Below are 144,179 nucleotides of genomic sequence, written 5' to 3'. Positions count from 1 at the left end.
AGGGGGATCGGCGCAAGACCCGTTCTGCAGTTGCTGGTCGTCCAGGTAATCCAGATACTTGCCCCGCAGGGCCGGGGGGTGGCGGCACTGCACAAAGACGGTGAGAAGCCGGCCTTGCGAGTGCCAGTTGCCCATCCAGCGCTTCAGGCCCCGCAGCCGGCAGTCGCAGGTCCAGCCGTTGCCGTCTAGGTCCAGCCGGTAGAGGGCTGGGCTGGCGGCGAAGATGTCCCCCGAGAGGGCGCTGAGCGCGTTGTCGCGTAGGCTGAGTTCGCGCAGCCGGCCCAGATGGGCAAAGGTAGTGGGGTGCAGGGCGGACAGCTCGTTGCCGCTCAGGTCCAGCGCCTCCAGGCTGTGCAGAGGTTCCAGCAGCGCCGCGGGCAGCTGGCTCAACCGATTGCTCTCCAGGCGCAGCTCCCGCAGGGCCCCCAGCCCCCAAAAGGCCTCTGGTGCGAGGTTCGAGAGCTGGTTGCCCCTGAGGGAGAGCAGGCCGAGGCGGGGCAGGTGCTGGAAGACGCGGGGCCCCAGGTGCTGCAGGCCGTTGGCCGAGAGGATGAGGGTGGAGAGGGAGCGCAGCGGGGCGAAGGTGGCCGCATGGCGCAGCGAGGGCTGCAGCTCGTTGGCTGAGAGGTTGAGAAAGCGCAGCTTGCCCAGCTGGGCGAAGGCGTTCTTGCCCAGAAAGCGGATCCGGTTGGACTCCAGATGTAGGTAGAGCAAGTTGCCCAAAGGGGCGAAGACCGCGTCCGGCAGCGCCCCCAGGGCGTTCCCGTCCAGCCGCAGCTTGACCAGACTCTCCAGGCCCTCGAAGGAGCCTCGACTCAGGCGGCTGATCTCGTTCCCGTTGGCGTAGAGGATGCGCAGTTTGCGCAGCGGGGCCAGTGTGCCCGGGGCGAGCGCCTGCAGGAGGTTGTTCCCCAGGTAGAGCTCCTCCAGTCGCGAGAGCTTTTCGAACGTCTTGGGGTGTAGAGAGCGGATCTGGTTGTACTGCAGGTCCAGCCGTCTGAGCTGCCCCAGGCGGTGGAAGTCGAAGGCCGTGATGTTGGTTATGAAGTTGCCGCCTAGGCTGTAGGTGAGCACGTCCTGCGGGCTCGGCAGTGAGCTGGTCTTGGGCACGGCGCGGAGCCCCCTGTTGGTGCACAGGAGGTGCTGGGGGTGCTGGCAGTCGCAGCGCTCCGGGCACACGGGCTGGGCCCAGGGCGGCAGCGCGAGGCAGCCGCACACCACGAGCAGGAAGCGCACGGCGCGGGCAGCCTCCATTGCCGCCCGCCCTGCGTGCAGCTGCCGGATCGTCCTCTTGGCCCGCCGGCTCTGTGTCTCTGCATTCCCCTTGGCCTGGCCAGAGTCACTAAATGGCCTCGTTAGGGACTCCGCTGCGCGGTCCAACCCCTCCTCCGCCCTTTGTCCGGTGTCTGGCCGGGTCTCTGCAGGCTTGCTTCGTCCAGCGCAGTCAGGGCGCTCTGCGAGCGGCGGGTGCTACTTGTTGCATCTCTGCAGAAAACTCTCCGGGTGCGCGTAGTGGGACGGAGGGGGGAACAAGAACCGAGCTTTTTGTTTGCAGCCCGAGTCCGGAGAGCTGGATTCCCTGGCACGGATTCTCCCCGCCGAGTGGATTCCCCAGCTGCAGGCAGGCGGGAGTCCTTCCAAGAGCTGCTGGGGCGCGGCTTGGCTGCTGCGCCCCGGCGGGCGGCTCGGCCCCCGCAGCCCGCGCCTCCTCTCTCTGGGTCCCGGACCCGGAGCGCGGCCTCCGTGGAACAGCCGGGGGAGGAGCCGGGGTGCGCAGGCTGCGTCCGGAAGGGACCCAAGTCGGCGAGTGGCGAACAAACCGGGCGGAAATTCGTTCTTCCCACACTCTGCCCCCGGGGATGCAGGCGGGGAAAGAGGAGACGGCGGAGGAAGGACAGACCCCGGCAGGGGGAGGGGGAGACGCTCAGTGGCTCCGCGTCTGGTCAGCCCGAGCCCGGGACGCCAAGTGAGAAAAGTAGGGATTAAAAACAGCTGTACCGGGCGGACACGCCGGGCTGGGGGCGGGGGGTGGATTACCGGTCGAGCAAACGGGATTTGCAGACAGAGACCTTTTTATTTTAGACGACACCAGTCGCTTCTGAGCAGTGGGAGCGCGGCTTGTTTTACTTGTTTTTAAATCACTTGCTCTTCCAGGTGTCGCCCTGCGGCAGGCAGCCCGCCAGCATTCTGCAGGAGTTTTGGGGAGCAGGAGGTTGTCTGCAAAGAGCTGTCCGCAGGCCACTGTCAGAAGAGGCTAGGTGCACCCACTCTGACCTGCAGCGTGTTTGGGTTTGGGGCATCGCGCTCCTGGAAGCCGGGGAGAGGCACCGCCCCCGTTAGGGATCTGAACTAGAGGTCCTGCTGTGGGCAAGAGCATGGAGACATCTCAGAGCTGGTTCTACCACCTTGAAAGGGTCTCTGTCAGATTTTGGCGATTTAGTCCCATTAAGTTCCTTCCCTAGGGGAGGCTTTGCACGTGTGCATCTATACTACTATTATAACCTTCCCAGGCAGGAATAACCATATTTATACCTTCCCAGGCCCTTGGGTAACTAACTAGCAGCTACCTTGGGGGAGGGGGGGTGCCCCCTCTGCTGATGCCTGGGCTTGCAGTGATCACGTCCTAGCTCTCAGGCCTGGCTCAGTTGGGGAAGCCTCATCATTTATTATCAGTAGAGAAGGGAGGTTTATCAAAGGCTCCTTTGAGGCAGCCCCTGCTGAGAATAAGAATGGGCAAGGAAGAGCTGTTAATTACTATTTGTTCATGCAAATTATCCGGCTAAAAATAAAGGCCCCGCCTCCCCTCCACCCCAAAGTGTTCAGAGAATGTGATTTTAAGGACATGCTCTGTACAGTTAAAGGAAGAGACAGATCTCCCGCTCAAGTGGCTGACAATCTAGTGGGAAGGGCAAGGCACGGAAAGGCTCGATGATAATACAAAGCAATCTATGAGAAAGCTGCTGGGATGCAGATAAGTTTTAATAATCCCAGTGTTTGACAATTATTAATTACCTCATTTACCAATTCATAGGTAAGTGAGAGCGACAAGTTCAGAATTTAAGCAAAGATGACATAGATCACTGGCAGCGTGGTCAGGGACCTGGGCTCCAGGGTGCTGGGTGTTGCAGAACTGAAGGTAGGCAGTGAAATGCCCCTTCAAGGCACAACGAATGAGCACACCAAGTTTGCTTGGAATTTGCTTTGAGTTCAGCTAGAGGATGAACTTGGAGGACCAAATATCTGTCATTAAGATGAAAGATGGCCCTGACTGGCTTGGTTCAGTGGATGGAGCCAGGTTCGATACCAGTCAAGGGCATGTACCTTGGTTGCGGGCAAATCCCCAGTGGGAGGTGTGCAGGAAGCAGCTAATTGATGTTTCTCTCTCATCGATGTTTCTAACTCTCTATCCCTCTCCCTTCCTCTCTGTAAAAAATCAATAAACAAAAAAGATGAAAGATGAAGTTTCCCAGGTAGTTTGGTTTTTCAGTTCTCATTGTGAGAATCTTCTGAAACCCATGTAGTTTTTTACTCCCATCCTCTTTATGAAGGTACTAGAGGCCTGGTGCATGAAATTTGTGCACTGGAGGGGGGGTCCCCCAGCCTGGCTTGTGCCCTCTCACAGTGTGGGAACCCTGTGATCGATGGCCCCAAAGAGGTAGGCCCTATCCACCCATCCGGGGCTCCTCGATGGATTGCCCTGAAGAGGTAGACCGGAGCAGCGGGACTCGCCTCCACGCCCTGCACACAGCATCAAGCCCCCGCCAACCCATGCACACAGCCTCCTGGTGATCACTCATTAAGGCCTGAGGGCATCGTGCCCACATAGGCTTTTATTAACAGGATGGCTGCCGCAGAGGGTGAGACCCAAGCTCACACAGTGTGACCCACGCTGCCGTGACCTGGGCCTCGGAAGCTGGTGGGAGGACCTTCTTGCTCGCAACAGAGGTTACCCCAGTGTTTCAGAGGAAAGATATGAAGAAGCTGCTGGCTTTCAAAGTGAATCCTGGGAACTTCCTGGGATGGAACTGTGGCAGCATCTGCTTTGAGGCCACGGCCTCAGGGCACACAAAGAGCATTCTGAGCAGGAAAGAGGTTGGAAGCTGAGAGAGGTGTAACGTGGAAGAGGGAGAAGCAGAAATGAGACCCTACCTACCCCTTTGCATAAGCCTCTTCTCCTGACTCTTCACAGTAAACTTGTGGAGAGAGTGAGGGCAGCAGGCAGCGTTCCCTCTGAGGGCCACCATCACTCACCCCCTCCCCCCGGGGGGGTGTCTTTTCTTTCTAGATGCTTCTAAGTAAGATTTAAGAAGTATCAGACCCCTGCAGACATTGAGTATCTTTTAATGTTGTGGCTGTCTTTGCTAATATTCTACCAGCAGTCCTCGGTTGCAGGTAGAAATGACCTACAGATTCATGTCAAGACAATTACTTTTCCATAACATTCCATTTCCTTGAAGTAATCCATCTGCTGCATAGATACAGTGTGCCGCCTTTCCAATAAGTACAGACAGTTTCTGATAGATGTTCCTAGCACCCTCAACCCAATTTCAGTAAGAGTAAGATTTTGAGATCTATAGGTAAAATGATAACGTGTGTGTGCATATGAAGTTTTTCTGAAAAAGTGTGACTGCTGTCTTTTTAACAAACGCTTCCCTTCGACAGGCACAGAACCTGAGGTCACCTTTACAAATGAATGACATTTAAACACCTCAGAGTACATGCATATGATATTCACATGTGCCCCCAATGGCCTCCACGTCTGTCACGCTACACAGTCAGGTGTTTGATTTATTTTCATCTCCCTCTTCCAGGAGTTAAAGTGGTATTTTGCTTAAACCTGGAAGTAGTTAGAATCCCTGGTAGTGAAGAGCAGCAACTCCAAACTGCATTGGCTTGGAATCCTTATTGCTGCTGGTGAGCAGGCAAGAGGCCTGTGGTGGGGATTCAGCCTGTGCCAAGTCCTGGGATGAGCCGTGGGAAGCCTGTGGTTGATAGACACAGTGCCAGACCTCAGGGCGCACCCGCTCAGTGGGGAGGCTAATGCCCACGAAGCAGTCGCAGGTGGTCAGGCTGTGGGTGGAGCTGTGGGAGCCTTGGGGACATGAACTTGGCCTGAACGCTGGAGGAAGGCTTCGGGGACAGGAAGTACAGAGTGTTACCAGGTGCAGGTGAGCCGGGCTCTCAGGAGGGAGAGCCGGGACATATGCAAGAGAGTGATTTAGGAACCGCCAAACTTCTGTCTGAATCTTTGTTGGTGAGATTTGTTTTTGACATCTGTGCTTTTTGACAGCATCACACAACCTTTGCTCATACAAAGACTTCCAAATAAATATTCCCTGGTCCTCTTTGAAGATTTCAGCAAGCAGTTGGCATACTAGTACTTGTACCATAACCTCAAGCGGCATCTCTGCCTACATAAACTAGGTGCTAGACAAAGAAAATGTTCTCTATCTAGTTCTTGTCGTCCAGAACCTTGAAACCTGTGACAGTGGTTTGGCGGGACATGTATTCACTCTGTAAAATGTGCTATATATATTTTGTAGAGATACTGTATATATACTAGTATACAGCACCACTCTTAGAATAGGGCAGCCTGCATCCCTGTCCTGAACCCTGTGCTGTCCAGGCCGTGTTACGGTGCTCCCTGGTTGTGCTCCTCCCCAAAACACCGGGATTTGGGGCTTCCAAAGGGATGTGCTCACCCAAAGCCCACACCCCACTCTTGCTCAGGGTTCCTGGTGAAACCAAAATGTGGGGACCCTGGAATTCCCGACTCAACTGCCTAAGTCTGCACAGGCCTTTTTCCCATCTGTTCTCCTGGGGACCAGTCATGTCATGGGTGGATTTACCCCTGGGGCCAAGAGAAGGCCAAAGGGCAGCTGTGCAAAAAGGATCTGAAGGCGTGAGCTGGGATTTCCACTGGTAACGCTGGAGTCAGGGCTGAGAGGGGGCGTCTCAGGCCAGGGGTCTTCTTTCACCCCGGGCTGCTCGAGTATTGGAGACAGCCCTGCCCATACGTAGCATTTTAGGAGGAGAAAGTTAATGGACTTGTATTTAGAAAGAACAGGGGAAAATTACAGGAGTCCAAAGGAAAACATTGTTGAAAATGTTTAATTCCACTTTATTATAACATAGCCTATACCTAATTTTCTATAAAAAGCAACACTTTTTAGTAAAAGCAAGGACTCAGTTGTCTCCATTTAAATGCCTCTTAACTACGTAATGTGTTTATGGATGGATCCAGGTTGGGTCAGGTTCCAGGAGTTAAGGATTAATTACCTTTAAATGTATAATTTGCATAATCACAAGTAGACATCGAGGAAAGAATGCTGTTCGTCAGAGAATCAAGAGCCTTGTCATCTCACTTTTGGAAGGCTCGCCCTTTCAATCTCAAGTTCCAGAGGTCAGAACGTGAGCAAGTTGGGGCTGGTTCCGTGGCACACAGATGTGGTGTCAGGGTTCTCGGCGTTCTTGCCTGGGCATGGAAGCTTCGTGGGCTTGCCAGGGATGTGCACTGCCTTCTTCCCAGGCAATCTGGGGTTTCGTTGAACTGCAGCTGGAGAGGCGGGAAGGATTCCAGGCCAGGTCTTCCGCGGCCCCTGGAGCTGGCCTTAGTTGGCCCAGGCTGTCCTGGTGCAGGGCAGGTTAGAGGGAAGAGAGCTGGCCAAGCCCCCACTGTGGGAGAGGCGGGCCTGCCAAGCCCGCGAGCAGCTTCCTGGAGCTCGCTCAGGGCAGCCTGCAGACAGCATCTGTTTCCTCACCCCATGAGCCAACCCCAGACAGGCAGTGTGGACCCTGCCACAGATGAAGTGGGAACTGAGAGTCCACCGTGGTCCTTTCGCTGTTATCAAACAGCTCCCACAACTCTCTCTATCTGAACGGGCTTCATCTTTGCCCTGGTCTGAGAGGCAAGTTTCTTTGCCTTGGGGATTAGGACTGGGAAAAGGAAAAGCCCTGCTTTACAGTCTTTCTGTGGCTGCTCCATTTCCCCCCTTAAGGAAACAGGCATGCAGATTCCCAGCTACGTACCCATCTTATTCAATCGGCATCTCAGGGGACGAAGCTCCAGCACCTGCATCTAGAAACCCCCAGGTGATTTTTATGCACACTTAATTTTAATACCCATAAACAGCATTTCCAAAATGCCTGCTCACCATCATGTTAGAATAACAACAATAATAATGATGGGCACTCATGCAGAGCTGAGTGCCCAGCCGAGGTCCAAGCGCTCTACATAAACTAACTCATTCACTTCCACAGCTACCTGGTGAGGTAGGAACTGTTGTTACCCCCACTTTACAGAGGAGGAAACTGAAGAGCTTATTAGAAATACAGGACCCTAGCCGCCCTCCGCCCCCCGCCCCCTCTCTGGAGAGCCTGATACGGAACCTCCAGAATAGGGTCTAGAAATCTTTCTTTAACACCTTCCCAGGTCCTGTTGTCTCAGGTACTGTCACTGAAGGAGAATTCTTAAGGGTTTATTCAGACAGGCAATGTCTCCTTTGCTAGGAGCCCAGGGATAGGAAGAGGAGTGAGGCAGGCTGATCCTGGCCGAGAGTTGAATGTTCCTAAGATGGTAATTTGGGAGGATGGTGCCATCCTGGAGAGATGCGATGAGTACCATTTGCTGAAATAGCAATTATCTTCTGAGAAGAAACTAATACAGAAATAAAAACTTTGTGGGAGAATCAGCCCACATCTATGTGCTTAAATCCATTGGCAAGGTGACTGCTTCTAGCACCTTGGATTTTATGTCCAAGGAAAATCCTTATCCATGAGTGCGAAGATGCCTGGTTATTTGAAACCAATATGTATAAACAGATGGTGTATCTGCAAGAACTATAGTGAATTACAGGCACGTCTGGCAAGCTAAAACAGGAAATGCAGTTGTTGATGGAGCATAATGGCTTAGGAAATAAGGCAAATCTGGTCACAGGATCCAGTTTGTCTTTGTGTAACTGACATTTTATAGCAGTTATACAATGACATCTTCCCTTAGAATAGAATTGAGTCAGTAGCCTAAGGAAATCCTTTGGGTATCAAAGTGTCTCTATTTTTCTAAATAAATATTTAAATTATTTGTCATCTTTAGGAGCCAGACCTGTAATTGTATTTTATGGTACAACTTCCCACTATTCTTTTATATGGGTTTCTTCATGCTACAGTAATAACATTTATTTATCTGTTTACATCCCCACCCAGCCGGAAGGACAGCAGCGTGGCTTACCCCGTTTCTGTTGTACTCAGCAGCTGTTGTTGAATTGTCTGAGTTTTTATAGGAAGCTGGAAGAAATTGTTAAAAAATGTTAACAGTTGTCTTTACGTAGTGAGAACATGAATAATTATTTACACTCTTTTTGGCATTTCCTAAATGATATACAATTATTATGTATTTCTTTGAAATTAATGAAAAACTTTATTAAAAAAAATGCTTTCCTATCTACTATCTGGTTTGAACCTCAACATAAGTCTCATGAGGCAGTGAGGTGAGGGTTAATCACATTTCCAATTTGGAGGAGAAGATGCTAAGAACTAGAGAAGTTAGCTGCCTTCTAGAATGATCTGCCGCTGTAATGATAGAGTGTAGACCAGAATCTAAACAGTTGGCTCCTGACCCCAGGTGTTTATAGTTGGGCTTTGCTCGACTCCCTGTTGATACTCATCTATATGCACAACTAATGAGGCCAGTTCAGGGTGATGTGCACAATATTCAACAACGGGTACAGTAAGAACAAGGGCCAATCAGGTTTGGCACTGCCCGGTCAGGATGGAGGAGGCCGTGAACAACTAGCCCAGGTGTGCCAGTGCCCACCAGCTGAAAGTGGACTCGCCTGTACTGGATTAAACTTTTTGAATGATCCTTCAGATGTCTCTCTCCTTTTTCCTAATAACCACATTATTAAAGGCAATTTGCTCAAGGCGTGGGTCCCATTATCAGGCACCATAAGATACAGTAAGATACAACACACAAAGCCTTCCTGGGACCAAGTTTTCCCAAGTTGCAAACTTGCCCGGGACCTGTTTTTCTGGACGGAGGTGCACTGTAGTCCCTCCAGTTTACCAACAGAGCCTTGGTAAGAGGACAAAGATGACCAATCCGGACAAAATATGAGTTTCACTTTTAATTGCTAGTTCGGAAATTGTCTCCCACTCTCTTCAGTGGGCTGACAGATACATTTGAAAGGAATTTAATTCTTAAAAAATTACTATTTTTCTCACAACTTGATCTGAGTTTATGATTATAATTAATAGTTTGAAAATATTTGTAGGGGGCACCTCTTTTAATGAGTATCGACTTTAAGAACCTGGATGTACATGTATCAGCCAGCCACCCCCACCTTGTCACCTTTCCCCCTGAGCTGAAGATGTCTCCTTAGTCTAATGTCACTGTATACACTGTATAGGGAGGCAATTCCATACCCATGTCGTTGGAAACTATGGCTCTGCCCTGGCAAGAAACAGTCTGTCAATCACAGTAATGGAAATAATCTCGGACAGTCCAATAATTGACTATATACAGTGTAAATGCCCTCAAAGTGCTTGCAGATTTCATCAAAAGTCCAAATGTTTTTCACTTAAGACCAGGAACCTGGCAGGAAAGGAAATTAGAGGAAGGAAGCCTCCATCCCCTTTTCAGAGTCTCTGTAATTTTCTATAAAGATTTGCACTTTGATTATGCTTAGCAGCGCCATATGCTGGAGTGGGATTCAAGATCAAAGGTCCTGGCCACAGCACTGGCTCTGGCTGTGGGCAGCAGGAGCAGATATGTCTGTTGGAGGAGCGCTAATGGATGTGTAAGGACACTCCTCCAGCCCCTGTGTGTTCCCATTTAATTTCCAAAATACAATTGATATGTCTCACGTGTGAATGCTTTTAGTTTTGTTTTTTTGTTGGTGGCTATTGTATGTTGTAGGTTGGAAAAAAGTGGTAATTACCTCTTAAAGATAGTTGGAACTAAAGAATGAACCTCAGGCAGATCTAAAGTCTAAGCCTTCTGAAGGATATCCATGAAATTGCCTTTCATTCTCCCGGTCTCCTCATTGACACCCCAAAGCACACTGTGTTGTTTTGTACCCTCCCAGGGTAATGGGCACATTAGTAGAGTCTCTGGAACAATGTGCTGTGAGGGAAAGCCAGGAGGGTACGAGAGCCCATGAGTGAGCTTCTAGGCCAGGTCAGAACCCTCATTGCTCAGGATAATACCTTCCATAGCTGCCTGTCCCTGGGGTCCTTTGGGAACCTGGGAAGCTGGGGCTGTGTCTGGGAGCACCTTGTTTCATCTCCTGCCTTTGTAAGCGGACAAACAATGGGTCCGTGCTGCCTGTCACTATTTGAGCCAATTAAGCAGAGACAGGGTTGAATCATATATGAGCGTTTATTCCAATATTGCCTGCAGTATGGGAGAGGAGCAGGTTAGCCACAAAAATCTTCTCTGTAGCCCCCCCATAAGCCAGCTGCTTATATAGCAAAGGGGCAGTTTACAGATATGCAAAAGGACTAGGGGTCTTCAAGGGCTTAATGCAAGGACTGGGTTACTTGGGGGAAATTGCCAAAGGGAGTGCCAAAATTAACCCATAAGGGGGCTGGATATTTGAAAAGGCCTGCAGGTATGCAAAAAGGGCTGGGGATCTTCAAAGGGCTGGGATTCTGGTTTCTCTAACAAATCTCTGTTAATCTTTCCATGATAATAGGCAACTCCAAATGGGGAGGAAGGGCTGCATCCCCAGGACAGCTCCAGCCAGGGTAGAAGTGCCTTCTTTAATCAGAATGAAACAATCTCGGTTAAGAGAACATGATTAATATTTCTTACAATACTAGCTGGCTCCCCAACATTCTACTTCTGCCCCCTTTCACCTTCTCTATGGAGATGTGACCATCTCTGTTTCTACATCATTTGCATGTACATTGAACATGCAGGTTTTAGAATTCAATGACAAAGCCACCTGCTTTGTATTTCCCAGTATTTTTTAGAATCCACTCCATGGGAAATTCCTTCACCATCTCCTGGACGGGAACTCAGGCAGGCACCTGAGTTCTCTGGTCACTCTTAACTATTACAGAGGGACCTCCAGTAACTATTACAGATGGACCTCTGATCACAAAACACACTCTGATTTTAGTAATTAAAATGCATGTAATAACCAAAGCATCACTTTGCAGAAAAGCTTCCTTCTAGTCTCCTAAGTAGGTGAGAAGCCTGCTGTAAGGGTGAGGTTGTGATCAGCTTCTTCTCTCTTTGCCCACTCAGTCTACTCGTCTTACCCTGTCATGTTACCCACAATTTCTGTCCCTCCAGGATGGGGATTTGGGGAGACAGAGTAGTAAGAAACATGGGAAGGTCTTTCCTGATTGATATTGTTGTGGTCAGCCTCCTGCAGACCTGGCAGATGTTTCAAGCTAAGTCTCTTTTCGAGAGTTCTTAAGGGACCCACTGATGAAAGAAAAGACACCTTCATTAAAAGAGACTTCTTGATTCCAGCAGATGACAGGCTCCTGGAGGGGCAGAGCCAAGTGGCAGCCCTTCACAGCCAGAAGCACGGTGGATGCAGTGACTGTGATGGGCAGAGTGCCTGGAGCAGCAAGCGGAATATTTTAGCACAATATCTTTGATGTTGGCCAATGGCTCATGGTGGCCCTAGCACCAAAATAGATGGACAGTCTACTAAGAATTACTTGCTTTATGTAATTGAAAATCCCTAGGTCTAGTGAACAGAAACCTTTGTTCGATGGCTGGTGATAGCTAGCCTGTCACCCAAGCCTCAGATCTGAATCAGTTCAAAGACATGGAAATCCTCAGATCAGATTCTCAAACTGTGTCCAGGGAGTAGTAGCAGCAGCATCACCTGAGAATTTATTAGAAATGCAAATTTTCAGGCCCTCCCCCAGCCCTATGGGGCATAGACACTCTTAGTTTAAGCAAGCACTTCCGCTGAATCAATGTATGCTAAGGTTTGAGACCACCAACCTTAGATGAAAGAACCCTACAACATTGCTGTACGTGTCTGCCATAAATCTTCCTTTAAGTCTTCCCCGAAAGATCTGCAGCCATTCACCAGGGTAACTGTGCACAGAGGAAAGGGGACCTGGATCTTTTGGAGATCTATGGACATTGATTTTGAGTCCTTGCTAATCTCGCAAGCCCCAAATTCTCCCTGGACCACCTGAGTGGGGGAGGGGTGTCATTTGTGGAAATCAGATGATAAATGAAATTTGGCTCCTGGCCGTCTCATGGAGTCTAATAATACCGTGTTATTTTCCCATTCTTGAACAGAGTTGTCATAGGTCATCCTCAACAACTGAAAGAACCTCTCTATTGATTCCCTATCCCATGTAGTGAGCTGTATTATGGTAGACAGGGCCACACAGTAACTCCCTGGAATCTCCTCTTCCTGTGGGAGAACAAACTGAAAGTAATACCATAGCCCTGGGGGAATTGCAGAGATTCTCATTTCCATCTAACGCTTGCAGAATTCAGGGGTTACTCTACCATGTCTGCATTTGATTCATCTGTTTGGCATGTGCAGAAGGAAGACAGTTATTGGAGAATGACTGCAGAGTCTTGTAAAATTATTCAGGTATTGGACCAGATGTAGTCTCTTTAGTGGATGACACAACAGAGCTCCAGGCACTTTGTATGCAGCTATTGATCTGGCAGATGCTTTTTTCCCCCCTCAATACCAAATTAGGAGAGATCACCAGATGGACTTTGCTTTCAACTAGAAGGATCGCAAAACACAGTCACTGTCTTCACCTCAGGCCTATGTTGACTCTTCTGCTCTCTGACAAGGGCTCGATCATCTTGATATTCCTCAGAACATCATGCTGATATGTTATGTTATTGACGTGGTGCGTAGGAAATGGCCTAGATGCCGAATAAGACGTATGTGTGCCGGAGGGTGGGAGAGAAACCCCAAGAAAAATCAAAAGCCAACTACCTCAGTGAAGATTCTGGGGGTCCAGTAGCCTAGAAAAATACTGGCATTTCCTCTTGAAGGTGAAAGGAAATTGGCTGTACTTGGTCCCACCTCCCACTAAGAATGAGCTACAATGTTTTTGACCATCTCTTCATTTGGGGGGTAACATAGACTCTTCTGAGTGTATTCTTCCTGGCACTGTTTTGAGTAATCCACAAGGCTATCAGTTTTGTGTGAGGACCAGAACAAAAGAAGGTTCACTAGCAGGATTTCTCAGCCTTGGCACTGTTTTCATTCTGGGGACAAATAATTATTCGATGTGGGAGGCTATCCCAAGAATTGTAGGATGTTTAGCAGCATCCCTGGCTTTTACCCGCTAGATTCCAGCAGCAGCACTACTCCCCAGGTGTGACAGCTAACATCTCTACAGACATTGCCAAATATCCTCAGGGGAGAAAACTGTGCCCATTTGAGGACCACTGGTCTGCAGCATGTCTACTTAAGCCTCGAGGTGAGTAATGCACTGGCTGACAGCTTGATTGCAACCTTGTGAGAGACCCTGAGCCAGATCCTTCCATCTAAGCTGTTCCCAGATTCCTGATTCTCAGAAACCACATGAGATGATAAATGCTGGTTGCTAAGTTTGGGGATAATTTGTTAAGCAGCCATAGATGACTAATACTGCCAGGGCTGACCAGTAGCCCCTGAATGACAGATGAACAGATTACTCCAACACAGTTTCACTGTGAAAGAGAGGGCTAAGGGACGGCCTGACCAAAGGGACCAGGCAGCCTCTGTTGCCTGCCTCCTTAGTCTTTTATTGTAACAGCAGTTTAAGATAAAATTTATCTTTAGATACAATCAGCAGGGTGAGTAATCTTGGGAGGACATATGTGTTCACATTGTCCTCTAGGCAAGGGCATCCAGGGATTAAGCATAGGGATTCCAGTAAACACCCAGGGGTCTGCACATGCACAGGCTTGTTTGGAAAGGTCAAGGAATAATTAGGGGCGCCGCCTTCAACACTCCCCTAAGTCTCCCCTAAGTTGGAATTCCAATAAACAGGGCAGGTAGCCTTCCACACACTTCCCTTTTCTCAGAATGTCCTCCTTACAAACTTTCCAACCAAGTCTCATGTACTGTACTCCCCAACATAATACAGGTTGGGCTTACATAGCAACAATCCATCATTCAGAGTAAACAGTGTATGCAAGAGTAGGATTGAGTAGGTCCTGAATACACAAGTAAGTTTCATGAGCAGGTGGCTTCGACTCCCATAGCACCTCCACTGGCTGCATTTTAATTCTACCTCAACCCACACCTATGGTCTTTGGGGATTGACAGTTGACCAGAGGAAAACATCATTTGGGCCAAGTTCACAGATGGTCCTTTATCACTGGAAGATACCAGGTTGATATGGATTGCTGAAACATTGCAGCCCAAATCAGGAATGTCGTAAGGGAAGTTCTCTCAAGGCTGACCAATGAGTAGTTGTCCACTTTGTCTAGATGGAGAGATGGCCAGAGGTAGAGGGATTTATATCAATTCATGGGTAGCTAGTGGTTTGACTGGCATACTAGTGACAAGGGAGTTTGAAGAATAGGTTTGCAGATGGACCACTTTGTATGGGCATTGTCCTATGTGATTGCATCCCATAGGGCACCCACTGATGCAGGTCTCAATAATTGATTGGAAAGGAAGGGACATTCTGTGAATATCAGTCAACCCTCTTCCCAGCCGCCCACCGGCTTTCTCAGTAGGCACACGTAGAGTGAGTCCATTATGGCAAGGATAGAAGCTATGCATAGGACTTAGCAATAGGGATTTCCCCTCACCAGAGCTAATCTGGCAACTGTCATTGCTGAATGCCTAATCTGCTGACAGCAGAGACCAGCCAGCTGCCACTCCCTGATGTGGCATCATGCCCAGGGGCATCAGCCAACCACCTGATAGCAAGTTTATACATTGAACTGGCTCCATTATGGAAAAAAGTCATGAAATAGTCAGAAACAAAGGTTTAAGACTTCCTCCCAGGAAAGAACCCCAAACCACCGAGATTTTGGTTAAAGGCAAATGGAACATAGAATGGACATGGGAAGAAACTCATTTTCAATTATTGTTCAACTGTTATCATTATCAGTCTACTGGGTTTTGGTACCAGTTATGAAAACAAGAACTTTAGTAGCTGTGCATATTTGCTTCTTTGCTTGTTATGTATAATACTGAGTGTGGTTGGTGGTAAACTTTACAATTTAGCCTTCAGATTCCAGAATATCCAAGGTTCAATGGCAACTAAACGAGAAGAGGAATTATAGTAAATAATATTGTAATAATTATGTATGGTGTCAGGTGAGTACTGGAAATAAAAGGGGGGGACACTTTGTAAAAGTATATGATTATCTAACCACTATGCTGTACACCTGAAACTAATACATAATAATATTGAATGCCCACTGCAATTGAAAATAGAATTAAAAGATAAAAAGAGAGAAGAGGAATTGACATCACCCAGAGGTGAACACAATGGCTGAGACAGCTTCCTCATAGTGGTCCCACTGTGTTCTCCACTTTTGGGGAGAGAGTGGGCCTGCATTCCTCTGTGGGAGGAATATAGTTGCACTCTGTTAGTGGGAGGAGGATGCTGATGGATGGGTACAATGGAATGTATCATTGGATCTGAATGGTGAAAGGGTGGATGTACCCGACTGTTTCTCTTGGCTGTTAGATCCAAATTCATCTTTCTAGATTTCCTCCATCCCCCTTCCTAAACTCAATCATACAGCCGATTTCATGGTAGATTCTTCCAATGGGAGGCACAGGTGGTAGGCTCCAATGTGGGAGGAGGAGACGAACCATTTCCTGGCTACAGGCACCAGCAGGGATCGGGCAGCTTCCCAACCTTTAGGTAAGACCCCCTACCCCCGACCCCCTTTGTGTTCCTCAGCGACTGCCAGCAGTTTTTAACTAGCTCCCTACATTGCATTATTCTCTGCTTGAAGTATATAGAGTGTTTTTTTATTTTCCTGCTTGGACACTGTGTGATACAGAGATCTCTCCATATTCGTGCCAAGTGAGCTTCCTCATTCTCTAATTTTAAAAAAAGGAATGCATCATGTTTATATGCTAGTAAAACCCGGATAATGGATATCTACGTTGCTCTCAATCGTCTCTTTTTAGTAAGAGCAATAAGGACACTTCCATTTTAGGAAAGTATTGTCAACACATACATTTGGCAATGCTTGTGTCTTCCCTAGTTTGGAATTACACCTACCAAAACTCTTGTGCAAGGATCTAAATGCCGAAATGGGATTAAACTAGACTCTGGAATCCAGAGCGCGTCTGTCTGCAGCTAGTTATTTCTTGCTTACTAGGTTTTCTAAAATATTGCCTTCCCATGTGCTGGTCTTATCTCTTGCAAATGAATGGCAAGCTCCTTAAGGCTTGATATGAGGTCACCTTTTGAATGTGTAAGCGTGGTGTGTGGGGGGTGGTCAGTGGGACTGCTCCCTCCATGCTTACTATCGTCTGAATCCATCACCTGCCTGGCGGTCTGGGAAGAGCCTATGTCCCTTCATGTGCACGGGGCTCGGGCTTTCTCTTGAAGGAGCCGATGACACAGCTCACACTGCCACGTAGGGTAGTGGAGGTCCAGTTATTTTTATTATTGGTCTTTTTCCAAGTCCCTTTCATGGAGGCAGTGCTTGTTCAAAATCATTTTTCCTTAATTATAAAATATTTTATTGTTATACATTATTTTATTACTATTGTAATTTTTTTTCAATTATAGTTTACATTCAATATTATTTTGTATTATTTCAGATGCACAGCATAGTGGTTAAACAACCCAATGGTTGCCAGAAGGGAGAGGGGTTGGCAGATTGGGTGAAAAAGGATTGAGAAGTATAGATTGGCAGTTACAAAACAGTCATGGGGATGGAAATTAATGTTGTAATAATAATGATGTATGGTGTCTAACTGCTATGCTGTCCACTTGAAACTAACGCAAAATAATATTGCATGTAAACTGTCATTGAAAATAAATTTTAAAATGAAACAAAATTTGAGCTACTTTAAATGACTTGTGGACAGTGCTCTTGTTCAGCCTGTGCGGTTAGTCACCTTGGTCCACCTTGGGGCTGGCGAGCTGCCCGGACCAGCACAATGGCCTTGGCCGCGCGAGGCTGCCTCCGTCCCCATCTCAGCCATCTGATATTCTTCTTCCGCTGGACTAAAGAATGAAGGCCTGGCCCGCTCTTTCCTACCACCACCCTACAATTGTTTTCTGATTTTATCTTCTTTAATTAATTAAACAGCACTTTTGCTATCTTCTCATCTTTTAGGCATTCAGACCATTCCGGCATTCTGCTTCCAGCCCCTAGACTTGTTTGAACTTTCTAAAATGGGAAAGGTAGGGTCTTGTTTACAGTTGCCATGCCAACCCCCGGCCAGCCTTTTCCTTAAGAGAATTTTTCTGTGGTGCTCTACACTTTCACGGCAACGTAGGCTGTGACAGGAATCCGCAAGCATTCCCCAGCGTCTCAGCCAGCGGGCAACAGGGCTGCATCCCTGAAGCAACTATCCATCCGTGTGCCATGAGGGTTCCACTTCTATAATCTTCAACATACTCCCTTTAAGGCACGAAACCCCCCCTCCGATCCAAGCTGCGAGGTTATGACAATTCTAAATAAGAGCAAAAAACAAAGCTGCTTTTGGTAGTCATGCTGTTATACTGCCAACCTCATTGTCAGCCAAATTAACAAAATCCATTTCTAATAACCCAGCGAATGTTGGTAAGACATCAACAGCCAAATTCAGTTAACCCTCAGAAGCATCAATACTAGCCAATCACATTTCCTGTTTGTGGAGCTGAATCCTAGAAGCTATGCATGGGTTATACTTCTAAATACTCAAAAAAAAAAAAAATTAAAAAAAAAAAGAGAAAGCATGAAAAGGAATTTTTTTTGCTTCTCCTATTTCAGAAATAATCACACTTAACATTTATGATCACTTTTACTCCAATTAACACACCAGTTTACACTGAACATTTAATACATTAAGCAGCAGCGACCTAAGACAAGTGATGCATTGATTTGCTCATTTTCTAGATAGCCACAGGCTAGGTTCAGCCCACAACTGGATCATACACATGCTTTACGATAATTGCTTTATTTTATTTTATTTTTTAAAATATATTTTTGATTTCAGAGAGGAAGGGAGAGGGAGAGAGAGGAGATAGAAACATCAATGAAGACAGAGAATCATTGATCGGCTGCCTCCTGCACGCCTCCACTGGTAATGGGACCCGCAACCCGGGCATGTGCTCTGATGGGGAATCAAACCATGACGTTCTGGGCCATAGGTCAGCACTCAACCACTGAGCCACACCGGCCAGGCTGTTCATTGCTTTTAAAAGGATGGAAACAGGATGAACATGGAAAGCCCACATCCTCAATGGTGCCTTGGAGGTTAGTGCTTATGTTCTTCCGTCCCTGGAATTCCACTCATCAGTTGTGAAGCAGACGCAGGGCTTAGGAGAAGCTCCAGGTCTGACATCGTCACCAAATAGTTTTCCCTCTTGCTGGTGCATATTCCCTGTGCTCCGGTTCAAAGAAAACCCAGACCTCTTAGGTCTCTATTGGACTTGCAGTTAAGGACTCTGTCTTCCTCTTTCATCCCGGCCCGGTTAGAGGGGGGGGGGAAATCACAGGCTGTCTCGTTAGCTGTCAGCACTTTCGGAAACAGACTTGCCTCTCTGGGAAAAGCCAGTACAGCAGTCTGGATTTTAATTTATAATTTCATTATGACTAAGAGAGACTTAAAAAAAAGTCACTCAAGAATCACTGCACGCTTCCTCTGGGATTTGGCCAACAGCTGCTGGAGTTCTATGAACTCAGCTTTTTCTAACTATGAAAAACAGAGGTTGAAATTTTATATTTTCTCAAATCCTCAGCCACTGGATCAAGTAGCTAAAAATGATGAAAAATAAAACAATATGGAGTATGTTTTAGAATTATACATGCACTTCAGCTTTGCTTGCCCCAGATGAAGAGAAGGGAGAACATTTCTTCGTAGCCTCTCTAATTAGAAGTACATCCCTTTCGTTGGGGTCTGGAATCCTCTCCTCAGCATAACGTAGGGGAGCAATCTGTTTGTAGTTGCTGGCAGGCTCAGCCACGACCTGAAATGAAATGCAGTTTGTGTCTGGAATGGAAGAAAGGGTTGCCTTTCGAAATCTCTAGTGGTAGTTTGCACATTTAAAGCCAGCTAGATAAAAATCTATTTTAAGAGTCTCACTGCTCCTGAGTGAAACTAGGTCAAATTTTTCCTCTTAACTCTGAGATAGACAACTCTGTTTCGCATCAGTCACCACAAAAGATGGCCAGACTCTCGGTTGCCATTAGGAAATATCCCACTCCATTCAACAATAAGTATTAATGTACACTTCGGAAGCGCCGGGTACTCAGGGAGGAGCTGTGGATACGGGGCTGAACACAACAGACCAAGGACCCTGTCTTCATGCAGCTCCGGTAGCTTCTCTAAGGGCTCAGGAATGAATGGAAACGTTAACAAAGTGTGCATCTGATGAACAAGGTGCTGTCCTTCACCAGCCGGGCGAAGTCACAAATGTGATAACAGCGTAAGGAAAAAAAGACTCCACAAAGAACTCCTGCCATTGCCTTTCTTTTCGCAGCACCAAGACCCTGAATCCTTCGCTGTGGTGCTGGGGGTGATGGACAGAACTCTCCCTCATATTTGCCCCGCGGAGAGGGTTGTTTTCTGGAAACCATCTTACCGAGGAGGGGCGGGGGGTATCTTTCTGGGGCGGTTCAGACCTAGCGCTGTGAATGACTCTGGCAGGATGAGTGCTAAAGGGAGAGGATATTAGCAATTAGAAACTGGCTTTGCTGCCAGAGGCTGCATCTGTCTGCATTAGCAGCCACGGAGGGAATTGGACGAGGACATGCGCAGGTCTGGTTAAGCTCAAAGCCTCCATAGGCCGCCGGGAAATGACTGTGGGACCGCCAGCCAGGCAGCCAGTGCACCTTTTACTGTCTCCTGAATGGAGCCCTATTATGAAATGCAGAGTCTGGGGAGAGGGATGAGAAATCGTGCCAACCCAGCTGCAGTCTTGGTCCCCAGCCCCATCACACCAGGCTTCTCATCTGGAAAAGTTCCAACTAGAAAGTTCCCAGCGCTGCAGGGAAAGGGGGGGAAAGAAGAGAAGCGGCAGGAGGGGAAAGAGGAAGAAAGGAGCAATTCCTCTGCTTGGCCAGTGATTGGAGGTTTGGACTGTGCTGGCCAAGGGGCACTGCTTCTGTCCGCAGACACGTCCCACCCACCTGGGTACCTGGGCTCCCTGTCCATCTGGCCCTAATTATCTCAGTCAAACTGAGGCTTGTTTGTTGGTGGGAGTGGATTCCCCGCCCTTCAATTTCCCATTCTTTTTTTTTTCTGCCTTAGGTTTGTTTTCCTTTCAATAACACAAATCTTGAATAAATTTGTGGGCAAAAGCAGCTTCAACAACCAGCCGCAAACATCATCAGGTGATAACAAGGTTAGTTCACTTAGAAAATCTGCATTTACCCCAAAAACACTTAAGGAGGGGCCTTCCCTTTTGGCCATGAATATGCCCTTCTACTTCTTAGGGGGCTAAGCAGACACCTCAGCACAGAATCTTCCAGAAAGAGCCGTCCACCGTCCCCGAAGCAGATGGAAGGGCAGAGGCTGCCTGGTCTGATTCTATGAAGTCATTTCTGATTTCTTTAAAAACCCAGGTCCGTATTTATTTTCATAGTTGAAGAGGTTATAAACCTGGACATTGAAAATAAATGTGCTTTCTATTTTCTAACTTGAAGTTGTGCGCTTAGCTGTTTCATTGTTAAAAAATGGCCTGGCTCCTTGAAGAAGCCACACGTTGCAGACATTGAATCAAACTGAGTCATCCACCCAGAGAGAGAATGAGGAGGAGCTAGAGCAGCTCCGAGAGCTGAAAGCACGGGCCCGAGAGGAACACAGTGCCTCTCTAGGGAGTGTCCCCGCACCTCATGCCCGCGCAGAGAGGGGAGAGTGTCAGAGGCACCATTTGTTACTGAGGACAAACGCCTGGGCACCATGGAACAAGGGCATCTCCCTGTGTTAGAGGATGGACGTTGGCCTCCTGGAGCCAGGGGCCAGCAGGGGCGGCTGGGTCAGCATGCTGTTACTTTGTCTCCTTCGACAGGGTTTGGTGTCCCGTGAAGCCCTTCTTCATAAAATTCAGGGGCTGCTGGGCACCTCCTGTGGTCCTTGAAGGCGTTGACTGCCTTGTGACCACTTTGCTGATGATGCGGAAACCAGTTAGAGATACAGAGCATCTCAGGGAGTCAAGGATGATGTTAAAGATCGCAGTGCGGTTAAGTGCACAAAATAGGACACGGTATTGTCTCAAATGTGGAAAAACGGAGAATCTGCCAATCATAAAGGGCTAGACACATTTGTACCAAAAGTTTAGAATTGGTTGTATCTGTGGGCCACCTTGGCTTCCGGGTCACCTTGTGTTTGAAATATTCATGTTTGTACATGTTAACGCTTATGTCTCAGTGTAGCATAACTATCCAAGTTCGGCCCCTCCTTTATTCCAGAAATACTTTCTGAGCACATATTGTGTGTGTGTTGCCGTATGAGGAAGCAAAGCTGAGCTGGTCCCCAGGCTGTACCTTGAGATTCTGCCTCCCTTGGCTGGGCCATCACCAGCCTCTCCTCCCCGGTCAGATCATGAGCTGGGTCAGGGCCCTTGCTGGGCCTGTGGGCCCTGTACTCTCTCAAGCACAGGCGAGTTTTTCCGCAGACCCGGCTCAGAGGTCAGCCCTCTGGAAGGCCGTCCCTGACCACCTTCCATTAAGCCCTCACCTCCCATCATGCTTGATTCTCCTCACGGCTGTGATTTTCTTTAGGACACTTGTCCACATGTATTATAACTATGTTTTGTTCGTTTTGTGGGCAGCAGCAAAGATTATACTCAGAGACTGATTCTGTCTTTGCCAGCAATTTACTTAGCATAGGTTCACTGTGGGGATGATCATTTCACAAGTCAATAGCATACAGGATAATGTCTCTTAAACCAAATAAAGAAATACTCCAAATAAATGACAGGCTAATCACATTATTGTTCCCATGCAAGGCAAGATGAAGGGATAAAGTCCAAATTTAATACCAGGTGTACCTCTTTATACCAGGAGGCACTCGGAAGAGTCAGCATCCAACCAGAGCTGATTTCCAGCTGCCAGTGCAAAGGTAAAAGTCCCCTGTTGCTACAGCATGTTGCTAGGGAACGAAGCGCCAGTGTTAGTGGGAGGACTGAGCTGCTCCTGAGACCACATCACAGTTTAACAGCACTACTGACCAAAGAAACACCTTGGCCACAGTAGGAGCCAATGTCTCAAGATTCTTCAGAGGGTTTTTAAGTTAGTGAAGAGTCACCTCACTCAAAACAAAACTTTCCAATAGTCCTCCCAAACTGCCAGTATTTATAGTCTAAATGTCCCCTTATCAGAGTTGCTCTTATCCATAAGCCCCCATCCCTGCCAGGGGAGTCCCTCAGCAGCTGTGGAATGATGACATCTAGACACAAACTTACTTCATACCCATATCAAAACCATCTTTTTTGTCCTTGTGATAGACAAGTGGATTAAAACAACTTCACTTAAGTCATAACCAAGTGGATTTGCAGTCCCAGTAAACCAATACACAAAAGGCACATATGTAGTTGAACACCAACTTTCCATTGGAATGCGGCGTCTTGGAGGCGGGGTCTTCAGTCTTGCTCATTGCTGTGTCTCTACGATCTAGAACAATGCCTGGCATGTAGTAGGCACTCAATGAATACTGTTGACTTGAAGTCAGGTTTTCTTCCTCCAGGGAAAAGCAATCTGTCTATTTAAATATTTCAAGAATGAATATCAACCCACAAATTCAGCTGATAAGAAATATAGTGTCTATTTTCTACACTTGTTTTATTTTTCACTCCACCCTACTGGGCCAGTGAGAGATTTCATCTCAGTTACGCTCTGTGCTCCATCCCCCCCACCCCAGCCTGGCCAGAGGGTTGTGTCAAGGTTCCAAGTCTTATGCAGTGACAGGGGCTTTGAAGAAGGACCTCTGCTGATCAGCCAGCCCATCACATTGTGACTGTCCCCCTGTCCCTTCACTCCTGGTGGCCATCTGTTGCTTTGGGGCAAGGCTGGGATGTCGGTGCCTATGGCCTCAGCTCCCCAGATGCTCCACACCAGAGGTCTTCCTCTCTGGGGTTTTACCCCCACATGGCCCCTGTCAGGAAGTGGAACCTGAAGAACTTGCTTCTTCCTCCAAACTGGTGTTTCTCCCCTGTTTTCCCAAGCTACTAAGTAAGCTCTCCTCCAACCCTATTCTTCCCTTGGGCTCTGGCTTTCAGAAAAGCAAAGCCAGACTCCTTCTGCTTCTTATCCTCTCACGTACCTCCCTGTCGCAAGTGATGTGGAGTCAGCTACCTGCTCAGATAGGGAACAAACAAGGAGAACTTCAAATAACTCTGATACGAGGCAGAAATGTGTGCTTTTTTTCTTTTCTGAAAGCCAGAGCCCAAGGGAAGAACAGGTTTGGAGGAGAGCAGAAGTGAGACAGAACATGCAGATAAGTCAGGGATTCTATTGAGGCAGGGTGAGAGAGAGAAACCATGGCAGAGGAAGGTTTACGGCATCTTGAATTTTGAATGAGCCTGGAAGGTTAGGCCGTCTTTCATTTCATCATGTGAGATGGATGGAAAGAGAGGCAGGAGCAAAGAGAAAATGGAGATGGCATATGACTAAAGGCAAATCATCTTCTCTGACTGGATATATTTGAGCAGTGGGAAAAGAAGTCCCCCCAAAGTAGGTTGGAGTCAGTTTGTGACAAGCCTTCGAAGCCAGCGTGTTTAGATGTTAACTTGGCAGCCAGTGCTTCACAGAGTGAGTAGATTTGAGTTGTGTATTAGAAAATGAAACAGCAACATGGTCTAGCGTGGATTAATGGTTTGGGATTGGTGATGGGAAGGCTAGAAGCGGGGAGAAGTTTCCGCAGGCCCCGCATTGTCTGGAAATAGGAAGGGACAGAAGAGAGATGCGGAAGATATTGCGGAAGCAGAACAAACAGGATTTGACCCCTGGTTGATCATGAGAAGGGCAAGAGAAAGATGAGGGTGGTGAGAATGGGGTGTTCTCAGAAGGCAAGGGAAAACCAAGAGAAGCGGCTGGTTTGGGGGAAAGGTGACCAGTCTAGCCACGATGGATTTGAATTTCCATCAGCAAGGTTGGAGCTGTGGGCAGGAGGCTCAGAAGAGAGGTCATAACCTTCCCGTGATAGGAAGAAATATGGGTAATGATGCCGCCTCAGTATATTGCTGTGCAGGAGGAAAACCAAGGAATCTCGTGTCAGATTGCTTTGTCTCAGTAAGTAGGAAACAAGGCCACTTGCTGAGATTAAGGGGCGCAGTCAGTGTGTCCTATTGGAGCTTGAGAGTGGACACAATTTGAAACAGCTGGACTGGGGAACATGAAAAGACTCAATTCCTGGGGAACATGAAAAGAATCAGTTCCCGAGGAACAAAATAGCAGACCCATGCAACCTCAAGTTTTCTCTCCAATAAATACAGAATCCTTTGATGGTGGTTTTCTGAAATCTGTCCAGACAGATGTAAGAAGAAATAGCCTTTACATTATATATCTAGTTTGAGGCATATCTGATTTTATCATTCTCTCTGGTTTCTGCTAGTAAATTCTCTCTTCCTTACCTATTGTTAGGCCATTCATTTGGGATTTTGCTTTTTTAGGAATTTAGTAAGAGGCCAGAATCAATTCAACATAGTAAACGTAGGAAAGCAGCAACTTTTCATTGACAACGTTCCCGACTCCCAAGCTGTCTTCCTGATGTTGAACTTCCGTTCCCAGAGAAAGAAGCTCATTACCTGCTCTCTACTCCCAATGTCAAGTGGTTTTTTACTCAGTGGCTTCGGGCACAGGGGGAGAAACAGCTCATCAAACATCTCATCGCAAAGACCTATGGCACCTAGGACTTCAAGGCTGTTGTTGCATCTGCGGCTGGAGCTGGAGAGATGGATGGACACCTGAAACCCACACACTCTCTGGGGTGGGCACATGACATCCACACACTGTCTGGGATGGGCACCTGAAGTCCACCACACTGTCTGGGGGGTGCACCATGCGCTGCCCTCTGGTGATTCAGGAACCCGTCTCTATTTTCTGCCTTTGGGTCTTTTCCAAGTTTCCCCACTCCTCTCCTGTCTCTGGATCTGATCTCTTTATTTGAAAGTACCTCTGTTGGGCACTTAGGGGTTTGTGTGGAGTGAGAAGCAGAGAACACAAACCTCTGCATCCTTAGCCTTCTCTAAAAGACCATTCTGTGGGAATTGTTGGTGCGGGTACTTTTATACCACCTGACATCCGTTTTCATAACTGGCTGTATCCTACTAACACTGGATTCTTAAATTCTTTTTCTTGTCCTTGTAATGTTTCCATATTGAATATGTGACTATCAACTCTTTTTGCTTCACTCCAGTCCAAGGAGAGAAAAGATGTTTTCCACCCAAGAGTTGGAAATCACAGAACATTTGGAATTGGACTTCAGAATCTCATGCTTCCTGGGGTAGTATGTCTTTCTCTTCTCTCTGACCAGCCAGCAAGGGAAGAATATGTTCTAGAAGCAAAGCTACGTGGAACTTGGTTACCTTTGAGGCCAAAAGAGAAGTCCATTTCTCATTGGTAAGAAACTAGAGTTCTTTAAGGCCTGTTCTTAGGCTTTAGACTAATATGTATGAAGGCCTTTTGGGGCCATATGGGGCTCAGTTGCGGGAGCTGTGTCTTGCTAGAGATCCCTTGTCCTCCGTCCCTCACACCTCTACCAAGGAAAATACATTCAGGTGGAATTTCACCTGAATAAACTACCTCATTTGACTAAACAAAATCCCTCCCCGCTATTCCCTCCATCCTGTCCAAGATCAGCCTCCATTTCCAGTGTACTCACTCTAAGTCTTTTAAAAAAAAAATAAAACCAACATATTTTTTCACTTTTGTTTGTTTTTGCCCAGAAGCCTTTGACATTTCCCTCCAGTGAGTCACACTATGGAAGCATTTCGAAGTGACCTCCTTAATGAATGTTTCTTTTCCTGGGGCAGATGGGCCATTGGTAAATGACAGCTGTCCCAATATGTCGCTGCATAGGATGTGGGGAATTTCATAAAGGAACGCCATGGCACGTGCCACCAAAGCCACGTGGCGGGTGAACGTGCAGAAACACAGCCTTCTGCATCCTTCCCTGGCTCCTAGGACAAGATGGGAAAACTAAGCATGGTCCTTAGGGGTTTATTCAAATCAGATGGATGTGGGAGTGTCAGTCCTCACTACAGAAGTTTCTGGTAATCATTTGAGAATTCAGGTTTTGCAACAAAATAATTGAACAGTCAGTGGTAAGCGGAGAGGAGGCAGACGCAGGAGTGCCCAGAGCCTTGCTGTGCCCCCAGCACACTGCCGCTCACGATCCAGGCCTTGGTCGTGCTAGTCTCTGCCTCTGCAAAGTCTCCAGCCTTCTTCTTCCCTCCTTCCCCTGGGAGTAACATTCTCAGCTCTCAAATTGCTTTGTCCCTTCCTTCCTGCAAGCAGGTGGCACTCTGGGATTACAGTTATCACTGTGGCCACCCACCTTCCCGTCACACAGCCCCCTCCTCCCACTAGACTCCCGCTAGAGAGTCTTGGGAGCAGGGAGTGGGCTAAATTTGTCTCTGTGTCTTTAGCACCAAAAACAGATCCAGTCACACAGGAGGGTTAATGTAGCCCATCCTCATGGAAGATGGTGACCAGGATGGGGCCAGGGACCCAGGGGACTTTCTGTTCATCTGATTTTCCTATTCTCTTTACACAACACCCTCCACCCACTCCTCAATTCTCTCAGGTGCTTACTTCCTTTATCCCCTTTTATTCATGTAAGAAAACTTGAAGGAGCAGTGAAAATTACTAGGTGTACAGATGAGTTTTGGTTATAAATATTCGTTGGGGAATGAGGGAAGTTACCAACGTGGATTCCTGCTGCACGTCATCTAAATCTGGAGGCTGCTTTGGTCTTTACTGAGCCTAGACTTCCTCCCATGGTGAATGTGTGTTGGCTCCTGACTGCCCAGTGGCATCCAGGCCCCCTTTCCTCTAGTCACACACCCTGGGGCACTTACCGGGAGGGTAATTGTCTCTCTCCATTGAGTGCAGTCTTGGTGGTGCTGAGTTCAAGGTCACCCACCCTCCCTTAGCCTGGCATGAGTTATCAGTGGTCACCACTGGGTACGGTATGGGGTTGGTGGGGCCGGGGGGAAGATTCTCTTAATTTTTGCCATGTACAATTTGAAAATTAAAGATTTAACAAAAAGATTGAGATTTGCCCAAAAGATCTGGCTGGATACAATGAATTTTCCTGTGAAATCCATTTGAACAGCAGCCAGAGGCCGGGCCTCTCCAGTGCACAAGCCCGGGGGAATGCAGAAGGCCCCACGTCACACTCCTGAACTTGCCAAAAATCCCTTTAAAATGATTGAACAGATGTCTTTCCTTGGGATCAAGCGGATATAAACCATCACGGCCTGCTTTCAAGTCCTAGGTTTTGGTGTCTTCGGGGCAACAAAATCCATCACTTTCAGGTTGGCTTTCTGAATGTTTTTTAAATCTTCACAATGATTACAGCAATGGCCGCTACAGTGTGCAGGAAAACGTAAGCACATCTGTGCTGGGAGCGGCATTTCATCCCAGGGCACTAACTTCCCGTGAGGCTGGAGTGGAACCAGCCTCCAGTCATCTTTGCAGCCAGCCTGGCCAGCCTGCAGTCAGCCCCCAGAGGCTCCTCATGGAACATGAACTAGTTTCTGCGCTTAGAACCAGAGGCTTACCTGGCATAAAGACCGACACCGCCATGGCCCACGTGTCAGCAGCAGTACTGGTAGGTGGGGGTCCTGTCATTCCCACGAAGCAAGAGAATGCCGATTTTCCAAAGTAAATTGTGGGCACGTCAAGCCGTTGGTCACCGGACCTCAGGTCTTGGTTTCTGGCCTTGTGGATCAGGTTTTGGATGGCATGAGAAAAGACAACTTTGGAGCTTCACATCAATCAGTAATTAAATGAAAGCTCTCCGTATTTTCCAGAGAGTCACACTTCCAATTTAAATGAGCTCCTCTGGGGCGGGGCAGATACTGCATCTAGAAGTTTCTAAGAATTTGCTTTACACAACTTTCAAAATGAAGCACATTTTTCATGATGGTGCACACCCAAGCCCCAGGTGGGGGTCACCAATACTGACCCCCGGATGTCATCAGGTGAGAGAGCTTTAGGGTGGGGAGGCAGTGTCCTCCTCCGTGGGAAGAGGATGGGTTTGAGGAGAGACACCTGCTTTTGCATGGGAACTGGCTCCGCCATTGGCTGTAGAAACCCAGGCAAGTGTCCTTGTATCTGTGAAGTTCCAGGACCGCATCTGTGAAATGGGGAAACCATCTACCTGGTAATGTCTGGTGGACATGTGGCACGTTTTAGGGACTTTGAAAGGAGAGCTGATATTATTACCTCTAATTTCACAGAATCAGGTGTTTACACCTGAAACAAACCCTGAGGGAAGGCTGGTTTCACCCTGTGGGAGCAGCCTCCCAGGTCAAGGCTGAGCCTTCTAGACCTTCCCCAGGGGCCTCCCAGCAGACAGCCCATTGCAGTAGAAGCACTTTTCTGCCCCTTTGCCATTGCAACCCCAAGGTCAAATCAGGTCCCTGGGCCTGGCCTCCGCACAATGCAGACAGCATTCAGCCCTAACCGGTTTGGCTCAGTGGATAGAGGGTCGGCCTGCGGACTGAAAGGTCCCAGGTTCGATTCCGGTCAAGGGCATGTACCTTGGTTGCAGGCACATCCCCAGTAGGTGGTGTGCAGGAGGCAGCTGATCGATGTTTCTAACTCTCTATCCTTCTCCCTTCCTCTCTGTAAAAAATCAATAAAATATATTAAAAAAAAGACACTCTATTCTTTGCAAACCTTTTGTGCCTCCCTCCCTCCCTTCTTCACCCCTACTTTTCTCCCTTCCTTCTAAATGAAAGCATACTATATTGTTAGCACAAATTTTAAGGCCACTTAAATTCAGTGCTATGCTTAGGAGCCTTTCAAACAGCAAAATCACCAACAAAAAGCAAAAACGTGAACAATGTGGCACTAAGTGTACCAAAGAAAGGCTATGCTCCCAGTAGGAGAGCTGCCATGAGAAGGCAGAGTGTGATCTCACTTGACCTCAGCTGACAACATGCATATGGATGACTCAAAGTTTTTGTCATTCTACACATGTGTCTGGATGACACCAAGTATTGATTTGGGTATTGCAAGTACATTTTCAGCGAATAGGTGAATACACATATGGAATCCATGAATAATGAAGATTGACTAGATCATGTCGTGGCATCCTTTTAAAATAGGTCCTATTACAATGGCACGCGAACCCCAGCAATCTCCTCTCCTGGCTACCTTCTCGGAGACTCTGGGAGGCTAGTACCGCAAAGGCCTTATCCAAAAACATCAGCGCATGTGTGACATCAGAGCTAAATCCCAGGTCTCCCAGGCACAGCTGGTACCCTTTCTACCACATATTTGTGGGACTAAATACAACTGTTTCAACCTGCTGATGGGGCTCTATGTAAACGTTTTTGCACACTCCTCCATCCCACTCGTGTTTTTTGCCCCCTGCAATAATTAAAGCTGCTTTTGATCACAATGTTTGACTTGATGATTTGTCGTAGATGGGACCAATGAAATATGTGTATAAAGAAAAAAAACCAAAGGAAGATCAAAACCTGAATGAAATAAGGCACAAAATGAAATATTAAAAGAACTCAATAAAGTATCTGCAGCAAGAACAAGCTTTGACTTTTTAAATTTAGTTCTCCAGAGAGCCAAATCGTAGATGGGTAATATGAGAAGGTAACGATGTGGAAAAAGCTAAACACGCTGTAGAATTTCAAAGATATGAGCACATGCTGCGTAAATAGGAAAGATGGGCCCAGATGTGATATTTTAGTTGGAAAATTACTAGTGTATGCTATTTATAAATATATTGTGATGCCAGATTATCTCAATTTTTTTTTTGGTATTTCAACAATTCAAAATTAGGTCATTGTTTGTTTGCCTAACAGACATACAGACTTTACCAACCAAATTAGAAATGGCTCATAACTAATGTGGCTGGCCTGCTGGTAAACGTGTACACTTCAAACAAATCAACAAATTAAAGAGAAGAAAAGGAAAGGCAAAGATTCAGTATGACCTCTAAGATCCTGTGCTTATCAGTTGGTACATCATTACTTTGATATCTGAGATTTCCGTTTCAAGGAATTCCAAGCTACCTTTCATGCTAAGACTTTCTACATTCCAGAATCTCTTCCCCACCACTGTTTTAATTTCACCTGTTCCTTTAGGGTAATAATTCAGCTACTCTTATCCAATAATATTCACCAAACCCCTGCATATGTGTGATCTGAGGAAACACTATTATTTATAGAACAAGATGTTGTTACAGCTCTATTCATTTATTGTACTTTTAACATACTCTTAGGAGAAATTAAAAAATCCTTTTCAAGGTCCCAACATCCCATTTATCCATATGTATCTGAATCAGTGCCTCAGAATCCATTCTTTCCACCTTTTAAGTTAAAAGATGTAATTCGCACTCATCCACGGCATTTCCTGAAAGTTAATTTTGTAATGAAACATAACAGAACCTCACTTATCATTTCAAGGGTAATTTTTATTGATGAAAAACATTTTACAGGTAGAAAAAGATAGTTTTCTTATTTGTATGACATTTTCCATTTTGAAAATTTTCTTATTAAAGATTCCAACCCTTGACATACTCTTTGAGAAAAGCAGCTTATCCATCAATAAGGATCCCACCCTTTATCAAAAATGAATCGATTGATCATGTCGAAAGATCTCAGAGGCTGGTCATAGGGTAAAATGTGTCCTCCGCCTCGAACAATGACCTGAAAGGAGAAAAAGAAAGAAAAATTGAAATATTGAGAAATGCATATTCTAAATAAATGAAAAGTTTGATTCAGACTGAAGTATTCTGAAAGCCTACATGAACATAGAACATATTCTAGAAATCCATGTCTTGGGCTATGCCAATGTCTTGCTTTTGACAGCTTCAATAATAGGTACTTTAAGGTGGGAAAGTTTTGAAGTTGTATAGTTATTTAACTTTACACAAAGTTGGGTTCATCACTACCTTGCATAAAACTGGAAAATTTCTCCTTGTCTTTCTCCACTTGGGAGGGAGCTAAGAGCTGTCTGCTCTCCCCCACCCTCCGCTGTACTATCATTCTTACCTGGTTAGGCCCTGTTGTGGGGAGACACACCGAGGTCAGCTCTGTCTGCAACTGGGGAGAAATGTACCCAATTCCACCCTTCAATGATCTGGTCTGCTTGACCCACACACTGAGCTGCACCTTCCCATTAGCCTTTACCATTAATAAAGGGGACGTTGTCATTATCCAAAAAAAGTAAAGAAAAAAGCCTTGCCGTCTGAAATTTTAAAAGGCCGTTTTTTTGAGCAGCATAGAGTTAGAACATTCTTCTCCCCCTTGATTATGAACATTTTTTTAAACATACAGCAAATTTGAAAGATTTCCACAGGCACCATTTAGATTCTCTCATTAACACCCACGTTACTCATTTTCTCGCATAAGGATCCCACTATTTGTGTATGAATCCACCTTACTTGTTTAAAATATATTTCTTTATTGATTTCAGAGAGGAAGGGAGAAGGAGAGAGAGATAGAAACATCAATGATGAGAGAGAATTATTGATTGGCTGCTTCCTGCACACCCCTACTGGGGATAGAGCCCGCAACCCAGGTATATGCCCTTGGCCGGAATCGAACCTGGGACCCCTCAGTCCACAGGCTGACACTCTATCCACTGAGCCAAGCCGGCTAGGGCTCCACCTTATTTTTTGACACATTTCAAAGTCAAGTGGAGGTATCAGTACACTTTCTCCCAAATTGTGTGCAATATAAACACACAATAGCATGCACTAGTCTTAAGTGTAGACTCACCACGTTTGGATAACAATGGACACCTGTAAGCCCTCTCAGGGTGTAAAAAACATTCTTAAAACATCTAGTTGAGGTGAACTCAGACCCACACATGGACCCACAAAGGATCCACCCTTGTGCTAGGCTCCCCACTGACAAAAGGGGGACCAGTTTCTGCACTCAGAAAGCCTTGAGGTTCAGCAAATGTCCCAAATAGAGGACAGGGAGGCCTTCATGATTCAAGTCCCAACAGGAAAGGGCTGACACTGAGTGTCACGAGGCCACATGTAGGAGAGACCGACCTGGCCTGTGCTGTCCTATGGCACATGGAGAACACAGGGTTAGCAGTGGATGGATGGAGTGAACACACGCAGCACAAGCATCACATTAGTAACTTCTAGCTGCTGAATCACACCAAGAAATTAAAACTCACTTTGACAAGGCCCTTCCGAAGAGGCTGGGCCCATTTTACCTGCTCCAGCCTGGAGGGAACTGAGGCAGAAAAAGTACACATATATTACACAGTGCATTTATGATATGAACCCCCAACCCACCACCTACACGCACCCTTGCTGTGAGGCAAGAGGGATCAATGTGGCTGGATGAATTATACTTTGCAGCTCTGCAAGCTGTGCACCCACAAATGATGAGAGAGCATTCACACCAGCATTCACACCGGCTCAGTCAAGGTGGCTGAGCTACTTGGAGCTATTAGGTGGCTTGTCCAATCCACACAATTGCAAGTGAGAGAATTAGCTAGAACCCTGGCTTCTGATGCAAACACCAGTGTTCTAAATCAAATCATTGTACTGGTACCATAATTCCTTACTCTTGGGCCAAACTTTACAGCTTAGTCACAGAACATTTCACCCACTTCTCAACAGCCCGCTGAGGCAGGTGAGGGAAGGAGACCACCACTCCAGACAGGAGATTGCACCTGCTCCTCCTATGCAATTGGAAACACCTGCTTTGTGTTACACTCCATCGGGGGCCCGCTGTGCCCTGCTGCAGCGACAGCGAGCGGGGCTCACCTATCATGTGTGTTCAGGCTTGCATCTGGAAACCCACCATGCCCCACTCTGTCACAGACGGAACGTAAACAGATGTGTGACAAGGGCCCCTGCAGATGAGTCTAAAGGAAAACTCTCTGTCCCCACACTCTCAGGGTACAATTCTCTTCTTGTACATTCCCCTCCAAATCTCCGGCCTTGGCAGGAATCCGATGAGGGATTTTTATGCAACTTCAGCTCAGCAGAGGACACTTAATGAAGTCATGTTTGTGACAAAACCCAGCTGCTTCAACTGGAAATGAGTTTGGCAGCCGTGGTCCAGAACAGCAATAAACCGACTACCCCAGAGCTAAGGTCATCCTCTGTCCAGGGCCAGCCTGCAGCCAATGGGGACAGCAGTGTGGTAAGGCCAGGGCTGGGGGGAGTGAGGGCATAGGAACGTGACTCCAGGCACGACAAGCTGTGACTTTGGCCAAATAACTGAACCCCTCTAAGCCTCAGTTTCTTTGTACGACAGGGAAAGAAGTATCACCACTGGGGACAGCTGTGAACTGTGTGAGAAATTAATGGAATCATGCCCAGGGGACACTGAGCACGCTGTGTGGCCTGGGGAGATACTCAGGAAATATTAGTCACTGTCGTTATTCTCCTAACAACTATCCTTATTCAAAATGCAGCATCCAAATGCTTGTATCAGCTACCCTCAAATATTGTCTTCCCATGTTAGCATCAACAATCTTGGAAGAAGGAAGTTGTTTAAAACTTGAACGTGCATAAAAACACCTGAGTTGGTTGAGTGGACTCCTGGGCCCTGCCCATCGAGGGTCCAGTTCTGTAGGGCAGGGGCAAGGCCTAAGTATGTGCATCTCCAACAATTCCAAGGGAATGCTGATGCTGTTGGTCCAGAGACTCCTCTGTGAGAACTACTGAAGAACCGTGTCTATCCTGTGACAGATCAGGCAATTCTCTATGTACTTCGTGGGAGACTACAAACAGAAATTTGTTTAACACCTATGCATGACCTCACCTTATTTCTTCCTGATGGTGTGCTCTCCTGGTACTAACACACACACACACACACACACACACACACACACACACACACAGTCACACACACCATGTTCATGATAATCATGTGGTCAGGAAGGGACGACACAGCTGGGTATTATAATTCTTATTCTCAGAGACCTGCCTGACCCCAGTCCAATGCTGAGCTGCCATGTGGAATGACCAAACACCATAAAAAAGGGTGTCGTTAAGATGGGAAGGGAAAGCTCTTGCAGGAACAAAGGCTTTTTCACTCGCCACAGGTCCTCAAAGGATGCTCTCCAGCAGACTCACAGCCAGCATGCTGCCGATGTCAGCCTCAGGAACAAATGTATGCGTGCTGACGAATAGCCCCTCTGTTGTTTTCCGCCACGCTGTTCCCACTCACAGATCGAGGGCACATGCCGGAGTCCAACCCCAGCAGGTCCGGGGTCCCCAAAGGTGTGGATGGAGTCGGCGAAGAAGGAATCACATGGAGACAGTGTTCAGTTGATCAGCAGCCTAGCCAGGATCTCCAGCCAGGATCTCCAGCCAAGTTCTGGTCTGGATCTCCAGAGAGGTTCTGCTTTGGATCTCCTGCCAGGTTCGGTAGCCAGTTGTCTTGCTAGGTTCTCCAGGTTCTCCAGCAAGGTTCAGTCACCAGGTTCTAGTCAGGTTCTCTTGCCAATTTCTGTAGTCAGGTTCAGTCCAGGATCTTTTGCCATGTTCTCCCCAGCGAAGTTCTTCTGTCTCTAGAGAATGTTCTGTGTAGGTTCTGTGCCTCTTAGTTCTGTGTTCTAAGCTCTGTATTCTAAGTTCCCTCGCTAGGTTCTGTGTTCTAAGTTCTGTATTCTAAGTTCTGAGTCTTGCTGTCTTGTTGCATCTGTATTTATACCAGTTGATTCAATCCTATCAATCTCTATTACAAAGGTTAGGGTGTTTCTTATCTCCATTCCAGGGAGTAAAGATTATGTAGCTTAAGCATGATTGTTCATAGTTAAAGTGATTAATTACCCGCCTGGCACTTAGTTAAGAGGTTTTATTCCCTCCCTAACTTCAGGGGAAAATCCCTACCTGGGGAAACAACCTTTCTCAGAGAGGAGACCTTGGTTAAAACACATAGTGCCAAGAAGGTGAGCAAACAAATTAAGAACAATATGCCATATATGCCAGGTCCCTTGAAACAGCAAGCATGGACCGGCTCCCGGCAGGCACAGGCCACGCCACAGTCTTTAAGGTGTGCAACCAGATGTGACCGGGCTGCGATCACCTGTTTAAATGTGACAAGATTAATCTCAAGGCTCCCTGGATGGAAATGGCCTCATCACCAGCAACTGTATGTCTGGGCTGTTTCCACCCTGGAGCCAAAACCGCCGGACTCATGTGTTCCAGATGTTCCAGGGGTCACAAACATGTCATGGATTTTAAAAGGGTTCTATAAAACACGTTAAAACCTCAATTCACGTTGTGTTTTAGAAAACTGTACAATTCTGCCTGGAACTAGAAACATGGACTCGGCAGTAAAGGATTTCCCAGTCATGCCTTTTTAGGGGACAAAATATAGAGGGGAATTCCCAGTGGGCGTGTGGATGTGGATGGCCGGGGCGTGCATGGGAGTCTTGGAGGAAACAGATCACTGGACAGATTGTGGAGAGCGGGTGAGGGGTGGGTAGCATCGCAGACAGAGGAAACTGTGTGTGTGTGAGCATTGGGGCATGGAACTCATGGCACGTGCCCATGCCTTAACCTGCCAATTGAAGCTCGGGAAAACAGAGGGAGGGTGAACAGGTAACCCTGAGAGACATGCTGCTGAGATGCATCGACCTTATCTGATAGGATGTGTGTGTGTTAAAATAAAATGTGTGACATAAAAGGAAATGACCCTTCTAAGCATTTCACAGTGAACAAGTTAGTAGCATTTAGTGCATTCACAATGCTGTTCAGCCGTCACCACTATCTAGCTGCAGAATGTTTTCATCACAAAGGAGGCCCCATTACCATTAGCCATCGCTCCCTCTCCCCTCTCCCTGCCAGGACCTGGCAGTCACTGCTCAGCTTTCTGCCTCTATGGGTTTACTCTCCCAGAGGGTGATATAGGGTCCAGGTAGGGACATGCTCAGATTTGCATTATAGAAAGATGACTGAGCAGGGGCTGAGGAATGAAATGATACTGGGGCAAGTGAGGCGACTAGCTGTTCAGGTGAGCAGTGATGTAGGTTCATAGCACAGGCGATGAGAAGGGGAAGGAAAAGAGGGATGTTGGGGTGGAAGCAGGGAAATTAGTGATTAATTATATATAAAGCTGAAGTGAAAGCAGCCCCCCCCCCAAGCCACACACACACATGCTCCCCACTGCAGGCTTTTTCACAAGAAATGTTGACATGGACCAAGACAGAAGAAAAGAAGCCCCTGGGAGATGCAGGCTGGGGATGCAGCCGACAGGATAGATTTATAGTTCTTATGTGTAACGATGGAATGATGGCGACACAAGAGAACCTTGTTTGTTATGGCTTCTGACTTACACTAAATTCTTTTGCTATTTTTTATTCCATTGCATATTTATGAAATCTTACTTGTTAGCTTTCAGAAACTACCCATATGTAGAAATAAAATAAATATGCACTCAAATAACAAATATACTAAAATGTAAAGGTACTTGGGAAGGAGAATTAAAAACAAGCCAAAGCTTGTTAGCAGCCACCTGTCAACAAAAAATGAGGCAAGTCACTTAAAAAAAAAATACACAAAAAACAAAGCAGAAATCAAGGCTCACAGTTACTCCCATGACACCCAGGGATAACTCCTGAGATTTACAACTCTACACCTCTAACGTAGCAAGTGATCATTAAATAGGAGGGTGAGGCTGCTTTCGCTCACTTACATGTGGCCCTTGCAGCGGCAGTCATTCTTAGAGTAGTCAATAGTTAAGTTTGGTATTGCTTTAAAGTTCCCAAAGGCCTCCCAGAGGCACCGTCTTGCTTAATCAGTTGCAACAATATTGTAATTTAGGATTTCCACTTCTGCCTATGTCACGATAGCGTGTGTCACACCAACCCACCCCAGAAGAGCATGCCTGCTGGTGAAGACCATAAGCTCAGGGCCCAGCAGTCTGGGTTTAAGCCCAGCTCTATGACTTTGGCCAGGGACTTAACTGCCTCTACTTTCTCATCTGTAAAATGAAGTTAAAATATGGGTGACCAGTTGTCCCAGTTTGGCTAGGGTTGAGGGGCTTCTGGAAACACAGATGTCTCAGTGCTAAAAACTGAAAAGTGCCAGGCAAGCCAGGATGGCTGGTCATTCTAAGGATATTTAACCTGTTGTGGGGATTCAAAGAGAGAATGCATATAGAATACCACATGGCATTCAGCCCACAGATATGGATTAAGCTTGAATCACGTGCCATATAGACAAATAATAAGCACTCAAGCAGTGGTCATCATACTACTATTGACTGACTTTTTACGGTCAAAGGAATAGTTTTCTTTTAAGAGTGGAGGAAGAGCATATGTTACAACTAGAGGCCTGGTACACGAAATCTGTGCATGGGTAGGGTCCCTAGGCCTGGTTGGTGATCAGGCCCAATCGGGTTCCCCACCTCTTTGCCTTCCTGCCTCCTCCTTCCCTCACTCCCTCAGCACCCTGCTGCTGCTGGTTGCCTGCCATGTTCCACGCTGCCCCTGGTGGTCAGCGCATGTCATAGTGAGCGATTGAACTCCCGTTCTCCCGGTCGAACTTCCAAGGGAACATTTTGCGTATTAGCCTTTTATATAGAGAGATAGTAATAACTACAAAATGCATTACTATACTTTTCAGAAAGAAAGGATTATAAGAAATTTTTCAGGAGGGGCATATTTCTCTTCCAGGCTTCTTTCATTTCCATGCAATGAATCCCTCCTTCCCGTGGGCAAGGTCCCAGTGACAGTAAGAAAGCAGCTTGAACACGAGCTCCAGCTTCTGTCAATAGACTTGACTTAACTACTGAGAGTGAGTTTTAGCCCTAAGGCTGCCAACACCAGGATCTGCCCCATTCTTTCCCTCCACCCCCTTCCGCCACATTCAATGCCAAACACCCTCTTCTCTCCACACAGAAATGTCAAGCGAGCAAGACCTTACTTGTCTTAGCAGAATGAGAGAAAGCTGTTCTGTCTTTTTTCCCTTTTAAGAACCCACTTAACAACAAAAGGATTTGATGCAATTAAAAAGTAATAGAAACTCCACTTCCTCCATGTCCAGTTTTATATTTGACAGCCACGAGAGGATAAAAAGCACAATCCAGGTCATTAATGACCCTTCCTCAGTATCTGGCTTTACGATCTGCATTTGTAGATTTTCTTTGAGGACAGACTGAGTGGGAGGAGAGGGCAGAGGGGTGGCAGGGAATGCTCTAACCGGCAGTGTCCTGAGGACCGAGAGCCTGACTCACTCGCCACTTCTGGGGAACATGGAAGCCAGAGCGAGCCAGCCTGCTAATACTGTGTCTCCCACAAACATTGCAGACTGGTTTTACAGTGGAGGGCTGGGCTCTTGCCCCAGTGCACATCGCTGCCCCGCTCCACATCCAGGACGTCACTTTGGTAGCTTGAGCCCGGCCGTGGTGGGAGTATTCCCACCAAGGAAATTGACAACCACTACAGATCGGCATCTCTCCTCCCTCCCCACCCCGTTCACCCTCAGGCCACTGGTTCTCTGACGTTTTGGCTCTACTGGGGAAAGATGAAATATTTGGGCATTCTTCCTCTTTCTGAAAATCAATCAAAGAAACATCCACCCAAATGGGTAAATTAATGACCCTTCCTCAGTATCTAGCTTTACAATCTGCATTCATAGGCCGAAGTGTCTCTCACACCTTGGCTCAGGAAATCAGACGGGCCGGGTTGCAAATACCCGCAGGAAGGTGAGAAGGCCCTGTCGCCTGTGTCCAACCCTGCGCCCCCCCCTTAGTTCCAATGAAATTGGCAAGAGTCATATTAAAGCCACACCACCTGGTTCACGGAACCTCCGCTGGTGTCAGAGCCCTTGAGACCCTCCAGAGCGGGTCTGTTTGGGACAACTGACCAGACAGGGCTTCTAGGTTTAACTGTGTTCCTGACCCCCCAGCCTAAGGGGACCCCAGACCTGAAAATGTCCCCAGGTTCCAGGAATTTCAGATACAGAATATGCCAAAGGGCACAGCATTTTCTTGATGCCATTACTGGTACTTGAAAGAAAACAAGGTACACCATTTTTACTACCAAAGCAAGTCCAGGGGACAATGGGACAGTCTTAACATAACTTTATTTTGTTTCGTTCCCCTGTCCATTTCCCTACCTGACTCCACCCTCCACTTTGTTAACTCTCTGGCTCTGTTTAACATCCCCACAAGCGATTTCGTGACTCTGGCTACACTTCCTTAAATTAAACAACAGAAAAAGGTCACTGTTTAAAAAGCAAATCCAATTCCTTCTTTGTTCCTCAAATAGTATTAATTTTTAAAACCCATCCTCCATGTGTGGATAATACTTCAGATGTGAAATTTCTTCGTATTTATTCACTTCCCATAATGAAATGGTTCTCTGTGAAATTTCAATAGAGTATTAAAAACCACTCAACAGTTAAGAGAAGATTATGCATCATTGCCTAGCAGCTATACCTCAGTAAATAGATCTGCTATCCAATTTATGTTTTAAATAATACAATAAATTAGCTCCCTGAGAATTAGCTAAGTGCATATTTGGGTAGCTTAATTTAGAAGCATTCTTTTTATGCTAATAAGTCCTCTCTATTGAAAAAGAATCACATAAACCAAGAGGACTCTTGGCAAATAATCAGAGTAAAATTGGGAGTTGCTATTGTTTATTATTTCCTTTGTTTTCAGGAAGCAAGCTGTGTCCTTTTTTAAGGAAAGGAAAATAAATCAAATAGCAAGGATTCAATATTTTAAAAGGAGACGACACTGCAGTCAGCCCCTGAGATAATGAAGCTTTTACACCACCTTCCATAAATTGGTTTCCCAGGATGTTCCCCCCTCTCCCCCTATGTCACACAGAAAGGAAATAGTCTTCAGCTGACATCAGCAGTGCATCCTTTGGCTCAGAGCGGATTGTTTTGAACTATTCATTATCTCCTCATGTCTAGTCTGTTTCCTAGAAGACATTGTGGTGTGTACAATTGGGGAGTGACAATAGCATTCCTTGAGAATTGTAGTACACACACACACACACACACACACACACACACACACACACACAGGGAACCATGCCAGGTCCCCGGAGAGTCAAGGCCAGTGGGAGCACAGAGGCCTTGTTATCAGTACACCAGAATGGCCAAAGGCCACTCTGGGCATGTGCCTAAGGGGGATGTTCAAGGACTCTGAGCCTGGGATTCCTAATCAGGCCAAGATACCATGAGTGGGTGCAAAGATGCACGGTACACTGTGCCCTTCAGTAGCCAATATGATTGATATAACTATTGGCACCAAGCCTTCTTTGTCTAAATAAGTGTAAAAGTAGGTAACTGGCCGGCTAGTTAGCTGGAGCAGGCTGGAGTCAGCTGAGGATGGAGTGAGAAGAAGTCTGCTAGAGAGAGCAGCTGGGCAGGAGAGACAGGGGAAGCTGCTGAGCCAGAGAGCTCAGGTACCGCTATGATGTGAGGCAGTGAGTCTAGGAGGCAGCGTGCGGCTGCTCAGATAATAGCTATGGGTACAGAGACTGATGCTGCTTTCTGGGAATGTTCACCAGCCGGTGTCCAGCTGCCTGCCCCTATGGACTTTGCTGTGAGGACTGTTCTTGTCTGATGGCTATATGGCCACTGGCTTCAGCAATAAAGACTCATTCTTATACACCCACAACCTCTCATGGCTTCTCCGTCTAAGACCCAGGGTCCTAGGAGGGCCAGGCCCAGGCAGAGGGGCTGGGACCCAACACCTGCTGTCCAGTGAGCAGAAGATAAAGGAGGAACTTGGACTAAGTTCCCAAGAGTTAGTACAGTGGGCAAGGTTCAAGCGGGAACCAGCCCTGGCGTAGTCGGATGGGAGAACTGAGAAGAATATGTGGGCTCAGAGATACTCACAGCCACTCAGAGCGCGTGCAGGGCTCTTGCTACTGGCTCTGACACACACACACACACACACACACACACACACACACACACACACACGAGAAGGGTGTAGGCATGCGGCAAGGGCCAGTTTGATTTTAATTCTAACTCACTGAACATTTACTGAGTGCCAGGATCTGTGCTAAGGGCTTGCTACCAACAGAAAGCGTACATCATTCCTGTCCTCAAGGAGCTCAGTGTGGAACAGGGGAGGAAGGTGACTACAGAGTTAAAAGGAACCCCAGTGCGGTCCTGCAATGGGAAAGTGACCCAGAGAGGACAGGGAGGCATTCTGGGAGGGGGGCTTCCCACAGGTGATGCTGCAGCTTAGCTTTGAACGGCACATGGAGGCTTCCAGGCAGTCGGTTGGACGAGGAGAAAGGGCCTTATGAGGAAGAGGGAGGGCATCCCATGGGAACTGCTGGCTGATGAAACAGCAGGGGGAGTTTGGAAAATTATAAGGTGTTTTGTTTTCTTTCTCAAAATTCTAATTGGGAAAAAGGGAGAGTGAGTGGTCAGGTTGGGGAAGGAAGCTGAGGCCAGACCAACCATCATCACCATTCCAGTAAAGAGCTTGGACTCAATTCTGCAGGTAGCAGAGTCAGTGAGAGGTTTGAAACAAGGGAAAACACAACCAGACTTGCCTTTCGGAAAAAGCACAGAGAGGAGGGGAGATTGGAGAGGAGGGAGACTAGTTAAGAACAGCTATGGAGGCCCTTGTAAAAGGCAAAACATTCAAACAACAACATAAAACACATATTTAGAGAGTTGTTCAATAGCAACTCTTAAAACTTCTGCCTTTTCTTAAAACACCACAGGGAGAAACTATTTTATTTTAGAATTTATAATGTGGGGTAGCCATCATTTTTTTCTAGTGTCTCCAAAATGCTGTATAAAATCAGTGTTTTTCTTGTTAAGTAATTCTGTGTGGTTTCTGTGTTGAGCACTGGGAAATGAATCAAGCCATGGCAATGAGAAGGCTATTGGAAGGCAGATGTGAGAAATGCTAGCTAAGGGACTGGGTGAGTAATATTTGCCAATTACAATTTTTCTTAATTTTCTGGTAAGACTCATAGCAAAGCAATTTTTAAATAACTTCCCTTCCTTGTTGTTTTAATGGAAAAATAATGGAAGTGAGGGGCCTCGTGCTGTGTCGGAAAAATATTCAGGTCCTCCCAGACAGTCTGGGGCTTGCCTGCAAATCCACGATGTGAGTTGAAATCTATTTTATCTAGTTGCTTCTTATACTGAGCCACTGTGGGCGAGTGGATGTAAAACGATGCCAAACGAATACATTTCTGATTTTTTTTTTTTGAGCTGGATATTTTGGTAGCCAACCTCAGCTCAGGACATCCTCAATGAAAAATGCTTCTGCAAAACCAAAGCAGCACCAACACTTAGACATGCCATGTTCCTTGCACCCTGTCACTGTGCTTGGATGCTGGTCTCAGTCTGATGGTAGCCAGAGAAGAAGATGGGAAAGACAGCAAGAGAAGAAGAAGGCAAACCATGAGTGTTAGACATGGGAAGAACATCAATCCCCTCTTCAACTGAAGCCCCTAGGGAAAGATGACTAGAGACAAGTCCAAGATTTGATGATAACAGTGGAATAACCAAAATTTTTACACATTACTGGCAAGAATACATCAATTTAGAAAACAAGTTGGCATTATCTTATGCAGTTGAAGATGCTTGAATCCTGTAAACTCATCAATTTCACCTCTAGGCAATATTCTTACAGAAACTCTTACACGCAGGGCACAAGGAGACATGTGCAAGAATGTTCACAGCAGCAAAATTTGTAATTGCAGAAAACTGGAAACAACCCAAATGTCCAGTAGCAATGGAATGGACAGAGAATATAAGCATGCAATAGAATGTTATGCAGCGATGAAAAAGGATGAGGCACAACTGCACATATCAACATGGGTGAATCTCACAAAGCATTGCATAGCAAAAGTATGTTATTGCAAAATACGTACAGAGCAATTGCTTCCTCTAAAATTAAACATGAAAAGTAAAATATTGTTTATGGAGATATGTCTATTTATGGAGATGCATATCTATAGTAAAACTATTAATTTTTAAAAAGGGGAAAAGGATGGTGAAAACAAAATCTAGGACAGTGAGGACAGGGGATGGGATTGGGGAGGGCAAACTCATGGTATTGTTGCATTTCTTAAACCAGCTGGCTAAGTCTAAGGGTGTTCATTTACCACTGTCTGTTTACTTTTACACAAATATTATACATATTCTTTGGCTATTATTCAATTTTTAATTTAAGAAAAGAAAAGCCACCTACTGATGCTGCCAACTCACAAAAAATAAATCTTTAAGAAATTTAACATGTTCTCTGCTCTGCTATTTTCTTCTGCCCAACCCAGAGATGAGGAGATGGGCCGTCAGTCTAAAAACTAAGCGGGAGGAGATAGAGAAGCAACTGAATAGAAACAAAGGCAACCATGGGAAGTCCCCTTCTGGAAAGCAGCTCTAAGGAGACAGAGCTGCTGCCAGAACCTAAACCTTGGGACTCCGGTTGCTGCATAAAAAAATAAATGTTAGGAACAAAAACAAACACCCACATCTCCATGCTGGACAGCAGAAGAGCAAGTTGCCAAATATTTTACTGTATTTTTTTCTGGATTGTTTTTTACTCTCTAATCTAAACTCCATATTCCTCCTCTTCTCTGTTTCCATATGTTAGAAGCTAAGTCCAGGTGGAAAAACAAAAACAAAAAGGCTGGGTGCTCCATTTATTGTCAACAGGGATGGTTCAGATTATTGTTCAACTAGAAGGAACTCAGTGCCTTAGAAACATCTCATTACGTGATGCAGCCACTTCTACGTACTATCATTAGACTGCCCTGGAGCAAAATGCAGAATCCCTCACAGCCCTCTCTCTTTCTTCCATTTCTCAGCAAGCGTTTCCTTATTACAGTGAATCTGAAACTGGATACAATTACAGTAGGGCCAGACCTTTCTGATAAATAATATTTAGCCCATTTCATCATCTGAGCCTTTAAAACCCAGTATCTACTAAGGACCCTCTTAGGGGAAGAGCTGCTTGCTCTGTGAAAACAGATTAATGCTGAACATCAATAAAGGCTGTAGGAATAAATATTACATGCTTACTAGCTGCCAGGTAGAGTGTCAAGTAATATATAAGCATTCTTTCAGTTAATCCTAATAATCCTTCTGTGAGAGAGGTAGGTGTTAATATTATCCCAACCTCACAGATGAGGAATCTCTTGGAGAGCTTAAGTAATTTTCCCAAGGTCACACAACCAGTAAGTGGTATAACAAGGAGGGAAACCAGGTCTAACATAGTATCTAGCCCTAATCCCTATACTACAAGGTCACTGAAGTATGGTGATAGTAGAAGTAGAGTTGCCATTGAAATACATTAGAAATAAAATTCAAGTCTACTTGATAGCTAAGCTCATAACTTCTCTTTCTGAAGTCACCAAAGGTGGTTTGGGGTTTGGTTTGGTGAGGGTCTATAAATTATTTTTAACAATTCAAATAGTCTAATTAAAATTATATATATATATATATATATATATATATATATATACACATATATATATACATACATATATATATAGTGTAATATGTATAATATATAAATATCTATCTATATAAAAGCCTAAGTGACCATTTAACCATTTGACCAGTAGCTATGATGCGCACTGACCACCAGGGGGGAGACACTCAACGAACAGGCAAGGAAACATGGGACAGATGAATCTCAGATGGAAGAGGGGAGGGGGGGAAGAGATTAACCAAAGATCTTATATGCATACTAGAGGCCCAGAGTATGAATTTGTGCACTGGTGGGGGGGTCCCTCGGCCTGGCCTGTGGGGATCAGGCCAAAACTGGCAGTCTGACATCCCCCGAGGGTCCAAGATTGCGAGAGGGTGCAGGCCAGGCCGAGGGACCCCACCAGTGCACGAATTCGTGCACTGGGCCACTAGTATATAATAAAATAGATCATACATGAAGCCATTTCATTGAAATTATCAATCTAATAAGAAACAAATTTGTGATATATTAATATACATATTTCTATATGAACACATTCAATAAGAACTACCAATGGGTCTGATAACTACTATAATTTTAAAGTAGCGATGGCCATAAACATTGTTTCAAGGTATTTGCAACAGCATATGTATTTGATATGGAAATACTTCTGCTTTCTATTGGTGACAAAGTCAAAGGCACTGCCAATGCCGCTGTGGTTTGTTGCCTACACTCATAATGGCAGGAAATGCTAAATTTTAAAACTCATAATGGAAGGAAATGCTGTTTTGGTTAGAGGTTAGTACAAATAAAGCTGCAATTTTTTTCCCCCATCTGAGTTCACTGAACCCTTGAATCCTAAGCACAGGCCTGAACCCAGGTTAAGAACCCTTCTTCAATAACCTGACAATCACCTCCTGGAAGTGCTAGGCTTATTCCTGATAAGGCTGCCGTCTAATCGATGCATTTGAATTCTTGCTTTGACATAGAATTAGTTGTATCCGTCCATTATAGCATGTGACCAATAATTAACATCCAGGAACAAAGAATAAGGATGTAATATCCAGGAACACGTTCACTGTGACTGGTGGACCACATGTTGCTGAGAACCCCTGCGGATGGTGTTTACAGTAGACCATGCTTGATCGAATAGTGTCTGTGTTGGAAAGGAACACACATACATTGCTACCTAAAGACACTGCATGCGAGGACCACGTTATTTCAGTATAGGGCAAAAACTCGGCTGGGAAAAGGAAGCTAATGTTTTGAATGAATGAAATAGTTTTTCTACAAGTCTGAATTACCTACGGTCTGTCAGTGTTTTGAGAGAACAAAGGCCACTTGTAAACCTACAATGCATGGTGGAGACTGTGGTCTGAAATTTGACTTCAGGTCTTGGTTGAAGATTTCAGAGAAACAGCGCCACACCAGTAGACACTGTGGACGAAGGGGCACTTTGCTAAATGTGATGCTTCTGCTCAATGGCTGGTTTGTTAAGAGTAAAACTATGTTCTCAGGTTTCTGGTAGGCCTGGAAGTAAATATCATAGGTCAGGGTTTAGAAAACACGTTAGGCATCAGAGTGGAAGTTTATCCAAACATAAGCCACACAGGGTTCCTGCAAGATGAAGGCCATTTTAGTACCAATAAAGGGACAAAGCACATACAAAGGACAAAGCTATGTATTAGAATTCCCTAAGACAAATACTGAGGCTCAGGTCCCACCTCAGACCAATAAAGTCAGAATAACTGGAGATAGGGCTTGGGGATCTGTATTTGTAAGGGTTGAGACACACTGATTTAGTTCAACATTCCTTTGCTATTCGTCCCATCAAGATGAATCTGGCCTTGCTCTGTGATTTGCTTTGACCCAGAGAATGCCATGGACTTTGGAACCCTGGGTTTACAAGGACTGGCATCTTTTGCTTCTCAATTTGGGGGACCAGCCCTCATGCTGTGAAGGCCAGGCCAGGACACTGCATGGTTAGAGGCCATCTGGAGGAGAGGAGACCATCTTGGATAGCCTAGCTTTCACCAAACTCTCAGCTGAATGCATTTGCATATGCGACCTCAGTCTGAATCATCTGAATCAGAAGAACCACCTGGCTGAGCCCATCCCCTCAATATCATTGTGAGGAATAATACATTACAGTGTTTAAGTCACTACATTTTGGTGTGACTTCTTATTCCATAATAAACTAAAAAAAAATGTTTACTGACAATGCTCTATTCTTTTCTTGAAATATCTGTTGTTCCTATCTTGGAATCTTGACATGAACTGAAAGGCAAGGCTGGATACATCTTTCTAAAGCAGATAGAAGTCATGATTACACTGAGAGCTTAGGTGAAAGCTTACCTAATACAAAGGAAGACCAATATCCCCTGTGGTCTTAGGTAAACGCCCTGCTCCTGAGAGTTGGGTGGCCATTGTGATAGACATACAGACCCACCATCAGATCCCCCTACAAAGGTGCACTTGCTGCCCTGCTGCAGGGAGTCCAGTCAACAGAAAGCCTCCAGCTTCCAGCCCCTTCAGGGTCTGCCTCGGCTGCACAGAGCAGTCTTTCCTATGATGAGGCCCACCTTTGGTGACTGAGTGAGGTGGAGATAGAAAGGCCTGGTCATTTGGGCCTGATGTGGAATACTGATAGAAAAGACTCTCTCTGGAGTTCCCTGCAGGTTGGCCAAGGTTTAGATGGCCTGTGCCACAGCTGGGTTTCCCACCCCTTCCTTTCACATGTGTCACTTCCTAATAAACATCTTGTATCCCAAAAGTGGCCTCAATGTTTACTTCTGGAGAACTCAACCTGTGACTGCCATAGATCTAGGAGGTTTTACTTCTGAGGATGTGGGATGTGGGTTGATTGCTATGTTCTGGTTGTTCTGGCCACAGACTGATTCCTATAAAAGGACAGAAGAACTTTCCTAGGTCTAAAAGATGGAGACAAAGAACCCATGAATCTGGACTTCCCTCTTTGTGGAAGGGAACAGGGCTGGGAGAGAGATGAAGATCCTGTTGAACAGTTTCTGTAACAATGCCAAAACATTTTCCCGGGAAATTAGCTGCATTTGGTAATCATTGTCTCAAATCTGTCCAGCAGTTACTTTCCTCCATTACATAGCGTCTTAAATGCTCACTCCCTCTCAACCAGTCACATTTATTGCTCGTTGCTTACTCTGAGTTTGTCAATGCAATCAAGAACGTGGTGAAGACCTGCCTGGAACTGTTAATTTCCTTCAGAAATAGTTCATAATGCTCCCAAAGCTGTTTAAAATAATTTAAAAAATGAACTGTCAGCAGGAAATTCAAGAAAGGCAGGTGGCCAGCTCTCTGTGGATTATCCGAGGAAACCCTCAAATCCTTCCACTCAAAGCACCATGGTTATTCTTTTAATTGTGTGTAGTCAAAGAAGCACAATAAAGATCATGTTCGTTTTAGGAAAGCACAGCTGAGAAGCTGGAGTTATGCTTTCTGTCTGCACAACATGCTTTCCCCATCCTCCTCCTCCCTGGAGGCACCCTCTTGCCTGTAGGGGACAAGTGATTCCATGTGGACTGGATGCGCTGCCAAAGACTGTCCATTGCCAACACTCCACCCAACTTTGTGACCACCACCACCTCCTACACACCCAAGGGCACACATGTGGGCTACATCTGGCCAACCCGAGTGTTCCACCCCTTCCCACTCCACTGCCCTCTCGGCCTCAAAGGCACAGTGGTGCAAGGGAAAGATCGGTTTGGGTTGTCAAATCTCAGATACGACTACTATTTAAAGCCTTAAGCGAGTTTCTCGGGTGAAACTTCTGGTTCCTCATTTATAAAGTAGTACATTCAATCACATAAAATATAGGGGAGCTACCAGAATGTCACAAAAAGGGGTGTGGCAGACCACAGGCCCAAGGGCTTGCATATGCTCCCGTGGCCCTCCTGATACCCTGTGAAGTAACTGATCTCCCTCTGAGTTTACAGAACAAGAAACCAGCCCAAAGCTAGTAAGTGACAAAGCTAACATATAAACCAGGCTTGTCTAATTCCACAGTCTACCTTCCTCTCCTGATACCAGACAACCCGCCATTGATCATGACTCTCAGAATGACCAAGCTTTGAGGGTGACGGTTCCTTCGCTCTGGGCTCAACCTCTAGCTGAAGGCCTCAGGAAGTACGGGAGCACTTTCTTCCCATAAAGCTCCTAATATTTCCTGTTTCCCAGGGATTCCCCTACCCTGACCTCTCTCCACCCTGAATCCATCCTTTTGCTGACATTTTAAACTTCCCAAAGAACACGTGCTTACACACCTTCCATGGTGACAGGTGGTGTCTGCTGCCACTTTGAGAGCCTTAGAGGAGTCAGATACATGGAGACAGAAAGTAGAATGGTGGTTCCAGAGCTAGGGAGAGGGTTGGGGTGGGGAATATACTATTTAGTGGGCCAGGGTTTCAGTGTTCCAAGATGGAAAGTGCTACGGAAATGAATTGTGGTGACGGTTGCCCACAAACATATGTAATACCACTGAACTGTACACTTAAAAATGGTTGAGGTGGTAAATTTTATGTTTTGTGTTTTGCCACAATAAAAAAAAATTGGGGAAAACCCCAACAACCTTCAATGGCTGCCCAGTGCCTATATAATAAACACTCACCCCTTTGCCTACCACAGAGGCCCCACAATCCCCTTCCACTTTCTCTCCCAGCTTTTATTATCCAGGCTCCAGACTAGAAACTGGGTTGAGCACTCTGCCTGTGCCCTGCCCCAAATACTCTTCCATACTCAAGGTTCTGCCCACCCACCGTGTTTTCTCTGCTCATCTTAGCCAATTTTAGCATCTGTGCTTTTAGCACAAGTTCCCAGATAAAGTCATAACTTTTCCTACCAGTGCATGAACCTGGTCTCACCATCTACTAAGCTCTAGTACTTTCTAAAAATCCAGATACTCTGTCTATGGGAGGTGAGCTATGTGACCTCACAGCTAATCCTAGATGGGAAACACATTATTTCTCAGGCCTGCTGTAATTATAACTAACATATGCAGGTTCCTATTTTAAATATATTAGCATATTGCTGCCAATCTGTCATTCCAGAGGTGGGTCCCCTTGAGAAGCTGAAAACCACTGGACTGGAAACCAGAAGGCCTGGGGTCTCAGCTCCGACATGAAATGGGTAGGAGACTTTGGGGCAGTCCCTTAACCTCTGGGCTTTGTTTCTCCATCTGGAACATTAGATCTGAAAGTCGTTTCAGCTGTAAAATGTTACCTCTCTGAGATGTTCCATCCTGAAATCACTGAATAACCTGAACTGATAATGAAAAAAAAACAAACAAAAAACAATGACTTAAACTACAATCAGGGAAAACAGACTTGTTGGATATTATGCTAAAGGCATAATATCAGAAGCTATGCCCAGTGAGGTTAGATAAGAATGAAAACTGACCAGTGCCTTTTCTTTCAATGTTCATATGGAAACTAATTTCAATGAAAATAGTTTCATTAAAATAAAGATAGAAAAACCTGTAATGGTTTCAATGCTTTTGCCAGAAAATATTAGCTTAATAAAATTTGTTCTAGGAAAATGTTCTTAAAGAAAGTCATCAGTGTTGCTATTATTCTGATTACAAATTTATATTTCTAAATGTGGCATCAAAACTTCCTTGGGGTTCAGATGACGATTCAGTGATGTAAGAACAAAATGTCCTGAATTTCAAAGACCATGACAACATCAAAAGAGACCATGGATGCCCTGACCAGTTTGGCTCAGTGGATTGAGCATTGGCCTGCGGACTGAAGGGTCCCAGGTTCAATTCCCGTCAAGGGCATGTACATTGGTTGGGAGCATATCCCCAGTAGGGGGTGTGCAGGAGGCAGCTGATCGATGTTTCTAACTCTCTATCTCTCTCCCTTCCTCTCTGTAAAAAATCAATAAAATATATTTTTTTAAAAAGAGACCATGGCAGCAACTCTGAAATTCGGAGGACAGAGAAAGACCCCAAAGGAAGCAGCAAAGTGGCCTTGACAGTGATGGCTGTGGGTTGTCACCAGCCAAGGAGAAAGAGGATTAGCCCTCTGATCTACCTGTAACACTATTAAGTCAATATATATTGACTACACACACACACACACATACACATATATACACACAGACAAATATACTTATATACACACATATATACATATACACACATGCACATATACATTTATACACACACACACACACACATACACATATATACACACAGACAAATATACTTATATACACACATATATACATATACACACATGCACATATACATTTATACACACACACACACACACACACACATAACACATACCTGAGTCAATACTAGTAGAGGGTGTGTGTGTGTATATCTATACCTATAAATATATACATTGAAGGCCACTATGCTATTTTATATTTCTTGCTAACTGTGCCCCTCTGGGCATTACTAAAAAGTAGATATTTCAGTTAATTCTTAGAAGCTATCTTCGCAATAACTCAGTCCAAACCTGGCATTTTACAGATGAACAAACTGAGGCTCAGAAAAGGCCACTGCCCCAGACGACCAGGCCAAGTCCAATTGTTAGAATGGTACAGATGCCAAAGGCTTGCTCCCTCTCGGCCAGGTTGAGCGTCCACCTTCACCCTTCACCTGGCCTCTGAGGCTGGCCGCAGCTGCCTGGTTTCCCTGGGCATCGCTTGCCGGGAATACATGGGGACGCCCGCTCCCTCTCCCAGCACCCTGTTGCTCCCTGCAGGGAGCTGTCACTCCTTTAAGTGGGCATTTTAAGGAACCATCCAAAAATAAGTCTACTTTGGTTTCGATTTTTAAGTTAAGAGCTGTGGAGTTTGGCAGGGAGGGCGGTTTCTATTTTGGCAGACACATATGCATGCTTCTGTGCTGTGTGTCTCATGCTGGAAAGCAAGTCCATGGCTAAGGTCCGCTGTTTACATTATCAGCCGCTTGACATTTGGACTGTGTGCTCAGTCCAGCCTGACAGAGGATGCCTTTCTTAACATGGGACCTCTTCCCTCCTCCATTCTGCCCTCATCTCTACCCACCACCCCACCCTCCACCCAGCACTTTGGGCAGGAGCTCTGCCAACATTTGTAAATCACCTACATGACATGCTGCGTGGTGAAACCCTCCCTATCACAAACATATGTGGGCCTTGTTCCTTTGTTGCCTGTTTTTGGCAGCCAGGGGAGTGCCATGGCAGCTCTCAATGTGTTTTGCATTCACGAGAAGGTCAGCGGGCGCCGTGTGATATTTGCCACAAGTTTCTGAGTGGCAGGCAATCCCTTTGTCCACCTCTGTGGCACATGCAGCCACAATCCGGTCTCCCAAGCGGCTGCTCTATGCACAGAGCTGCACAGGACACGTGTGCAATGCCAAGCACGGCAGCGCTCACAGGCTGGGCTGGGGACACGAAATAACAGGTGGCAGAGGCAGCCATGAAAGGAACTGGAGGACATGCCGAGTGTGCCCGCTGCCACCCTCCTCAAGCAGTGAGCATATGGGGGACACCTGACGTGTCCATTGCTCCCTGGCCGTTCAACATTCAAGTCTGCCCTTAATGGCCTAACTATTAATATGACAACTTTCCCCAAAGAGTTGATTTTCATTCATTTGCCCTGATATTGATTTTTATCATTTATAATTCTCCTCTTGTTATGTACATTCTTATAAGTAGAGATTCCTCTCACCAGAGCCCAGAAATATGTCTTTCAACGATTTCTTTTGTTCATCGAGGTAGTTAACATTTTGGGCAATATCTAAATTTCTCACATGCTTTTAATTAGAATGACTGGGGTGGGGTAGGCAAATCTATTCTTTTTACATTAGAACATCCATAATTTTACTTGATCTATCAATTCTTTTAATGTAAAAGTAACCCAGTAACCCCTATGAAATTCTTTGTGAACTCTCATTTATTATGTCAAATTGAAGTACTTTCAAGGAAGTATGTGTCTGATTAATTTCTGTTTGGAGCATGGATTTGCCTAATGGAAAACTCGAGCATTTAGAATCCCAAATACCCAGGGAGCCAAAATTGAGGTCCCAATGTTGCCTCAAATAAAAAATTGAGGGAAATAAAAATGAAGTCCAAAACATTTAAATTTCTTCTCTTGACTAAGCAAATGCTTGCTGAGGGGCTTTCTAATTTCTCCAAAAACTTTCTGGAGGTGAACAGTGCAACCGTCAAGTAATCATTGGAGAAGCCTTGTCCTGAGGAGCCGAGATCCACAAACAAAGGCGGGGTGGATAGGCTTGGCCAGGAGTAATATCTGATCTGATTCCTAAAGGGGAGGTCACACTAGGGGCATCAGGTAGAGAGATTTTGTCTTGGGCTCCAGGTATAATATACAAATATGATCATAGATTGGCCAAAGGAGATTACATTGACCTTTCCTCATGAAATTTGTTCAAGCTCTCCTTTTGTTCCCAAATACACTAATTCTCTCATTAATGATTCACTTTTTGGGGGCTGAGTATTCTCTTTTTGACTGCTGAACAATGCCTACACTTTGGTCTTGTGTACTTCAACAGAAACTCAGACCACTCTTCCCCTGTGGAAAGTAGGACCACAGAGGCCACATTTTGGCTGGTGTGGGCCTCTGCTTGAGGCCAGCCATGCCCAATCGATGTTTTTAGGCTTTGTTTTCAACCCACCCTCCCATTCCCACAAGCCGAAGGCCCCAAAGCATGTTCTTACCTGATGGAAGTTACCCACTTGCCGCACATAACCAGCCACTTCCTTATCAGACTTAAAGATCTTCCAAACTGTTCTTTCTGCTTTCTTGTATTCCCGGGATCCTTTCCAATTCATGGCCATCAGGGAGCGCTCTGTCAGGGGGGCTGCCACAATGATGTCCAGTTGGCCATTGTAGATGAGCACCTACATGAAATTGAGCCAGGAACAAATGCAGGAGTCAGTGAGTTAAGCCAGTGACTCTACCTAGGTAGCCAAAGTGCACATGCACATGCACACGCATGGGAGAAAAGGGACCATGAGCTTCTCTCCTGTGGTGCTCCCAGAGGCCTGGCTCACAGGCCAGTGGGGTCATTTTCTTCCAGTTGGCCACACACATCAACAACCTGAAATAAACTGGAGCCTTGTCTCAACTGTTGCCTTCTCCCAACATTTGATTCTTCACAGGAATCTACCTAAAGGCCTCTCTTGGTTGCAAACATGTTTGCACTGTAATACTCGATGATATTACATGCTCGGAGGTATGGCTATGCTAAAGAGTAGAACTGTACTTACCACATGTTTGTAGAGCTGAGGAATACTACACCCCGGATTTTCACGAGGCCTGCATTTCATTAACTGGGCTTTCAGGCACTGCAGTAGCTGGGCCTTCCCTGGGGGTTGTTAACCCATATGGCTCTCCTCTCCACATTGATTGTACAATGGCCACTATAATGCTTTGAGGCAGACAGACAGATGCAGGTGCCTCAGATTTGTTACTTGTTGGAGGCAACTGTGTCTGCCATGCAACTTCTAAGACCTGCTGTTCTTAAATAAGACAGATATTTTCCAACAGTGAGCAATGTCCTTCCTTCCCAGAATTCACTTGTATTTTTTGCCAATTTGATGGCTATTATAATAGAAACAACCCTGGGGAAGCTCTTATCTCTTCTTCCCAAACAATGTTCAATTTGCTTGGAAAAGAATCCAGGTAGCACTCAGTGCGGGTGAAGCTGTGGCACTCCCCAGCAGGGCAACAGGCGCTCTCCTCTGCAGGGCCACTTAACGCAAACTCTTTCAATGTTGAGACTTTCCATCTCACTAGTCCTGAATTTTTAATGAATTTTATGAAAATAAGCCCAAAGAAACTATATTCATTAGTCTTATTATAAAGAAAAACTCAAGCACAATCTAAAGGTTCCATGATTAGTAAGTGGTTAAATGAACTGTGGTATGGACATTTTTTGGGATAGAGCAAAACCATCGAAAATGTTTGCCTGAACCATGAAGCAAAGTGGAAAACCCTTATCCCATAAGTCTGAGAGCCAAAAGTCAAATATATATATATCACCATTAGGAATAAGATAGGTAGACATATTCTCATGTGTGTAATGAGACTGTTTAAAAAAATGAATACAACCCATTAATTTCAGTCCTTTTCTCTTTTGTTTTCTACTCTTCTTAGGCTATTTTTATGCAACTCCCACAGTAGGAATACTCATACGGCACTGTCCCTCTGTCCCCAGCAAGGGGTGTTCCTCAGCTCCATGCCACTGTTCATCTATCTGGAAGCTCTGGTTTGGCTCAAGTGAAGACCTTTGGTTGAATCCTCACATTGGATAGAAAAGGTTTCACTGCATATGTTTCCATCCCGGCCTCCCTGGTACAGGCTTCTTAAAAGGCTCACACATAATTAAAAAGCCCGGGACTTTGACACACTGCAAATCCTCCGGCAGCCCTGGCCAGGACTCGGGGGAAGATGAAAGAGTCCTGGGCTCTGCCGCAAGAACGCGGGTCTTTCATGTCCTTCCGTCCCCATCACCACTTCACTCCCCTCAACAGAAACCCAGAGGGGAAAATCCTGGTCGATTTAAAGCATCTTGAGAAAACTCAACTCCCCCCTAGCAATAAAATTTTGCATTGTTTATTCAAAGACATTGCCTCAAAGACCTTGAGTACTTCTGGCCCAGGCAAAACTCCTACAGCTGTGTCGCCGACAATATGGAAACAATTATATATGATCTGTACCAGCAAACAAGGCTTAAATGCTCCACCATTCTAGGAAGGCCTGATTATAGCTGATTAACAGAGATAATCATCTCTAAAGTAATTCCTCGGCTAGCCCTCAATGAAAAGATGCCGATTCACTAGGAGATGCACCAGACTCTCCGGCGTTTTCCTCTCCGTGGCCACAAAATGAAGCTTGCTGAGTGTCTTTCTGAGTGTCTCTTGTAGGGACTTGCTAGCAACAGTATATTTTGAAATTGATTTAAGGGATTTCATCAATCGATGTCATCTTTAAGGGATGAAAACCCACAGATTACAGCAAAAACAGGCTAAGATGTACAGCATTAGTGTGCATGGTTGTTGAACTGAATTGAGATGAATCCCAGCCCTGAGCTGTGTCCCTGGTCGCCTCTACTGGTCCTAAACCAGAGCACTAGCTCCCTGGAATGCTGCAGTGAAGGGCTGACCTGCATCACTTTGTGCATGTGACAGGCGGAAGGCCCCCTTTGGGGGGGTGGGGGTAAATGGAAATCCTCCCTTTACAAAACAAGGAAAACATTTTTAACTTTTAAAGGGCACATAAGTCAAATGCAACCAAAACAGAAATCAGATTAATGTTCAAGTGAAGTGATTTCAGGGCTGGCCTTTAAGGGCCCCAGCCTTAAATATAAGAATTCCTGAGCTTTTATTTTTATCTAAATGTCACGTTTATTCTCGTCGGACCTCACAGGAATATCCCAGTTGCCTGTGGGGCTGGATGAGTGGGCAAAATATCCCAGGGTGCACTGACAGTGAGCTGAGAAGCCAGGTGGGTGAAGTGCATGGCTGGGTGGTCCTGAAGCCCAAGGGCACATGTGGGCGACCCACATCCTAACAGAGAAGTTTAAGGACAAGGCATACGCCCTGACGCATTGGCCAATTATGCAGGATCTACACACACACATTCGCTTCATTTTTTCCTTGTAGGGTGACCAGCTGTCCCGGTTTGTCCTGGGCTGAGGAGTTTCCCAGGATGCAGGACTTTCAGGCTAAAACTGGGACAGTCTGGGGCAAACCTCCCCCGGAGGCTTGCTGGTATTTTAAGCAACAGGATCTAAAGACGGAGTGGAGACAGAAATGAATGCAGGCTTGAGCTACACTCCCCTTGTCAGCAGTGAGCCTAACAAAACCCGGAGCAGGGACAGGGCTGCTGGGAGCTGGTTTCCCAGGCGGCATCCGAAACACGTGTCCTGGGTGGTCAGCTGTGAGGCCTCCTTTTAGAGAATGTTCTTTTCTGTCAGCACTTAGAGGACTGACTGGTGAGCTTGCTGGAAGGGATGGTTATGTGAAGACATGGAAAATACTTCTTATTAAAAAAAAAACAATGAACAACTATGATTCCACGGTTTGTGCTCTGTAATTACTATAAAAAGATGCTTCCAATTTGGGAGAAGAAAACATCAAATACAGGCAGTTAGGGTAGTCTAAGTATGAGTGATTTGTTTTAACGTGACTGTTTTCTAGGTTTATGTTATAAATGTGGTTAGGATGCACAAACAAATAAACAAACAATAACATTAAGAGGTTAGGCACCTCCATTAGGCAAAAGATGGGTTTAATCACAGAATAATTTATGGAAACTCCAATATTACCCCTTCTCAGTTTTTCATGACAACTAGGTAAAAAGCACAACTTCAGTTTGTTCACAGGCGACCCTAAAGACTCATTCCAGAATTCAAGCATTTGCAAGAGACAGCACTAGGTCATCTGAATTACAAGCATCTTTCTTGGGGGAGGTCAAAGGACAGAGATGAGAAAAGCATTTTTATGATGTTCTTTATTTTCTGAAGTGCTTTCGTGTCCACATGGCTTTATTCTCATTCTGCTACACGAGGTCGGGATGAAAGTGTTCGCCTCCGCTTTAGGAAATAGGGGCACAGCGAGGTGCCAGAATGCATCCTAGATCCCGACTTGCAAATTTGTACCTGGAACTCCCCAGGGAAAGAGCTAAAGGCCTTCGAACCAATAAGCATGTACTGACTCCCCACAGTGAAGTGTTTGGTGCCCCTGGAAACGGAGAGTTGGTTGAGCATGACACAGCTCACATCTCCAGTTCAGAAACAATCTTGGCCTGTGTGCCCAAGTCCGGTGACATAACTGCATCATTTCTCACTTTGGCTCTGTGGGCAAGGATGAGTGCAAGGGCATTGCTCAGCTGGTGGCAGATGCCTCACTTCTGCAGGGAGTGGCCTTGGTGAAGCTGCTGTGGGGCGGCATCAGCTCCTGGAGAAGGAAGCTCCCTGAGCACCCGGTCTGTCTGCAGCCCTTGCACAGTGCCTGGCGTCCCATAGAACGTATTGACACTTCCAGGCATAGTCAGTTGCTCTCCTTAGGCGTTCTGCCATGCTGTAGAGTGACTGCTGCTGTGGCTTGCCCAGGTCCACTCTTCCTTCTCCTGGTGACTGTCCTCCCAACCCCTAAAGGATACAGCCCTAGTGGAGCTGTCAATCACAGCATCCCGCCTCTTCTGTGCCAGGGATGAGCATGTGACCTAAGCTAGGCCTCCCTGATGAATCTGCTCAGATTTTTTCCTGGTCCCTATCTTTCCTCTTCACTCCAGCTCTTCAGCTTTTCTGTGAATTCTGTGACCTCTCGTGTCTTCTGATCAAGTCTTTTTATGCTTCAAGTAACCAGAACTGTTTATGTTGCTAAGAGCACGCCATCCAAACGCGTGCACCGCCAGGCCAGTGCACACAGGCCCCAGCATGCAAAACAGGGAACCCCTGGACCTGGGCTTAACCTCCCTGAGCTTCAGTTTCCTTTCCTGGATGTGAAGGTGGTAAGACCTCCATCCCACTGCAGCGAGGATGAATGAGGTGATGTGCGTACAGCTCCTAGGACAGGGCCTGATACAAACTGAGAGTCCAGTGACTGTTAGGTCCTCTTCATTTTTAGGCAGGTTGATCATTTGATAATGACTTGACTCAACAAAGCACTTCTTCTAAAACAAACCCCCAGTGTGTATAGATGGTCTTTTTGTGCTCACTACTTGGTTGCCAAGCTCACTCTTTCGGACAAAGGCCTATGGTAGGAGGGAATCCAGCCAGGGTAAACCTGAACTTTATATATTCAAACTCCTGAAATAACACACCTCTCCCTGGGACTTTTACACATGTCGGGTATAGCGTCTCAGAAATATTTTCCTGGTAGTCAGAGCCATAAGTTCACCAAGTACTCTTTTTAAAGGAACTTATAATTTTGAAGCATGGGATTCAAAATCACAAGGAATTTCCCCATATTTAAATGCTAGGAAAGTATGGTAAAAAGTATAGCTTTGAAAAGGATATTTTGAATAATAATTGAACATGTTCGTCCTTATTATGTTACAGGAAGTGTGCTAACCATTTTACACCCATGGCGATTTCATAACACCCCCAGAAGGCAGGGGGTAGTTACCCTTTTTTAGATACAAGGAGACAGAGGTGCAGGGATGTGAGCCAACTGGTGACAGATTCAAGTTCAGATCTGCCTGAGTCCAAAAGGTTGTGATTCTAACCTCTCTTCCCCACTGTCTCCCTGCCCAAGTCACTACCCCGAAAGAACACATCGATCAGGCGGTGTATCTGTATTTGTAATTCCACATGCAAGGAGCAAACCTAATGATAAGTGTGCCTGCTTGTAATGAAGGATACATGTTTATAGTTAAGAGCACAGGCCCTGTGTCTGGGTTTTGAATCATAGCCCTGCTACATACTAATAAGATTACCTTAATTAATTACTCAGCCTGTCTAGAGTTCCGTTTCCTCATCTGTAAAATGGGTATAAGGGAAACATATAGGACAGAGAGTCACTGGGAGAATTACACAACATAGGCATGTAAAGCTCTTTGCGTCCTAGGCACACAGTACATGCTCAATTAATGCTAGCTATTATTATTGTCCCCACATTTAAAGAGCTCAACATAGCTATTCAAACAGCTGCATAACTTCCAAAAGAAATGTCACCTGTGGATTACAATTGTGATTTAGGAATAAGGAGTTCGAATTCTAACACAACCGCATGAGGTCATAAATTTGGTAAAACGAGCAGCAGGGCCTTAGGAAAGTAGTATGACACTTGCAGACAGAAGACTTGAGGCCCAGCCCTGGCTCAGCCCCCAGGGCCTGTGCTTCTGGGGTGACATTGACATGGCATCTACTCATTCTTAGCCTTAACTTTCTCCTCTAGGAAGTGAAATACATATGTAGTAGAGTTGTTATGAAGGCCACATGGGATACGAGATGTAAAAATGTCCTGTCACTTGAAGAGCAGGGTTTCATCAATGGTTTTGTTACTCCTTATGAAGATTAATCTGAAAATTACATTGCGATAGTGGAGTGCAGAGGTTTTAAATTGGCTGCCTGAGGCCTTGCAGATCTATCCACTGAGTCTACATCGTGGCACAGTTTTTGCAATTAGATGCCAGCATTCAAATACGAGGAGATCTGACCCTGCTGGGCCCGTGTTTCCCCTGGGCCACAGTGACTAACCCTGGACTTGAGCTGTCCCTCTTACACACAGCCCCACCCCTTCCTCAGTGCCTCCCCCCTCCCCTCCACCCCCATAGGTGCAAGGGCAGTTGCCATTTTTTTGGTGCTTATGCTATTATTTTTCTTCAAAGAGAAAAATATTTCTCCGTATCCATGACTTTGTCATGGGCAAACAGAAAGATCAATAGGTCTCAATCCAACACTGTTCATTGATTTCATTTCCTTCCTGGATCCTCAGGCAGCTGAAGTCCACTTCCATCCGAAATGGAAGGGAAGTGTGGCCTTTTGTCTGAGTGGGAGAAGAGCCCATGACTTACATAAGGAATGTGTTGTGTCTGTTTGTTTACTCGGCTCCTATGAAATGTCGACTTACTCAGCAGCAAATATTTATGAAGCGCCTAAGGATTAGGCGCTCAGGGGACAGATAGGGAAACATGTGACCTCTGCCCTGATGATGCTCCAGACTTTTTTTAACTCTTCAAAACAGTGACTAATCCGAAGAGAAAAGGCAAGTTCACCCTTCCGTTCTCTAAGTTCTCCTTAAAGGAGAGGCCAACCAAAGTCTGTTCCACGTGCATCTTCCTAAAATCTAATCATTTAACCACCAACTTTTCAAGCTCTGGACGTATATAAATCAGTAGCGATTCATACATTCCCCTCTCTCAGCAAGAACAAATTCTCCCCAGCAGAGACCTAATGAGCAGAGCCAGAGGATGCTGAACCCTTACTTTGCACAGTGTGTGCCTTTCAAAGGTATTTTCTGGGCAGATATAAAGCAACCCACTGTTAGCAAAACAATACCTGTTCACCACTTTACCTGCAGAGGCAACTGAAAAGATCCCATGCCCTCAGAACTCAGATTTGGACTCCAAGTAAGTTAGGGGGTGCCACATGCTACTCCATGGGGAAAGAGACATCTGGGCTTGCAATGGTCCCGCACAACTGGCTTCTTGAAAGAGGGGGCTGGGGGCAGAAATGTATATAAATGTGCATTTTGTTGTAAATGTCATTGCCTCCAGTCTCGAGGCAGAAGGATGGAAATAAATCATGTGCGGGCTACTGTCTGATCGAAACTTTAACTTCTTTGTTAAACCAAATCAAAAGAACACAAAACTGCTCCCTGTGTTTGCCCGTTTGTGCGGCTACTTTTAGGAAAATGACTGAAATGCCGCAGGAGGCGGCTTTGGTCTCTCGGCAGAACGGGAAAGCAAACCGTGCTTGTGTGCGAAGGCGAGCTTTTTGTTGTTGCGCTTTTAGACGAAAGATTTATGCTTATATTTTGGCCCATTTACAACCCATCATAATACTTTGCAGACGAAGTTATGCTCTTTTCCCAATGATCTAGTGACCTTAATCTCTAATATTTTGTGGTTTCCTGTTTGGGGAAATGATTGAACAGCAGCCTAAGCTATTCCAGGCGGCCCGGCGTTCCCAGTTGGCCGCTATCTGTCTTGGTTTTGAATGTTCTCCTGTTCACCAATCCAAGAAAAAAAAAAATTGGTTTAAAGAAGGTTTTCCTACAGATGCTAAATCAATGAAAACTCCTACCAAGCGGCCCTCCACACTTCCTCCTCTGGCTGCCTTACTTATCATTCTTCTATTACAAACCCCAGCAGCGCCAGGAGTCCTTTCTGCCTGAAGCAATTAGCATGCTCCACCACTGCCGCTCTCCTGAGCAGAAGGGAATTAATTTCACTAATATCCAACTCGACCCAGGGCCCTTCCCCAGGGCTTCTCACCAGCTCAGCTGCAAAAGAAGAGCTGAACCTCCACTTTGCACAATAAGGTTCAGGAAATGTTCCCGCCTGGAGGCAGGGTTGTTATCTCTTCCCGGACAATGCCTGGCCCCCTGGCCCCAGGTGCCTATGGCTCACAGGAGTCCCTCTTCCTGGTGATTTTGCAGGAATACCAGGCTGGAAGGCTCAGGAAGCCCAATCCCTGTGGTCCACCCAGAGAAGACTATGGCAGAAAACTAAGGCCACCATTGAAGGAAATAGCAGTCACTTATGCCACCACGTTGTGCTTCCAAAGGGACATATTTTGCTTCCAAGCTTAAGGAAAAGGGAAGACAATGAAAGAGAGAAAATGGACTTGGCATAAACACCCCTATGTGCCTGCCATCCGCCTACCAGCTAGCTTTGCCAAGATGAGCAAAGAAAAATGAGAATGGAGCAAAACAAGGTTGAGAGTGTGTGCGGCGATTACACAAATAATGTCTTTCAGCCAAAGAAAATTATTCCTGCTTTCTTGCAACTTAACTCTAAATAATTTCGTTGCTTTTAGAGGGGAACAAGGAGCTAAGCCAGCGTGGCAAAGAGCCAGCAAGCCATCACTCCAACCCAGGCATCTCTGAGGAAAAATTAACCACCTAGCATAGCACACTTAAAACGACTTTTAATGATGGCCCAGAGTAATATTTTTCTCTGGTTTGAACAGAAAAGTCCCAGGCTCACTCCAGGGTCTTCCCTCTGCCTTCTCGTTCCAGGGTCTGCTGTCAGAGCCCTTTTCTGATCTTCTCACCTCTCCAGGGTCTCCTCTGATCAATGTCCATCCCTGGGTTTAGGAACTGAAAGTGCCCAGGAGCAGGCCTGCCACTGCCCACACAAGTCCCTCTGGAGGTGAAAGTCCTCCCTGGTTGTCAGAATGTCAGTTTCAAGGTCGCCGGAAGGGCCATCTCCAAAGACTGCCACATGCTTGCCACTGTGGTTACCTCGCTGCCATGAAAGGAGGCAAGTACCTGGTCGCACAGCCTACTTTTCCTTACTGAATTCAAAAGAGAAGCCCAGCTGATGCCGGCGGCCTCTGGGATTTCATCGGCACAGGAAAACCTGCTATCAGCAGGTGCAAGATCCTCGGCCCGCACTCTCAATGGTGCTATTCACCACAGCCGCCCCGTTAGTCTGCGATTAGCCTTTTTCTCCCCCAAACACAACTTCCCCTTGTTTGGTAAGAAAAGCATCCTTTTCCCCGTTCTTTCCCGAGAATGTCAAATAGGCTCAAAAGGATTGTGCAAGCCGCTGTAACAAACGCAGGGACTGTCAGGAGGCCGAAGAAACAGACGTGAGTATTCAGAGTGGAAGGAGCACAGGGAGACAGGGAAATCTAGACAGAGGAGGTGGGGGGCTCCCGCCCAGAGCTCTCGCTTCAGAAAGCTTGGTTAGAGGTTTGGGCTTTCCCTCAGCCACGTGCTGCTCAGTACAGGAAGCCTGCGCTGTGGTGTTGCCTGTTACCCGTGAGAAGATGGGAGTTTCTCATCAGCAGTGAGTGGATGGTACAGACGGAGCCACACAGGGGTGTAGCTGGAGGACTTCTACAAGCAGGCCAGGCAAGTCAGTGGTGAAAAGCCCCCAGGGGGAGCCTTAGAGGTCGCGACTCTGGCTCCTACAGGCACTGGGAAGGGTGGGAACATGCCTTCCCCTTTGGACTAATAGCCAGGGCCGACCGCCCCTGAACTCAGTCCCCTGTGCTCAGGCGGAAGAAGAGGAAACTGCAGTGGAAAGAGCACTGGACCTGGAGTCACATCTCGTGGCAAATGGACTCAAATGGTGGTGACCATGACCCGAACCAAAATATCGGCTTTGCATTTTGTCTCTATGTCTCCAATATGTGACTCTCACATACAGACCAACAAGTGCCCCGGTGCCAATCCATGCAGTATCATTAGCAAAGCTTTTTGTCTTGTTTTCTTTTGTAAAATAAAAATTGAGGCTGTACTGTTTTCCTCCCACACCCCCAGGAGGGTGGTGGCGGACACTGCTTTGGAGGCCACTCGTTTCCAATGGTGTGGCATCGGTTTGCACTAGTCCTGCTCCATGATGACACGAGGAATAGACTGAGAGGCGACTACCAATGCTGACACCTATCACACGCAAACTACTCCTCACTGTATCCAGAAAGCAATTCCCCCCACCACTCCCGCCATTTCTCTATTTATCTTTTCAAAGTAAAATCAACTGATATAATAGCCTTTGGTTCAGAGCAGTTGGATTTCACAGCAACTGAATTTAAATACAGTCATTCCATGGTATTCCTGGGGCATTGGTTACAGGTCCCCTGTAGGTACCAAAATCTGAGGATGCTCAAATCCCTTCTATATATTTGCATACATCCTCCTGTTCAATTTAAATTGCTCTAGGTTATTTGTAATACCTAATACAAGGTAAGTGCTATGTAAATAGTTGTTATACTATATTGTTTAGGGAATAATGATATGAAAAATAGTCTGTACACGGTCAGTGCAGATGCAATCATCATTGGCCTAAGTACATATAAGCAACAATATAACAATTTTTCTTTGGAATATTATTGACCCATGGTTGATTGAACCTGTGGCCGCAGAGCCTGTGGACATAGTGGGGCAACTATATATGCATTTCTTAACTTAATGATTCTTAGATTCCCTGGAATCTGCATAGCAAATGGTAGTGCCACTTACTATCTTCCTTCTTACACCACCCTCTGCCCTGCCATATTTGGGTGACACCAGAATAAATTCTACTTTTCCTGTTGCCAGAGATCACAAATGTACTTTCTATTGTTTTGAGCATGAGGTCCCTTCAAGCAACAAAATAAAGCCCTTGCGAAATGACTGGCATGCTTACCAAGCAAAGCCATTTAAAACAACTGATCCACATGGCAGAATATAATATCAAAGGGTTTTTTGGTTTTTTTAAAATAAGAGAACATAAAAATACATTCTGGTTCTCCTTTGAACATTTCATCCCAACATAAATTTAAAGGACAGACAAGAAAAATTGTCAAAAGCATGGCAAGTTTGGGTGAAATCAAAGTCTGTTTCATAATATATGGCTATTTTCATTTCCCCATAATCATTGAAATGCTTACAAATGAGCAAAGTTCAAAAGTATGTCTCATAAAATCCCCCCACAAAAAACAAAAAAAGCTAACCCCACTCTTGCAGTTGGATTATAACTAAAGCAGGTAAAATGACCTCACCAAGCACCCTGCAGTATAAGGTACACTATTTTATTTGCCTGTAAAGTGGCACTTGCGGATCTATAGGCTATGATTACATAAAACAAATGTCCCAGGATTAGCTTCCTCTCTTCCGTTATGCTTCACTAGGAGCCACTTCCTCCCCCCAGACATTTTCATGGCATGGCACTGGCATTCCCTTCATGGCCTTCAAAGGCTTTGGAAGAAAGTGATCACATCAGCTTACAGTCAACAAAGCCAAGCGTTTCCCGTCATGGTTTCATGGACACTTGGACTCCAACTGAGCCACTGAGGAACCAGGCCCATGTAAGTGTTAACTTTTTCTTGGTATGCTAGACACTTATCCAATCTCATTTCCTGGCCACTCTTGTTATTGACATTTTGCTATCAGGCGATGTTATGAAGGAAAATGCCACCAGCAATGAGAATGACTGTGAAAATGAGTTCGTTTTAATAGAAATACTTATCTCCCAAACGTCTAAGTCACCTCCTTTAATCAGGAACTGCCCATTTCTAAATGAAGACCTTTTGCTAGCCCCGGACAAGTAAACAAAACTCCAACGACCTGGGTGTTAAGATTTCAGTCTGGTGGGGAAGCTGAGAAAACAGTAAGATCCTGAATTCTGAAGATGCAATTAGTGGAAACTTAATGAGCTGCAGAATGATAAGTGACAGGGAAATGTAACTTTATATTTACAATTTCCTGACTAGATGAACTTTTAAACACAGCAAACTAAGCCCTACCCCAGGGCAATTTAACCTTTCAAAGCACAGGCATTTGGAGGTTAAGAACCGGCACTTGGAGATGGTACCCCTAAAACTGCAGTGGGCTTCCAGACAACATAGCTACGGGGGTAGCCTCAAATCCAAGGCCAGTGCTTTGCTTTGAATCCAAATGGCCTCCATGTATGGAGATGTGGCTCCTATTTGTTAAAATAAAGGTTTCACACCCCCCCACCCTCCCACACTGACACTCATTCTCATGTCTTTGAAACTATAGCCCATATATTTTTAGAAAGGCAAGAACTAAAGAAAGGGAGGCTAAACACATATTCGGACCCTTCAGCAAGAATCTTCACAAGAACAATGTACCTTCTATATCAGAAAGGACTAAGGACCAGGGGACCTCTATAAAGAGCAGGGTTTTCAAAGCCCACAGCTCTGATGGAGTATGAGTTGCATGTCTTAGGTTTTAGAGATGCCCTGCAAGTACTATCATTATTCCCATTTCACAGATGGAGAAGCTGAAGTATCCTACGTGTTTAAGTATCCTCCCCAAAGGAACACAGCCAGTGAAGGGTGGAGCAGCCAGCATTCAAACTCAGAATATCCAACTTGAGAACCCACGCTCCTAACTACCATGTTCTATGACCCCTCTGAATCCTAAAAATCCTGACAATATTGTGACCCAATTGAATCATGAAGAATCCCATTAGCCCAGCAGAGTATTTCTCATTCTAGTTATTTTGGAAATTATTAATATGATATAGCAATTTACCACCCAAACGTCTGAAATTACTGAGTAGAGAGTGAGTCTGAGAGTGAGTAGAGAGTGATCCCCTAGAGACCATTACAAGAAAAGGGTATGTTTCATACAGTCTATCCAGAGGTACCACAGCAGTTCCATTAGTTGCCAGGAGCTGAGGAGGGCCTTCCCCTGTCCACCTGAGATAGTCCGCATTGGCTAAAATGAACCCAGTGCAGGTTCCTAGGAATAGAAACATGTGCACTATTTTCTATGACAAATTAGCACTGAGTCTTACATATCACTTTGAGGGTACTAATGTTTCACGCCAATCTGCGTTGTTCCGATGCCATTGCATATGCATTGAGGTTCACCACCATCACAGGCAAGCCAAAGGTATTCGCTGCCCGACGGCTCCGCCAGCGCAGCAATGCATATGCAGTCTGTCTGAGCAGACGCCACTTTCTTGGTGGGCACTCAGATTGACTGAACACTTTGTCCTCTTTTTTTATGGAAACACGGTTTATCTGCATCACTGATCTGTCCTCTTTTTCTGACAACTCAGCCAGAGTCTTACTGTTTCGAAAATACTCTGCTTGCATTGGAATTCACATGGACAGAGATGTGTATATATCTTTAGTCAATGTGTTCTTGTCAGTCCATTGCACACTCCATGGTGATGAGCTACTTGCAGGTGAGCTGATTATATGGACTCTCCTCATGTGCCTGGGAAAGGAATCATGTTCCAGTTCAGTTTATACAGTGAGAACATGTATCTCCCAAGGGCACAAAAAAAAATGTGATGGGAACTTCCTTATCTGCTCTCCACTCAAAAATACCAGTTTGCATTCCTTAATGTTTATATTGTAGCCCATTATTTAGGTTTTGAAAATGCAAATGCTAAGCTCTTTTGGTTTAATAATTTGTTGGGTCATTGACAAGTTTATAAGAGATAATTAAATTTTTAATTTTTTTATTGATGTTTAGAGAGAGGAAAAGAGAGGGAAAGATAGAAACATTGATGGGAGAGGAACATCGATCAACTGCCTCCTGCATGCCCCCTACTAGCAAGTGCACAGTCCCAGCATGTGCCCCGACTGGGAATCAAACCAGTGAGCTCCTGGTGCTTGGGGGGACGCTCAATCCACTGAGCCACACTAACAGGGCTAGTAGAGATAATTTTGAGATACCACTGATTTATAGAACTGGTTTTTCATTCATTCGTTCTCTTGTCATCTGCTCCAGACTAGTGCTGGACTGGCAGTCTATAATGGCAGTCCAGCTAAGTGCTAAGTGTGGCAAGAGCAGCAGAGATGACATGGTCTGAGACTGAGAGAAGACGACTGTCCTAGAAAGTATTTCATCCATTTCTGCAGAGTTGTAATAGGGTTGCAGACTCTACATGTCATTGACACTAGATTATTTTCGAAAAGGGTTGTGTGTCTAGGAACTCAAACTCTGTGCTAGAGGTAGGACCAGAAAATGGGCCTCTTAGGTCTGGCATATTCCAAAAACCCAATCTAGAAATTGTGCATTTAGCCAGAAACTCCCTGGACAGTACTGAAGGTTGTGCACAGAACAATCCTATGGAACCCTATTCCTGACATAGACATTGTAGAAATGTGTATTTCTCATGGTAGAAAATGGCAGCAAAGAGTTTAGTTCAAATAAAGGCAGTATATTAGGATAATTTTTGACGGATGGGAATAAAGTATCTTGAGAGGTTACCTTTTTTTTCCTAATTGATACAAAGGTGTGCTGGCTACTTGCTACTCTGTGCTTTTTAAAAAATCCCAAACTCTAGAGGCCTGGTGCACAAATTTGTGCATGGGTGGGGTCTGGCCGGCCCACTCCAATCAGGGCCAGTTGGGCTGGGCTGGCTGGGCTGGCTGGGGGGAGGGGATGCTTGAGGTTGGCTCGCTGGCCCCGCTCCCTGGTTGAACTCCCAGTTGAGGGGACAATTTGCATATTAGCCTTTTATTATATAGGATTATTCTTGCTTCTGCCAGGAAATAGAGAGGAAGTGGACTGCCTCATTCATGGTCTCCTCTCTCATGTAAGCACACTTATCCTGCACAGATGCCCCATAGACCATGCCTAGGACAGATGACAGCAGCCCTGGAGGACAGAACTGAGAAGAGAAGGGAGAGGAGATGCACAGGGTGACTCTCCTTAAGGCACTTGCTTTTGGTGTCCACCCTTTTGGTGAGAGTCCTAGAGTCCATGGCTCGTTTCCTGAACCCTCAGGGCTTTCTTTCCATGATTTCACTTCCTTTTGGTAGCTCCAGCAGCAAATCAGGCAAAACATCTCAATCAGATAACATACTAGTAGCAGTAGGCTTTCACACCTCCGAACAGAAACCCTTTCTCATTCATTGTTTCAACCTGACAGCCTAGCAGTGTTTGGCTTAATGTGGCTACTGAAAACAAAATAAAACTGCCTTTTGAGCAACATGAATTAATTCAATTAATAGGCAATATGCATTTTTGGAGTAATCAGTTGATTCCATTTACCCCTGACTTCACTGGGATTAATATTATACAGCAAACAATAAGCAAAAATTGGCTTATCCTTTTAGTTCTGTGATGACTTCTTTTCTCAAGAAATGATGAGAGGTGGCATGTGCCAAGGGGAATTTCACTTTAGGAACTATTGGGGTATGTGATTTAATTAGAAGGAAGAAACCACAAAATTTTTCATTTAAAGAAATCAAACAATGAAGGGGTTATTTATATCTGTAAAACATCATAAAAGTAAAAAAAGAAAATGGTAGGAGTCGAATGACAAATCCAAGAAAGTCCCCTCTGCTCTGGGCAATCCGAAAAGTTCTTAAAACAGTAACTGAAGTAACTTTCTCACCTTATAGTTATTCATGATTGCAGTTAACCATGGCTTAACTGACTTCACTGTATCTTCTCGCAAGTACTTTTCAACTATGGATCCATCATTAAAAGTCCGGTTCCCCACGTGGATGGCTCGTCTCACTTGTGTGAGGGACAAGAATTGCTGATAGTAACTTTGGTCCTCGGGTTCCTGGCAGAACGAGGCATCCAAAAGATATTAGGGAACATGAACAGCCCACATTTGGTCAAAGCTTCAAATTTCTCATAACCTAGAGTATCTTGTTCCTATACCATTAGGAACAAGATAAGTCACGACTATTCACTTGCTTCCACCTGAAAATTTTAACTTGGGGATTTTGAGTTAATTTAAATTTCCCTAACAAATCTTGACAATCAAATGATACTCTTGGAGCCAATACCCAATTTGTAAATGCTGGACTTCCTTTGTGGAATCTGTGACTCCAATGAGCAATCCCATTGGAGGTAAATACAGGGAAATGGAAGAGGTGAGATTATCCGAATTAATTTGCTCCTGCTGGAGGACCTATGGGAAGAAGATCAAAGGAGCACATGGGCCCAGGGTGATGCTAGTGGGTCACAGCTGAGGATTTCTTGCCCATGTTCCCTTTGCTAAAGCCACACGCACCAAATAACCGGCTGACCATAATTTAAGGGGTACACATAGAGTGTAAAAACAGATGATATACTTTGTGAGGCACATAACACTAAAGAAGTTATCCATGAGCCTTAGTTTTAAAACAATACTGTGCACAGGTCTCTGATATTCATTATACTAAAATGAAAAGGACTCCATGTTGTTTTAAAAAGTTACAAAAGGATAAAAAAAACTGTCAGAGTTTGAGATTAACATTTGTGCATCATCAACAGTTTTTGCTAACTGAATTATTACTTTGAAAAAATCAAATTAAAAATTTTATTTCTCTTTTGATACCATATGTTTTTCTTTTGATAAAATCTAAAATCTCAAAGCTGGCAAATCCCATTGATGTTAGCTTTATATTTTATTTACAAAGTAGTTCATGAACAAAGGAATTTCACAAACAGAATGCATTGCTATATACACTAGAGTAGACAAAGAATATACAACCCAAATCTCCACTTTGGCTCACTTTGTCTTATTTGATTAATTCTACCCAGAAGACATCAACTTTGGCCTACTTTAATGAAAGAAACTACTTGAATACTTTGAGAAATACTCCAGAGGGCTCCAAGTGAGGCCCGAATTAAATGCAAGAAACATCTTAAGACAAAGCAAATATTTTCATAAAGGCCTCGGCAGTTTTGGTTATCCAAGCTGTCTTAAGTACAGAGCAAATAATGTGGGCATTTCCAAAAACTCACTGCAGGCTTGGAACTCAGGGGCCTGCTGCCCAGAACTGCAGTCCCCGCCTCTGTCCGTCACCAAAGAACTTCTGTATAACAAGCTCTTTGGGGTCATTGGGGGCGGAGGAGAGGATTGTGTTAATCAGAGATTGTTCTGAATTATCTGGAATGTCACACATTCTCAATGGTCAGATTATAATGTTTACAACATTGAGGGGAGGGAATCTATAGATTAGTAGACCCAAAATTCTTTTTTAAAAAAGTTTGATTTTGCCAAAGGTTTTAAGCAAACACTATCATGGTATTTTTAAATGCCATTACCGTGCACTGTAAAATGTTATAGTAGTTAGAGCATCCTGTAACATTCTGGAAGTAAGAAGGGTCTGTTGTTAAGTCACCATCTAGTAGTTTATCCATCACCTAGATCAGAAGAGAGGGGAGAAAGAAAGAAGAACCACATCAGGGTGGGTAAAAATATACAGGCATTTGTCATTTCTTTTATTGAATGGCTTTTTCACTCGTGCACTGTTTCATTCCACAACCACTTATTGCACATCTCCTCTGGGCTAGACACTGTCCTAGACATTGGGGAAGCAGTGGCCATCAGGACAGATCCAAAGTCCTCCCATATGGAGCTTATATTCCAGAATGGATTTGATTTTGAAAAGAGTCAAAAATCATTTGCTGTCAAACCACTCAGGTGGGTGGTCAAGACCTGTGAGATCCAGCTTCTAATCAAAACTGTTTCCCCAAGAGAACATTGTCATGTGAGAAAGACAACACAGGACCAGTGATGGCCTGTACACATCTTACAGAATCGTCATGATGCCCCAGGATTTTTCTAGAAAGCAGGAAAATTACCACGGGAGAAGTCCTGGGTGGGAATTGGGGAGGGGAGGCAATTCTAGCCCCAGACCTCCCACAATCTGTCATGTGGCTTTGGCAATTGATTGCCCCCTCCGGGCCTCAGCAACCTCATCAGTGACTGTGGTGTGTGCGTGTGTGAGGAGAGATGCTCTCCGACGTCCCCTCCAGCTCTAGTGAACGCGATCATTGTAAAGGAGCAAAGCATCAAACAGGCTTCATTATTTCGGCCTGCGATGCTGACTGAGCTTTTCTCTTGGGTTCCGGGATTTCTTGCAATTTCTATGACCGATGTTGAAACACATTCGACCACTACTTACGGACTTTCCTAAGTATCATTTTATCTATTTCCCTTGAAAAAGCAACAGTCTTTATGCTTAATTCTTCACTCAAGATATTGGGCCATTGGCCAGAGAGACACTGCATTCCTTCCAGGGTTTGGGGTGTTTTCTTTGTTTGTTTCCTGATGAATCTGGGTTGGGAGAGAAGCTACTTAACCTCATGCACCAGCTCCTCATTATCTCTGGATATACAAAATACTTGAACTTTTAAACAGGGTCACTGAATTCCGTAACTGCTAGTTCACTTCACGTACAACAAGCGTCTTTCTGCCTTCTTTATCCCTTTGGGCCTATGAAATATTCTTGCTCTTGACCGTGCTTAATCCCTGTATGCTTCGCCAAAAACACATCAAATGTCTCACTTGCAGATCGGTCTCCCATGAGGTAAACTTTGATAGGAAGTCTAAATTCTAAAGGTTTAGTCCTTTTTGCGCTAGCACAGCTGATAGCCCAAAACCAGCCTTGAAAATTCTGTCATTGTGGCCCTGGCCTGTGTGTCCAGTGGTTAGAGTGCTGGCCCACACACCGCAGGGTCCAGGGTTTGATTCCCAGTCAAGGGCATGTACCTCGGTTGCAGGTTCGATCCCTGGCCTGGGTGGGAGTGCATATGGGAGGCAACCAATGGATCTCTCTCTCTCTCTCGCTCTCTCTCTCTCTCTCTCACACACACACAAATCAATGGAAAAAATATCCTCAGATGAGGATTTTAAAAAAAGAAAAAGAAAATACTGTTGTTATGAGTTGAAGAATGATCCTACATGTCCCCATGACGCTCCCTCTTCCTTCATATTTATTATCGCACAAGAAATTCTGAACCACATTCCGTGGCCATGGCAGGTGTCCTGATACAGAGAAAGGGGAGGTGGCTGGCATCCTGCTAGGGACTTCCTGATACCCTCCGGTTGCACAGCTGGCTGCTATCAGAATTCCTGGCAGGGGCAGGCACTGCCTGGGGGGTTCAGGTAGTGCCCTGGCACCCACGTGCAGACTGGAGTGTAACTTCGTGTTACTCCCCTTCTCCCTAAGTGTGTCTGCCTCCTGCTTTGATCTGAACCAGCTGACCTGCAGCGCCTAGAAGTCTATTAATAGCAGGCCTTGGTCTTAACAACCACCGTGCCCTTAGCTACACATCACAAATAGCTTCCGATAACAAAGATTCAAGTCCTCAGAACTGAACCTGGCCTCATGTACATGATGGCTCCGTCCTAAAGGTGGCAAAACCCCTGAGAAAGGCTGCTTACACTTCATCCCCATCTACACTGGCAAACAACAAAACAAACCCCAACCTCCCATATCCTAACATTTCGTCTAGTCCAGTGGTCGGCAAACTGCGGCCCCTTGAGTGTGGCTCTTCCACAAAATACCACGTGCGGGAGCACACGAACAGTGCGATTGAAACTTCGTGGCCACACTCAAGGGGCCAAAGAGCCGCATGTGGCTTGCGAGCCACAGTTTGCCGACCACTCGTCTAGTCTAACATTTTAAATAACAACAACAAGGGTGAAGAATATAACCCTATTATTTGATTCTCAATTTCAATATTAGGGGAGCAATGTGCCAATGTTGACAAATACCAAAGGCTCTTGGTAAAAGTCTCCAATCACTATACTTTATCATCTTTGTCCCTGGCACATAGGAACACATGACATTTGTTACACATGCTGGTCACTTCTTGGGCTGAAACCCTGTGTGTGGCTATCAGGGGGGTTAGAGGGTTCAGAACCGATGGTCTACGTTCCAGGCTGCCTGCCTCCATTCCTCACCCAGGGTGTGCCTTCAGGGCCTACGTAGTGTTTAAAGAAATCAAGACAGTCAATGAAAGACAGGATCTCAGGTTGAACATGGAGCCACAGGAAATTCAAAGAAACCCACACCATCCGCTTCTTCATCAGGAGCCCACTGTCTCCCTCCTGAGCTTGGACGGCATAACAGATACACCTTCTCTAACAACAACAAACAGCCTGAGCACTGTGGTGCTTCCGGCACCCCCTCAGATGGTTCTCATTGCTCCGGCCACGTGGGCCCCAGGACTCACTTCAAAGGCTTGAAACCACTTCTCCTCCTTGATGTATTTCACGCACGTCTCGCTCAGCTTCTGGAAGTACTTTCTCTGCCTCTCATCCAACAAGCCAATTTGGTACAGGAATGATGCATAGCCCCCTATGATCTGAGGAGAAAAGAGACAAACACAAGAGCCACAGGGCGTGGAAGAAGTTAGGGAAGCCCATGTGCTTGGTGAAATAGCCCTTTGTAATTTGTCCACCTTGGGCTAGAATTAGCCAAGCAAGACAATCACACACACACACACACACACACACACACACCCCCCACATACCACACATCACACCACATACCAACATCACACAGTACAAATACAAACACATACCACACATCAAACATATACAAACATACAACACATGCCACACACATACACATACGGTACAAACACACAAACATGCCCACACAATACACAAATACATAACACAACTTTACAAACACACACAACACACAAACATATACAACACACATGTAACACACATGCACACACACCACACACACACACACACACACACACACATACACACACACCCCTACACCTTAAAGCATTTGGGGAAATTTAGAGGATTGAAATTATTAGACATCAACTGCACAACTGTATTTCTCTTTATCAGGTTTGATTTCTAAGGTAAGAGGAGCCTCCATCGAATTAAAGGGAGTTTATTCTCCTCAAGGAACAAAACGGAAAGGAAAAGCAGACACCTACTGATTCAGGATCGAAATATGCATCTCCAATAGCGATTCCTTTCAGGTTGATCTTCACCGACAGGATGGGGTTGAGCATGTGGATATAGTGTGCGATGGCCGGCACGTACTTGCCTGCATAAGACTGAGAACGGTAGATGTTAAAATGAACCATCAGAAATGTATGCGGATAAAATTACGTGTTTAAGCTCATTCAATAACAATCACAGCAGTATCTCCACCTGAGACACACCAAGAATTTCTTAGCCTCACATTGCAAATTCCACAATAGCTGAGAGCACTGTCTCTTGCTCCTTTTGTCATCCCAAGTTGCACCCAGTACACGCAAGCCACAGATTAGGAGCACACAAAGATAACGCATGGACATGGAATAAGTGAGCATTTTCATTTTCTTCCAAAACAGTACAGAAAAATGAACCAGTGAACACAATTCTGGTCCATAGGACTTTTCTTACAAGAAAGTTCCATTAAAAAGTTTATTTTAAAAAAAAATCTCAAGGCCAGAATTAAGATCTCAACATCCGTATAATGACACAAGTTTTGACATCAGCATGTGCTAAAGGAAGAGGAAAAGGGAAATACTACTTATTGGCCACTAAAATTGTCACTTGAACGCTCCTCTGTAGCCAACCTTTTCCAGTATAAGGTTCTTTTTCAGTTTCAAAATATTTTTTGGACACAAACATAATAATAGTGCTGCTTTTAAGAGTATGCTGAAAAGGCTACTATGAGTTCAGTAATAGTTTAAAACCAACTTGGATTTTTTTCCAAACGTTGCCTTCTTGACATTTCCACTTGCATGTATAATACTAAACTTCATCTGTTCAGAATGCAGCTCCTTCCCAAGCCCTCCTTGCAGCCTCCCTTTCCATTCACATGAACTCTGACCTTCTCACTGCTTAGACCAAAAAGTGATGCCGTTCTTCAGCTCTCTGATGCCCCATGGAAGTCTATCATTGACATGTCTTCTCACACCCCTGCTTCACCGCTTTGTTCCAGGTAGACCATCTCTCACCTGGACTGTTGCAGTAGCCTCCTACCTGGCCCCTGCTCTCACCCTTCCCCTTGTCCAGGCTACTGTCAGGACAGTGGTCTGGATAAAGCAGATCATGTCACGCTTCTGCTCAAACCCAAGGACTTCCCACTTCCCTCAGAGGAAGAGCAAAGGGTTTTTCCTGAGACATAAGGGCTGACATGGTCTGGTCAGTTCACTAACATTATCCCTTCCACCCTCATTCCTCTCCAGCCCGTGTGGGACCACAATCATCACTGTGATCCTCACTGCTTCTCCCTCGTGGCCTTTGCAGTAGCAGTTCCTGCCACCAGGAATGGTCTTCCAGATATATCCACATGCTTAATTCCCTTACTTCCTTCAGTGAGGCCTTCTAAGGGATGCCTTCCCTGGCCACCCTATCTAAAATTGTCATACCTCCTTTTCGCCTGGCTAGTGTGGCTCAGTGGTTGAGCATCAAGCTATGAACCAGGTCATGGTTTGATTCTGGCTCATGGCACATGCTGGGGCTGGGGGCTCGATCCCAGTAGGGGGCATGCAGAAGACAGCTGATGGATGATTCTCTCTCATCATTGATGTTTCTCTCTCTCATTCTCCCTTCCTCTCTGAAATCAATATATCTGTGCGTGCGTGTGTATATATATATATATATATATATATATATATATATATATATTGTCACACCTTTTTTTTTCCCTTTTCGAGTCCCCTTCTCTCCTTTTTGATCTTATTCCTTATCACTCGCTAACACTCTTTTACTTATTTATCTTGAATTGTTATTCCCCCACCCAGACTAAATAAAAGATCAGTGAATACAGGGATATCAGTCTGCTTGTTTCTCAGTGTATCCCCTGGGCCTGCTGCTGTTTATTTGTTAGTGCTCAATAAACAGTTGTTGAAAGAATCTTGAATTAACCTAATGCATTTGAAGAACAGCAATGCATATATGTTCACAGTAGACTAGAGGTATTATGTGGGTACATCTGAGTCTGCAGACCCTTCACAGCATTTCCAAGGCTCCCCGAGGGCCGGTAGTTCAAAGACTGGGCGCTCTCATTTCAGACCATAATCATATGCTGGACATAGCACTGTTCCCATTGCAAAATGTGGACACTGAGGCTCAGAGGGGTTGACTGCTGTCCCATTATAAAACCCGGCAATAAAACACCTCTCCTCCTGAGAGGGAAGGGTATGTATTTTAACTTGTAAACAGGTAGTGATGACAAACGTAGGCTAAAGCAGGAAGAATTTTAGGGCACCTCCCCCCTTGTGACCATCATGAGTATCTGGGATACATCCAGGCAGGAAATTAAGAACAAACACCCACTCCATTTCTGAGCATCTATTAAAAACTAGGCTTTTCCACTTACTTTAATTTAAGCCAAATAAGGTTAACCTTATCTTCCTATATTTTAGAATGATGGAAACAAGGGCCTGTGCATTGCCGTCACATGCCTGGCTGGAATTCTATCCAGGCTTGGCTGCCTCCACGCCCCCCCCCCCCCCCCCCATTTCTCACATCAAATCATCTTTCAGGCCACGGACCTGGAATAGATTATGGGTCTCTGGTCCCCCAAGTGGGGGCTCAACCTTGGGTTTATCCACGACATGCCTGCTAAGCTGGCCACTGCTGGAAAACGAGAAGTGAGGTGGGTAGTTCTGTAACAACGTCCAAAACGGATTCCTCAATGTTCAGTCACATTTGCTAACCTAACCATGATGGTGTCTACCTCGTTTTTCCTTCCTAATGACTATCCCACACTTCCCTGCCCGTGTCAGTGTGACAAATCCTTCACTGCCGTCCCCATTAATCATCCCACTGGCGGAGTGACTCCGGCTGTCACACAGAAGACAATTACAGGATCATTTTATGGAAAACAGACTGGAACAGTATAGTGAAATTGCAATTATTTTGGCTCTCCTGTTGACACGTTTCTTCTTTTTATTTATTTTTTTACAAGATAAGACTTGTTTATTCTTCCTCAAATATTTATTTCTCAATTTAACGATTCTCTGATCACCATGAGCCCACAAAAAGGCAACCAGACCGTAAATCCTGTTTTATTTTGCCCAGTGTTCCCTTTCCTGGATATATATATGTTTTAAATAGAACAGAACCCCTTATTTGGGAGGGAAAATTTAGGTATAGCTGTCTGCTGGATCAGAGGCAGGCTAAATAGCCCCTCAGGACTTGTACTTGGGATCCTGTGATTTTATGAACTCTTGCTTCTTTTGTTCTGAGTTCTGCCCATTACAAGGACAAAGGCAACAAACCAGCACAGCGACTGGCCCTGCGGTTTCTCTGATCTCTCGCTGGCGTTCACCAATGTGGGCAGCAGCTGGCCACGGGGGCTCCTAAAGTCTGTGAATTCACACTAACCTTCCACCAATGGGTTAGACCCTGGCCTCATAAAGGCTCAGAACAGCATCAAAGCGATTATAAAAGGAAAGCAGAAAGGCGAGACCAGAAAGTATCTGGGCACATATTAGTTTAGAATTCAGCAGTGACCTTCAGATGGGTAACTCAGCCACAGAAACATATGTACTTGACACAATAATTCAAAGGAGGCTGGCCATCAACACATCAGGATCTTCGTCTGCCCTTCGTATTCCTTTCTGATATTGAAAGATGTCTCAAGGTGTGATTCCCAGCACAGTTCTTGGGGAGCTCATAGAGCTCATCTCTGACAAGGACCAGAGGTACCGGGGTGTGTCTGCATCTGCTGGTATTGGCTGGAACTTAAAGCAGCAGTGAGCCCCCAGTCTCCCTTGTTACATCAGCAGGATCTCAGCATTCAGCTCTGTCTTTTATGTCCCCCAGGAGAGAACAAGGTCTCCACAGCACCGGGGAGCAGTGCTTTTGAATCTTGGTCTGCGATCTTTCTGAGTTCTTAAATGATGTTTGGAACAGCCTAATGGAAATCACATTAAGAGCACATTGTACTTGTAAAAATAGTCTGGGGAGAATGTAATGCTTGGTTAATTATCCAGATGTGTAAAAGCACAATGAAATTGGGCTTTAAAAAAAACTTGTAACTGTGTATTCCGTCTGAATCTCTCCCTTCTTACATGTTTCAACAATATTCGTAGCAGACTTACACCATCCCTGCACCCGGTGACTTTTAAAGGAGGAAAAAATATTTCATATCTAAAATCAAGCTTTAATCAGCTCCTCCTGAAGGAAAAAAAAATCGTGTCAGAGAATAATACTATAATGGAAACAATGTCCTCTTACAGAAATTTCACATGTGTTAGCAGTTACTATTGTTTAAGCTTCTCTCAGTGGTCTACATTTCTTACTCAAGTTCAGTTGTTAAAAAAAAAAAATGCAGTTAATACGTTTTCATTCTCTGCCTTGCTTCTAAGTATGCATTTTATGGTGAAGCATGCAACTTTATGGGTGATAATGAGCAATGGCCTTTGAAATGAGACACACTGCAACCCGGACACACACAGTGTCGCTGTCCACAGCCCCTACTTCCTACCCTCTGCTTGGCCAGTGGAAAAGGGGGAGTTGTCAACCTCAGCCCTGGTATGTTGAGGAAGGTCAGGGTCATTCTATACCCTTCTGCCTATTCCACACCCATACCCCCACACCCCCAGGCACTCCAGCTGAAATGAAAGTCTCTTTGAAGAAGTCCCTTGGGGTTGATAAGAACTTCTCCATTCCCCAGGAGGAGACAAGGTGGGCTGCCCTTCTGGAGAGAGTCACACCAGTGCCGTGTCCTCTAGCTGTCCCCAAACACAGACTATGGTGGAGCCACACCCACTCATGGGGACAATCAGAGGGAATAAGGGAATATGCCTTGAAGAGAATTGTATACACAGATTGCAAACCACAAAACCTAATGGAGTAACACAGGAAGCAGCAGCCAAGAGGACAGGATTAAGCAAGGGCGACCTTGACTTCATCCAGCCTTGGGGTAGAATCTAATTTCACGGGGCCATTATTTTCTCTGAGGAGAGAAGAGGTGGGGCCTTAAAAGGGCCACTTCAGAAAATTAATGAATGGGGAAAGCTGAAACTTCAGTATTGTGGTAATCTCTACAACTTCCTAGACATTTCTAGACCATGCGTCATCCAATTTCATGACCGCACTGCTGCAATTAAAAGAAAAAACATGGCTTCTAACAAGGATATGACTTTATCTAAACATCTATTGCTCTGGAACATGAGCTTGAAAAGAAGCTCAGAATCTATAGGAGTAGGCATAAGGCAAACATTTTGATCTGTATCCAACTTTTAGCTACATAAATTTATGCAAAAAGATGTGCTGCCTTCCAAATGATATATTCTTGCTTCATACTAGAGGCCTGATGCACGAAATTCATGCAAGAGTAGGCCTTTCTTTCCCTGGCTGCCGGCACAGGCTTCCCTCTGGCACCCAGGACCCTGGCTGGCTTCCCTCCAACAACCGGCAGGCATTCGCAGCCCCGGCTTCAGCAGGAAGGACATCCGATCCAATGAGCATATTATGCTTTTATTATTATAGACTGAGAGGATGCTTCTTTTCATTCTGTTTTCTTTTTAAATTGATTTCACAGAGGAAGGGAGAGGGAGAGAGAGAAATATCAATGATGAGAGAGAATCTTTGATTGGCTGCCTCCTACATGCCCCCTCCTGGGGATCTAGCCCACAACCCCAGGCATGTGCCCTGACCAGGGAACTGAACAGTGACCTCCTGGTTCATAGGTCAAGGCTCAACTACTGAGCCACACTGGCTGGGCAAGAGGATGCTTCTTAAAAAAAAAAATCCCATCAATGACAACAAGCATAGGTGAAAAAGATTCACCTGCCCTCCCCTTCCCCTGCAAGTGATCTTGTGTCGGTTTTGCAGAAACCCAGCTTGCAGCCAGGTGACTCAACCAGATGAATAAATCCTTATGTTTAAAGAGACCACAGATAATTTGACTTTTAAACAATATGAACATCAGGCCATGGTCAACAAATTGAGGCCTTTGTTTGCTAACCACAGATAAAATCAGAAGGTTGAAGCTGCATAATATATAAACTTAGCATTTCCTGTCTCCACCATCGAATCAAGCACTATCTGTGTGGCAGCACGGTGGGCAACCTCAAACAAAGCTTATAATGACTTCCGATTTACTCACCTTCTTTTCTATGGAACTAAGGAATCAGTAAACATGCATTGATTCCACTCAGATATGCTGCTATCCAAAAGCCTCAGGCCTAATTTGCAAACAGTTCCATATGTCCCTGTTCAGTTTTTCAGGTTGCAGTTTAAAGTTTAAATTTTCTAATATTAAATGCATTAAATAGCCACCAATCCATTCCCAATTCTAAAAGAAAATATTGGCAAGTCAAATGAACATAACTGAAAAGAGACATTTGTCATGAGCCTCAGAGTTAAAGCAGCTTGAATGTTATCTAATAAAATTTAGCAAGTTCCAAGCTTTTGGAAATAATTGCATTCTGAGGACGTCAAGCCTTTACATCACTTGAAACTTCCATTTACTCCATAAAACTTCGTGATCAAAGCCAAGTCTTTATGATTAAAACTAAGTCTTGGCCAGAAAGACAGACATATCCAAGAAGCTATGTCTCTTCCATTTGTGTTAGGTTGAAAGATTCGGCACAAAATATGGAAAGGATGTTTGACTCCCTTCTACAGAAAGTGGGTCTGTTTTATGGGAAGAGGCAGGTCCCAAAGACAGTGCAGTTTCAGAGAGAGAGCACCCAGGCTCCAGATTGCATCTCCACAAGCAGGGTAACAATCTTTAGCCAGCTCTGGAGTCTGGCTGGGAGACCTTAGTAAGGCCTAACCTCTCTGAGCCTTAGTCATCTCATCTGTAAAATGAGAATGACAATAACAGTGTAAGCTTCATAAGGTAGCTGTGAGGATGAAGCAAGGTAATCCATGAAACAGTGCTTAGCATTGTGCCTGTCATATGATCCACTCTCAATAAATATCCTCAAATAATCCTACAAATAAAACAAGTGAACCCTTGAAGGCCCCCTTCTAGCTACCATATTCGATGATCACAGCCTGAGGTGATGGGAGAATGGTGTAGGTGTAATGGTGTATTTTACATAGAATGAGGACAGGTCCACTGCTAGAATAGTTCTCCCATCCCACACACGTTAGATGTCACCCCACAACTGTATGTCCCTGCTTGAAATTCCCCATTACAAATATCTTTTTATGGCCTAGGCTCTGTACTCTAGTCCAGCGGTCACCAACCGGTGGTCTGAGGACCCCTGGTGGTCCATGAGGTCCGAAAGGTTGGCGACCACTGCTCTAGTCAAATACAAGCCTATTGGGAATAAGTTTAATTTTTCAGATCCTCTCTAATGGATAGTGAGCTGATAACAAGTCAGAATAGAGGTGATGACGGAGATGAAGGAAGTGTTGGAAAACAGAATCTGAGCACAATATAGCCAAGGAAAGGAAGGCTGAGAGTGAGTGGGGGCACGGGATAGCCCTGGGAAGTAAGGATGTAGGAAGGAGGGCCCCCAGGCCTGGGAAGTACAGGGAGAGAAGGGCCATGAAAGGGTGATGAAAGGAAGCTGGAGAGAAATACCACCGATATTTTCATTTCATCTAGTAACAGCCTTGGGAGAAGCCACTCTCTAACATTCATTAAGTAATGTGCTCAGGCCCGGACGGTGTGGCTCAGTGGTTGAGCATCGACCTATGAACCAGGAGGTCACGGTTCAATTCCTGTCAGGGCACATGCCCGGGTTGCAGACTTGATCCCCAGTAGGAGTATGCAGGATGCCACGCCAATCAATGTTTCTCTCTCATCATTGATGTTGCCATCTCTCTCTGAAATCAATAAAAATATATTTAAAAAAGTAATGTGCTCAGTATTATATGAAACAAATTAAACAAACATGGCTCGGGCCTACAGGGAGCCTACCCCTCCTGCTACTCCCAACCCAGTGAACCATGATGCTTTCAATCAAGGTTGTCAGACTCCCTGATGCCAGCAGGACTTCGCTCATGCAAATGAAGATAAAGTATCCTATTAAGCTCACTAATTTTTAAATAGCTTCCAAGTTTTGCCTTTATTGGGCCCTGAAATTAGCCATGGTTGCAAAACGGCTTCTAAGGAGCGGAGGCCCCTTCCGCTGATCGGAAGAGCAGCCAGAGTTTCCACCAGGCGCCCTGTGCCTTTGAAAGAGCTCCCATCCATCCACTCACTGCCGCTGCCATCGTAAGTGCTGGATCTTTCACGGGGTCGACAGAAAGCCACATGCTCCGAGGACAATGGAGGGCCGATTTGGTTTAAGGTCTCGCTGGGCCCGTGTTCCCTGGAGAGGAGGCTAAGTGGGCCTGCACCTCAAGAACAAGAGGCACCTCTCCAATAGTCGCTGGCTCAGAAAGAATAACACTTAGAAAGCAAGTTAATGATGTGAATTAAACGCAGCTTGTTTCTCCTCTTTGAAGTCCTTTTTTGTTCATGCCTGGAGGAGGGTGATTTACAGACACATTTTTCTCTCTTTAGAGCAAATTAATTCCAGTTGGTGTTCCGGGCAGAAATGGAGAGAAAGCAGTCCTTCCTCATCGCGCTGACTGTGGGCCGCACTGAGCCTCCTGGTCTCGCCATGGTCCACGCGCAGCGACAAGGAGCCTGGGGTTGCTTCCGACGCATCTGCTTTCCGAAATGTCTAGTATCCGCTTCTAAGCTGCACTGTCATCCCTTGATGAAGCAACCACTTCTTTTAAAGATGGTGTCAAGATGACAGGGGAGACAACACCACATCCCCAACCAGGTGAGCAGAGCTTTCTAAACGCCCAGCTCCTGTCCACGCGCATTAAGCCATGTGCTTTGAAGCCTTAATATATTATGGCTTCAAATATATATATTAATGCAGCTTTTCAACATGAGAAGTAATAATAGTCATCATGTGTTGGGCACTCACCACAGCCAGTCACTCTGCTAAATATTTGAGGAGGATTATCTAATTAAACGTTTAAAACAACCCTATGCAGTAGGTACTATTATTGCTTCCAGACTTCCTTGCACCAAAGTTGGGGCACAAAACAGCTGCTCCAGACCCTTGGAGCGTCAGGCTACCCTCATCCACAGCACACGTAGGTCAAGGACATTTAGGTCCAGGATATTTGCACCGAGAAGCAGAAAACCCTCTCTAAGTTTACCTATTTATTTTTCAAGGACGATTCTACAAATTGAGTGGCATTAATTGTTCAATCTGCCTAAGTCTGTGAGGAAATTAAGAGTTCAGAAGGAAAAAGAATTTCCTCTTCTTGAAATTTCTTCTTCTTCTTCTTCTTCTTCTTCTTCTTCTTCTTCTTCTTCTTCTTCTTCTTCTTCTTCTTCTTCTTCTTCTTTTTGGTGGTGGAGACAGGAAGGGTGGGTGGTATTATATTAAAACTGCAATGGCCCACAGATGCTTTAAGAGTACATGTGGTAACTACAGTTGGATTTCTGGTAAAGCGAACTACCCCTGGAGGTGATCTAGTTTACAAAACCACCCCTCTGATGGGAAGATGAGAAGCAGAAGGCTGCAGACAGTAAAGAACATGTTTGGAATCATCCAGAGAGAGGCAAGGCCAGCAAGGACTCCAGGGGCTCCTGCTTATTTACCGAGTGCCTTCCACTTCTCCATCCTGCCTTGAAACAGAAGACCAGATGGAGCAAACCAGACTGCAGAAACATAGCTTTCTAGTGACAATAAACCATCCAGGCTTTATTTAGCGGTCTTCCTTCTAGGAGACATGCCCCCAGATTTGACGTGTCCCGTGGAGCCCTTATGAAGATGCTGCCTGGCACTGCCTCTCTAGCCCAGATGCTGCCTGCCCTGGCTCACATCTCCCTTCATCACTTGGAAGGCCCAGGCTTCCTTAAACGTATCCGTCCTGGCAGCAAAGCGCGTAAAAATAAAATGGCCCTTTCCTACGCACATCGGAAATTACATGCGTGGGAACCACCAGGCAGACATGAAATAGGCAAATTTTCCATCCGGAATTTGGCAGCTTTGCTGAAAAGTTCAACCTCATAGTTAACAACATCCTCACATCATTTGCAAGACAAGGGATTACACGCTAGGCCTATGGCTCTTCTGTGGGCGGGGGAGACTGGGCATTCTCCAAGTTTGCTACCAAGAATGATGGGAGGGTCTCTTCCTGCCCTTTTCCCCAACCTGCCTTTGAAGTAGGTTAAAAGGCAAGGAATAGCAGGGAATTATTGGTAGAGATCTCAAATAATCCCAACGGGGTAATTAGCTTTTTAGCTTTAAAAAATAAGCAGTCAGAATGTCCTTTCCGAACGCCTTAGAGGAACGCAGGCTGAAGAGGAGGGAGCTCCCAGTTCCATTAACTAGCGATTCCTTTGGAAAACAAAGACTATTTTTCACGTTGAGTCCCTTGGAGTGGACATCTGTGGTTTGTGCTGGCCCAGAATCCTTCCAGCCCTTCCTCAGGTATCATCACTTGGATCGTCCTGTGGAGACCACTCATCTCCCAGGCCCTGCAGTTCAGAAGGTGAGGGCCCCACTATGATCCCTCCCAGGGCTTTGGAGTGGGCCTCAGGTACCACTCTGGCCAGTTTGAAATTCTATCCTCTAATACCAGTTATTAGTTTTAGAATGGGCATGGGATCCAAATGGCTCATATGAGATTCAGGAATATGGGTGGAATTACTGGGAAAGAGAAGTTGAGCTGGTAGGCTATACCAGAGTGCTGGAAGGGGTGGAGGGGCAAGGGCACGGGTGGAAAGAACTTACCCGAGAATAAAACCAGTGAAGTGCAAAGCCAAGTGAATAGATTGAGAGAGAATGAAAGACAAGATCCCGATGACTATGTTTGAGCACCCATCTCCAGCCATTCCTGATGTCAATCAACCCAGTCTGCCTTAAGCCACCTTGAATAGGGTTTCTGTCACTTGCAAGCAAAAGGGCCTTGAGTAATGTACCCCTATTCATCTTCCAAAATCCAGTTTAACTTTTGGCTCCTCTGCCTGGCCTTTTCTGATGATCCCATATTGAGAGGTAGCTATTTGCACTCTCCCGTGCTACTTGTCCTTATGGCTGCTTCTCTGATTGCACTTTTCATTCTGTATTGTGCTTAAATTGTTACTTTCAGATAAAGAATGGAGTCAATGTCGTAGTAATCACTAAATTTCCAACACTTATCCAATACCTCTGATATAGTAGATACTCAATATATGTGTGTTGTATTGCATTTGATTCTAACTACTCTTTCACTGCACCCTGCAATGATTTCCCAATACACTTAGAATGAAATTGAAACTCTACCATGGGCATCAGGGCCCCACATGACCTGCCTGCCCTTCCCATCTTGGCTCCTTCCTCAGTGGCTCTGTGCTTTCCCTTGAGCACAGCAAGCCTGTCCCCACCTCAGAGTGTTTGCATTTGCTATTCCTCCTTCCAGGAAAGCTTTTCTTCCAGGTACTACAGCCAACCCCACGACATCACTCAGGACTCACTCAATTGTCTCCTTACCAGAGAGTCTTTCTCTGACCACTTTATCCTAAGTAGTACCTCCATCACTCTCTAACCATAACCTTGTTCTTTCCTCCTCATGACATCTATCATTTCATGAATGCACAGTGCATATTTCTTTTTTATTTATTACTGTCTTCTCCTCTGAGGATGTATAAAGGCAGAGTATTTTTTTCTGTTTTGTCCACAACTAGCACCTAGAAATTTTTGTGGTCTCAAAATACTGGCTGCTATACATTTTTGAAATAACCTTAAATTTAAATGAATGAAAAAAGCAAATCCCAAAATTGAAACCAATATATGCACGGGAGCCTGTATATTCAATTGTAACATATCACCCTAAAAATAGAATCAGTTCTTATAACCTTTAAACATAGTACTTTTTTTAAAAAAAAACCTGTGGCAACCTGTGGTGAAATAATAATCTAATGATAAAAATAATTATAGCAAAAATATTGACAGTAACTTGGGGGTTTCTTGTTGTAGTGGTACTGATGCAGCAATTGTGAAACCATTTTGCACATGTTGTAGGATTGAGCAAAAGAGTAAATACACGGATGCTGTTGGGAACCCTGGCCTTCAATGTGAAAAACGGAGCACACAAATACAGGATGCGGGGAGGGAAGAAGCTTGTGACGTTGAATTAGAACGATGGATGACTTTGTACCATTTTGCCTCCTATCCCTGTCCACGGACCAAACCTAGAAGAAACTGCATCCCAGTAGTAATGAGCACATTAGTACTCGGGTCTTGGTTTCTAAATACCATTTCCCATTAAAAGGAACCAAGATGCCTTGAAGAAATGACTGGTTCCAGGGCTTGGGCAGGGAAAGCACAAGATAATCCTAGAAATATATTTGTGCCAAAAGCACAGATATGCTCAAAGACTAATGGGGATCTGTCAAAAGGACACAGGAACCAGACAGAGGGGCTCCCGTTGATCAAATGTGGGACAATGTGAGCATCAAAAGCAATAACGATGGCAAGAAATGTTAAAACATCAAACAGAAATTACAACCTATGAGCCCACAGTGATGTTTTAAAATGTAAAATATTGAAAAGAATAGGAGTGAAAGATCCCCTTAGAAGACTGACAGATGCTATCCGCTAATATATTTCAGTCCTCTTGGAAGACCACAAGAAACCATGACTTCAACTCACCTCTCCAGTGGCATAAAAGTCATTCTCTTGGTATTCAGGAAACAACTGGAAGAACTGGACTAGTGCACTGCAAAAAAACAGTAAGAAAAATCATATGGAGTCGGAAAGGCTTCATGCTACCCAATCCAAGCCTTGCACAATAGGTTTCACATTTAAGACAGGATACCGTTATGGTGTAAGCTCCTGCAGGCATCGTTTTCAATGTCTCATGTGCATAACACTCCACACTTGATGGTTAGAAAATACTTGTGGTCTTACTTTGTGATGCTTAGAAGTTGAGACAAGTGGACGTCCACACTCTGGGCACGTTTGCAAATCTCTGGGTTACCAACTTGGATCATTTACCTTGAGCCAAGTGATCCAGGCTTTCACCTTCTACTTAGCAATTCTTGGAGGCAGTTCTGCAAACCTTGTGACCTCATTAACCCAGGTTTGTGGTGAGGTAATGGGAACCTCTAGCGCTTACCTCCCTCTCCCTGTGGGCAACCCTGAACATTTCTAATGGGCCTCCCAGAATTTCAGTGTTTTTAATAACAAAAACACAGAAAAGACGTGAAATGACGCATTCTAAAGAAAATCACTGAAAGGCCACAGATATGGAAGGAAATGTACAATGGCCTCTAGGCTCCAAAAAATCATATTTACTAAAGAATGGCAAAGCCACTTGGGTGAGTTATGCTGCAACAGGCATAAATAGACTCAGGGAAACAAAACCGTGTGAAACTCAGACGCTCTATGACTGTTTTCACCCAGCTTGCAATGCCTGAGTAGCCAGGCAGGGTTTTGTTCCAGCTTCCTGCTGAGGGACTTAAAGCCATGAACCACCCAGGAAAGATGAAAGGCAGGACGCCCTGCAAAATCAGGAGGAGGAGGAAGTTCCAGGGTTACAGAGAGGCACAACTGGGTCATTACAATCACCATGATGCTGGCTATACTTACTTTTCAAAGGCTCCATAAAAATCCACCGTTACACACTGCCGTAGACTTTCAGCGTATTTCTCTATTTATTATTTATAGAAACTAAATCTTGGAAGCTGCTTTATAAAGCAGCTTCCATGTTAGTGCTGACAATAAGCTGCTTTTAGAGCACAGATAAAAATAGGAGTTGATCCTCCTCCTTTCCCTCTCTAACCTTTAGGCTAAAAGTGACGTTCCTTTCACTCTTCCTGCTAATTGGGAAAAGGCAATACTAGATAATTTAATTTAGTAAATTTCAATTTAGCCATATGCCTTAGGTTAAAGCTTATTTGCCTGGAGAATTTGTTGTTGAGTTGTGAGGGTTGCCAGATTTAGCAAATAAAAATACAAGGTGCCCAATTAAATTAGAATTTTAGATAAGCAACAAATAAGGTTTTTGCATAAGTGTGTCCCAAATATTGCATGGGACATACTTAGGTTTAAAAAGTATTCATTGTTTATCTAAAATTCAAATTTAACTGGGCATTCTGCCCTTTATCTGGCAATCTTAGTTGCTTCTAGCTCGAAGGATGCCAGGATTCTGTAGGTGAAGTGTCCAAAGCAAGACCCCGCTTGAGGAAGTTATCATAGATTTTTAACGTAACAGTAAGATCAGAACAACAACAACAAAAAGGCTAATAATAGCAAGCTCTGGGAGGGTCTTTCTTAAATGGGAGTGAAAAATAAAAAAGGTAAATTTAGTGAGTTAGATTTACATAGGCATTTGCTCATTTAACTGTGTTTTACTCAAGAATTCTTCTTGTTACATGATGGTTTGCCTAAAAACATAACCTAGAATTATGGCCACACAAAATTCCAAATTTTAGAAGCGGAATTGCAAAAATATGTAATACATAATGTACACACATGCATGTATGTGTGTGTGTGTGTGTGTGCACGTGTGTGCACTCACTCCATGCATGTGTTTAGGCACCAGGAAACATGCCTCTTCCAGGCGATTCTACTTGGCAACCTTGCTGGCTTTGAGCCAAGACCTTCTCTAATAATTAGAATTTAAGTCAAAAGCTACCAGGTGGAGGAAAGGTGCACTGAAAGACAACAGGAAGAGACAGAGCTTGTAAGAGAGAATGACTAGCAGAAAATACTCCTCGGACCCAAAATGGGAAGATGAGTTCGGGTGCAAGAAGGTGTGTGAAAATGACAATGCTCAAGAGATCGAAGACAGCACTGGGACTGGTCAGGTCTGACGGTGTCAGAGGCACAATAAATACAAGACGTTCAGGAGGATTGAGGTCAAAAGAATCTAAGTAAAAGCTCCATAATAGCACACACCAAACAAGGAGCATCTTTAGTCACTGATGCTTTCACAAAACAGGCTGAGCAAGAAGAATCCTGGTGGTTTTGTGCTGTTGCCACAGATGGGACCCACCCTCTGCGTCCATTCCTTCCACCTCTGGAGCGGCTGGGCCATGGTCTCCTCCAACCTGTGAGGACCGGGCCACGTTCTCATTGAACACATGACTATCTCATAGTCACACTGTGTGAGGCTTGGTGTAGCAACAGATATCATTTCCCATGCACTCCGGCATGTGGAGTAGAATGGTAGTACCATGTCCATGTGACTGTGAGTAAGTAGCATGGGGCGCATCGCGAGAGCAGGGGCTGTGGGCTTGCTGACTCTGCGGCCCCAGCACCAGGAACGGGCCATCGGTCAATTGCGGTAGAAGGAGACGGGCACCAGTTGGTATACTCCAAGTCAAAGATAGTCAAGTTCTTATTCTTTGGCACATTTATTTTATTTTCTAAACCAGAGAGGCACTGTGGCTCAATAGCACAATTCAAGTCCGAAGAAAAGAAACAAAGGAGAAGGACATTTAAGCATCTGGTAGTGAAAACGTTTCATTTCCAAACACAGAAAAGCAGCCTGAATGGGAATGTCAGATGCCCCTTGAGGAGGCTTCTCCTTATAGCCGGGCACTAGTAATAGTCCAAAGAAATGGGATTTTCAGAAGAAAGGTGGTTTTCAAAGGGAGAAGGAGAAAGGTTTACTTTCTAAACCTGCAGTAGCCCACTTACAGGTTTCAAAGCGACCTTTTCATGCCGACCGCCCATCTGGGGAGCAGGAGAGAAGAAACAAATAGTGTAAACTGGGAAGGGAACAGCTGAAGTCAGTTTTCTGCACGACCCTTGATTAGCTATTTTCCAGTTCTAAGAGCCTAAAGCGAAAAGAACTCAAACAGCTATAAACAATGCATGCTTTGAAATAGGTTCCCTTTACATGTCATGCAAGAGGAGATGTACCACATGTCCGCAGTAAATATCCACACGGAGGCTCAACTGGAAGCTGGGACCATCCTGGGGGGAGGGGAAGGAGAGACAGAAAAGGAATGGCAGGGTTGCAACCCCCTGGCTTAGAGGGGATTGATGTGTTTCTTTAATGCAGAACCTCCGCCCTCCGGGTGTTTGCTAGTTAAACAACTAAGCTGGTTTGGATTTAACCCAAAAGAGAGCCCACAGTCAGTACTAAATGAGAAAGACATGGCACTTGAGCACACTTATAAGGACAGCGGGACTATGTCTGTGCAGGGGGAGTTGGGGGGAATAAATCAGACCAAGGGGGAAGGGGCAGGGACCTCTGCCAGGATCTGCCCAACCTGCTCCCAGGATCCACTGTATCTGGAAACGTAAGGGTGGGGTCCTATGCATTCTCCCCAGAAACTGAATGGAAGTGTTTAAATAATGGGACATGTGGCAAATGAAGTGTAGGAGACGACAGCCATATTCTTTTCTGGGTCAGAAAGCAGAGGAGAGAGTGATGTCTCTGGGAGAAAGGCACAAAGTTCCTGCCCCCCCACCCCCACCCCCCACCTCCATCCCCATACCACCACTTGCTTGGGCACAAAGAATAGAAAGGAAAGCTTTTGTCCGATGAAAAACCTCTCACTCTATTGGATTCATTTTCACTTTTGGACCTGGTTGCGGTTCCCTCACCAAGTAATTAGCAGAGTGAGTGTTTGGGGGAGGTTGGGGTAGAGGAGCTGGTTAACTCTTTCTGGCCACTGGGGTTCTTGGAGTGAATTATTACAAAGAGTGGTGGCCTAGTGATTGGAAAGAACTCAGGACTTGGTCTCTAGTAATAAGTTACAGGCTGGAAAAATGTGCACAAATATGAAAGGTCACTTACTTTTAAAAAAACATATACATACTAAAAATAGCTATAGTCATGTAGGGAAAAGAAAGGAAGAAATTATATGTATACTGTTTGATCAAGCTTGCAACTTTCCATTTTCCTTCAATTTTTTTTACTAAAGTAGTAATTTTGTAAGATGAAGGGGAAGGGAAGAGACTAGCTATCGAGCTGAGCTTTTAGCCTGAAGAGTCATGAGAAGAAGCAAGAGAATGAAAAACTGCCCTGAAGGCCACAAAAGGGGGAACCCTGGGCCCTAACCGGTTTGGCTCAGTGCATAGAGTGTTGGCCTTCAGACCGGAAGGTCCCAGGTTCATTTCCGGTCAAGGGCATGTACCTTGGTTGCGAGCACATCCCCAGTAGGAGGTGTGCAGGAGGCAGCTGATCGATGTTTCTCTCTCATCGATGTTTCTAACTCTCTATCCCTCTCCCTTCCTCTCTGTAAAAAAATCAATAAAATATATTTAAAAAAAAGGGGGGGGGACCCTGAAAGAAAAACAGACATCTGAGATGCTGCTTCCTGGAAATGCCAAGTTCCTCTTACGCGGTCAACAGAACCCTCTGAGGCACCTGGCCAAAGGTCTGACAATCACGTTTGGTTGAATAACCTGCCCTGCTTCCATTGTTTTTTAAAGGATATATTTTACCAAATCATAATTATGTCTTAAGCTCTTCCCCCTCCTTGTTACTTTCTCTGCTGGCCACTTTTACAATTATCAGTGATAACGCAACGAAGTGGAAAGTAGACGGTGTGTGTCTTAAAATGCCTTTGGGAATTACACTAGGAGGACCAATCGGTAATACTTCTACTACTATAAGCACTTTCCTACTGAGAGAGAAAAGTGTTGAGTCTGAAGAGAGAGCCAGGGCCTCTTACCTGAATAAGTCTCTAGCCACATCATCCTCGGTGACTGCATATCCCTGGGAGTCATCAGTAAAGCTGAAACCTGTGCCCACCTGAAGGGGAGATAATGAGCAGGTAGAGCCACAGAGAAGTATGCGCTTTGTGCCCCGCAGAGGGAAACACCACATGGGAAGGAAATAGACCTGTTCCAAGAGCCAAGCCTCTGGCCTCGGCTTTGTGCCATGTGCACTTAGTCATCCTCACAGGAGGATGCGACATTCCACCTACTTCCCTTCCCCCCTCCGAGCCCGAATACAAAGCATCAGCATAAAACTCTGCCCTAGGTCAGTGGTCCAGCTGTCCTGATTCCGCAGTGGGGACCCTGCCAGATGTTGATTTAAGGCCGAGGAATTCACCTTTTCTTGGCCCCTGCTACAGTGTCAAAGACCCAAAGCTGTCTCCTCTCTGAAACCGGGAGGGTGCATTGCTGTCCTGCCAGGAAGGAACTCTCCAGGCTGGAGGTACCAGATCGTGTGAAAAATATGGCCCCTAATCCCTTTCACCTTCAGTAGGCAAGAGGTTTTAAAACAATTAACATTTCGTTTTACACTCATGTTTCCTTCTACCTAGAAGTTCATAGACAACTGAGTTGTAACTAAAAGAAGCTACTACTTATTTTGCATAAATAATTTGTCTAAGAAAGGCAGCACCCACCAGATATAAATATTTTCTCCCCTGAAACACCCAAGGGAATGAGACATTTAATTCAACATTTATTTAAATATGCAGTTACTGACCAGGAAAGAGAATGGTTGATGGGTAAGAGCGGGGACAAGAACGCTCCTCCCAGTTTTCCCTTTGAACCATCTGGGAAGGGAGAGGGGTTGGAGAAATGAGGGGCAAACATCTGCAGAAGCTGGTCCCAAAGTCATGCTCCTGCTCTGCAGCTTATTGGACTCGGGTTCAGAAGAACTTCCCAAGAATAAGTGGCTTCCTGTGCTGAGAAGAGGCATTCTGCTGCTGTGACGGTGAAGGAGGCCAGTTTTGACTTTTTATGTCTAGAATTCCATTGGAAAGATTAGGAGTCCTGCCACCATATAATAACCATGACATTGGGAAGTCGCATTATCAGTGGAAAGAAATGAATCCCTCATCCTGGATGATGGCATTCAATGAACAGGGCATTTCATAAGATCGAAAATGAGGGATGGAGAGAAAGCACCAACCAAAATCCCCAAACTCGGATGCAATCATCCATAAGAAAAACAAAATCTAAAAAAAATAGTTTTAATAGATTAAATTTTACTTTAAAATGAACAAAACTAAATCTCTATTTCCTTTTCCCCCTATTTCTTAAATGTACGGAATCAAAAGGAGAAAGACGAGAGGCCCAGGTTGCCCTGTCACTGGCCGCCTGTACTCACCGGATTATCGATGTACAGCATGGACAGGGTGCTGGTCCAAGGGAAGTCTCGGGCGCGCACTGGGGAAACAGAGACCAGGTGAGTGAAAGGGTCATGAACCGAACACCCTACTGAAGGCTCAGATTTGGTCCAGAGCCCAGCATGCCCACCTCTCCCCACCTCTCCCCACCACGTCAACATGGTGTCCCTCTAACTGCTGTGTCTTCTCACAGTGGGAACAGACACCAGGCCCTTCTCCTCTCCTCTCCTTTACTTGCCCCAACCCAGAGGGTCTCTACATCTAAGATGCAATTTGGGAACAAAACTCTGTGCAACTGCCCAGCTGGTGTGACTCAGTAGTTGAGCATCAACCTATGAACCAGGAGGTCACTGTTTGATTCCCAGTCAGGGCACATGATTGGGTTGTGGGCTCAATCCCCAGTAGGGGTCATGGGGGAGGTAGCCAATCAATGATTCTCTCTCATCATTGATGTTTCTCTCTCTCCCTCTCCCTTCTTCTCTGAAATATATATATATATTTTAAAATAAAACAAACCCCTGTGCTACTTGGTTCATGTAGAACACCCATCAACCAACTATGCAGTACACCCATCTCTCCCACCCAAGGGATCGTCCTCATGTTCCGTCCTCCCGATCCCCTTCCTCCCACCTAACGCCTAAGAGAGCAACCTCAACAGAGTTGGCACACACTTTTCTGCTGAGTCACAAGCTGGGTCACCCTCCAGATTCTAACCCAGGGAAAGTAAACACCCCCTCCCCCACCCCAACCCCCAAAATAGATGGAGGTTCACTTGGGTTACAGCCAAAGTGGCTCCTCCCCCACTTCTTCCTTCATTCCAGTCTCCACCCACAGTATCCTGCTTCTAAGATATCCGATCACTTATGTGACTGAACCGGACAGTGTGCAGTTCCTATGAATAATTAGGGATATAATTCCACCCATTAGGACCATGCAAAAGAGCTTGCCCAAGTGGTAATAAATACCACCTGTTTTCATAGGCCCAGACTGCTTGAGTTAGCAGCAGACTGCAGGAAAATAGCTTAGAACCTTTCACCCAAATTTCAAGGGAGAAAGCAGCCCAGCGGGCAGGCTCACCCTGCTGGCCCCTCCTTCTCGGGCAGACACTGTTTTTATAATCTGGAACTGTTAAGCTCCTCCTAGGGGTTCAGTGCACACTCTAAATTACTTCTAGAGTAGATATAAGGTTCAGACAAAGAGTTCTCCACAGGAAAGTAGGGTGCAAGCAATACTTACGGGTCAGGTTTTTGGTGACAATATAAGGTCCATGTTCCACAAAGAGTCCAAACATGGATGAGCTTCCCGGCCCACCCTGCAGCCAGAGAACCACTGGCGCAGTCTCCGAATCTACCTGGAGGGACAGAGAGGCAGTAACCACACAGAGCACTGAGGCTATGCAATACACACAAGCAAATGTAGGCAAATCTTCAGTCTTTCCCAGCCTGGATTACACCTCATGACGACCTCCCAGACCCCAATGACCCTCTCCACTATAAGTGAAGTACTCCCCCTATTTTGTAGTTTTGAAATAGTATTTGCCTCATATCCTGGGGTCTATCTTACGCCATTGTCTGAATTCTCGCCAATAGTCAGAAATAGTCAGAAAATCCATTGAATGCAGAAGCTGTACCTTTGTATGTCCCTAGGTACCCAGCACACTGCCTGGGACACGGTTACAGTGTTTCAGCTGTTTAAACTTTCGAGGGACTCTTCCATTTGACCAACATATTCCCAAAGAGGCACAAAGAATCCATCGTTCTCAGTAACAGTCTGCCCCCTTCACTGGCCTTTCTGATTTTATTCACTCAGAAGGTGTCGCCAAATTGTCTTTCTGATCTTATTCACTCAGAAGGTGTCCCCAGGGACAACAGCAACTTCATTCAACACAAGGAAACTGAGAAGCATTCAGCCCATGCAAACGGTAACAAAACCCTAAACATCAGACGGATGTATGTAGGAGATGCCGGGGACGTAAATAAGAAAAGGTCCCTGGCGGGGTTGGGATGCTGCAGTAGTGTCAATGTCATCACTCTCAAAGACAGAGGAGTCATTAGTTCTTTCATTCAGCCCACACCTGCTGAGCACCTCCTGTGGGTCGGGAAGTATGCAAGAAGGTACACAGCAGAAGGCGAGGAAAGAAGAAAACTCCTTGTCCTCTTCGAGCTTACATTTTCATGGGGAATATAGACAACGTGTAAGTCAATACAGAAATGTGATGATTAAGGAGAATGAAAAGGAAGTACTACTAAGGGTGATGTTAAGAGAGTGACGGCTGAGAAAGAGGGGCTGCCTTTAGACATGGTGATCAGGGAAGGACTCAGTGAGAACCTGAATGTTGAGCTAAGTAAGACCTGAAGGCACAGGAGGGTCCAGTTACCCAAGAGCCTGGGAACAATGCTAAAGACAAAAGGAAATGCCAGGGAAATGCTCAAGAAAAAGGACTGGGTGTAGGAGCAGTGGGTACAGACGCTGCCTGCGCCAGTGACTCCTCCAGAGCCATCTAGAAGCAGCTCCGGGGCCTCCACCAGACTCAGACCGGGAGGTGACAGTGAGCCCTTCTGTGACGACATGGCTCATTTGATGTCCGGTCGGCCAGGCTGGGCAAACAAAGATCCTGTTGCTTCCGCCCAGAATGAAATGCTGCCTCCTCTTACTTAGCTCAGCCCTAGAGACAAATCGGCACTTGACGAGGAGGTCTGAGAGGATTGGCTCCAAACATGGATGATGTGAGAAGACTGTGGGCAGAAGGCAAGACTAACTCAAGAGGAGGTGTTCTGGGATGCCTGGTGGAGAACCTGGAGGAAGAGCTGATCATACCAAGCTCTAGCCTTGCGGACAGAGGGGCTAGAGGGATTGCTCTTCTTCAGTCACGAGAAGTTGGGTGCAGAGCTTTGGAAAGGGCCCAAGGAGGCCTTGCTGAAAGAGGGGATAGGAAGAATAGCCACCCTACAAGGGGTTACCTCTGGGGTCTCCTCTCTAGCATCAAGGAATTAAATGGGATACTATTTATGAAGCCCATGGAACGACACCTAACGCATGATAAAGGCACAGCCAGTATAAACTGTGGTTATCACTAAGGAAATAGGTAAAAATGGTAGGAGCCCAGAGTCAGATCGGCAGGGTATAGTTCCAAGAGTCAGCACAGTATAATGGATAAGTCTGGGAGCTCTGGCCCTAAACTGGATTCAAATCTGGACTTTGCTATCCACAAGTTGTATGACTTTAGGCAGGTTACCTAAGCTCTCTGGACCTCAGTTTCCCCACCTGTAAAATGGAGATCAATCATAGTACCTATACCACTTAGTTGTTGGGAGGACTAAATAAGTTGATTTTCAGGAAGCCCAGTGGGGGGCATATAGCACGGGTTCTGCAAATGTTAGCTATTATTATAATAGAGAAATATCAGGAAGTTATAGATGCTTTTAAGGTAAACCATCTCTACAGGAGAGAGTAGAAGTGGGTGCTTTTTCTTGCTCCGTTGGCTGACATCTTCTCTAGTCAATTTTTTAAATATATTTTATTGATTTTTTTTACAGAGAGGAAGGGAGAGGGATAGAGAGTTAGAAACATCGATGAGAGAGAAACATCGATCAGCTGCCTCCTGCACACCCACTACTGGGGATGTGCCCACAACCAAGGTACATGCCCTTGATCGAATCAAACCTGGGACCCTTCAGTCCGCAGGCCGACGCTCTATCCACTGAGCCAAACCGGTTAGGGCTCTAGTCAATTTTTCACTACTTAGTCCTCTTGCCTCAAGTGTTGCGAATGTGCATAAAAAATTCAAGGGAATGAGGAGCTTAACGTATATACATTGAAGAAAGAAAAATTAAAATCAAAGACAGCCTTTCAAAGCTGCTGCAAGGAAGCGGAGTGAGCCCTGGAATTGAGAGCCAGACAGGTTCTGGTCACCTTGACCACATAATAGCTGTGGGGTCCTGGGGGGTTCTGGCCCTCAGTTTCCCCATTCATCAAATGACAATAAAGCCCACCTCACAGGCTTGCCTGAGGCCCTGATGAAAAAAATAAGTCATGGCACAATACTCTAAACTCTCTGGTGCTGAATAAATACAACCAGCTCCAACTGTGCCTCTTTTGTTTGAAGAAGTGATTTTTATCTCCGCTTAGATCCTCTAAGTTGCTATTCAATACCACTCACCAGGACCACCTTCCACTTGTATTCATGCAGTAGAAATACTAGACAGGGAGAAACAATGGGATCTGAGTGGGATTATTCTAGCCTCCAGGAGGTAAAATACAGTGAGTCCACCCATCCAGTGGACATCCAGCACCCCCACCTCAACACACACACACACACACACACGCGCGCACACACACACACACACACACACACGTCCTCCCTAAGGGGCACCTGAGCTTCTAGAAGCCACGGTGTGCTACACACGAACTTGTGGCTCTCAACCTCGGCCTCCCATTAAAATAGCCTAGAGAGCTTTAAAACACAAAGAAACAAACAAAAAAACTATTGCCTCGGCCTAAATCCCAGAGCTTCCAAATCTATTGGTATGGGGTGAGCAGACATCAGTATTTTCTAAAGTTCCCAGGTGGCTCAGGGTGCAGGCCGGGCTGAGAATCTGGCAGGACCATGGGGGGGTTTGCCCGCTTGGATGCCCCGGGCCATCTGGTCTCCACCCTATCCTCCCTGGCTTTTCATGTCCCTTCCTGTGACCTGGCACAATGAGGGAGCTCCCAGCTCTCAGAAAAACAGCCTGATCCTGAGAGGCCACACTACAAAGTCAAGCCGAGCACCTCAGTGCCAAACATCTTGATTATGCCACTTTGAAGGCCAGGACACGGCATTCCTGGGATGCTTACACCCTCAGAGACCTGCATGTACACCTCTCACCTCAGCTGCCCTGGCTACTCAAGTTTACTTTCCTAAAGGAGGTGAAGGAGTTCAACCGCCCTTGAACAAGCCCATTTTTTAAAGGAAACTCCATGCACACATCTTTCTTCCCTGACAGGCCAACCGACCTGTGAGCTAATATTGCCCTTATCCGGAATGACGTGCAAAAGTCAGATGCTGGAAGATAAAGATTTACAAGGTCAAAGCTAAAAACCCAAGTTAGGGTTGTCACAGTATGCAGACTTTTGTAATACAATGTGACATTGTAATATAATAACATATAAAATGATTATTCCATAAGAATGGCATAAAATTATTAGGTGACAATTCTAAGGTGATATACTTAGCGCTCAATCGGGAGAATGCAGCCCTTCCCCTACTCTCCACCCATCCATTAGGCAAGAACAAATGTGAATGAAAACATACTGAACAAAGCGACATCGCAGAGCTTGGGATCAAATGAAGTAAAAAAACTGCTTTAATTCATTTACAGTTTTTTACAAAATTTAAGACTAAAAATATTTACTGTTGGAAGCCATAAATCAAGGGTGTGTGAAGCAAGAGAAATAGGGCATTGGTTTTTTTTGCCAAAAGTTTTAAAACTTTTACTTAAAACATTTTATATTACAAAGAAAGTACTTATTCATAATAATTTTTATTCAAATGGGGTATACAAAAGTTCCCTAGAGATGATCATGATATGTTTAGTCTTCCAAATTTTTCTCTATGCACCCACACACACATAAATATATACGTATCTTTTAAATATTATGTATGCTATATAATATTTTATTCAAAAATAGGATCAGGCTATAAATAATACTCTGTATTTGCTGCATTCACTTATCAACCTTCTGTGAAAATTTCTTCATGTCAGTGCATATCATCATTTGGCGGAGGAGTATGACACTGAATTTACAACAATGTATTCATTCATTAAACCTATAACACAGACTACTCATAGGCATTACCCTAGAGCTGGGGACAGAGACCAGGTCCCACTCATGGACAGGTCAGACACTGAATGATTAAAAGCATGGATTTTGGCACCAGACTGCCAAGGTTTGAATTCCAAATACACTATTTTACAGCTGTGTGTCGTTGGGCAAGTTACTTAACTTCTCTGTTTCTCAGTGTCCTCTGCTTAAAAATAAGAAGACAAAGAATGTCTATCTTATATGGTTGTGGTGCAGATTCAAATAGTGAACATATCACAGCACTTACAGCAGTGCCTGGCATAGTTATCTAAATGTTAGATCGATTAATTTTCTGGTGAGGTGGGATATAAAGAAGTGATTAAAGGGTGCTATTAGAGAGTAATGGAGGGACAAGATAGTGAATACTTTAAGAATGCCTCTAGTGATAGCTTAACACTTGGACTGAAAGATGAGTAATTCCCTACTGATAAGCATTTATATATTAATTAAAAATCAAATCAAATCTCTCTTAAGGACATATAGGTTAGAGTAGTGTAGCAAATACTGATGATTAAAAGAAGGGACAAATAAGTTTAAAATATAAAAAGAATTCTAAATATTTAAGTGAGAAGTCTGTCTTGCAACAGAAGAGTATGGGCATGCAGGTCCCATAAACCAGAATTTTTTTGTTGATGAACAATAAACTATGGCTTTGCCTCAGAAGCCCTTTTCAATTCTCTGATGACCCCTGGTGGCCAATTCATGAACTTATACACTCCCTCAGGGTTTGCTCCAGAATGAACAACCCAGAAGGAGGCAGGTTATCTATTCCGTTTTTATTTTTTTGTTTGTTTTGTGTGTTTTCCTTTGTTTTTAAAATCCCCAAAGAAGGAAATTTTACAATTTCTCACATCAGCGCATTCCATTATTTGTTCACAATGCTGGTAAAAAATCGACCCTATGTATAGGTTGCCATTCGAAGAAAGTAAAACTCATTTATTTGATTTAACATTCTGCGTATAAAGAGATTCTTAGAAACCGGGTGTTTTTTCCTTTCTCCTTGCCTCTAAGCGAGCATAGTGGAGCTAAACTAGTACTACTCCTCCTGCCCCATTGGACTTGCCGCCTATGGATAGCATCCCCTGATACTCTGAGTCTTCCCTTTCACCCTGCCCCTCATCAAGCGATACCCATCTCCTGATCCATCCTCCCAAGCCCTCTTCTATGTAACACGGTAGAGATAACCTTCTATTCAGGCCTTACACCTATCACTGAGGCAGTAAGCTCATACACTGGGGTCGGGGAGGGTGTCGAATAAAGACTTGTCAATTCCAGCACTCTTGGGTACCATGATTCTATTTTACAGAGGACTCATTGGAGTGGCTCTAGGGATTCGTAGGTATCTCGACAAATATTAGGGCAACATTTTCTGCCAATGCCCAGGGCTGGGTACATACTCCAGCCAACCCCTACTTCCCACCCCCAACAAGAAACACCACACTTTATAAGAGAAAACAGCAACTAAACCACCAACAGACCAAAATCAATGGTACCACTTAAGATGAGAAGTACAATTAGTAAATTAATTAAGGCTTCCTTCACACTTCTATATGCAGAGGCGGATCATTTGTTTGGTTTAAGTAACGTGCTCTATCGTAATTGAAGTCATTAGTACCCCAAGCAAATGTCTTGAAATTCCCCCAAGTATGTTTGAATGGACTCCCATTTTGCCACAGAGATTCCAGTTCAGATGATACTTTAGCTGCTACACTAATGGTGTTCACCAGGGCAGAGCTTTTTATTTAAAGCAATTGGTTTTGTGACTAAAATCATTAACTAGGTACCTTAATAGCATTTTAATTCTACACACACACACTGCCAGCATATACTAGCCACTTGCTTAAGCTATTCTGTGCTTTTTCAGAGGAATTTTACTTATAGTGGTTGGTGTTAACCACTCACAAAATCTTCCTTTATTATGATTGTTGCCACTGTACCATCAGACGGAAAATGAACTTTTCAAATTTTTTTGTTTTGAGCCTCCTTACATCACTCAAGAAACCACTGGCTCTTGTCAAGTTTTGAATTGTCTCATTTATTTGAGCCAACTCACACCACACTAGAATCCTTCCCATCTTTCTCCTTCCTAACCTTTCTACTCACCTCTCATTCCTTTGTGAGGTAGTTATGTCTTCTGTTTGTGCTTCTTGCCAGAAAGTTGGACTTTAGAAGGAATGGGGGAGGGGAAGGGGGAGAGGAGAAAAAGCCTGACTTTCCCTACTTGATGCAAAGATGCAAAGAAAGAAATAGCTGAAAGAGTTAGTTACTTTCTTCTCTATGTCAGGTTTTCATTTCTCAAAGGGAATCATGCACACAAAGGTTTCTGCACAGTCCAAATATATCTATGAATGGAAAGAACTATAACATCATTTTAGCTACTTTCTTCTTGTTTTCTCTCACCTACCTTCTATTCTTCCAGATCCCTAATGCCCTACATACATAGCAAAAAGAAGATGGTGAAAGTTCAGAGAAAACTAATGTCCATGACTTCCAAATCTTTGCTGTATGGCTACTGGATTCATAGCCATCTCTGGGTAAGACATATTTTGAGAAATCTGTTCAGCCCACACCCCTTTCTCTAAAAAGTGACTCTGCGTTTACCAGTAGAAAGGGCCCATTGGTGATGTTATGTCACATGACCCAGCTCCTTCAGCCTTAGCTCACTGGCCCAAGAAAGAACACCTGACCCAAACTGGACCAATCACATCATGTTCCTAGGAGAAGTACTAGTTAATTTCTATTGATTGAGACAGGTAAACTTAGAAACTGTAGGGTAGCCATCTTCTGCCAAATACCTGGGAAAGCAACGCATGTTGATCTGCCAAGAGAGAAGAATGAAGCACAAAAAGGTGACCCTATGATCTTGGACAGAATAAGGCTGAGACAGAAAGACTGGCTGCCCTGGCTTCTGATTTCAGTTCCTGGTTCCTTAGGCCAGACAACACTTTTTGCTCTTGGTGTCTCCAGGCAGGGAAGAAGGATTTAGAATGGGGTGGCTACCTGAATTAGGATTCAACCAAACAATAGAAACCACAGTAACTTTAATTTTAAAATGTCCCTTTTTTTGGCCTGGCCAGCATGGCTCAGTGGTTGAGCATTGACCTATGAATCAGGAGGTCACGGTTCAATTCCCTGTCAGGGCACATGCCCATGTTGAGGGCTTGATCCCCAGTGTGGGTGTGCAGGAGGCAGCCAATCAATGATCCTCTCTCATCACTGATGTTTCTCTCCCTCTCTCCCTTCTTCTCTGAAATATATTTTTAAAAAATATTTTCCTTTTTAAAAATTATTATTTATTTTACTTGGAAACATTGACCTTCAATGTTCCAAGTCTGTTACAATTTCCAGTGTTTGCTCTGGCCTGCGTCAGCCATGAGCAAGCATGAAGAGCTACATTCTCAGTGTTGGGCAAATGCTGGGGAATAGGAAATATTTAATATAAAACGTATTCATTATAACGGGAGGATAACCATAGACATGTAAAGTGAATTCTAAAGAACACCCTGAGTTCAGGAAGAGTACCATGGATGGACAAACCCATAAAGTATGAATGGGGCCCTTCCCAAGGCTCCAGTCTGGACCTCCTTGGAGAAGGGGTGGCTACAGCCCACTGGGTGGCTGAGAAGTTCACTAGGGGGCCTGGCCCAAAACTGCCAACAATCCTGGACACATAGGAGAAGCCTCCAGAGGTGGTGGGCTGTGGCTGGCGGGGGTGGGGGCGCAAAGGAAGTCAGAATATTGGGAGCCCAGTGGCTTGAAGGGTGACACACCACCAGGAGTGCACGGTATCTATGATGGGAGGGCTGTGGGAAGCCACCCTTGGGGTGTAGGTGGTCAAGGCTGGTAAGAGGGCTGCAGAGAGAGCTGGGCTGTAGGAAGCCAGCTCACTGAAAAGGCCTGAGATGAATGGTGTCCATGTTGAGGGAGCCATAGCCAGGTGGTCATCCCTGGGACGGAGCCAGGACTGTGTGCCTGCTGAGGGTCTTCATGGTCTGGGTACCCAGCTCAGGCAAAGTGCCACTGAATGTCCCCTCACACATACTGCTGACAAACTAGGCAGCAGGGTGAAGGGAAGGCAAAACACGGGACAAGGGAACAGGAAGAGATGCCAACTTCCTCTTGCAATGTCCCTCCAGCACCCTCTACTGACAAAGCTTCATATCATGTTTGCTGCATAAGAAAATGTTTCAAGTTCTATTATCACAGAGCAAGTAAGAGAGGGGAATTGAATCTGAGAAGCAAAAAACAAAACAAAAACAAAAAACCAGTAGCAAAATACTGGCAGTCACCACTCTGGAAGTTCTAGTTGTGCCAAGATGTCACAGTCACAGCCCAAAAGTCCATGACAAGAGGCTGTGTTAGTATCGAATGCTGTATAACATGACTCCAGAACTTAGTGGCTTAAGACAATAATCACTTATTATCTCTCCTGTTTTCTGTGGGTCAGAAATTCGGGGGTATCTGGCTGGACAGCTCTGGCTCAGGGTCTCTCATGAGGTTGCAATCAAGTTACCAGCCAGAGCTGCGGTCGCCTGAAGGCTTGACTTGGGCTAGAAGAACTTCATCCAAGGTTGGTGGAGGCCCCACGTCCTCCCATACGGGTTTGTCCATATGGCTGCTTTAGCACCTGGCTTCCCTTGAAGTGATCCAAGAGACCAAGGCAAAGCAGCTTTGTCCTTCAGAGGCCTTGGAGGTGACACACCATCATTTCTGCTATAATGTATTGGTCACAAAGGCTGGCCTGGGTTCAATGTGGAAGGGGATGAGAGAGGAACATGCAGACCCAGAGACGAAGATCACTGGCGGCTCTCTTGGAGGCTAGTTAGCACAGAGGCCAAGAATTCAAGGGCTCATTCACTCAACCTAGACCGTGACGTGGACTTCTTGGATGTTTCTATACCTTAGGTTGCACATTTAGGCATGTCTTATAGGCAAGCCAACTAACACTGTCAACCACAGAAGGTAAGACTGGAAAGGGTCCTTAGAAATCAACCAGGTTCAACATGTTTATTTCTATATGAGAACACGGAGGCTCAGAGAGCATGAATGCCCTGTCCTAAGTGGTATAGCCGGTAACTGCAGTCCCAGAACTAGAATCCCGAGGTCCTGACTCTAGTTCTTTCTTCCCAAATTCAAGCCCACTGCACTGGAATCACTGTGGTGCTCTTAGGAATGTCGATCCCTGCCCCCCCTCCAGGCCTACTGGATCGGAATCTGCTGGGAGGGGCTGGACACCCAGCAGGGGAGTCTGTCCTATTTGTAATGCTCCCCAGGTATTTCTGAGCAGCCACCACCAGTCTGGGAGCCACTGGGCTCCACCACCTTGACTGCTTCTGCCACCCACAGGATGGAGTGAACCCAGCACAGGCTGAGGCCCAGTGGAGCCTGATTCCATGTCTTCACACCAGGGGGGCTGTCCCGCTGGCTCCTGGGTACTCCTGGGGACACACTCTCCCACCTGCAGAGAGAATGCCTTGTGCTTTGGCTTGCACTGGATTGTGGACTGTGTTAAATGCACCTGGTCCCGTGCACTTGATTTTCCTGGCGTCTGATGAAGTAAGATGGGCTCCTGCATGATCCTGAAAGGGAGGGAGCACCTCAAATGTGCCTCCAGGTGCCCCGTGCCTCACTTGTTCCAGCCTTTCTAACTCCTTGATATGAAACAGACCCTTCTCAGTCACCAGATCCTCAGACTCCAGGAGTCCCAGCCATTCCCTGTGGCTAGAGGAGCAAGATGGGGCCCTTAGTGGAGGGGCCCTTAGTGGAGGGGCCCAGGCCCAACTCTAAACATCTCAGGTTTTGGCTCCATGACATTTGAGGTAAATAATCTGTAAGTCTAGGCTAAATGCTTCCAACAAATTACCTATATTCCTACAAGAAAGTTAAATATTAGATAATTCCCAATGTGAAGGATAGTAATTAAAAAAATAAAATAAAATCAACATGCTTCTTTATCTTCTTAAAAGTGGAAAAGCCACAATTCTGCTTTGTAATTTCCTTACCCAGTGGCAATTCATCCACAGTATTGCCTGGCATTCAGCTACTTCCATTTTGGAATCTCCCCCAACTTCCTGTCTCCTTTAATTTCCCAAATTGTGCCAATAATGAGAAAACTAATAAAGATAATAATGATAATAATAAAATAGTAACAACAGCAGCTGTACTAACTATGTATCAGGCACCAATGTAAGGGCTTTCCAACATTATCTCATCGGTCTCAAAACCATTGTCCACAAGGTATTCTGGTCCTCATTTTAAAACAAACAAAACAACCAATGCTCAAAGAAGTTAAAAAAAATGTGCCCAAGGTCGCATTTGGTCCAAGGAGCAGAGTCAAGATTTTATGCCTGATTGACTAAGTGAAGTGTCTTCTGGGTCTAGTTTTCTCCGGATCACCGAGTGGCCATCAAGAGCAAAGATCTCTCTGTCCCAGATCTAGTTTTAAATTCCAGCTCTGCCAATTTCTTGTTGGGCAATTGGAGACTAATTATTTAATCTCTGTAACCTCTTCATTTATAAAATGAGGATAATAATTCCTTCCTCATGTGGTTCTTGAAAGGATTAAATTTTTAAAAAATGCAGTGTTCAGCACAGAGTCAATGTTCAATTAACAACAGCCATCATAATTGTACATTTTATTCGCTTCATTATACTGTTTATCCCATGCAAAATGCCTATTCATTTCGCTTGCTGACTGTTTCCCCACTGCACACCAATTTCTAGTTCTAGAATCCATTCTGCCCTGATTTGTATACAATAACAGGGGAGTCTTGCAGAAATAACAGGAAAACAAAACTAATTTGAGAAACAGCAGCCCGAAAAATTACTCAGAGGATATTACAAATGTGGCATCCTTCCTGGCTCTCTTATTTTCTCTACCTCCAGCTTTTCTAGGGGGTCATTTCTCTCCTGATGACAACATCAGCTGCTTCCCCAAGACAGGCAACGGATTAATATTTCTGCCAAATAAAAGGAACTCTTCCCCCATCTGGGTGACCGCTGCTTCTCCTTCACCCAAACTGGCCGGTTCCATAATTTATGACCCAACTGACTGGGCAGGAATGGCTGCTCTGGGGCCTCAGAGACGGGGCTCTGCAGGTGGGCCCCGGTCAGGAGGTCTTGGAACAATCTATCCTGGATGCCTTGAGGTGACAGCTGTCAGTGGCACTGTCTTTTCATTGCTGCCTCTCTCCCCTGAATCTTGGTGTATCGTATCCAATAGGACACTATGCTTCCGCGTCTTCCTTCCTGTCATGGTGGCCTTGAGCTTTTGTCTTCTGGGATCATCTTGAATGCGTTTAGAGCTACATGAATGGTCCCCCAAAACAGAATCTGGTCAGGAGATGCACAGCCAGGTCTTCATTTAATTAAGGAGGGAACCCCAACAGCTCAGCCATTGTGTCATGCAGGAGGTGGGGGTTTCAGAGCTCAGTCTAGCAACCGGGAGAGGGTGCAGATCCTAAGCCCGTGTTCCTAACCAGCTGTCCTGCCCCCTGTGCCACCTACACTGTAGACAAAGCCAGTCACCCTCAGAGGCAACCTAAGAAAGAGAAGACTAGGCCTTTGTTTTGTTTTCAAGACAAAAGATCACTTCCCTCACCATGAGTTCCTGTTTTCACAAATCTGGATCATTATTAGAGAAGACTCACTATGCAGAAGTCATTGAGGAACTTACTGGTATCAAAAGCAGCCACAAAGCAGAAGAGAAAGTGAGGAATCAGTTTCTGAGGCCAGGGCCGGGGTGGGGGTGGGGGTGAGGGTGGGGGTGGGGGGACAGGGAGTGCAGTGGGGGCTGAGGCCCAGCAGACCTCAGAGGAAAACCAAGCAGGATTAGGGAAGCTGATCCCCACAGGCTGCACTCGCCTCCTCAGTCCCCCGTTCTAGCCCTCATCCCGGGGGCACTCAGGGGACAGCGCCACCTCCATCTGGGTTTGCCTGCTCTAGAAGTTTCTGGAGAAAAGAAGTGTGGGCCACTTTGGGGTGAGGAACACTGAACACAGGGCGGTGGCCCGTAGGCTGGATGATTTCTCAAGCATGCCCTGCCTGTTAATTCTCCCAATTTCAGGTCACAGTCTCTGGGGGGAGTTGGAGGTAATTCTCAAATACAATAAAATGTGAGAATCACTGAGAACACATTGAGAACCACTAATCTAGGCAAACTTTTCAAGCATTCATTTTACAAAGAAGTCTGGCCACCAAAGATACCCACATCCTAATCCCCCAAACCTGTGACTGGGTTCACCCCATGGCAAAGGGGAATTACCATTGCAGAGAGAATCAAGCTTGTTAGTCAACTGACCTGTATATAACAGGGAGTTTCTGGGATTATCCAGGTGGGCACAGTGTAATCACAAGGGTCCTTCAATGTAGAAGAAGGAAGCAAAAGACAAGAGTCAGAGCAGACAAGCTGACTATGGTGTCAGCCAAAGCAATGCATGTGAGGACTCAACCTACCAAAGTAGGATTTGAAAATGGAGGAGGGGGCCGCTAGCCAAGGAATGCAGGCAGCTTCCAGAAACTGCAAAAGGCAAGAAAACAGACTCTCCCCCAGAGCCTCCAGAAGCAGCGCAGCCCTGCCAACACCTTGATTTTAGCCCAGTGAGACCTGTCAGATTGCTGGCCTACCGAACTGTGAACCAATGCATGTGTGCTGTGCAAGCCACTACGTTTGTGATCATTTGTACAGCAGCAATAGAAGACACATAGAAGACATGATAAATGTCTGTACTTAATGATATTAATAAATATGATATTAAAAACACAATTGTACATTGTGGCTTCCGAAAGGTGTAAAGTTTAAGAGACTTCCAAGAACACAGGGATAATTTCCACCTGTTAAGATTAGGTCATATTTCTAGTCTTAATTTCTATCAATTCTCCCTAAGACAGATGTGCTGGATATTTGCATGTTTTCCTGATTGATTTTCAAGGTCTATTTTTTGCTCTGTGCCCTGGAAGGCAGACCTCTATGGACAAGACTCCCTCACCCTCTGGGTTCCAGTTTGGTTCCACCGATGGGAGGGACCAACAGGAATCTGAAAGACAACTAGGTGCTGAGCTTGTATCTATACAACCCTGAGAGCGAATCCCTCCTTAAATCTTGTGCTCTAGGTTCCTCACCTGCCTCACTCCACAGTAACACCAAGGAAGAGATAAGAAACTCTCTAGGGTCCAGGAAAGACTTTCCAGAGTAGATGACAGCCTAAGGACTACCAAAAAGTGTCTAGAATTCCTCACCATTTCTTACATGCCTCCCCCTACCCACAACTATGTGGTGAATTCCGTCAGAGGCCGTGACTGGGAAAGCAGAAATGAGAAGTTTAGAAAATGCCGGTGTGGCTCAGTGGTTGAGCATTGATCCAGGAACCAAAAGATTGCCGTTCAACTCCCGGTCAGGGCACATGTCGGGGTTGCGGGCTCAATACCCAGAAGGGGGCATGCCAGAGGCAGCTGATGGATGATGTTTCTCTCTCATTGATGTTTCTATCTCTCTATCTCTCCCCCTTCCTCTCTTTTTAAAAATCAGTAAAACATATTTTAAAAATACAACCCAACAGTACCAACAGAAGTAATTTAATTGGAAAACCATCCTGGATTAAGCAATTTACCCAGTCATTAGATATGTAGCACTGCTATATGCAAATCATATGCAAATATAAATAAGATCCTCCATAGGGACTGCTTTTTCACTGTTTTCTCTGGCTTCTAAAGCAAATCCAATTTGGAAAATAAAAATAGAAAATTACCCTGTGGTGGGATAGCATTTGTTTATGCATCTCAGCACCTCTACCAATACCCCCAACAGTGCCCAGAAGCCTAACATGATTTGTTCATGCTGAAGAACTATGTGACCTTGAAGTAAGCTTATTAGGATTAGTAAAGTACAAGGATACACCTACCTGTGTGTATTATGGACTTGAGAGGGTGAGTGGCCCCCTCGTCCAGGATGCCAACCTAGATCACCTCAATCCTCCACCCCTCCCCCAAAGGTCCAGAGTAGATGGGTTCAGTTTCCTCTCCTGTGTCTTCACAGAGTACTGCTCAATTCATGGTACTGACTTCATGAAGGAGTGCGTGTAGGAATATTAATCGGCCTAGCAAAATCCACAGAGAGGGCAACCATCCAAGACCAAAATCAACCACCTTTAGCCATGCTTATATGCATTACCTGTGAACTTCAGGAGTCCCCCACTGCTTATCCTCGTTGGCTTCCCACTACCCTGGGTATTTTTTAGAACAAAACAACAAAGAGATAGGAAGAAGGCGGCGGCAGGAAGAGGTGGCAGGATTCATATTCCTAATAAGGCTGCGGGACTTTGAAAGCTGGACCTCTCTGCAAACATTTGTTTCCTGCCCATAAACAGGAACACCCCACAGAGTCACTTATTTTTAGAAAAAAAATCTAAAATAAATTTTAAAACCCACAATTCTTCATTGAGTTGTAGGTTAACATTTCCACCCTGGAGGGAGCATAGCCCGCCCTTGAGTGGCAGTTCTGTGAGGGCGCTGGCGCAGGCTTACCAGGGCCGGGAAGAACCAGAAGAAAAGGTTGCTGTTGTAAGTGTTATTCACAGTGAGGAAGCCGGTGTAGCTCTCCACCTGATGCTGTCCTGGGAAAGAAGCCACCGCACTCAATCGTCTCCCTAGTGAGAGAAAAATTCACCCAAGGATTAGAGAGATGATACAGGGTTAGCCACCTCCTCTCAGGGGCCAGGTCTAGGATGCAGTGATCAGAAAGGCTACGAGAGTGGGCAGAAGGATGCTCGCTGCAGGGAATCCCAGCATGCTCTGGTCAAGTCCACATCGTGTACATACGCAATTTAGCCAAGGACAGTGGCACCTTTAAGATTTTTTTTTTTTGGTCCCCAAATATAATTTATAAGTGATGATAAATTTTGTTCTTATTAAAAGAACAAAAACAATCACCTAATCTCAGTTCCACTTGAGAAAGTAAGTAAACCAAGGTGCTCACATTGGGCACCTGGAGGGCCAGGGCAGAGTAAAGTCACCTGACGCCAGAGGAGGGGTTGCAAGAGAAGCAACGTAGCCAAGTAGCCCTCAGCCTTGGGAGGCCTGGATCCTGCACACTCCCCTGTCCATGGAGGCCAAAGGCCTGCTCCGTCCATGAAGGGAAATGCACTGAGGCCTGCGGGAGTGGGATGGATAAGGATGGCCGGGGAGGGAGGGGAAAGGCAGACAGTGAGAGTGAGGGTGGCCTCGTGGCGACTCAGAGGGAGCCAAATAAGACGATGGGACAGTTGTAGAGGGCAGAGGTCTTATGGCAGCAAAGGGACAAGGACAGCAGGTGAGGAAGAAGGGGAGGAGACGTTCGTATAGCTAAGGCCACCCAGAAGGAGATAATACTGATAGGAGCTAACACTGAAAAGGTCAATGTACATTAAGTGGCAGGTATAATTATTATCCCCACTGGACAGGTGACAAAACGGAAGCACAGACAGGTTAAGTGACTTGCCCAAGATCACACAGCTCGTCAAGGGAAGCTGAGGTTTAAACCTCAGAGTCCCTCTCCCACCCTCCCCACTGCCTCTCACTGGAGAGTTAGTCATAAGGGGTGAGGTGGAAGGGGAAGCAGTGATTAGGAAAGGAGTGGGGAAGGAACAGAAAGTAGGTGACGGGCATCGTGGGGAAGTGGATGGGGAAGTCTGGGTAAAGACGAGTCCTGTAGTGGTGGCAAAGCAAGGGTCCCCGATAAAAACAAACAACTCAAGAAAAGCCATTTAAGTCTGAGACATACTAGTTGGAGACTGGTTATTGGACAGGATCGGTGAGGAAGCCTGATCCTTCACACACGCCACTGACTAAAGATGCCTGTGTGGGTCCCAGGGCCCTCGGGCCCCGCAGCGCTGATGGTTCACGTGTCTTCCCAACTGGGCGTCCAGGGACAGCACTGATAGGGCGCAGTAGCCACAGAGCGAACGTGTGCACTCAGGGAATCGGTGCGACCAATCAGGGTCCGACCCCAGAGATGGTTAACTTTCACCAGCACACCAATGCTCTGGGCCACAAGTTCTCCTTTCAAATGATGGGCCTCTCGAAAGGGAAACTCTTCACCAACTACACCACGCTGTTCCTTTTTCTAGTGCTTTGCTGATCCTACTACTACTGACCAGCTCTGTAACCCTTTTATAATTTTTTTGGTAATCCTCGCCCAGGATATTTTTCCATTGATCTTTAGGGAGAGTGGAAGAGAGAGGGAAAGACAGAGAGAAACATTGATGTGAGAAGAATCACATCGATTGGTTGCCTCCAGCATGAGCCCTGACTAGGGCCTGGGCCAGGGAGGAAGGAGCCTGCAACCGAGGTACACGCCCTTAACTGAAATTGAACCCTGGACCCTTTGGTTCACAGGCCGACACTCTATCCACTGAGCCAACCCAGCCAGGGCTCTGTGACCCTTTTAACAGGCAGAGGTTTGGCCGATCTGGGCTCCAGCTTCTCACCTAGGAAAGTGGATGGCACTGAGTCTATGCACACAAAACCTGGAGAAGAGAAGCCGGCTTGCAGGGCGCATCGCTATGGTTGCCTTTGAAATGCGTCCCCTGAATGGGAACAGGGGCACCTGGGAGCAGAGGCAATGGTGGGGACACAGGGAAGGTGGCAGTTTCCTGAGGGTCCTGCTAGGCCAGCACAGCAGGGAAAACATGGTTTCCCGGTTGGACAGACCTGGGCTGGCGGTCCTGGCCAGGCTTTCTAGCAGGCCACTCCACCTCTGAGCCTCTTTCCTTTCATGTGAAATGTGGATGCCTCCCCCACCTTGTGAGGGTCAAATGAAAACATGCAGATGAGCCCTCACCGTGAGGCTGGGCATAATATAAGGGCTCAAGCAAAGGGAGGGACGGTCACCGCCCGCCCAGGCCACCCCAGGAGCAGTCTGGAAGACCCTGCGTTTCTCTGCCTCAGCCCAGTTCCCTCCCAGCCAAGATTGCTTAACCCAACCTCGCCAGCTCTGCCCCTCCTCTTGCAATGAGATCTACCTCCCCACCAGAAAAAGACAGAGAAAAAGGGAGACAGATGGATTTGAAGAAAAGGAAAAGGGCGAGAGATGTTTAGTGGGCGCCGTCCTCCTATCCATACCCTTCCCTCCTGCAGACACCGCTTCCCTCTCCCCTTCCTTGCTTGCACTTCAATTAGCGCAAAGCAGGGTCACCCTCCAGGGTTGGGCTGCCATTAAAACACTTGTTTTGGAGCCATTTTTCAAATGGAAATAGGACATGATATTCGTTTCAGATGTGCAACCAGATGATTGGACATTTGTGTATATTGTGAAATGATCATCACAGTAAGTCTCATTAACATCTGTCACCACACAGCTATACTATAATGTTTTTCCTTGTGATGAGGACTTTTAAGATCTATTCTCTTAGCAACTGTCAAACATGCACCACAGTACCATTAACTATAGTTGCCATGCTGTACATTACATCCCCAGGATGTATTTTTTTTAATAGCTGGAAGTTTGTACCTAAAAAACACTTTTGAAATGTTTCTCACAAAGCTGTTAATATTCTGAAAATCAGAGACCTCTCCCCCCAAAAGGAGGGCAGAGAACTGAAGATGAGGAGTTGGGAATGAATATTGGTGTGAATCAGGAGGGGTAAGAGAGCAGGAGATGGTTCATGAAAAAAGAAGAGAAAAAATGAGAACCATCAAAGTAGAATGAGGAGAGAAAATATATGATGGACAGGACATGACGGAGTCATCCATCTCTCTGAGAGTAGCCCGGCACCAGGTCCGCTGGCCGGCTCTGAAAATGACTCAGCTCAGCCAGCCCGCCCTTTCTGAGCACCCCAAGCAGTTTCTCTGCTACCTGTACTTACTCAGGCTCATTCCCTACCTGCCCTTCTAGGTCAGGGACTATCAGAAAGCAAGGACTTTGCCTAGTTTATCTTTGTGCCCCTGGGGACATACCATGCTGACTTATACACTTATGGCATTCAATACATATTGTTAATGAATGAATGTGAATGAATGAATGAATGAATGAATGAATGAATGAATGAGCTAAAACAGGCCACACTGATAATGCACTAGAATTAGCTTCCTTCTACAAAAACCTTTTAGGGCAGGGAGGCCTTATTAAGATCTTAAGAAATGCAGAGAAAACTTTTCTCTGGCCCACAAAAAAAGTGGTTCACCCTGTTTCAAATATTAAACTTCCTTTAACTAAACCACAGTGAATAATTTAAAAAGTTCTTTTAACTCAAATGATTTTAAAAAATATTTTCTAGTGCTCTGTTCACCCTCCCCAAGTCTATTAATGGAATGTGGAAAATAAACCCCCAAGACATAGTGGTTTCTTTCTTCCTGGAACCGTGACTCAACAATACAAACATTCAAAACCGTTACAGAAAGGGAAAAGGTCTCTTTGAAGCAATTTCACTTCCTCCTTGTTATGTACTGTGGTTGCCAGGGTTTGTAATACCACCACGTTAAAAAAGATTGGAGTCTGACCACAGAAGGGCATGAACCAGCTAATCAGGGCGGACTTCACACTCACCAAGACTCGGGCCATCACCATGATGTACAGAGAGACACAGCCAGACCCTCAGTAATAATAAATGAAGACCTAATAGCAAAATAGTCTTTAAAATTTGTGAAAATGCTAAACATGTGTTTGTGAACATGTTAAAATTTGCCTCTTAGATTCATTGTTTCAGAGAGTTAGGATTTGTTCTAGCTGCAAAGAAAGTAAACATGTAATTACAATTACATAAAATGAAGCCAGCTAGTTGGGGATTAAAAAAATTTCTCTCATTTTTTGTGAATGATTATTCATCCCCAAGATGTTCCATTGCAGCATTAAGACTCATGTTCCTAAGGTTTTGACAGACTTGATAAACAGAACAGATTTAGGGGAATGAGGTGACCATCTGCCCAGTTTCCTGAACTTTCAGTGAAGACAATGAATAAAATGATCCTTAATTAGGCTATCAGGGTTGCATTTGAATACCCAGATGTACCAGATTTTGGATCAGCCATTTAAAATTCCATTTGAGATTTTGAGTGTGTTACAGAACAGTAGAAAGTGACATTACATCAGATTTAATATTTTAAATATCGTCTCTCATCCCATGATGATCTCTCAGGGCTGGCACAGAAGGAGAGAAGATGAAATGATTTCCCTCAATATCTTTCTTTGCTACTTTGACCATAGCTGAAATGCTCATAGTCAAGAAATTCAGGAATGAGAGGGGTGTGGACAGCCTCTCAGATGGATTTCTCTACAGTCTTCTCACTTGACGCTACCAGATGTCTGATACAGACACCCCATGGTCACTGTCACTTAATGCCTTTGTTTAAGCTGTTTCCTCACTCAGTATGTGCGGGCCCTTTTCTATTTACCCAAATTTTGCCCAATACCCTCAGGTCTGGAGCTGGTCACATAGTTCAGTGGTTCCTACTTCACACTCTGGAGTCAGCAGAGAGAGGTTTTAATTCCAGCTCTGCCACTTACCAGGTTTAATAGCCCTGGGTAAGAGATTTAATTTCTCTGGGCCTCATTTTTCTCATCTGTAAAATGGGAACAACAACTATGCATTCTTCCTTAGGGTTGCTCTGGGGATTAAATGAACTGGTATGTGCATAAAGCACAATGCCTGACACACATTTGGGTCTAAAGTTGGAATTCTACAAATATTTATCGAGTGCCGATTACATACAGGCACTGTGCTAGGTACTGGAGATACAATTACTAACTGATAACTACTTGTTATATTTACGATGGCAACTATTGCTGTTTTCTCCCTGGACTGTGCCAACTGACAGGGTGGTTTCTTTCTCAACATCTCCAGCATGCCTAGGTCATATGTACTCCTTTAGGATTCTAATATGTGCTGCCTTATTCCTCAATTGTGTTATGTGTGTGTATCTGGTCATTCTAGGAGAGCATAAGCTTCTTAAAGAAAGAAAAAGAAATTATAGCAGAAGTCAGAAAAGTTGGGTCCTAAACACACCTCTGCTTCTATGACTGCTTGGACAAATCATGCAAACTATGTGAGTCTCATCTGTAGATCGGTAGAGTTGGTTATAAGTAGTTCATTGCTCTTCAATTCTAAACTACATGATTTGCTTTGATTTATTGTTAATGAACATCATCTCTAAGTCATCAGTATCCACTTACGGAAGCCAGAATGAATGAATGCATGTGGTCCAATTTGGTAGATTTGGATCAATGATATTTTGCCTCTTCATATGTGTCTAGTGATATGAGCCTGCACCAGCAGGCTACCATCATTTCATGCCTTCTCTACATCAAGTCAAAAGAATCTTTTAAAAAGAAGACTGACTACATTATCTAACTACATTATCTGATGACATTATCAAATGTATATTAATGTACACTGACAACATCATTAAAGTTTTTCACCTTTTCTGAGAACAGAGATGGTGAAATATGGAACCATTGTGTATTTCAGAAAAGACGTCTGAACAGGACTCAAATGCACCCTTAAGATACGGTTTTAAACCAAACAACAAAAACAATGACATCCTATTGGCTATGAGAAATTTCAAAGGAAGGAAAGTTGCTTTATTATACTTTCCATATAGAGTAGACAGATTTATTGTTGATCTTTAAAACTATCATTTCCCACCCTAGCCTGTTTGGCTCAGTGGATAGAGCATCGGCCTGCGGACTGAAAGGTCCCAGGTTCGATTCCGGTCCAGGGCATGTACCTTGGTTGTGGGCACATCCCCAGTAGGAGGTGTGCAGGAGGTGTTTCTCTCTCATCGATGTTTCTAACTATCCTTCTCCCTTCCTCTTTTCAAAAAAAATCAATAAATAATATATAAAGAAATAAAATTTAGGGACCATTTCCCTAAAATTCCCAGCATCACTTCCACACTCCCATGACATCTACCCACCTGCCAGCCTCAGCGGCCCAAGGATGAAGCTCCGTCCTCCGGAGCAGACGCCAAAGCCTGTGATGGCATCTTCCCACGGATGCCATGTCTCTCACTCATCTACTTAGAGAAAGGGCTCTAGCAAAAGTTGCCCCCACCCCAGTCAACCTTCCCCCTCTGCTGGATCATTTCCACAGCTTCCTCTAGCCACCACCCCATGTCTCTGCTTCCTTTTAATTACAGCTCCTCAGAATAGCTGCCTACATACTATTCTGGAGCCTACTGAGGTCCAGAAAGAGTCATTTATCTACACAGTGACTTACATTAATTGCAGAGTTTCTAATGACACCAAATGACACCTTTTTTGCTATTAATAATGACAATAGAAAACCCCATTTGCAAGCAATCTTTAGAGAGCAATTTACAGAATATTAAGAGTTTTCACATGCATTTTCTCATCTGATTCTTATACTATCCCTGCGACTTGGGTAAGTTGTTACATCGCCATCTTATTAGTGAGGACTGAGGCCTAGGCTGTTTGGGTGGCAACCTGCCAGGCAGGGGGGCCAGCGGCTGTGATAGATTCTGTGGTGAGGCTGTCTGGGTGTGCAGCCTGCACCCACCAGCTGGCATCTGTGTGACTCCGAAAAGGTACTTAGTTTATTTCCACGCAGTTTCTTGTGTGTAAAAGGAGTTCACTTCCCTGGGTTGTTGAGATGCTTAACTGAGTTTATACAGAATACTTGCCCCCCGTAACTGATACATAATAAGCTGTAAGGTTCCTATTAACCTTACTAAGTGCTCAGTGGTAGACAGACACTGTACTAGTTTCATAAACAGAAGTGCAGGAACTTGCCCTAACCAGTTTGGCTCAGTGGATAGAGCGTCAGCCTGCGGACTGAAAGGTCCCAGGTTTGATTCCCGTCAAGGGCATGTACCTTGGTGGCGGGCAACATCCCCAGTAGGGGGTGTGCAGGAGGCAGCTGATCCATGTTTCTAACTCTCTATCCCTCTCCCTTCCTCTCTGTAAAAAAATCAATAAAATATATATATTTTTAAAAAAGAAGTGCAGGAACTCAACCACTAGATAAAGAGCCTGACACACTCTCGTTTTAGCTCACAATTCTGATAATAGATGACACTAAAGCATTTGTATTTGAAATAAAACCAGTGAGTAAAAAAATTATCAGAATATATTTTAGATCCTGTAGGATAATTGATTTTTTTAAAAAAGGAAAAGAACTGCTGAAAGTACACCAGTGGTTTCCTGATTAGACTTACCTTGTTTGACTTTCCCAGCTTCAATGTAGGGAGTGAGAAATAATGGCTGCCCTGCGTTTCCCTTATACGGCAGGGAAGCCCGGGCATTATTGTATATGGAGCGGAACAGCCCGTCCCCACCGGGGCAGAGCACCAGCAGGGCCAACAGAACAGTCGCCTTCCACATGGCACCAACTATTCCCTCGAGGCCTAGGATGAAAACAACATTTCACAAATGAATCAAAAGAGTAAATACCTCCCTCACCCTTTTACACGCACCATAGTCATTCATCCACTCAAAACACAATTGTGTGTAAATGCCCTTTGCTACCACTTAAATAAAACAGACCCAATCCCTGCTCACCCTGAAATTAACTGTCTAATAGGGGGTTACTCAAGGGATTTACTATGTAGCTGGAGAAACAGTTTCTATTTCTAAAACTGTGGTCTGGGAAGTAAATGCAATGGAGTTGATTAATGCCTCAAGACAACAAGGGCTCAGTAACTGATCACCAAATGAGTGGTGGTGACAGTCCATCCACGACAGAGGGCAGAGGACCTAGAAAAGCCTCGGCAAGGTGGGATGGGTGGAGCTCAGGCAGGCAGGAGAAATGGGGAAGCATCACCAGTGGGTGGGTGAGCGTGAGGCTCACCAAAGGCGAGGCCTCAGGTGTCCATGAGACTTTGCAGGGAAATCTAAAACAAACAAAATGGATCTGGTTCCCTCTACTCTAGCTTACAAAATCAGTACACTTTGCGTCCAAGAACAAAAAAGAAGGAAGGAAGATAGGGAGGATCCTCCAACTATTTTCAGGTCCCTGCCCCTATAGCTCCCTGATAGAGAAACTTTGGAGTTAGGCCTTAAGTTTTACTAACACAGCGCTTCCCAAGGATATTCGAATCTGATGTTTGCTTAGAGTGTTCATCTGGGTTGATGATAATAGTGGCTTAAAATTGCATGGCGATTTCCCTAGCTTGTAAACAAACATGCAAATTGTATTTACAATGAGCCTTCCCTTGTATTTTCAGCCGATTCCAATCTCTTAATAACTCCACCAGGAAAGCGAGGATTATTATCACCATGATTAGATAAGATAATTTGACTCAAAGGAGTGCTTTATGCAAGGCATGACAGTGGAGAAGTCAGAACTACAACTCAGCCAGAGTCCGGACTAGGGTCAGGTGAGGCAGGTGGAGATGCAGGGTCAAATCTCATCTTTTTATCTAAAGTTTTGACATTTGGTTCACCATGGATTTTTTTGGCATTGATTTTGATTTTTTTCCAAGAGTATATTAAAATACTACTTTTCTGGATTACTGAGGTTTTTTTTTTGGGGGGGGGGGGACTGTTACATGTTACACCCAAAGGCAGGTGCCTCACTTGCTTCACCTTAATTCTGATCCTGCTAAGTATTATGATGCCTACATCAGGGTTGGTACATTACTCGGCATCACTGCTATTTAAGCATGGCCCACGTTCTTAGCTCTAAAGTCTAGGCAAAGTATATGAAATGAATAAATACTCCACTCAGATTATTGGGTGCAAAAAGAAGTATGCAACTATGCAAATATAACGCCTGCTATTTGGTGCTTTAAAATACCAAGCTATTAAAACATCTTAAAAACACAAAATGGGTAAAAGTCTATTAACCACCTGTTTATCACAACCCAATTTGGCATAATATGAAAATACTGATAGGAAATTTAAAAAGCTTTTGAGCCACATTTCCCCAACAAGATAAAAATGTATAATTATAACTGGATTGAAAATGTAATCCTTGTAAAGTCTTTCACGGTTAATTTACTAGAATTCCCCATACTTAATGTAAGCATGCTCAATCATCTACAGTAAGTAGCTAAAAAAATGCTTTTGCCTATTATTGACTATAATAAAGAACAAAATGAATTTAGAAACTGAAATTAGGTTCCCAAGAAGCCAAAGGGTAATGACTACTATAGTACTAATAATTTTTTTTAAATTATGTGAATTTGTTATGCTGATGTTTTAATAGCAGTTACTTTTAAGGAATGCTTGAAATCAACAATCTTACTCTAACTGGTTCAGGGAAAAAAATCTGTGGTATTAAAACCATAGTGGAAGAAGCTTTTCCAGTAAACGGTTTTTTCCTGGGGGCAGACACAAGAAACTAATGATGCCTTCTAATTTCTCAGTCTCCCTGCTGCAAACCTCCAGGCCCCTTTAATGGAAGCCATTAATATTTAAATAACCAGGCTGGTTACAGAAGTTCCCTTGTAAGCAAATGTTGACTCAAAGATGTTCAAGAAAGGCAAAGCTGGTCTTATTTTAATTGACATATTTAATTCATAAAAGTAAGAGTTGGGTCAACTTAGAAGATCACATTAGCATTTGATTAAACAACTGTTAGAGTCATGGCTTCACATGTAGGTGAATGAAAGCAATATTTTTCATTTCACAGTTCTCAACAGTCAGAATTCCTGAATTGTGTGCTAAGCTGTCATCTCTCCTAATGAAATGAAAGCTATTATCCTGAATGGAAAAGTCTTTTTTTTCCATGACATCCATCTCAGATGTTTTTGCTTATCCTAAACTAGCCTGAATCTTTTTACTTATTGAACATTATTGAGTACTTTCTAAACTAATAAATCCTGTACCAGAATCTACTACCCATAGAAAGTGAAAGAAAAAGTTACTCACCATACACTTTATCATGTCTATTTGAAATAATATGAAACATAAGCACTATTTCCAGTTCAAATATACCATATTGAAGGATTCAGACAAACTGTTCCTCTTAAGAACTGTTTAGAAACAGAATAAAATCTAGGCAAATACAAAGGGATATTGGAAGAATCAAATAAGCTCCAGGTCAGAAGTTTATGATTTGCTAACACTGTCTTACTAAACCTTAAATATTACAGTTAGAAATTGTGTCCAATGTTCAATACTTAATATAAACAAAGTTATTTATCAGAGTTTTATAGAATGATAAAAGGAGTCAACAATGTAACCAATTAAGTAAGTTTCTGTACACCAAAAAGATAAAATTATATACAGCAATTAATATATCTATGACAATGCTTTGAAAATATACTAAATATTAGGTAAAGTAAGCTATTAAATTGGATAGGTGGTATTTTCTCCTTATTTAACACTTCTTAAGAATTTCTAAATCTTCTACAATCATTAATCTTATAATCAGAAAAAAAAACAATTTTTGGTTTTGAAGACAAAGTGAAGCAACTGAGAGACAAGGCAAAAAAAAAAGAATGCATGTTTCTTATTCCTTATTACTACCTGTTATGACCTCTTGCGTTTCCTGGGAGTCAGGTTCTGTTTGTTCTCTTACAATAGGTCCTTCTCTCCCTAACATTCTGAGAAGATGTGTCCTGACCTGCTGAAGCCATAGAACCCCAGAGACTCAGGGTCTACGTCCTCCTTGGTCAATGAGAAGGATCTGCGTAAATGTGAGAGGTTCTAATAACAGTTACTGTTCTTACATTTGTATTTAATTCCGCCTGAAGTAGAGTCTATGACAGATGCGCACATAATTGGTTCTAAGCAAATATTTGTTGAACAGATAGATCCAAAAAATGAATCATGATATTTTAGACCTAGATGAGATAATACATGTTCACGTGGCCCAATTCTTTCATCTTACCAACCGGAGAGTGGAAGCCAGAGGATTAAGTAAGTGACTTGCGTAAGATTATTCTGCTAGTGAGTAGTAGGGCCAAGCAATACTCAAAGCAAGGATTTATTTATGGTGCTAAATCCAATCTGCATTCCACTTTCCTGTTCTTGGTTACAGTTACATTCAGGTATTCTGACTCCTATTGTCTCGATAGATAATAACAGCCTGTAATGGTCCTAGATCCTTTCATAGACCAGTAGAGGCTGTAGTTAAATAAAAAAGAAACATTACTAAGTAAATCTTTCCAGAGAAATTTGGTTTTGGGAAAAAGTTCATACTAATCCTGTCATGACTGACTCAGTAGACCTTGGGCAAGACAGTGACTTCTGTGGATCCCTGTCTGTGTGTTAGAACCAACAACTACATTTCCAGGAACTGTGAGAGCCAGTTCAACATGGCCATTGTTACAAATTACGCTATAAAAGTTTACCGTTAAATAAGTTATATTTTAAAAAATGTCATAAATATCAAAACTCACCACTTCTGAATTATCTTACTGCATTTTACTATTATCTGTGTCCTGGCGTTAAGTTTTTCTGTATTTGTCAGGTGGGTGGATTATACAACAGTTTGCTACCAGGCATTTCTTTCCAACTCTGTGTTCAGTGACACCTATGGACGGCTTCCAGTCAGCCATGGTGGTTATATTTACACCATGGCCATCAGCAAACACCACAAATCAGGGCAGTGATGGCGAACCTATGACACGCGTGTCACAACTTATTATTTTGGTTGATTTTTCTTTGTTAAATGGCATTTAAATATACAAAATAAATATCAAAAATATAAATCTTTGTTTTACTATGGTTGCAAATATCAAAAAATTTTTATATGTGACATGGCACCAGAGTTAAGTTAGGGTTTTTCAAAATGCTGACATGCCGAGCTCAAAAGGTTCGCCATCACTGAATCAGGGTTTTCTTGCCCCCCAGAGAGCCGGTCACTGAATATACACCTGCATGTGTTGGTCTCATGTTTCTTCTTTAAAAAATAAGCTGAGAACCACTTTCTATCAACTCAAATGTTAATTCCAATTGCAATGACCAGCAGAAGAGACAAATGGGAGAATCCTGCCGAGTTGTCATCTGTGTGTGGAAGCAACCGGCAACCTGCTTACATAGGCAAGGCCTCTAGGAGAGGAGCCCGCCACTGGAAGGGGTGTGTTACACCGACAGAGAAGAAGCAAACAGAAACTCCAGAATGAGGCCCAAACACAGAGCCAACATTTCAAGCAGCCCTATGTTCTCTTCATTTCTCCTTCCAACTTCTCCACTTTAAAGTATTCCAATTAAAGGGTAAAAATCATGGATGTAATAATTATTATAGCTGAAATTCAAACAGTTACATGGGTCCCCTCACATGTTTAATTGGCGTTAATAGCTCCCAACACAATTAAAACATTGCCCCAAACAACAAAAACAGGCCAACTAGTAACAGACATTTCCACAAAATCTGTAATTTTTTAAAAAAATACAAGAAAGTGGTTCCTCTGGTTAAAAAAGAGTCACCTCTCAAGATTATTCATGCATATCCAAAGCATTTGGATCCTGTATTAAAGGACTACTGTGCAACCCTAAATGAAATACCAACCCAGATCCCAAATCTAGCTATTTTGTGAAAAAGATATCCACGCAAACAAATGATAAAAGAAAGCCTTTATTTTGAAGGAACCACTACTCATCTTCCTTATGGCATCATTTCAATTTCTAAAATTGATATTTGAAGCGCTCTGGTCCCAGAGAGGACATAGTACCTGGCACACCTGGTGATGGGCAACCATCTGCAAAAGTGGCACTGGGACTCTACACCTATCGCCTTTTTATAGGTCGCCCCTCTGGCAGTCGACAGTGGTGTCTCATCTTGCAAATGAGTTGGGAGTGCCTATCTCTGCCACCATACCCTTGGGCTCCCAGGCAAGGGAGACAAACTTGAGTTATGTGGCAGGTAGGGAATGAAAATAATCAGCAACCGGAGAAAATAATATGATCAGACACTGTAGTAGGACACTTTTACCTTGAAATCAAACCAGAAGGAAAATTTGAGTGGGGGTAGAAATAAAAAGTAGACATGGCCCAAAATGTTAATAATGGTTTTGAAATAAAAAAACAGAAAGACCATCCCCATGATGAAAGGCATTGTCATGATAATGATACCAATAACTTCTATCAATTATTTTTTTTTAAATATATATTTTACTGATTTTTTACAGAGAGGAAGGGAGAGGGACAGAGAGTCAGAAACATTGAAGAGAGAGAAACATCGATCAGCTGCCTCCTGCACATTCCCCTACTTGGGATGTGCCTGCAACCAAGGTACACGCCCCCAACTGGAATCAAACCTGGGACCCTTGAGTCCGCAGGCTGACGCTGTATCCACTGAGCCAAACCAGCTAGGGCAACTTCTATCAATTATTGAATGCTCCCTATGTCGTGAAACTTTGCTAATGGTTTTATATTTCTATTTCTAACCTTTACCATGCAGGTATTATTATCTCCCATTTTACAGATGAGAAACTGATCCTCAGAGAATTTAACTTACTTGCCCAAATTCACACAGCTAATAAGTGGTAGAACAAGGAATTCAGGCCAGTCCTCATCTGTCTCCAAAGACCATTCTACAGTCCCAATACCAGCATGTCCCAAAAGGTGCTACATGGGCCAAGTTCCTCCTCCTTATCCAGGTAAGTTTGGAAGTACAACATACTATATCCTCCCAGAATTAAATTATTATTTTGCTGAGAAGTTCTGCTGTAAATAAATGTGTTAAAAGTTTATCCCCGTACTCCCCAAACCAACAATATTTCATTAGGAAAGGCTTTTTATTCTTGTATAATATTTAAAAATGTAATAGAACACCGTTCTGTGACCTTTTTTTACTCAACAAAATATGTTGGAGGGACACCGTTAGCCTAGGCCCTTACTGTTCCAAATGACCTCAAGAAAGTGTCTGAGCTAACAGTGTTCAGGAAACACTTCTCTGGGCGAAGCCAGCCTTGATGAAGCAGTGCAAAGGCCCTGAGGTACAACCAAGCTTTGTTTGTTGGCTGATGGGCATACAGTGGATGTAGGAGGAAGTGACACATGATGAGTTTCGAGGGTAGTCAGGGTCAACACATGTGGAGTCTTATCTGTATTCATAGGCATTCAGATTTTTTTTTTTCTAATTTCAATGGGAGACCATTGGAGGCTTTTAAATAAAGGAGCAATACCAGTCTAATTAGAATTGTGAAATGTGAAATGATCACTCTGGTTGTTACCTAGTATATGGACTTTAAAAGAATAAGGATTAGGAGGCTGATGTAATAATCTAGGAGAGATGACAGAGGCCGGGGTCAGGGAGTAGCCGTGGAGGTGGTGAGAAGTGGTCAGCTACATTTTGAAGGCATGTCCATGAATATTTGTTAATAAACTCAAATATAATGGGAAAAAGCAAGGATGACTCCTAAGTCTATCTTTTGCCCAAAGTGGCTGCGTGAATTGTGACGAGCTGAATTGTTTCCCCCCAGAATATATATTGAAGTCCTTCAGAATGTGACCTTATTTGGAAATGCTATCTTTGCAGTTGTCATTATGACCTCATTCTAACTTAACTAGTGAGGCTGGAGTCCAGGGAGTGGTGGGAGGGTGGTACAGAGTGGGATCAGGCATCAGATTATGGTGGTGTTTGGGGCTCACTTCTTCCCAGCTCCCATGTTTCCATAAACGGTGAGGCTGGCCTCTTGTTACTTCCTTGCTCACTCTACCAGGTGGGGGGAGAGGTGGAAAAATATCTGCTGGTAAATTTGGGGAAACTGTTAGTCTCAACTTCCTTGTTGTCGCACAGGAAGCAGCGTTTCTCTCTCTCCGCCAGGTGTGGGCCTGTGAACAGCGGGGCAAGTCTGCTCTGCTGGATTGTGGGCTTTAGTCCTAGGAAGCCCATTGTTCCAGAAGTAAAAGCTCCAACTCAACCCAGCCTCTCTCAGTAATAAAAGTGATCTATTACTGTCCACCTGCCTTGCTCTTTTGTCTTCTCAATTTCAGGCAATGGAGAGACGTTTGCTATTTTGGGGCTCCCTCCGAAACCTCAAACAGAATGGGATTTGGGTTTTATTCTGAGTGTAACAGGCTGGAATATTTTTTTTCCAGTGCACCCCACTGTCTCTATTACGCTGCAAACATTTCATCATACGGGTAACTACAGAAAGGCTTGGGTAACAGTATCAGTGTCACCCACATATCCAGAATTTGAAGGCCACGCAGTATGGCTTGCGCACTCCAGCCCTGAAGGTATGAGAGTTGATCCACAGAAATAATTTCTAAAACCAAATCAGCTACACTATCTTCACAGGACCGTCAGAAGACAACAAAGTCACACAAGGACCAGTTAGCAAGAACAAAAGGATACAAAACCACATCCCCTCATTAAGTATTTTAAAATCAAGTGGGTAGAGTATCCAAAGAGGAGATGACAGGAAAAGCATGGAAACACCTCTATTATTGCTTCTATGAGCAGTTTCTAAAATCGGAAAAGCTATTTGCACTCTTTGGCTTGCTGTGTTCTGACTTTGGTCCATACCATCTTGCCAAAATCATTAATGACCTCCATATTCCCAAACCCAAAACAAAAGTTTCTGCCATTATCTTAACTGATTTCTCTGATACAATGATATTACCCTTTAGGACACTTTATCATTGACTTGCCTTCTGTCATCTGTGCTCTCGCAGATCTTCTAGAATGTTATCCGACCGAGTTCCCTCTTCTTCTGCCTTCCCTTAAACATGGGGATCCCTCAGACTCTCTCCTTGGTCCACAGCTCATCTCTCCCCGCTCTCTCTCCAGGGTAATCTCATCACTTTAACTAGCACCTTCCACTGACACCACTCAGAATGATAGCTCTTCTTAAAAGCCTAGCCTCATCTATCCAACTGCCTGCCACACATTTTCGCCCGAGGCCCCATGGGCATAGTGAACGCAACTTGTCAAAGTGGAACCTAATCTTTGTGCTAAGGCAGAGTGAATTGAACACATTTACTTCTGCCCCCTCATAAAACTGCTGGAAGACATTTTTTAAAAGGTATAAATCCCATGGCCCACGAGAACAGGAAAAGCAGCAGCACATAGGGCAGGTCAAATTTTGTTGTCATGAGATGGAAAGGGAATGAATAGTGTGCAGAGCATGAAAGCAGAATATAGATGAGACGCCAGTTAATTCACGTTACACAACCACAGAAAGGTCCAGACATTCCGAGTGCTGGAGCCTGCAGAAGGCAGAGGTGAGACGGGCTGGAAAGAAGGCTTGGTCCAAGTCTGTAACAGCAGGTAAAGACTCAGATCCCACCGCCCTCAGCCTGGCTCCTACTTATTCTGTAAAACACTTATTCTTTGAAAAATTAAACCAGGGGAACTCTAGACTTAGGAATAGTAAATACAGTAAAAACTGGGGAAGAGGCACCCAATTTAAAGCTACACCTCCACAGTGATATACCCTGAACACTCCCCCTTGAACTTGAACGTGTCCTGAACCCAGGCCTTGAACACTCAGCTCTAAGAAAGCTGGCAGCACACACTCTGTGCCTCCACCCCTCATCCTGCGCAGGAGCCTGAGGACGCCTCTCTGGGATAACTGCAACCTCTTAGAGAAAGGACCTAGCGACGCTGACGTGTGAGGTCCTCCGTGGAACTTCTTGGTCCCGCCAATCGATTCCATGGTGCCAGGGAGCTGCTGACAAATCCCTTGGACACAGCCAAACTTCCAATCAGTGACTTCATTTCTCACATTTAATACACAACCAGACTGCAAAGAAGCACTGCACATTGGGAAGAAAGTCTCTAATTTAAAAGAAAGACCAAAAGAAACTACTTGAAGAAGAAAAACACCTCAAAAGAAACAATAATACATGAAATAGGTAGCCCTTCAAAAACAACAAAGAAATTATTTACAGGAATAAGAGTAGACGTTGCATTCATTAGGTAACAGAAAGTTGTCTTGAAAAGAAACAAAGAACAAGAATACACTCCTGAAAATTAAAAATAGGGTAATAGCGGTTTTAAATTTTTGATAAAAGAAGGGACAAAAAAGTCACAGAAATCTCCCAGAAAATATAAGGGCAAAAATATAAGAGGAAAAAAGGTCATTATGACATTTGTTCTGGAAGACCAATATCTGAGAAATGGGCATTCTAGAAAAAGAAGGCAGATCAAATTCAGGGAGGAGATTATTAAAGAATTAGTACAAAAACATCTAGCAGAAGTGTGGACATGATTTGCAGAATGAAAGGGATGACAATTTTCCCAGATCAAGGGATGAAAAGACATGGAACAGTTTCCAGGAATAAAAAGACTACATAAACTGGGAGCGAGAGAGAGAGAAAAACAAACATTAAAAGAATCAAGAACCAAAATGGCACTAGACGTTTCAAAAGTAGCAACAGCAGCTAAAATACATTGCAGAGAGGGGTGGGCAACAGCTTCAAAATTCTAAGCGGAAAATGAAATGTTAAGCTAGAATTGTCTACTCAGCCAAACTATCAAACAAGTGTAACGATAAAGAATGTTCAGGTGTACATATGTTTTTAAAAATTGGTTCTCATATCCCACTTCCCAGAAACCTAGTGGCAAACGTGTTCCACCAAATTGAGGAAGTAAAGTAAGAAAGAGAATGAGGTGGCATCCCACTAACAGGGGAACTAACAGGACAGAGGTCCCAGGATGACAGCTCTACCTAGAGGCCACCCACGCAGACTGGAGCAGTAAGACAGAGCAATCCATAGGAAAGGGGAAAAAAAGCATGTAACTAACTACCTCATGAGTTTTTGTGAAAAATCATATCCATAAGGATACTACAGTTCTATCAGCAGGCTTGGACAGAAGTCCTCATAATTACATAGAAAACTAAATAAAAAAGAGGCAATTACTAACTCAATGAAGAATATCAAACTGTTCAGGGAAAGGTATTGCAATGAGAGTATACTACTTAGCTCAGCAATGAGCAATACTTACATAATAAAGTCCTCATCATGAATGAATTTAGCAACAACAACAAATTCTGTAACCATTGGTCAGGGTGGAGGATAGGCAAGTTGAGACATAAATTAGGAAAGAGTGATAAGTTCTTACCTTAATAGACAAATACCTCAAGTTGATTTTTTTTAAGTACAACCCTAAATCAAGAAAGAGTTCAAGAAATCAAGAAATAGATTAGGCAGATCACTGAGAAATTTGGAGTTAAATACTAGAAGAAACAGGTGAAAGCTGGGGACGAGATTTCAGAGAGAAGAGAAGCGTGGAGAGTAGTAGAAAGAGGAATACAGTTTTTTTTTGCCAATCAAAAGTAGTTAACAATAACTCAAAAAAGTAAACTTATTACCTTCTTCCCTAAACATGTCTCTACTTCCCTGTTTCGTCTTGGTTGGAAATACTCAAGCTCTGAAGCTGGACATCTCAGACCGATGGACTCCTCCGCCTCCCTCTTGCTGCCTTTCCACAGCCAACCAGCCACCACTGCATGTCTTGGATGTTTGTCAAATTCTTCCTCTCCCCTCTAACTCTACTCCCAGGTCCGAATCCAGGGCCTTACCACTACTTACCTGGACCAATGCGAAGCTCCAAGCTAATAGCTAACCCTGACTTTAATGCCTACTTGAATGATTTCCCCACTCTCCTCATTTGCTGTTGTCTCTCCATTTTCTTAGGCTGTGGGTGTTATGCTTTTTCCAACTTTGTTGTATGGCAATAGATAACCACTCCCTAAGGCAAGATATAAGCAGAGAGTACAAAGTGCTAAAGAGCAGGAAGAAACTAGAGAAATCATACAGAGGCGATTGCAGGGGATGTTGTTGGAGCGCTCAGTCTTTACCCTCCAGTGGTGAGAAACTACCTAGGGCCTCATAATTGTAAAGAATAGTATGGCCATGGTGCAAGGATGGACTTCAGCTACAAAGACAGAAGGCAGATAAAATATTAATTGGGCTTTATAATAACCCAGAATAAAGATGATGATGCTGGGCAGGGGAGAGTAAGAGTGTAAACAGGGAAGGTTGAAAATAACTAGAAGGTAAAATTAGCAGGACCTTGGGAGCGATGAAATATTATATGTTGAAATAGAACAGAATCTAGGATGATTCCCAAATCTGACTTAGATGGCTGGGCAGACGGTGGCATCAGTAACTAGATTTCTCACTATGTGATTTTGTTGTGAAACTAATGCATTAGTGCATTCGTGTGTGTGTGCGTGTGTGTATAAAAGACAGACAGACAGAGAAACAGGGAATACCAGATCCCTGAGAAAGTGAAAATCAGCTCCCTGCTAATCACACTGTGATGTTCCCCACAGAACACTGGCAATGCTTCTACACACCCGAGGCCACACTGCCGCTGCCAGATGACTGACAGCCCTTTCTTTTGAGCAGTCACTGGTTTCTTACCAACATGCCCGAGCCCCACTTGCCTCTCCCCCTCCTGAACAAAGACTGCTGCGTGGTCAGCTGCTGAATTGCCATGGCTACTAGACAACAGCCCGTCCAGTGTCCCCTCTTCGCTGGCTCCTCCTCTGACCCAATCAGCACACGGCCAAACCTTCCCGAGTCCCCTTCCTACATCCCTGATCCTTTGACCGGGTGTCTTCCTGTGCTGCAAGTAGGCTAATAACACGAACTGTGTCATTGCACGTGTAGCCCTGGTAGTCTTTCATCAGTGAGCTCCCACATGCCCTTGAAAGGAGTGCTGAGACCAGGTAGAGAAGTGAGGGAGACCACAACATACAGAGAGAAGAGGCAATAAATCCAGAGCGTCAGGGCAGCTGCAGGCTCTCTTATTCTGAGACCGGCCCCTATTCCCGAGCGTACAGAACTCTCTCCCAAGCCAAGTCAATTCTACAAACACTCCAATCCTTAGAGGGAGAGAAAAAAAACATTATTTCCAGTTGATTTGTTGATTGATAATACTATTCCTCATCAAGAAACCCAGGCAGGAAATTGTTTCATTTTCAGAATCAGCTATGACTGTCACTTTCCCTGTGTGTCAAATACCAACTTTGCACCATGGGGTCCACACAAGCCTCAGAACGGGTTTGTCTTTAACTTCCTACATTTCTTGTTGCTCAACTTTGCCCAGGCACAATCACATTCCCTGGTCCTTTCAAACATAGCGAGTCCCCCACACTCTTTTCCACACACAGTTTTCTCTCCTTTCATAGAATTCCATTCCTTAGAGATTTTCTGGGCAACTGATAAACTGTGAGATACTTTGCTAAAATTTGTGGAGTCAAAGGTGAAAATGATACAGTACTAGTACTTGCCTTCACAGAGAAGAGACCGGCACAAACCCAGTAACTCTGGCAGACCGGGTATGTGCTAGAATAAGGTGCAAGAAGCTCAGTCTCTAAGCCACTACCAATCAGCACTGCGCTCAATTCAAGTTCTCATGGGTGATGGCCTCACTCCCAATCCGAATCCTATATTGCTCAGTGTGCAACTGGCCCCTTTCGACTTCAGGAAGGAAAATGGAGCACAATCCTTACGTCTATTGAGTCAATAATAATCGATTACAGAGTCAATACAATCTTGCTGGAGGCCCCAGATCCTATTTCCCCCCTCTCCAAAGTCTCACAATGGAAGGAAAGTAAGGAGAAAGCAGAAAGTGACCATAGATATGTAAATGAGCAGGACAATGGGAAAAGCAGAAGATGGATGGAATAAAGCACACAAGTAAACAAAACTAGAGTTTTCTTCTAGTTCACTCTAAAAGAACTCCGCAGAGGACCAAATGTGTGATCTTAAGGAGAACTAATGAAGTGATTGTTAAACTTAGCTGTAGGGGTTTGCATTTCTGAGGGAGTTTGACAGAGTTCAAGAAGTGGGGTGGAAATAAGACAGGGCTGGAGGGCAGACCACTGATAATAACCAACTGAGGGGCCACACCAGAGGGGCCACAAGAAGGACCCTGTGTGTGCAAACATTTAACATAATGCCTGCACACAGTAAGCACGTATGTATTCCATCTCCTGTATCCACTCAGAACAGAAGTACTTTGTCTAAAGGTACATAGCTTTGAGGTATCAGAGCCACACTTGAAGGTAAATAAACATGTTCTCTCTTTCAAGTTCACTATGCTTCCTCTTAAGAATGGTGCATTCCCAGGGGTATTTGGGTGCTAATAAATGGGTATGTGCTGTTCTCTGAGGCATTAATAAGCTCTCCCTCCCTCACTATCTTAGTTCTGTGCATACCAGAGTAGCATTCAACACTTATTGTTTCCTCTGACAAATGCTATGCTTCTGGAAACAAAACAAAGTCATTAACAAAATACTGGCATGCTGTTTGCTTCTGTGGGAGGCACTCAGACAGACACGAGCAGAACAAGAAGATGAGCCAGGTATAGAGTGTCACCAGGGCGGAAAGTCCTGGGTGCCTAGCAAGGACAATTATAGGGTGGGACTGCTCCCCCAAGGTGAATACCTATGCTCAGGCAGGTTGGACCCCTGACCTTTCCTCCCTAGAGATGACATCTAGGCCTCAGTTGTATTTCAGCTCCAGGCCCAGAACAGCAGCAACACCAGCCACAGCTGCCCTCAGGACCATCTGCACTGGAGAGTGCCCCTGCCCTGGTGCTGGCCAATCAATGAGTGGATAACAACCTTGAGTGGACACACCTGGAAAGCTACTGGATATTCTATTGAGATCTTCCCCTGGGGCCTCCCCGAAAATCTCCACCCTTAAAACCCTTTCCTTTTCCCCTCTCTCTCCATCTCTCCCTCCCCGTCTCCCCCTTTCTCTCCTCTTCTATGTCCCCCTCCCTGCCCCAGGCATGTTACTATTTGCTTTTCTCACCCCTGAGCTCCAAGGGCCCTTCCTTTACCTCCATAACTCATTTCCTACGCCCATTTCTTCTAGGAATTACTTCTTCTACCTCTGATTTACCAAATAAATGTTCTCTTCCAGTTTGGATCTTGGCTCTGAATTCTTCCCTAGCCAGAACCCAAGTACCAAGGTTGCTAAACCTAGGTTTGGTCTGACTCCTTGGTCAGACACCTGGTGCCATTCCCACGGCCTACAACACTTCTTGTTTTTGTTTTCAAGGGGAGTGGACTGGTAAGCCCAGTGGACTTGCTTAATACTCTTCTACGTCATTTGTACCTCCTGTCAGTCAAAGCCCACTTATCTCTCAGGCTATAAAATCAGGCCAGTAGAAACCCACGCAAACTGGTTTAGAAGCTAGATTCACATACATTGGGGTCCGCCCCTCCAAACCAGCTAATTCCTTAGGAAAGAGGAATAAAGTGGCTTCTTACAAAGAACACTGGCATTCTAGATAAAGGGTTTCCCCTGGCTTAGGTTAACCTGGGGTAGAAGTCCAGGAAGCCCACCAGCCCAAGGGGCTTGACAACCGTACAGACTCTCCTATGCCCACAAAGCCAGTGCAGTCTACTTAAAAAGAAAGTGTTCCAGTTCCTATTTAAACAACTTTCTTAAAAGTTACTTTTCAAGTTAGTAAAATGCATTCTTGTTGGATCTCTTTTTCTCCTAACATCTCTGTTCTTACTCCACACACACACACACACACACACACACACACACACACACACAAACACAGTAAAAAATAGTTGTACATTTAAGGGAAGAGTGAAAAACAAGTCTTTCTTTTTTTTAAAAAAAAATAGATTTTTATTGAGTTCAGATAGGAATGGAGAGGGAGAGAGAGATAGAAACATCAATGATGAGAGAGAATCATTGATCGGCTGCCTCTTGCACGCCCCCCTACTGGGGATCAAGCCTGCAACCCAGGCATTGGGAATCGAACCTGGGACCCTTCAGTCCCCAGGCCCACGCTCTATCCACCCAACCAAACCGGTTAGGGAAACAAGTGTCTTTTAAATGTGCAGAGAGTAAGGCGTAGTGCTCAAGGTCACCAATTCGTAAAAGGAAGAGCTGGGATTCGGATCCGTAAATATGGCAAAAGCCCATTTTCCCCGTGAGACCACGTTGACCTTAAAGGTACTGGCGCTTCCATTTCTCTGCACATCCAACTGGCTCCTAGGAGTCCCCAGGGCAGGGAGCTGTGGCCTGTCCCACACCCCTAGCTTCCCCCTAACCCTACATTCCAGAAATTAATACTCTTTCTCATGTGCCTGCCTTCCTTCGCTCCAGCCAACTCTCCTTTTGTGGGGCGCACTCAAATCCAAGGCATTCTCCGCTCCCACGTCTCCACAGCACCCCGGAATCAAAACGTCCCAAAGAGGGACGAGGGACTAAGGAGACGGTGCTCCTGCCTCACCCTGAGAGTAATGGAGGGGCCCCACCGCTGCTCATGCTTCCCAGGAGGGAAGAGGCCTGGGGACCAGCGCCTGGGATCCTGCCTGGCGCCTTGGGGGGGGTTCCGGGGCTGGGCGCGCGCAGGGCAGAGGGTCAAGCCTCCGCAGTACCCCAACCTGGAAGTCCTGAGCCTGCCAAGCCCACCCGCCCTCGGTAGCACCCTCCCGCGCTTTCTCCTTCCTCCTGGGGGCCGAGGGCTCCAGAGACCACCCCCCCCCCCCCCCCCCCCCCCCCCCCCCCCCCCCGCCCCGCACTCCCTGCGTTTGGGAACGTGGTGCGGACCCACCCCGCTGCGCCCGCACCCGGCGCACTTACGCAGGGCAGTGGGCGCTCCTTCCCGCCTCGGTGCGCGCAGACCCGAGCCCACCGGTTCCCCAGTCAGGAGAGGCCAGACAGCCCTTCCCCTCGCACCTCCCGGTCACCAGTGCCCTGCAGGACGCCAGCTTTTAAGGGCCCCTCTCAGCGACGCACGTGACCCAGGTTTCTGGGGCCCCAGGTAGGTCCCCTCCCCGCTCCCCCGCGACCTGGCCTCGCCCAGTCAGCACTTCCCATCCTGGGAGCAGCCTGCAGTCCAGCGGGGCGGGGGGCGGGGACTTAAAAATGAAGGAGGAAGATGGGCAGGGGTCGACTCCGTGGGTGTGTTCCTCTGTGCGTTTTTTCTCTCCTGCGTTTAAAAAGCTGCTGTCTTAGAATTTCAACACTGTTTTTCGAAATGATTGCCTCACAGGAGCGTTTGCTTGCAAGCTGAGTGTTTGCATCTGGAAACCCAGTAGTGCTTCACTCCCGCCGTTTAAAAAGCCCACACGCATTCTGCTGGTGCACAGTCCCGTCACGGACACTGAGACAGTGGAGAGCGCGGCACTGATTGCTGAAAGCTTTCCCTGCGTTACTGCGCAGGAATCCTAGGGCAACCGGACGTGCTATTACCGTAATTACCCCCATTTTGCAGGCCGGAAACTGAGATTGAGAGGTTACGTATCCCATTCAGAGTCACATCTCTTGTAAGTGACCTGAGTACTTACTAATGACCATCACTGGGTGCTGGGCACTGAGCCAGTTCTGGGGAAGACAGAATGAAAAGGTATTGCAAGGAAAAAGACAAAACTCACAATCCTTCCCATGTCTAAGTCCCCCAGATGCCCCGTGGTTCAGATATGGCACAGTTATTCAGAGTTCTAGAGTTCGTGCTTCTCTCTGTGTGTCTCAGAGTGTCTTCTCTTCACATAAAGACACCAGTCATTGCATTTAGGGCCTATCCTAACCCAGTCTGACCTTATCTGAACATTGACAGGAGGTCCATGCAGGAGGCCACCTGGCTTTGAATCCTGGCTCTGCTATTTAGCTCATAGCTCTTATCCATTTTTTGGTAAAACAAACAAACAAAAAACCCCCCCAAAAACAAACAAAAAAAACCCAACCAAACAACAACAACAACAAAATGTCTCGATGCTCCTTTGCCGAGGTGGAGTCTGTTTTCGCTCTTTAAGTCAGGGCTGGCGTTGTGACTGGTTTTGACCATTAAAATGTAGACAAGTGCCAGTTCCATGGCAGGAATCAAAAGGCTTGGCACCTTCTGCTTGGAGACTGCCACCTTGTGACTCCCCTGCCCACAAGCCAGTGTGGCTCCTGGAAAGGGAGGATCCAGGCAGGAGAACTGAGGCCACTCAGAGACAGTGGCACCACCTGGGAGAAAGTGAGAGAAGCCCTGGCCTCTTCCCAGTTCAGCGGCCCCTCCAGCTGAGCGCTGCTGCCTGGGTGAGCCCCGGTGAAACCACCAGCACTGAGGCTCCACCACCCCACCAATCAGGGGAAGACCCCAATCCCTGCTGCTTTAAGCCACTGGGGTTTGTTATACAACTAAGGCTAACTTTAGCACTGACTTTGTGACCTGAACAAATTACTTAATGTCGCTGAGTCTCGGTTTTCTTGTAAGTACCTGCCTTATGGGGTTGTGGTGAGGACTAAATGAGGCTCCGCACAGACCACCTGGCCCCGAGACGGGCAGCCATCACTATTCACCATCGTAGGTTATCCCACTGACCTCTTCATGGAGAAAAATGTGTTGGTGGGAAAGTATTTTCCTGTAAGACCAACATCAGCACATTTGTATTCAACTATTAAATAAACTTCCTGCAGCGACAAATACACCTTCATTATGACCTGAAAGGCCAGGTTCAAATTCCTGGGTGATCTGCACCTAAATGGGGTGGCGCATGAGAGCTGGTCTCCTGCCCCTGGTCCGAAGCTACCTCCTCTTTCCCCACTGAGCTCCAGCCCCAGTGGGGAGGCTCAGTCCAGCAGCCTGGCCTTCTCTTGGCCCTGGGACTGGGCACACCAATTGCAGTGCTATCTGCTATGGGAGTATAGATGTTGCAGACATCACAGCTGGTGTGCAGACCCTTGAAGGAGGCCCAGTGCCATCTGGGGAGGCAATGTGGGGAGCCTAGATTCTCAGAACAAGGTTTGCGGAGGTGTGGATTTGGGGTCACGGGGAGCAATGGACACAGCCCCATGGATACCTCAGTCTATGGGGAGGAGCACAGCCGTCAAGGCCCAGAGAGGTGCCTTCTAAAATGTGGGCCCTGGCAAGGCCCTTTGCTCTAAGCACAAGGACAGCGTCTGGCCCAGGAATACCTGCACCCAAATTGGAGCCACTGACATGAAAACCCAATGAGCTTACAGTACACATACAATGAATCATGCTGCAGTGTACTTACTCAGAGACTGGGTTGCAAAAGTCTTACTCAACTTCTCATGACTTCAGAGATACACATGCTGCAACTTACAAAAAAAACAACATTTGAAAGTTTAACTAAATGTATTTTACAGTTATTGAATGTTGTGAATTTTGAGTAGCACATTTTTTTTTTGTTTCAGCTCCCAAGTGAAAAATGGCATATGTCGACTAAAAGAAAAAAACACACAATTACATTTATTAAAATAATTAAAACCTAGAGTCAAAAGAAGTAAGCTATCAAATGGCAGTTTTGAAAGTGTGTAGCATTTACGCTTATGAAGTAGTTAAAGCTTAAAACTGCATTAATATACTTGGGAAACCCAAATATACATAGAGCTCACCTTCATATCAATGTTTAATATTAGAAGCGTTTTGGGACTTTATTTAAAAGTTTGGTTGCCGTAACTGGTTTGGCTCAGTGGATAGAGCGTTGGTCCCAGGTTCGATTCCGGTCAAGGGCATGTACCTTGGTTGTGGGCACATCCCCAGTGGGTGTGCAGGAGGCAGCTGATCAATGTTTCCCTCTCTTTGATGTTTCTAACTATCTCTCTCCCTTCCTCTCTGTAAAAAATCAATAAAAAATATATATAAAAAAAAAAGTTTGGTGATGTTTCTGTGACCAGAAATAGGCTGTAGGAACTTAGTAATTCTTCTTTATGCCAATTAGCCTATGGTGAATTTGGTTTTGTTATACTTTGTTTCTCTTAAAGTCGCAGTGTCCAAGAACCTATAGACAGCATGAAGTGAGGACTTTGTATAGTCACAAGAAAAACCATTATTTCTTACTATGAGATGTGGTCAAAATAGCTTGAAAGCTACTTCACTGGAAGTCTTCTAAATTTTTGAATAAGATAGACTTATGGCTTATTTTTCTTTAATGGGTACAATACATGATTATTAAAGAAATACGGAGATATGTAAAAAGGTCAGGTAAAAACCCCATTGTGACTCCTCAGGGATTACCAAATGATGTATTTCTGTCAAATCTTTTATGTATAGAAACATGTGTTGCAAACAAAATTGGAATCTTATTATATGGAATTATTTATCCTGCTTTTAGCAGTTAGCATTATATCCCAAATATTTTCACACATTATTAATTCAAAGCCATGATTTTAATAGCTGCATAATGTTCAATCATAGGAATGTACTGTAATTTATTCAACCATTTTCCAACGTCTGATCATTTGGGTTGCTTCCAATTTTCCCTTATTAATTCACTAAGAAATATTCTCATATAAAAAATTATGTGCATATGATTAGTCCCTTAGGAAAGAAACATCTGGAACACAGAATCACTGAGTCAGGGGGTCCTTAGAAGGTTATCTAGGTTCAAAGACAAGAACTCTGTTGGTAAAATATTTTATTTTGCAGGGTGCAACACTGCAGGCTCCCATGGGGTGGAGGTGGCACCTATGGAAGGAGCAGAGTTGATATATTAAAAATAATTCCTGCAAAAGATGGTGAGGGTTTGGCTCAAGTGTGTGGGAGGCCCTCTATTAGTTTCTAGAAGTGCCCTCACAAATGATCACAAACTGGGGGGCTTACCACAGCAAACATGTCTTCTCTCACAGCTCGGGAGAAGCCTGAAATTGAGGTGTTGGCAGGGGTTGGCTGAGGCTCTGGGGGAGAATCCTGCCCAGCCTTTTCCAGCTCCCAGAAAAACGTGGCCTTCCTTGCCTGTAACTGCATCACTCCAGTCTCTGTCTCCACCTTTACCTGACTTTCTTCTCTGTGTGTGTCTCAGAGTGTCTCCTCTTCACATAAAGACACCAGTCATTGCATTTAGGGCCTATCCTAACCCAGTCTGACCTTATCTGAAGGTAACCAATTACATCTACAAAGACCCGATTTCCAAGCCAGGTCATATTGTGAGGATCCGGTGGGCACAAATTTTGAGGGGGACCTATTCAAAATCCACTGACATATACTCAAATGCACTGAGAGGATTTGGGGACAGCTAAACATGGGATGGGCAAAGAGGGTAAGTCTATAAATTTCCATTAAATAATACCCCGTCTTTCTTAACATCTGTTCTCTAGGGGACCATGGCTTCTGAAGAAGCCCGTCTGGCGAACCCACGGCAGATTCTGTTCAGAAGCCAGGCTACAGTGCAGCAGGTCACCTGCAGGGCGTGCTTCCAGCCAGACTGCAGGTACCAGGTACGATCGGCAGCAGCATGGGAGAGATGATTCTGGTCTAGATCTTTCATAAGAGACACTTGTACAGTTGACCCTCGAACAACACAGGGGTTAAGGGTGGCAATCCCCTTACCACGTGCAATCAACACCCCCCATATAACTTTTGACTTTCCCAAAACTTGCCATCCCTTGGTGTCAGTGGGGCCTTGGTTCTAGGAATCCTGCAGATACCAAATCTGTAGGTGCCCATGTCCCCTATATAAAATGGTATAGAACAATGCATACAGTTGGCCCTTTGGATCGAAAATACTGTTTTCAACTTGTGGTTGGTTGAATATGTGGATGTGAAGCCCAGGGTTACAGAGGGTTGACTCTCTCTCTCTCTCTCTCTCTCTCTCTCTCTCTCTCTCTATATATATATATATATATATATATATGAATCCCCCTATAAATCTCATGTAGTTCAAACTTGTGTTGTTCAAAGGTCAAGTATATTCCTTCTCTATACTATTTAGCACCCATGTTTTGGTCAAATATTTCTAATACTTTATAGAGTATTTATTTACATTTCTCTCCAAATGACCATAACTACAATCAGCAGTTGAAGAATCAAAGTATATAACTTATGGAAGAGAATCAAACTTCTGGAAATAAAATTTTTAACTCTTTTCTTGTATTGAGAGTACTCAAAGGTAGGCCAAAGAAGGCTTTGCAAAAAGATTGGTTAAGCCTTTCTGATTAGCTTTTCCGCAAACAAAGGTTTAGAATTGTCAGGTTGATCAATCCAGTTGGTTTCAGGGTTCCCCCAAGGCCTTGTGTTCTCTGCACTATGCATTCTGGGAGGTTCCGGTTTAAGCCCTGGTGGTTCAGAGAATGAGCTGGATTCGGGTTCACATCTAGAACCTGCCATCTGGTGACCTCAAGCAAGTTGCCTGATTTCACCTTTCTCATCCATTCATGGTAAAATAATATTAGTTACCTTGCAGTGTGATTACAGGGTGAAACAAGACAATGGACATAAAGTGCTTGTTGTGTAGCATGGGCTCAATAAACGGCATCCTATATAATAAAAGGCTAATATGCAAATTGTCCCCTCAACTGGGAGTTTGACCTGGAGTTCAACCAGGGGGCGGGGCCAGCCAGCCAACTGCCCTCGACCCCTCCCCCCAGCTGGCCTGGCCTGATCAGCCCCGGCCGGACCCCACCCATGCATGAATTCGTGCACTGGGCCTCTAGTCTATAATAATGATCATGACAATCTGTGAGATTCCAGGCCAGTGACTGTCTTTCTTTTCAATTGCCTCACCCAAGATACTGAATTATATTCTCTTCCCCAGGGTTTCCATTGTAACTGGACATCACAATACACATGCCCCTCGCTGACCCACGGCCAGAGCTCTGCAGTGTGCCTAATACTCTAGCTAAGACACAGAGAATAGATGTTTGCATGTCTTGAGGAGGTAAATACAATTCCAATTGTCTAGGTTTGGAGGTTTCATTTCACATTTTGTAGCTGCTGCCAAAAGATAAAGGTGGACCTGGAATGAAAACAAAGGGAATTGGTTAACCTTGTAGACAAACATGCCCCTCCTGGAAGTCATTGCTCCTTTTAGGTGTCATTACATGTCTTCAATTTGGTCACCTCGAGGCTTGAAAACACAGACACATCGAAAAGAAATAATATGTTGAGTAAGAAGTCAGATGTGTTGCATTCCCACACTTGTAAATGGCATTGTGCTATTCAAAGGGGAGAGGAGAGTGGATCCCGCTGAGGAGACCCCACATCTGTTCTGCACTGTGACAGTATCTTTGAGAAGTGGGCCAAGATGGCGGTGACCCGCTGTCAGACACCTGCCCTAATAAACGTGTGGAAGGGTCTAGCTCCTTACACATAGCCAGGAAGGGCCACCTCCTAAGATTAGCTGCAGGCTACAGACTCAGGGAGGTTGTGGATAATTCCATGGAGATTATTTAGGTAAGTGTTTTCACTATCAGCATGATTATCCTTCCCTGGGTTGTTTGCCTCCAGGCGCCTGCTTTTTGTTGGGAAAGTTAATCTCAGTCTTTTGTAAGTGAACCCTTCTTCTCTCGCGACCCAGCACCCTTCGCAGCGGGTGTTAAGCCTTTCTTACAAAAGGCATGTTTCCAGTTTCCTTTGGCTGTTAAGAAAGCCAGACTTTGGTGGATGAAGGATGAATGATGGGATTAATATAGACTTGGCCACGAAGGACAGCAGAGCTAACCCGGTGTAAGACTGTGAGGAATAATCCCGGCAAACCTTTGTCGGGCTTCGTGGTTTGCCACACTTTTCATATACATCATCTCTTTAATTTTCATATCAGCCCTACAAGGTGTAGGATGAACCTGCCAGTGCTCTCTGTACAATATCTGAGTAAGGGCACAGCATGGTTTTAGGAGTAGACTGATGGGGGTTTGCGTCCCAGCTCAGCTACTCATTAGCACAGCTGTGTGACCTTTACTATGTTAATTAACCTCACTAAGCCTTAGCTTTCTCACATATGGAAAGAGGAGAGCCCTCCAGGACTGATCAGAGAATTGAATGAAATTGTATCTGAAGCTGGTAGCACAGCGCCTGGCCTATAGCAAGCAGATCATTCATTTGTTAAAGGCAGGAAATTTACAAATGATAAACAGGGATCAAAGAAACTAAGTGAAATGGCATGTGGTGTCTCCTCTTTTTCTTTTATTTAGGTTTTATTTTTTTCTAATTCAAATGGTGGTTTGTCCAGGTGCTGTACTTACTAATGAAATATTATGCCTACGACTAACTGCATGATTCAAAGCAGAGTGACCTAGGAAAGTGACTCTACTTTTTTGGTTCTGTACCCTTGAGGGCTTCATGAGCTTCAGGAATTAACCAAATAAGGAATACAATTATAATAGGTGAAGAGCAGTCTTTGCCATTTGTTGCTTTGTATGTGTGGTGGTCCAGGCTGACTGTGGGGAGCTTCCTTCTTTGGTGACTGCTACAGATTGAAGGGACTGCCCTTGCACTTGAGATGGCTACACTAGGAGAACACATTGTTTGGGGAGAGTCGATGTACTGGACCAATCCCAGATGTCTTCATTCTCTGTTCTCTTTCTCTTAACTTTGGTTTCCTCACCTGAAAATGGAAGTTGTAACAACTCATCTACTCCACCACATTCCTAGCATAGAACTCCAAGGCGTCTTAGAATTCTAAATTCAAATCTTGTTTTCCAGGGTTGTCCTAAAGGCATATTTTTCCAAGGAAAGCGTATAGAACTTTATTTTACTTCACAGTTTGTTACCTTGGTTTATAATCTTTAAATATTTAGATGTGGTATGTGGACCTTCCTGTATGTTCTTGCCTCCCAGACTTCCCAAGAGAGGAAGGCTTGGGAAGGAATCAGCCTTCGTTGATTTAAGGTACTGGTATTTGGGACCTGTTTGTGACCACATCATAACCTAGTCTATTGTGACTGTTACACCTGGAGAGGAGGATGGTGGGAGTCTCAGTTATAGAACCTCTGTGGTATAGGAATGGCACTGTGGGTGCCAGAAGGGGCTAACTCAACAAGGAGTCTTGGTAGCTGTGAGAATAGTCCTGTGGTCCATGGTGAGGGTGGTTGGGAGGGTCATCTCTCTGATTGGCCTGGGGCAGGATGCTGACAGGCAGATGAGGCCGACTAGTGAAGTGCATTGAGTAAGTGAAGGAACGATCAGGTTGAGGGAGATTGTGAACCTCAAGATCAGGCCCCTTCCCATTTGTATACAAGCAAGTCCCTGGCATGGAGAAGGGACATTCCCCATCCCTCTTCCCTATCCCTCTAAACCAGTGATTTTCAACCTTTTTCATCTGATGACACATAAACGAATTACTAAAATTCTGTGGCACACCAAAAAAGATATTACCTTTTGCTGATCTGGTAGATTTCTTATAGGGTGCAGGGCACCTGGAGAGGACGCTTCTTAGATAACTCTGTCCTTGTACAGACAGTGTTAGGGCATCTGTCAGGGTCTGAAGTTGACAGTCCAGAAGCAGCCACATATCTTTCCTACAGAGCAGACCAAGTGTTCACCCTTTGGCAATTGGTTAGGAAACTTCCTCTCACATTCAACCTTGTTGTTTTCCCCTTTAAATCTAAAGAGGGTTGTAGGGTAGAAGAACGAAGAGTGATGAGAGGGAGGAAAGTTTAGATAATGTGTACAGGTTCTTCCTAGACCTCAGAGAGAAGCAATTTGAAAATCACATATTTCCTTTTAGTTTTTTTAACCTGGAGACTTTTTCTATCTTCTCACCCCAGACTAGACCATTTTTTCCTCGGTTTGTAAATCCTCACAAGGCATGTCACCTTCCTTGCAAATCTGTTGCAGTTATTACATCTCAGTATTAGGTTCCATGTTCTAAAAATGTCAAAATGAATCTCAGTGATTGAATGCCATGGATTAAGCTTGTTACTTCTCTAAAGTTGATATAGAGGATATCATTTGAATTAGAATATTATCAGTCTAAGCTTCTGTTCTACCAAGTCACCTCCAAAATATGTATAAGGCTCTAACTCTGAAAAAAAAAAAAGAAGAGTTAAATTCTATTTAAAGACAGATTAGCCAAAACCGGTTTGGCTCAGTGGATGGAGCGTCGGCCTGCGGACTGGGGGATCCCGGGTTCGATTCCGGTTGGGGGCGTGTGCCTGGGTTGCGGGCACGTCCCCAGTGGGAGATGTGCGGGAGGCGGCTGATCAATGTTTCTCTCCCATCGATGTTTCTGGCTCTCTATCTCTCTCCCTTCCTCTCTGTAAAAAATCAATAAAATATATTAAAAATAAATAAATAAATAAATAAATAAAGACAGATTATTAAATAACCAACCCCAGCTTATCTTATTTCATTTGGGTTGAAATTTTGCCCTGTGGCATCTGAGGAAGGTCATCTATGAGGGAACCTTTGAACTTTTTCTCTTTAGATGTCTATATGCTCTAATTAAATATGCATTTGTTGATGTGATTTTGGATGTAGACGTGACTGGTACTCTCTGGCATACTTACCCAGGGCATCATGTTCAGTTTTCGGATTTATCTGTTCTGCATAGCTAAAGACCAAAGCCCAGAGGCCATACTTCTGTATTAAAACTAACAATTGCTTTATGCACCTGGGGATTTGTCTAGAGAATGCTGCCCTGTGTTCTCAACGATAAAATCCTGTGGCTGCCAGTAGCCAACACCTCGAATTTTAACACAGGAATGGACGTCTAAGAAATATCAAAACCAAAGCTACGCTTAGAGCGAGGTTTTCTTTTTCATACATTTGTGCATTGACCCCCGCTTGCTGTTAGTAGCAAGAAATCCCACCCATGGAGAGGAAGCCCGCATCCTGACGGTGCTAGGAAATTGAAGAAGGGGAATGAAGAGGCTTGATGATTGCTGAATTGCATCCCCCTCTATTTCCCAAAGAAGAGCCATGAAGAGCTTTCTTTTCTCCCACTTCCCATCCTGGCCACCCACGTGTGCAATCTGTATTACAGCTACCTACACCTCTGCATGGAAGGAAAAAAAAAGAATGGGATGTGACCCCTCCCTGACCCTGCCACACCCATGGGGACCTGTGGCTAGTGATCCTTAATCTCCCAGATTGCTGTGGGACTGTCCAGTCCTACCCCAGTCAATGCCCCCGCCCTGTGGGTTTATGGAGCTACAGAGCTTGTAGTGAATGCTATCCATTATTCCTCTATACTTAGAACTACCCTAAGAAATGGTGCTGTCTCCGTCACTAAGCTGCCAGCTGCTTCAAGTTAGGTTTTCACTTTATGCACCTTTTCCTCAACTATTCAGGTTGACGCACAACTCCAGAAATGCAAACTGTTGAAACATTACCTCCTAGAAAATTGACTATGATTTGCATTTTGCTAATGTCAGAGTAGGTCAAAATGTTATTTTCTCTCTCTTCTCAATAACGTT

The 144,179-nt window shown here is 44.9% G+C and overlaps 2 protein-coding genes across 2 annotated transcripts in view; both read right to left on the bottom strand.

Annotated features, from left to right (window-relative positions):
- The window catches only part of TRIL (TLR4 interactor with leucine rich repeats), a 5,345-nt gene extending 3,445 nt beyond the window's left edge, over positions 1 to 1,900 (bottom strand). Inside the window, exon 1 of the mRNA XM_036327748.1 lies at positions 1 to 1,900. This exon is cut by the window's left edge and continues 3,445 nt beyond it. Within this exon, the coding sequence (XP_036183641.1) occupies positions 1 to 1,254 (1,254 nt within the window). The 5' untranslated portion in view covers positions 1,255 to 1,900.
- A 28,807-nt stretch (positions 1,901 to 30,707) lies between these two features.
- Positions 30,708 to 133,837, bottom strand: CPVL (carboxypeptidase vitellogenic like). The gene is made up of 13 exons (XM_036327747.1): positions 133,680 to 133,837; positions 117,425 to 117,613; positions 109,802 to 109,923; positions 94,673 to 94,787; positions 93,418 to 93,476; positions 92,027 to 92,106; positions 87,045 to 87,111; positions 74,424 to 74,546; positions 73,695 to 73,826; positions 70,776 to 70,874; positions 69,127 to 69,300; positions 53,355 to 53,537; positions 30,708 to 30,963 (listed from the first exon to the last, which is right to left on the bottom strand). The coding sequence occupies exons 2-13, from the start codon at positions 117,588 to 117,590 to the stop codon at positions 30,859 to 30,861; spliced, it is 1,425 nt and encodes a 474-aa protein (XP_036183640.1). The 5' UTR covers positions 117,591 to 117,613; positions 133,680 to 133,837; the 3' UTR covers positions 30,708 to 30,858.
- Positions 133,838 to 144,179: the final 10,342 nt, after the last annotated feature.

This window comes from Myotis myotis, unplaced genomic scaffold (genome assembly GCF_014108235.1).
Source record: "Myotis myotis isolate mMyoMyo1 unplaced genomic scaffold, mMyoMyo1.p scaffold_m19_p_11, whole genome shotgun sequence".
NCBI lineage: Eukaryota > Metazoa > Chordata > Mammalia > Chiroptera > Vespertilionidae > Myotis > Myotis myotis.
Note: the sequence above shows the minus strand (reverse complement) of the source record. Positions and strands in the feature narration are given on the sequence as shown.

Coding starts and splice junctions, on each gene's coding strand:
- CPVL (XM_036327747.1), bottom strand. CDS start 117,590: ATGTGGAAGGCGACTGTTCTGTTGGCCCTGCTGGTGCTCTGCCCCGGT. Junction 93,477..94,672: donor TGTCACCAAAAACCTGACCC/GTAAGTATTGCT, acceptor CTGTTTCCCCAG/TGCGCGCCCGAGACTTCCCT. Junction 87,112..92,026: donor GTGGCTAGAGACTTATTCAG/GTAAGAGGCCCT, acceptor GTTTTTTTGCAG/TGCACTAGTCCAGTTCTTCC.